The 144,179-nt window shown below is 38.1% G+C and overlaps 1 protein-coding gene across 5 annotated transcripts; it reads right to left on the bottom strand.

The window, feature by feature from the left end:
- Window positions 1-35,832: 35,832 nt before the first annotated feature.
- On the bottom strand, window positions 35,833-99,286 carry LOC149164158 (UBP1-associated protein 2C-like). Of its 5 annotated transcripts, XM_089431971.1 has the most exons (9): window positions 99,088-99,285; window positions 98,907-98,987; window positions 98,566-98,732; window positions 98,243-98,435; window positions 38,443-38,563; window positions 37,933-38,076; window positions 37,114-37,307; window positions 36,899-36,974; window positions 35,833-36,770 (listed from the first exon to the last, which is right to left on the bottom strand). In XM_089431971.1, the coding sequence occupies exons 4-9, from the start codon at window positions 98,380-98,382 to the stop codon at window positions 36,345-36,347; spliced, it is 1,101 nt and encodes a 366-aa protein (XP_089288097.1). In that variant the 5' UTR covers window positions 98,383-98,435; window positions 98,566-98,732; window positions 98,907-98,987; window positions 99,088-99,285; the 3' UTR covers window positions 35,833-36,344. The 5 variants fall into 5 exon arrangements, with proteins under 5 accessions (XP_089288097.1, XP_089288094.1, XP_089288096.1 ...); XM_089431968.1 differs by having other exon boundaries at window positions 98,566-98,987; XM_089431970.1 differs by lacking the exon at window positions 98,907-98,987 and having other exon boundaries at window positions 98,566-98,863.
- Window positions 99,287-144,179: the final 44,893 nt, after the last annotated feature.

Raw genomic sequence — 144,179 nt, 5'->3', positions numbered from 1 at the left:
GCTCTACTGCTAACACTACACTTCTCTCCTCGGCATCTAACTGCTACTACGTTGAAATTGTCACTCTAGTACTGACTGCATCAACTATCACTGATCCATCCTACTACTGAATATTGTGGGCCCCATGTAGCCAGTTAATGATTCACGAGGTGAACTCCTCAAGGACCTTGCCCAATCTTTGTATCTCTTTGGGGCTACAGAACTAAATCACCCCACCTCACTCCTCGAGGTATATCTGCAAACATCGCAAAATCTTCCTCCAACCTGGAGGACAATCTATCTATCTCAGCATGTTTTTCCACCTGGTCCTGCTTCTCCTGCTTGTCCTTCTTCCTAAGAGGACATTGGGCATTGTAGTGGCCAAACTCACCACACCTGAAGCACTTGACCTTAGATATGTCCTTCTTCTTCTTATTTTTCTCCCCCTTCCCTTGACTGGGACCCTTCAATGCAACAGCCACATTCTCCTCCTCCTTCAAACTCTTTGATCTGATGAAACTGCTACCACTGATAGACCTCTTTAACAGAGCTCACCTAACCTCATCTTGCTACAAATCAGCCCACATATTGTCCCATATTGGCAAAGTGTTTATGCCCAATATACTTTGGACAAACAATTCACAATCCTCCGAGACATTGTTTAGTGCCAATCACACTAGCTCTGATGGTTGAGGCATTGCCCCAACAATTTCAATATGGTCTCGGACCTCCTAAATCCTAGTGAGGAAGGGATCTATGCCTTCTCCATTCTACATCCTTATGCATCTCAACTTTTCTTCTAGGAACATCTTCCATTGCTCGGAAGTACCTTGATATAGCATGAGAGAGCTACCCATATTTATTTGGTTGTACCTTTGTCTTCCAAATGTGAGACTACATGATCTCAGACTCTATCCAAGATCAACCACTTTTCCCTTTCCATCTCCTTCCTGTATTCTTTGAGTTGATCCGCATCCTGGGGAACTGCCACCATATTATCTATGTAGGATTTCAAGTCATATTCATCTAGAAGGAAGGACATCCTATCCTTCAAGATGACATAGTTGGAATGTCCATCCAACCTATCTTGATCTCTAAGAATTTTTGTGGTCATCTTTGAATCAAGTTGAAAACTCCCTCTTTCCCTCAACTTGGTTGTTTCTCTGCTACTCACACTCCATCCTAGAATGCGCAGATCTTCTAGCTAATACTGCCATTCTTCCTGGAAAAATAAAGCTTTTGAGGCTCGAAGTTCCCTAAGAGAAATTTTCCCTCTATTGTGTGTGCTTTTCTCTTCCATCCAATGTTGGTTTTGCTGTTGCAAAACACTTTTCGCCCAACCAAGGAATCTTCTCAATGAAAATTTGAGTTTTTGTTGCTCCCTATGACTGTTGGAATCACTAACCCAGGTAACTCGACTTTTCTGCAACCCTGCAACTGAAAAATCGAATTCATGCCCCAGCAATCCAGCCTGCCTATCTGAGCACTATGCTACCTGTAAGAATTTCGGCCTACTGTTTCCTTTGAGCAACGAAATTATTTCCTTCACTTCTAAGCTTCTCGTTTGATCACTCATGCTCTGATACCATGCGAAAATTTCATATATCATAGCAACAGGAAATTATTTTTCTAATTGTTAATTTGTTTAACAATTTATTTGCAGTTTGCTATGGAAACACCAAATAATCCACACTATGATTTTCACAAATAAATACTACAGAAGAAAAATAGTGCTAAAATCTGAGAAAATATAGCACACACATGTAAAAATATGACACCGTTATTTTTGGACAAATGTCACCGAAAAAAACCCAACTTGGGAAAACTGGTGCAGCAGATGAGGGTTTATTATTATGCAGCAGTGAAATCTGAGTACAATCTATGGATTCTCAAATAGAAATCCAAACAACAAGAAAATATGGCCAAAATTATGTAATGGAATTATCCTTCTTCCGCAAGCAACCCCATCACAACTTTCCTTCAGAAAACATGTCCTCCTAAATCCTCTTCATCAGCCTCTACATAGTGCTTGCACATGCCCTATGACATCTAGCTTCTGAATCGCCTCTGATGAAGTCATTCTGCCTGTCTCTGCTGAGGAAATCATTTCTTCGGCACTCTAGAACCTCTATCTAACCTCTGGAATTGAAAATGAGTTTTCCTCTAGTTAAATCGAGTTGCTCTTTTGAAGCAATTGCACAGTCCTCTACACTGCCTCACTAGGAATAAATTGGCCTACTTGCTACTTCATCTATGGATCTGGAAAACTTCCTCTAGATCATTGTCTATTCCCCTCATTGTCTCAACTTCGATCTTTGGCTCTCTGTCAACTGTTGCTTCTCTCTGGAAATTGATCTACCAAGGAAATTGAACTGCTCAAATGTATTCTCCATCACCACATCAATCCCTTCTTATATCTTCTTGTTAGGACTCCAACATCCAAGATTAAATCTTAATCGATGGCTCAGATCATCTCTGGATCGATCCGTGTGAGTTTCTGGACTATTCTCACCTTGACTTAATTAATTTTGATTAATTCACCAGTTTTCCTAAGTATAAACTTATGAAACATTAAAAAATAGGTTAATAATCTAATTAAATAATTTATATGTTTTGAAGATCTCATGCATTCTAGCCTCTCCACCAAATTTCATGGCTAGAACACATCCGATGCTACGGAAAATAACAATGAATACTTCTTTGGGGGTCTTGTTGTCCAATGCTTGATGAGGCACCCTGTTTTGAACATACAGAGCAACATTTGTTGTTTCTACCCAAAGGAACTTAGGCAACTTTTGATCATGGAGCATGGCATGAACGACGTCTACAATAGACCCGTTCTTTCTTCCAGCCATTCCATTTTGTTCGGGATTATAGGGCACAATCGTATCTTTCTTGATACCTTCCTTCTTACAAAAATCAAAGAACTCATTCAAAATGTATTCTCCATCATTTTCGAACCTGAAGATCTTAATTTTATTCCCTGTTTGATTTTTTACCAAAGCTTTGAACTCCTTGAACATTTCGAAGGATTCATCCTTGTGCTTCAAATAATATATGCATGTCTTTCTTGAGAAGTCGTCAATGAAGGTGAAGTAGTAGAGATGGCCACCAATAGAATGTATGGGCATCAATCCACATATGTCAGAATTAATGAGTTGGAGGATGTCATTCGCCTTATTCTTGCTAGAGGGGAATGGCCCCCTTGACTTCTTTCCACTGGCACAACCTGGACGTACTCCATCATGATGGGCTTGAACATCAAGAATTCCAAAGACCAATTTCTTCAATTTTGAGAGAGCATCATAATGAATATGGGCCAATCTTCGATGCCATAGCTCTCTTATATTATTAGTATCATGGACCAATGCTAGAAGAGTTCTGCCAATGACTCTATAGTGTCCTTCAAATATCGATCCCAATGTGAATGCATCTCTCATAAAAGGATCTAATAGGTCAAGTAAGAGATTTTCCCATGATGAAGGCAACCCTCATCCCTTTGTATTCCAAAGAAGATATTGATACCAAATTCTTCTTGAACCCCGACACATACATCACATCATGGAGCAAAACAGATTCCCCAGAATCCAAATGAAATTTGACAGACCCAAAACCTTTAACGGGATGAGTAGAGTTGTCTCCAAGAATAATTTTCAAACTTTACTCCTCTACCAAATTAGAGATAACTTCCTTATACCCAGAGAAATCATGAGTGGCCTCACTATAAACCAACCAACTATCCCACGAATCCTAAGGAAAGTAGCTAGTGAGTGCAGAAATAAGGATATATTCAAATTGATTAGCAACATTACTTTCATACCTGAAATATCTTGACTTCTTTTGAGGACGATGATATTCTTCATGATCACTTGGAGCATCTCGTCTTCTTCTTTCATATCCTCCATTACGATCATTCCTTCAGTCATCTCTTCTTCTTCGATCATTGAACCTGTTATTGTTGCTTCTAGTGTTGTAGAGTGGACCATTTTTCTTCTTGTGGAAATCTCGAGAATAGTGACCTTTCTTATGACAATTGTAGCATTCAATGTGCAATGATTCTCTTTCATTCCTTCTTTTTTAATTTTGAGAAGGAGGCTTCCTCGAGTTTGATGGACCTCCTTTTCCTTTCTTCTTCTTCTTATGAGTGACGAATGCAGCGAGCTCTCCTTCTTCATGCTTTTGTATCCTGCATCTTGATATCATCCTTGATTCCTCTTGAGTGAGATTTCCAACGATCGCATCAAATGATGGGAAACTATTATTGTTTCTTATAGTAGTAATTAAGGTTTCCAAAATAGGAGGGATACCTCTAAGAGTTACAATCACCAATTCTCTATCACGCACAGTTTCCCCAACTCTCTGCAATTGATTTTAAGGCTCAATATCCTCATAATGTAAGCTTGCACGAATTCTTCTTTATTCATATTCATATCTTTGAAATGATATTTCAAGGAGAGGATTTCATTCAAATTGTTGACTTTATACACTCCATATAACTTATCATACATGTCCTTAGACTTATTCAAATTCCAAACATAAGCAAGTAAACTATCTTGTAAACCATCAATTATAATTTGCTTTGCTTTTAACTCACCTCTCTTTTAGTTGTTCTAGGCAATAGTGGAAACATTCTTTGGAGGCTCAGGTACCTTTCCTTGAATGTATTTCAAAACATCATTGTTATGATCTCCAACCTGATCTTCCAAGCGATAAAGTTAAATGAGTCACCCAACTTCTCATTTTCCTTAAAGAAAGAGGAAGACATCTTGAATTGATTAGATAGGCTCCTTCAACTTTCCAAAGATGATTGCTTCAATTCTTGTCTCCTTTTGGGATTTTCCTTCACCTTAGCTCTAATACCATGTTAAATTTCACACTGCTCTATGTTGATTCAATTACTTTAGCCCAATTCAATTCTTCAATTAGTAATATTTCAACAATAATTAATATTTCCAATCATCAATAGTAATTGAAGATAGAATAGTAAATGCAATGACAAAGGAGACAATTAACACATCAACAAGAGATAACATATTTTTTATCAATGACCAGGGAAAAACCTACTATGGGAAAAACCCTTTGAAATTCTTCTTCTATTAGAATGTTGTAAAATGTTCAGCAGAGAGCACAATGATCCAATACAAAATAATCTAGCAAAATCAACCCAACAACATTTAGAAATACGTTCCTAGCATCAATATTGATCAGATACAACTTTTCCTGTTTGCGGTCAATTGCAGTCAAATGCCAAATAATAGCCCTAGATTCCATGTGCAGTTGAGAGCTTCCAACCACACGGATGAGCTTGTGTGCCTGCAGTTGTAACCAAAATTTTCTTGTGTCAATCCTATGGTTGGAAACCAAAACCCTAAACACACATGCAAGCTTCGAACCCTGCAATTTCGGACATGTATGAACCAATCTCTGCGACCCAGCCTCAGACCTGTGCAAACCAATAAATGAAGAAGAGAATAAGAATATGATTGGTGATGTCCAAATGAGATTGAGGTCACTTGTATTTATAGGCTTCCAAGGATGTCCATTTTCTTGTTAAGGCTGACCTATTCTTTTGTGCACATGTGGGATTTTCCTCAAAAATATACTTTCCCTTGTCCAAATTGAGCGCTTCAATGATCAAAATCGGTTCTCTCAAAAAGAGGAATCTAGTCCCATGATTGGAATTTGTCACTGAGCTTCCAAATTAAAATTTAGTGTCAACATATTTTGTAGTAATCTTGCTAGAATAAAAGTAGAATCTAGATAAGTAACACCCTTATCACAAGCCTCTCAATACAAGGACAATTTGAGTTAGTTTGAATTCCCTCTATATTCCATTTCCATTACAACATTTTCTACATTGGGATATACCAAATCAGAGAGCACCATGGTAATATTTTTTTTAGAATTGAATAAACATCTTATTTACACAAGGTTTCTTCACATGGAACTCTAATACCTTGGAATAAATTCTATGTTGCACTCTTGTAGCATTTGTAGTACCCAAAAACTCACGGTATATTATCAAGCACCTTGATGAGACAATTAGACACAATTCCTACTCATTCAATCTTCTCCTTGATTAATCAACTCTACATAGTCAATGACATCTCAAATAATATTTCTTATGCAACAATCTTGGAAATTATCTTGTGTGCTATGTGTCAATCATCAAAGAATAAAAGGTTTTTACAATTCTAATGGTCATTGGTGGAGGTCCATCGATTAGCCTAAGAGATCTCTATATTTACTACAATAATATAACAATGACCATTATATCCAATGTTATTATTTGAATCTCCACAGGTGATGAAGTTGACCAACTACCACAAGAATACCACTAAAACTTAGAGTCCATCTTGGCCTCTACATATATTGACAATCTTTTAGAGAGGTTACTTCTAATTTCGAGTGTAATATCTTTGTGCAACTTTAGATTGCATGTTTTCCACTACAACAACACAATTCTACAATATTACATCACAATTACATGAAATCATCTTATGAACACAATCCATCCACATGCTCCTAAGCTAGTTGTATGCAGTTCATTCCAATAATATTTCACTAAGTTCCATTAGATATTCACTAACATGTTATGTTTTTGTGGTTAGATTCACCATAATACTTTTCTAGAAATTCTTAAAATACTAAATCTTCACTTGCTCGGTAATAAGCTTTTTATGAACACACTACATCATAGAACCCTATGAAGCTCTAACCTCTCTCAAACTAACTTGAGACACAAGAATCTTCACATTTGTGACAATAATCTTTATGCCTTATCTATGATAAAAATTTCCCTAAATCAAACTAATTGATATGTATAACAACAACGAATATTTCGAATTTAGAATGTTAAATCTAAAAAGGAAACCACATCTAAACACACACCATTGAAGGAAAACCCATGTTACCTTGCTTGTTCCTAACAATGAAAGAGGTCATGTATGGAGCCAAGCCTAGATAGAGAAAATTAAAAACAGTGATAAACTTCCTCGATGTGTATGTTTTATCAAAGGCTCAAATCTTTTAATGTGGACAAAAGGAACCAATGTTAGTCTTCTCATAAACAATTGGTTTATATATTATTTTCATACTTGAAAATGTAGGCACTAGAATTTTTTATCAACACCTAATGCTTTGTGGCTTCTAAATCTATCCCAATATCCTGAGAGTATGTATATCCCAAGACCTTAGCTTGAAACCCATAATTCATTAAGCTAATTGGTTGACATCCCCTTAGATTTTTCCAAAAACAAGAGGAAACCACATCTAAACACACACCATTGAAGGAAAACCCATGTTACCTTGCTTGTTCCTAACAATGAAAGACGTCATGTATGGAGCTAAGCCTAAATAGAGAAAATTATAAACAGTGATAAAGTTCCTCGATGTGTATGTTTTATCAAAGGCTCAAATCTTTTAATGTGGACAAAAGTAACCAATGTTAGTCTTCTCATAGACAATTGGTTTATACATTATTGTCATACTTGATAATGTTGGCACTAGAATTTTTTATCAACACCTAATGCTTTGTGGCTTCTAAATCTATCCCAATATCCTAAGAGTGTGTATATCCCAAGGCCTTAGCTTGAAACCCATAATTCGTTAAGCTAATTGGTTGACATCCCCTTAGATTTTTCCAAAACCAAGATGGGTTCTAAAGGGATTTCCATGCATACAAGGTCATATGTAGTTGACATGGATCCACATACAATGCAAGTAACATTGAAATTACTCCATAAGTTAGGTAACAACATTCCAAATCACATTCAACTTTGAGACAAGAGTGTTCTCTTCCATCATTTACATGAATCTTGTCAAGCATTGAAATGAAGTATTCATGAGCATCCTATTTCTCATAACTAGTAACAATTGCAACATGCTAACCTTAGTTGATATTCTATATGTAAAATATATCATCTATGAAACTACATATTGTTCAATAAATTAGTTGTTTTGCTTTGTTTTGTTTGTTTTTTTTTTCATATTGTTCAATAAATTAGTTGTTTTGTTTTGTTTTGTTTGTTTGCTTTTTTTCATATTGTTCAATAAATTTGTTGTTGTTGTTCTTTTTTTCTTTTTCTTTTTTTTTCTTTTTTTTTCTTTTTTAACACGGTTAATTTTTATATATTGCAAAAGGAAAAACAAAAAGGAAAAGGAAGCTAATTTCTTGTACAAACAAAGGAGGGCAAGTTCAAAAGTAGTGCGCAAATTGGGAGCGCAGTCCCCACAACTACTTTTACCACCCTGAATCCATAAACTTCAAAAAACTAAAGTGCTGGTGGCGTGGTTCTGAGCTGTGGGATAACTTTCCAAAATTTGAATTGAACTCCTTAAGCCTTGCGCAAAACCAAACCTACGCCTAACTTTGGGTAAAGCGGACTTAACCATAAACCTTTATCCACGTAAAGTGGGAATAAACACAAACACACGGGAAATAACAATTTCCGCTTATCCAAAGCCTTGGCGCAATTTTCAAAGTGTGCCTTTATTAGGCTCAATCTCCACCATAGAATTTCCTCCATTAGATCTGACGGACACCTTCATTCGCTGATCAATCAACTTGCACGTCACTCCACCACCGTCGATCCACTCGCAATAGATCCAACGACAGGCAGGGATTTCGAGTGGACAACTCGCGCGGAGAATTCCCGCCCGAAAAAGCGGTATTCTCACTCCACCCTCTTGCTACGTGTCCAACAAAGTCTCAAATTTGATTTTTGCCTTAATCAAATTGAGGAAATTCAAAATTCCACATCTGCAGACAACTTGGAGGAGTTAACTGATGTGACATGGCTCTTTTCCCTCAATTAAGAACACTCAATTCGAGTTAATGAGTTGAATTTTAGTTTACTTGAGTTGATTCCTAAAAAATAGGAGTCTAGCTCAATTAGTTCGAGTTAGGGGCATGAAGTTTAGTTGTGTGCAGTGGATTGCTAAATTTTAGGAGCCTAGGTTGAGTTAATTTCAGTTGTGACAATTTAATTCAGTTAAATTAATTTATAATCAGTAAACTAGTTCTAGTTGTTGGAGGAACTAGTGGAAGGTCAATTTGTGGAAAGTGGAACTTCAACCATACTCGATGATCATCCAGGTAACTAATCAATCAGCATAAATTAGCTTATGCATGCAGAGAATTCAAGTTACCCAATTGAGATGGAGATTCCAAGGCAGTGTATTATCAGTTGTAGATTATTCCAAAGTGTACAGGTGGTGCATGCAATCAGACGAAGGACCTAAAGGAATTGTGCAATCCAGATGAGGGAATTTCCTACTTAATAAGGGCCAAATTCCCAAAGGAACAACACAAGGAATTAGGAGCTAGGAGGGCTTAAAAATTGGCTAAGTGTTGGCCAAAATCATTCAGTTAGGCAAAGGGATAGCTTATACACTTGTAGGGTGTGCTCAAGCCTGAGCAAGCATATGCATTTCTTCTCTATTCTTTGATTAATGCAATACAGATAGGAAGGAGTTTTGAGCAGTTTCTTTCCCCTAAGTAAATATTTGTGCATGTGTGATGTTTCTTCTTGCATGTCTATGATTTTTGTTCCAGATTGTGAATTAACTTCTACAGATTAGTAGAGTAGCTTTAAGTCTTGTGATTTAGTAAATTTCATGGGCAGTTTTGAATCTACACATTAATTTCTACATGGTATCAGAGTTGGAATCATTGTAGAGCAGATATTTTGAAGTTGCCATTGCATGAGGAGCAGATTTGCGGGATCAATTCTTCAAAGCTAGAAGGATGGATTTCAATGGACTAAGTATCGAGTATGCCCTTGAGGGAAGCTCTAATTATGTTGCATGGAAGGACTGCATGGAGGAAGTGATGGAAGATAATGGTTTGAAGAAATTCATTGATAATAGTGTTCTGAAACCAAAAACATATGATGTTAAGGGTCTAGCAGAATGGAAGTGTGTAGCCAAGGTGAAGAGAATCATATTTGAGGGAGTACGAGACCATATTGTCTCAAATCTCCATGGGAAAGAGACTTTGTATGAAATGTGGAAAGCATTGACCGATTTGTTCTAGAATAGTAGTGACCAGAGGAAGCTGGCACTTAAGGAAAAACTTCAAAATATCAATATGCAAAAGAACGAGACTATTCTGCAGTAGCTAAGCAGGTTCACACAATGTCATGATGAACTTGGTCAAGTTGGTGTCACAGTTGCAGAAGATGATTTGGTAAGCCTATCCCTTCTAGGCCTTCCCAAGAGCTGGCACACCTACCAAGATTCGGTGAATGGGAGGGAGAAACTACCAAATTGGGAGCACCTATGGTCTGACTTGGTTCAAGAGGAAATAAGGCGGAATACCAGAGATGGGACCTCATCTAAAGAATAGGAAGATTACTTTGCATTATTCAGCGAAGGAAGGAAAGCCAAGGGGAAGAAGTGTTGAGAAATATACGGCATGAATAGTTAAAAGATTTATTTGCTTGATAATTGCTTGTGATATACTTTTACTTCCTATCTTATAGTATTTTCTTCATTATGTTATTATTGTTTTATTTTCATCAAGAAAATTACCAGCATGCACAATAAAAGACAAGTGACACAGTATGTAGGCTTGTCAGCTAGGGCCAAAACCTCTCACCTCTTGAGAGAAAAACCCGATCAAAATTCTTCTTCTATATCTTCAATTGATGAGTACCAAGACCATGAAAAAGACCCTTGACTCAAGTATCATCCCAAGAACCTTGTCACTAACCTTGATGCTCTGCCTCTTCCCTTTCTCGACTTTCTGCTTAATCTCGAACTGCTCTCCTTGGTTCCTTCTAGAGAAACTCAGTCTCTATACTTCACACTGCTTCTTCTTGACTTCTCCTAGAGAAACTCGATCTCTATGATTTCATTAACTACCTATAGAGAATCTCGATCTATAGATATCTATCTTAGTTACCCAGAACAAGTATCCAGAAGAATCATTCCTTCGTTGCCCTAGAAGAAACCTCCTTCGTTGCCCCAGAAGAAACCTCTTCTTCGTTTCCCTAGAAGAATCTCTTCTTCGCTGCCCCAGAAGAAACCTCTCTTCATCAGTCCCAGAAGAAACCTTCTTCATTATGCCCAGAAGAATCCTCATTCATTTGTCCAGAAGAAACTTCCTTCGCTTACCCGGAAGAAATTCTCCTTATCACTTCTTCGCACTTATCTTTATAGCCCTTCTTCTCCACACTTCTTCATCGAATGTATGTCGAGTTTCTTGTCGAATTGCTAGCCTCTAAGTGAGGTTGAGTGTGGATATATATACACTTCTTCTCATGTCCTTTAGGCCGACAATATCTCAAGAGTTAGGCCAACATGATCTCTAAGAGTTAGGTTGCCTTCTAGCATGTTCTTCCATCATTGTAGGATGACTTGAAGAGGATAAATGACAAGGTCTTGGAGGATACTTTACATAGACAATATTGACCTTTTACAAAGTGTAACATGACTTCGTTACATGACAATGGCTCTATCATTTTATCACTAGATGAAAAATAATTCCTAAAGACTCTTAATGGGAGTCTTGACTCAAAAACAAAATCTCTTGCTCATGAAACCCATAAAGCAAGTCAATATAATAATTTTATTTTTATTCTTTACATATCATTACATAAAATCATAATTACATGTCATTATGAAGACCAAACCTAGTTACACTTTTCAACACTCCCTCTTAACCAGGGAGGTATTCATAATGGTACTTGGACTTTCTCAATCTGAAGAATTTATCATAACAAGAATTCATATTGGTAACTCATTTGTATAGTATCATAGCAACCAACATTGTTACATAGCAAGGTCTTGACTAACAACTCCTTATCTCCACAAGATCTGAGCTCAATGTTGGTGAGACCAATGATTTATATACACCCTCAGCATTGTCTCTCTTAGAACATCCCCTACCTACATACTCAGGGTATCTTCCATGAGGACTATTCTTATCTTGGACTCTCTAGCCCTCAAATAATATCTATCCTCCACAACTACTCTTCTGCTGGATTCCCTATCTCATCCTCAAAGAGCATCAGATTCCAAATGATTACCCAATCCTCCATTTTGTCTTCCCAGTTGAAGACTAGAATGACATGTCTATCTCTCCCTCTCAAATAGGGAGGACATATTCCAATAAAGGAATGTACTCATTCCTACCAAAAAGGAATGTACCTAAGCTCCCTCTTGGCTTAGGAATTTCAAAATTTCTTCCAAGTAAGAAACTTCTTTTCAGGCTCCCTATTTAACTAAGGACCTATAATAGCTCCTTAATGTGGAACAACTAGCTGCTTGAAGAACTCCTCTTTTCTTCGATGTCATAAATTTCTTTTGTTAAGGAGTCTTCATCTTTTAGGGACTTCTTCATAGGGCACATACCATCTATCACTTTCATCCATGAGTTAGTCATGTCTTCATTTCATCAGAAAGTGATCCATCAATTTTCCATCTAGCTTTGCTTCATGTCATTCTACTTTTATGTCATATTTTCGGAAAGATCTTATATCCTTCAATATGGTCCTCTTGGAAGTCATCCACATATCTTCCCTTTGGAATTCCTACATAAGACCATCCAAATATTAGTTTAAAAAATAAGGGATGAACACTTAAATCAAAATTACCTTTGTGATGGTCTTTCATCTTGACATCTTCCTGTAGGTATCAGCATCCTCCATGCATATTGACACATTTCCCAAAGATATCCATTGTCAAGGGTCTCCATCTTTTTTCGACTCCTATCAGAGTCTTCATATCTTTCTAGGAGATATTCTAGTCAACTCTTCTTGGACTCGAATGTTGAATGTCTTCTACCTTTGTTGCATATATTCATGATCTCTTCCTTTCTTGTCACACTTCATTCACAAGAGCTTCCAATCAGAGTTCCTTACTTTGGTATCATCTAGTGTGACCTATATTTTTCTGTAATCTTTCAGAGGAGGAGATCCTTTCTTCTCTTGATCATTATTCCCAAGGTGTAAATAGTGATCCATATTATTTGCAACCGTATGACATGACTTTGATAATATCCTATGTAAGCATACATACATCATATTTCCTTTCGGTCATCCAAACTTCGTGTAGAAGCTTCATTTGAATGAAATAATTTTAACCTTTAGACTTGCTTTCCTGTTATGTCATCATACCATCATCCCTTGAATCCCACGAGTAGGAATTCCTAATGAAACTATAGCTTCCTTTCTAAATCGGTGAATCCTTTGATAAGGATTCCATTAGAGAAACTTGAGGATCTTTCATATCCTCACCCGACAGATGTTTCTTTATTGACCTCTACTTATTTCTATAAGTATCACTGGAGGTTTCAATGAGGTTTCCAAGAACTCTCATTCTTTGTAAATAGTACAATTTAATTCATACATTCTTTTTGCTTCCCATGTCACGAGCTCTTACTTCTAATGCTTCTATCACGATGTTATTCTCTAATCTAATGCATCATATCTTATTTACATTGCCTCCTATATATAAATTACAAGTAGAAAGTACCTTCTTGGTGAGGAATATCATCTCAATCATAGTAGAGATCTTTTTGCTCCTTCCTTCTTAAGCTTCTTTGTCTCAGGTTCTTTCACTTCCTCAGTGTTAGGGGCTTCTTCCTTGCCCCTCTTGTGTTTGGGACAATCTCTTATATAGTGCCCAAGTTTATGACAACCATAGCATATTTCCTTAGCCATGTTTTTCTTTTTCTTTATAGGACCAAACTTTCCAAATTTCCCTTTTCCTTTCGTCACTGATTGATCGCTTCTATCTGATCTTTTGTTACTTTCTTTCTTCAACTTGTCTTCTTCAGCTTTGCAGAGAGACCATAATTTGATGAATGGGATAGCTTCCTCTTCCCTAGTAGATATGAGGTTACCTTGTTCATCAATTAATTCATTTAGAATAATGGAGATCATCTCGTTATTAGATACCATCTCTCTTAGATCCTGCAATTGACCTTTTATTTGAGATTCTTTTGAAGGCATGACAATATCCCCTCATCCTTTGACACCTTCAATTTATACAGATTATATCTAAGTGATATGATCTTTCCTATTGTGCTTTCAAAGAAAATTTCTACCAGCTTATCATATATTTCTTTAGATGTCTCCAGCTCGGCTACATAGGAAATGAGAGGATCTTTAATGGATTACTTGAGAATCTTTTGAGCCTTGAGATCCCTTTCCATGTATTCATATAATTCTTGTTCTTCGGATGGCTTGGAGACCTTTCCATGGACATGATAAATGACTTCATTTACTTCGAGGACTATATCTATCCTTCTTTTCCATGTAAGAAAGTTTGATATCCCAACCAACTTATGTTTCCCCTTGAAACATGAAGTCATTTTTACTAGATTAGATTATAATAAAAGGTACTTACTTGTGAAGATAGAATCTTCAACTTGATGACAAACTTGTTGCTTCAGATGATCCTTTTCAAATGAGATCCTTGATTCAATAGAGAGAAGATTGCCTTTCAATCTAACCTTTCTTATATTTGAAGAGCTTCCACTTCTTTGGTGATGTATGAGTGATGATCTCTGAGGTGCTTCTACGGTTTCAGTCTTTCCTCCTGCTTCCTTCTTGAAGATAATTTCAAGACTCTTGTTGGTGTAGATTTCTTCAATCTAGGGTTTTTAAGATCTTGCCCTTGGTATCCCTTGGATTTGCTATGATCCTTCTTTGAAGATTGATTTTTGTGTGTCTACTTGCTTGAATTCCCCTTCTTGACTTCAGTACCTAAGCTCTGATACCACGTTGCGAAATATAGGGCATGAATAGTTAAAAGATTTATCTGTTTGATAATTGCTTGTGATATACTTTTACTTCTTATCTTATAGTATTTTATTCATTATGTTATTATTGTGTTCTTTTCATCAAGACAATTACCAACATGCACAATAAAATACAAGTGACACGTATGTAGGCTTGTCAACCAGAGCCAAAACCTCTCACCTCTTGAGAGGAAAACCCGATCAAAATTCTTCTTCTAGATCTTCAATTGATGAGTACCAAGACCATGGCAAAGACCCTTGACTCTAGTATCCTCCCAAGAACCTTGTCACTAACCTTGATGCTCTGCCTCTTCCCTTTCTCGACTTTCTGCTTGATCTTGAACTGCTCTCCTCGGTTCTTTCTAGAGAAACTCGGTCTCTATACTTCACATTGCTTCTTCTCGACTTCTCCTAGAGAAACTCAGTCTCTATGATTTCACTGACTGCCTCTAGAGAATCTCAGTCTCTAAATCTCTATCTTGGTTACCCATAACAAGTATCCAGAAGAATCCTTCCTTCGTTTCCCTAGAAGAAAACTCCTTCGATGCCCCAGAAAAAACCTCTTCTTCGCTGCCCGAGAAGAATCTCTTCTTCATTGCGCCAAAAGAAACCTCTCTTCATTGATCCCAAAATAAACCTTCTTTGCTATGCCCAGAAGAATCCTCCTTCATTTGTCCAAAAGAAACTTCCTTCGCTTTCCCAAAAGAAATTCTCCTTATCACTTCTTCGCACTTCTTCATCGAATGTATGTCAAGTTTCTTGTCGAAATGATTGCCTCTAAGTGAGGTTGAGTTTGCCTATATATACACTTCTTCTCATGTATTTTAGGCCGACATGATCTCAAGAGTTAAGCCAACTTCTTCTAGCATGTTCTTCCATCTTTGTAGGCCGACTTGAAGAGGATAAGTGACAAGGTCTTGGAGGATACTTTACATAGAAAATATTGACCTTTTACCAAGTGTAACATGACTTCACTACATGAGAATGACTCTATCATTTTATGACTAGATGAAGAATAATTCCTAAAGACTCTCAATGGGAGTCTTGACTCAATAACAAAATCTCTTACTCATGAAACCCATGAAGCAAGTCAATATAATAATTTTATTTTTAATCTTTACATCTCATTCCATAAAATCATAATTACATGTCATTATGAAGACTAAATCTAGTTACACTTTTAAACAAGAAGTCCCAAGGTGAGGCTAATTCCATCCAAGAGAGCAAGAAGAAAGACTTGTCCAAAATCAAGTGTTTCAACTGTCACGAATTCAGACACTATGCCACGAAGTGTCCACACAAGAAGGCAAGCAAGAAGGAGCCTGTAGTAGCAACAATAGGTGAAGCTTTAGCTTCATAGTTCGAGCTTGAATTCACTCTGATTGCATGCATGGCTAGAACAACGATGGGAAGTGTGCGGTACTTGGACTTAGGTACCTCGTTCCATATGACAGGGAATAGAGAATTTTTTATTGACTTGGAGGAGAAAGATCTCTAGATGAACATTGAATTTGGAGACAACATAAGGTACAGTGCGACCGAGATAGGTACTGTCACCATTTAGAGGGAGTTGAGCTCCCCTCTTAAACTTAAGGATGTGATGTTTGTTTTGGGTCTAAAGAATAATCTTGTCTCTATTGCAGTTTTGGAAGACCGTCGGTATGATGTGATCCTCAGCAAAGGAAAGGCATTCCTTAGACATAGCCATGAAACAGGTGAAGCAGATCAGGGTTCAAGTCAAGAATATATATGCACTTGAGGTATAAGATGCATGCAAAGCCTTGAGGAGCAAGGCAGAGACTACAAAAGTGGTGGTTGAGAAGGAGCATGATTTACCCCTCAATATGCACCCTCAGAAGAACCCTTGGGAAATTGTGGAGCAGCCACAAATAGAGAAGAATACAAGAGGTGGAGTGGATACATCCACCCAAGCGAAGACCTCCAATACGGGGAGAGTTTGAGTTAAGTGGACAAAGGGAGCACATGCATCCATACCTCCAGGTGTGAGGTGGGACGATGTGAGCCCTAGTCCAAGATTTATAGAAATTTGGGTAAGGTCCATTGACGCATTCTCCTCATGGATCATTACCTTTCTACAGGAGCCCACAGTATTCTGTAGGAGGAGGATCATTGTCAGTGAAATACTGAGGAGTGCATAGGAGTGTTGATAGGAGAGTAGGAGGCTCAATAGCACAGTTTTTCCCAGTAGACAGTTGTATACACAATTGATTCAGTTTGTTTCTTTTTATGCTTCTCAATTGCAGATGCTGCAGTAGAAGCAGCAATAGTGAGAGGTGTTGCATTAAGTACATTCCACATGTAAAGGATAGGGGTGGTTGATAATCTCTTTCTTGTTGAGAGGGAGTGTTGAAAATGCAGCAAGAAAGTCTCAATTCTGATTTTTGTCTTAATCAAATTGAGGAAATTCAAAATTCAACATCAGCGACAACTTGGAGGAGTTAACTTAGGTGACATGGCTCTTGTCACTTAGTTAAGAACACTCAATTCGAGTTAATGAGTTGAATTTCAATTTACTTGAGTTGATTCCTAAAAAATAAGAGTCTAACTCAGTTAATTTGAGTTAGGGGAATGAAGTTCAGTTGTGTGCAGTGGGTTCCTAAATTTTAGGAGTCTAGGTTGAGTTAATTTTAGTTGCAGCAATTTAATTCAGTTAAATTGAGTTATTGTTAGTTAAATTAGTTCTAATTGTACGAGGAACTACTGGAAGGTCAAGTTGTGGAAGTGGAACTTCAACCACACTCAATGATCATCCAGATAATTAATCAATCGACCTAAATTAGCTCATGCATGCAAAGAATTCGAGTTACCCAGTTGTGATGGAGATTTCAAGGCAATGTACTTAAAGTTGTAGACTATTCCGAAGTGTACAGGTGGTGCATGCAATCAAAGGAAGGACCTAAAGGAATTGTGAAATCCAACAAAATACATTTTTCACTCTTAGGTTCTAAAGCTTTATGTTTCTCATCTGGAATATGGGCCCATACTTCACTTCCAAAAACACGAAAGTGACTTACATTTGGTTTAATTGAGCTCCATGCTTCTTCTGGAGTGATATTCTTTAAAACCTTAGTAGGAAGGGGATTTACTATGTAATTTGCACAGTTAATTGCTTCTACCCAAAAATTAAGACTAATTCCTTTAGATTGAAGCATACAATTAACCATTTCCTTTAAGGTGTGATTCTTCCTTTCAGCTACACCATTTTTTTGTGGAGTATATGGAACAGTCTATTGCATTTGAATTCCATGCTCAGTGCAAAAGTTGATGAATTTGTTGTTAACATATTATCAGCCATTATCTGATCTTAGCTTAAGAATTTGATGTCCAGATTGTTTCTCAACAAAGGCCTTAAAGGCCAAGAACATGTTAAAGGCTTCACTCTTGAGTTTTAAGAAGTATACCCAAGTGCGTCTAGAGAAATCATCAATGAAAGTTAAGAAATACTGGTAGCCAGAGAATGAAACAACTGGAAGTGGACCACATAAATCAATATGCACAAGCTGTAAAGGGGGTGAGGCGTGCCAAGAGGCACGTTTTCCAAAACTATCCTGATGATGTTTTCCGAGTACACATCCAGAACAAACACCATCTCTGCAAGATACCATAGGAAGACCTGTCACCATATTTTCTTTACATAGATTTTGAATGGAGCAATAGTTTAAGTGACCAAATTGCTCATGCCAAAGTTTGTTCACTTCATCATTATGAACAATAAATACCGAGGGAAGTGTTATGACCCAAAGTTGTTAAACTTATACAACCTTGTAGAATCATCAGCAATGTCAGTAGCTAAAATCTGTCTAGGATCTCTTAGGTCCTTAATGACAACATCGTGAAGTGAAAATTCAACGATTTTACCTTCACCTGAATAAGTTATCTGAAATACAGATAGAAGGTTGCAGGATAAGGTTGAAACACATAATACATCATTAAATTGACCATTATCTAGATGAATAGTTCCAGTCCCTACAACACTAAGAGATCTATCATCACCAACATATATATTTTTGGTGTTACAATCATTTAAAGAAAAAAGCATGGCTTTGTTTTTTGCCATGTGATAAGAAGCTCCAGAATCAATGAGCCACTCATGAGAATGAGAAGAAGGAGATACATTTAGTGCATAACCAGACCGAGATGCTTGACAACCACATGCAAAAAGTGTTATTCCTGAAGATGAAGTTGAAGTTGAAGAGTGCTCCAAATGGATGTTATGCTTCGTCATTGCTGCTTCCAAGGCTTCCATCTTCTTAAAGCATTTAGATTCTAAGTGGCCATCTCAATTACAAAATTTGCAATGTCTATCAATCTTCTTCCCTTTGTTTTTATTTTCCTTATCATTTTGTTGAAATAATTTTTCATTTTGAGATTGAAATTGCTTAGGACCCTTGTTTGGTTTAGGACCATTCTTTTTAGGATATTGTTTCTTAGGATTCTTTGAATTTGGATGTTGTTGGGCGGCTAAGGCTTCCTTAGAAGAGTTTCCAAGATTAAGAAGACCAAGATGTAAGAGTTTTTCTTGTTCTCTTATTAAAGAATCACAAAAGGCATAAAAAGAGGGGGACTTGTAGTCTTGTCCTTGAGAAATAAATGCTTCTCTAGTAGAATGGAAGGTGGAAACAAACACAGAGTAGGTTGGTCCCAATTTAGTAAGAATGGAAAGATAAGGCTACCATCTTCTTTCTTAACATTAACACCTTCCAAGAGAAATCTAAGGGTCTTGAACTTAGAAAAAAAATCTTCAATGAAGAAAAATTATTGGGGTTCAACGTAAGCAACTCATTTTCAATTTGATGTGCTCTAATTTCATTTTTAATTCCAAAAACTTTAATGAGTTGTTTCATTGCTTCATTATCCATATCAAGTTCTGCGATATGGAATCTAAGTTCTGGAGAAATAGACATACCTATCAACCCATGTGTTTGATCTTGCCTATTATCCCATTTGGCTGCCTTATCTTCATCTTTAGGTTTAGTTTATTGGCCTGAGGCTATTTGGTAAAGATCTTTACTTCTAAGTAAATCCACAATGTAGGACCACAATTGGAAGTAGTTGGTGCTTGCAAGAATAACTTGGCATGGACTTTCCATTTTAACAGAAACTGAAGCTGTAGATGTTGAAACTAAGTGTTTCAATAGAAATATCTCGAAAATTAGGCTGATTCAAAAAAACGGCTTTGAAAACGGCTTCCGGATGATGAAGTTATGACATTTTGAAGAAAAATTGTTGAAGATGCCGACGAAGTGCGTGAATGTGCGCAAGTGAATGATAATGTTATATTTAAACCCTCCCCCCCTGCCCCCCATGCCCCCTTTCCAAACTTAATCTAATTAGCTCACTTTAAAAAAGATTTTATGTGACCCATTTTTATAAATAAGTGAAAGTCACTTTTACAATGGTATTTTATGAGCTACTCACTAAATTGTAACTTAAATAAAAAATAAAGGGACTTTAGAATTATAAGTGACTCACCTTTTATAATGAGTGAGAACACTTTTATATTAAGTAACTTTAAAACATAAGTTACATGTGCTTTTTGAAAAAGTAACTCAACAAAAAGAAAGACTTGAACCCAATACCTCTATTCTTATCAAGTAACTTTGGACCAAGTGAGCTAGTTTAAAATGTTAGTAATTTTGGAGAGGAGGAAGGAGGTTTTTTTTTTAGTCACTGAAGCTTTGGGGTCCGTGCTTACTTGAAAAATCTATTTTTGCCTACAAAACAAAAAACCACACAACCCAACACGGACATGCAAAAAAAACCAAACCTTATGGCTTGAAGTTAGCTTTCGTCGTAAACTAAATATTTTCCTCAATGTTTCTGATTTTTCGAGATCACACTAAGGCGTAGCGGAAAAGATCATACGCATGAGAAAAATCCTTCCTTTATGTTTCTGATTTTCCCAGATCACACAGAGTCGCAGGGCAAAGAGCATACGCAGAAATGAAAGGTATAGATCCGGTAATAAAAAACAAAAAGCTAAATAAACCGAAATAAACAGAGAGATGAATAGCTAAAACTGCAAATAAACAATGTATACCTCCAGATCTTAAAAATAATGTAGATAGGGCTATTAGAAACATTTTCGTGTGAAACGAAAGGGGCTCCTCACTGGAACAGATGCTCCTAACACAATAGAGCAGTCCTCTCGGCTCGAAAGCAGGTAGAAATAGTAGATCTAGGAAACGACAGTTGGATGCAGTTGTACCGGCTTCGGATTTGGATTACCAACGGATGCGGCCATCAAATAGCTCTGATACCATGTAGGAATTTACAAGGTAAGTTCCTCAGATAGAACACCAAAGGACATCGCTCACAAACAAATCACATATCAATATACCAGTATTCTTGACGTGGTTAAACCCTCACAGAGGGAAATAGTCCACGGCCTGAATGGTCACCCTACAAATGACCCTCCATGCTCTTTAAATAGAGATCATGGACCACTCGGGTGTTAAGAGACGGATCAAGTGTCGTTAATACTGAGGAAAGAATGAACCGTCGGATCACTTCATGTCTAGAACATATCGTGATCGTCAGATTGTAAGTTACAAATGTAGATAGTAAAGAAACACACTTTACCTAACTCTACACTAGACCAAGTTATACTTAACTATTTCCTATGTGTCGGAATATCGTAACATCCCTCATGGAAGGTGAAGCAAGTAGCCACTCCCTCAACCTAATAATGGTAGTATTTGACAAACATACTTGACAAAGCTTATGATATTGGGGTAAACATTCACTTAAAGTATGTAGAACATGCCAATAAAGATACGTCTAAACCTAATTTTCTTGGAAAGGCTTCACGAATGAAGAAATATTTCCTTAAATCAATGCCATACAACAACTTGTGCAAAAGAAGAATTTCAGAGGAAGGGGATAGGCACAATCCCCTTAAGAAATCTAAACTTCATTATGTACATTGCAAAAAGAACGACAATGGAGAGTAGACATGTTAGATCCCTTAGGAGAAGATCAAGGGTAAGTAAGAACAAAATGGAATAAAAGTTGAAGCTACTAAATTGGATTATTCTATTGTTTCCCATTGCAATATTGGAGTAAATGGGCATTTATTCAATACTACATTTGCTTCTTAGAGAGATGCATGGTTACTTGACACTAGTGCAACCTGCCACATGACATTCAAAAATATTTCTTTGAATAACTAAATGAAAATGTAAATGGTGCAATAAATTTTACATATGATTCCAGTCTCAAACCTTCAAGAATTTACACAATCAGACTTAAATTGCTTGGCTTCCCAAATTTTCTTAATACACAATGGCATCTACCTTTCTAAGTTGTAGTGAAACTTGTTGTCTCTTGTGCACATTACACAACAAGGCCATTCCATTCACATGTTGAATGGGAAGGTTGAAATTAAGGATATCTTCTAACAATAAGGCCATCATAGTAAGAGGTATGAATTTGGGGAGGAGGATGGCAAGGGAAACCCTTGCCATTGTGAATCCTTGTTCGAGTCGTTGTATCTAGTTTGTCTTTCCGACCTCTGAGCTTTATTTTCATGGTTGATGCCTATGTCATCCTTCTACTAGTATGGCTCTCAGTGGCCTTCTTATTTGGATCATTGCTTGATATTTGGGGGTTATTAATCCACCAGGGATGCTTTGTCTCATTTTGTGCCTCGATACCTCTATTGGTCTACCAGGGCTTATGTTGTCTTGATTATGTCATCGCCACTTGTTGTGATGCTTGTATTGTAATCATTTGAGCATTCTTTGAGTGCCTTTTGTTGTTGTATGCCTAGCTTTTGTTCAATGCTCTTGGTCGCTAGAGTTTTGACATTGCCACCTCATTTTTCGATTGGTTTGTGCTTGTTTTTTCTACTAATTCTGGTTTGACATGCAGGCTTACATGGCTAGTGACCTCTAGATGCATCCTAGGGTTCTCTTGTTGTTTTCTTATGCTGGTTTGTTTTAGGATTGTATATGGGTTCTATTCAATGTATAGGAGTTTTGAAAACCTCCAATTTCTTGGGGGGTTTTGTTTTTTTAGGGTTATACACATATCTCTATGTATTTGTTGTAATATGATTTATGCCTGCAGTAGAAGGCGATGTAATATTTCTCCCTCTGAGCACTGGTTCTTTGTATGACAGACGCTCTAGTTTATGTTTTTACCCTCTTGGGAAGAATGTAAGGTTGTTGATGGTTATTTATAGGAATGCACTCTTGTAGTGTATATGCAAAATGTAAATTCATCGTTTATTATGAACCAACCTAGATCCATCTTAACTCTGGATCTACCAAGCGCCGAGAGGGATTAAATGTTTTTCACTCTAAAAAAAAGTTTGCATCTTAGGAGATTTGACCTCTCTCGACGCTTGTTAGATTTGGACTTAAAATGGATCTAGGCTAGTTTAATTTTCTCCTTTAAATAGGCTATATTCCACATGAATATTATGGGCTCTCATAAACCCTAAGCTCAAAAACCACTGGTAACTTGACCAAGTCAAGTTTACCTTATTATTTTAGTTTAAAGTTATTTTTATTTTAAAGCAAGGTTATTTTTATTTTTATTTTATTTTGACCAAGTAAAAATGTTTAACGTAGGGTTATTTTTATTTTCTTTTATTTTGACTGAATAAAAATGTTTACATAACATGACATTACATATCTACCATACTAGGTTGGAGAGCAACTCTCGCCGCAATGAAATCACAAGCACTTTTCTATGAAAAAAAAGTTATCATGGCAAGATGAAAATATGAGAAACTACTGAAGTTGAAAGGGACATCTAAACATAGACAAAATTTCGCAAGCATCTCTCACCATAAAGGTACATTGTCTTCCAATATTTTGTGACATGCCAAATTTGGGAGCATCCATTATGATATTCTTCACATTTTGAATGAAAAATGGTGTTTATGGTTTACGCATCATTCTAACGAATCTAAAACAATGTGAGGCTTGCATCCTTGTGAAACATAACAAGCATCATTTTTATGACTCCACTTCAAGAGGACATGGAAAACTAAATTTGATACACTCTAATTTGTATAGCTCCATGATTGTTCCATCTGCCTTTGGTAACAGAGATCAAGATTTTAATTCATGACTACACCAAGATGTGTTGGGTTTATTTGTTGAAGTAGACATCTCAAACATTTGAAAACATTCAAAAATTTTCATTTATGGATTGAAAATGAAGGTCAATATCATATTGGAAATCTTTGTACAAATAACAAAAGGGAATACATCTCAAATGAATTTGAAACCTATATATTTGTCAGCATAGAATCAAGCGTCAAAACATTGTACGATACAATTCTTGACATAATGGTGTATCAAAGAGAATGAATAGCACACTCTTGAACATGGTATATTCAATGCTATTTTTCAAGAATATGAAATTGATGTTTTTGGCTAGTCCAAATTATGTGCAATATATGTGAAAAATAGGAGTCCATTATATGCTCTTGGAAATAATACTTTATGCGATGTCGTATGGCCACATTCATTCGAAGAGCCATCTTAGGGTCTTTGGTTCCACCTACTATAACTTGATTCAAAAAAAAGAAATCAATTTTTGTGCAAGGAGTCAGAAGTGCATCTTCTCGGGGCATTTAAATACCACAAGGCATATTGTCATTACAATGAGGTAAAAAAAAAAGTTCATTTTTTTCATAGGTATTTTTCTTTTGTCCACTAAGGATGAAAAAATCATTGAATGATAGTTTGATCATCTAGATAGATTCACTCATGTAAAGACATCTCACAAGTTCGATGATGATATTTCACATCTTGAAGGGGAGAGACCTTATCTTAGATCAATCTTTGGTTTCTCCTCTTGCAACATAATCTCCCCCTCCTGAATAAGTTATGACCACTTCAGTAAAACAAGAAGTTCAATTTGAGTACGTGCTCAAGAGGATTGAAGGTTTGTATTGATGAAAATATGGCAACCTCTCAATGAAAGGAGAAACCTTGGCCATCTCATAAATGTTCAAAGTGTTGAAATTTGGGCAACTATGGGACAAATTTCCCATAGGATCCCAGCTGCCTCAACAAAAACCCTAAAAGAAGAATTATAAATTGGTCAAAAATATTATTATTGATAAATATGGCACTTGGATAAGTAATTGTTAAAAGCATATGAAAAATATATTTATGGAAAATTCAAATTTAAATGCATTCCCTCCAAAATCAAATTCAAAAGTTTTAGGTCCGCCTAAATTAAGGAATTATTGGCTCACCTTTATGGACACACCCTTTCACACGTTGAAACAACTATAAACACCCAATCATGTTAGTCACTTTGATATGATGATTCGATCTCTCTCTGCAATTTTGCTTGGTCTGTAACTTCGCTTGGCGTGGCATAGTTTGATCTGCACTTCAAGTGGAACATATGGTTTTGAGATTTTTGAATGCAACTCAGGGATTTCGCAAGGGTTATGGTCTGAAGTATTTTGCAAGGGTTACTGCTACAGGACTATATTTGCATTGGTTACAGGGCTATAATATGCTCTCGCTACAGGACTCTCACTACAGGACTATACCCTCCTGCATATGTTGCAAGGCTACTCTCACTATACAATTGATCTCGCATGGGATTACGATATGATAAGCATTACAATATGGTGGCTTACATTTCATTACAGCAAGCTTTCGCATTACAATGTATGGTATGGTCACACTTTGCCTTGGTGGTATGAACATTATTTTCAATTATATGGTTTCACACTACTTTGTGATATGGACATATTTGTTTACAAAGTAGCATATAGCATATAGATGTATTCTAGAAGACCGATGTAGAATCTGAACAAAACAAAAAAGGACAATCTTTGTGATATGACAATGATAAAACATGTCCATGCACTAATACATGAATACAATGACCTTGCTATGATGATAAAAGATGATAGCGTTCACATGATCGGTTCTACTTATGACAAAGATCTCCTATGACCAAGTGCTCAAGTTACAATGCACAATTTATATGATATCAGTGACCTTACACGAATGATGATACAATGATGTTGTTGTAGTGACCTTACACGAATGATGATACAATGATGTTGCAGTGACCTTGCTCAATTATAACATTGACTTTGCTATTATCGATAACAGTATAGTATGACAAGTATTGACAATGAATCTCGTTCACAAACGAAGTTGTGAACAAGACATTTATAGGCCCTAGGTCTATTGGATTATGTCTCATGATATTGGTACTTTGTATCTCAGGTGAACAATTGATGAGTATCTAATAAAAGAAGAATTTGGATGGGTTTTCCCCCTTGTGGGGTTTTGCCCTGGTCTTCGACCTAAATCATGGTGTCCCTATTTGTGCGTGTTTTTCTTTTGATGTTCCTTTTATAGTTTCATTGCATTGTTGATGATATTGTTCTTTCTTCATAATTGCTAATGATGTTAAGATGTATGTGGAGTGTGTGATGTATGAAAAAAATCAAAAATGCAATTATCTAAAGCAAAGAACAATATAGCCCTAAGAAAAATTAACACAAACTGGCTCATCAAGGCACTTAAGTATTCATCCTAGTGAGGTTGGAAACACAAGGACTAGAAACTCTACAAGACAAGATGATGGATGTGATGTAAATGATGTAGATGATGTGAATGTTTTATATAATTGTGAATTGAATATATCTACTCACATTAAACCAAATTCCTTTAAAGAAACTATTTCCCATCATGAATGGAAAGAAGCCAAGTAAATGATGTTTGATTTTCTCATCAACAATATAACATGGAAGTTGGTGGACCCTCCATTTGGAACCAAACCAATTGGATTCAAGTGGGTCTATAAGAACAAGTACAAATCACATGGGTCACTTGACAAATATAAAGCAAGGCTCGTGGCAAAAGGATATGCATAGAAAGAAAGCATTAATTCTAAGAATATTTTTCCCCCACAACAAAACAGGATACCATCCGTACTCTATTTGTCTTGGTAGCATAGAATGAATGGAAAATTCACCAAATGTATGTAAAGACTACTTTATTTTCTTGTCTGAACAAGAAGGTTTTGTTATGAAGAAACAAAAACATAATGTATGTACACTAATCAAATCCTTATCTTCTAAAATTGAATTCCAAGCACTTTAATCCTGATGATGCAACTTTGTTTGTCAAAAAAGTTGGCAAATTGTTGTATATCTTGTAGTGTATGTAGATGATATGTTCATAGTTGCAAAAATGTGGAAATGTCTAGAAATTTCCAAAACATGTACAATTGGAAATGTGAACCCCCCCAAAATGCAAACAATGGGAAAAAATAAATATATATATAAATATATTATCTTGCAAGATAAATTAAAAAAGAAAAAAAAATGAGGCAGTATCGTGCAAGATAAAAAATAAAAATGAGACATATAAAAAACATTTTAGAAGGAAAACCAAGCTTGTATTAACTCTGATAGGATAGATGATTACATTATGAAAAATTCAAAATTAGTCTTTATAGATGAAGCTATACATCCAAGATTCCAAAATCAACCTTTATACATGAGCGTCTATGTGCTAAAAATGAAATAAAACATAATTTTAAAACAATTACTATCACATATCATAATAATCTTCATCCTCATGAACAAAAATAGAACAAGTTTCTTGTTCAACAGAACTAAATTGATTTGGGAGAAGAGGCAGCTTTACTTCCAATTGTATCAACCACCAATATCAAGAGTAATAAGATAGAGCTCCAAGTCCGGGCATCCCTGAGTGAAATAAAGTTAAATTTAAAGACAAATTTAGTGTTTTTTCCATAAAAGAGCTTCACACCCTTCTTGGTTGCTAATAAATTTAATGTTTTCTTTTCTTAGAAGGGATCCCCGCCTTTCTTAGCTACTTAAGCAGACCCACATTGTTGAAAAGCCACGAAACTAACCGGAAACATCCCTAGAATGTCGTTGATCATACCATACAATGTTTCCAAATCATGAAACATCATACAGTATAGCAAACGACATTCCAAGGTCATTTCAAGCGAGTTTCCATGTTTCATGGAGTTCCAAGTATTGTTGAGGTACCTAGGGTGACATTTCCTACAACATAGAATTGTTCATAATAGGAAACAATAAGAGTTATATTGCATCCATAAAGAACTAATTGAAGGGTTTGAGATGACATATTTGGGACATCTTCACTTTTACTTGGGCATTAAAGTGACTCAAAAATCTAACATACATATTCATCTCACAAAAGAAGTACAATTTATTGATCAAGTTTGGCATCACCAAGTGTAAGTCTCTCTCTACTCCAATGGAACAAACTTTTAAGCTCACATCAAATGAATAGAATGGATTTGAGAATGCAACCAAGTATAGACAACTTGTGGAAAATCTTATCTACCTCACGACCACGGAACCTGACATTTCATTTGTTGTTGGAATCCTTTCCAAGTTCATGCAAAAACCATATGGACATTAGTCTACTACAAAAAGAGAAAGATACTTGAAAGGAACTTAAGACCTTGAAAATACCTGAAGTTGCAGGGGAAATAAGAGTTTTACTCCTCTTCTGGTTTGACATTTTGCAATCAAGTTGGCCAAGAATCTTAGATACCATGATCGAACCAAGCATATCAACACTAAGTACCATCTAATTCAATATGATGTAGAGGCCAAGACTATTAATTTGAGACATTGTTCCACAAATGAGCAAATTGCAAATGTCTTTACCAACATGATTGCGCTTGGAAGAGAAAAGTTTAAGAAGTTCAAAATGATGCTTGGACTGACAAATACCCCTTCGACTTAAGAGGAATGTTAAACACATAATCCTTCAATATTATTATTGCACATAATTTGGAGTTAGGTTAAATGAACAATTTGGGGCAAACCAATAATCTCTCATGGAATGTGAAGAAAGTAGCCACTTCCTCTTACATATATGCATGTTTTGAGTTATTGAAAAATATTGAAGTGTTCCCAACAAAGACATCCAACCCAAATCCAGTTTTAAAGATGTAACCATGGGTTTACTGACCACTTTGTAAATGAGCCAAATAAGCAAATTCTAGGAGCATGCATAGCATCGTCACTGAGTTAAGGTTTATATTTACTTTTTGCATGTAAATAAATAGAGCTAAGGCTTCATTAGCATGCCCATGACACCACATCTCTACATTCCACTTGATGTAGAGCTTCTGAATGCGCACACATCAAAAATATTAACCATGATAATAGGATCAAGCCTCACTCTTCTTGGCTTCATCTAATGAAATAGCCACAAGGCCTCATTGTCATCTTTACTATACATATAAAAAGTGATCATAATGCCCATAGGATGAAATTGTCAAATAATTGGCATGCAATTGTGAAGTACTTATATAACTCAAATCTTTTTCCCATAATAACCCAACATTATAACCAGGGTCCGCTACAGCGTTATAACATACTTGAATGCCTTCCTTAACCATCCAAGTATTCAAATTTCAAAATTTCTCCTTAGTCCTACAATTTTGGCAATCTAAATCTAAGTCTTGTTTAGCCCTAGCTCCATGGATGATTATTACACATAAAAATTCATCATTGTACCAAAACATTCATATAAAACAATTTCCCTACTTACAATATCAAAAAATTAATCATATGAACAATTTATAATAAGAGTGTCATCCATATGCACGATTATTCATTACAATGTTTAAACTCATATGTTATGTTCATTACATAAACTACTAACACTTGGAACAAGGGAAGCACAATCTAAAAATATATATTAAAAATCATTCCCCGTGAAGAGTATTAGAGTTCTACCCTAAGTTCTTGCATCTCCTTACTACACACAACCCAATGAACATACTTAGCTTCACTAAAGCTCGATTTACATAGCAAAGGCAAAATTATGCCCTCTACCCCATGAAATGATTGGTGTAACAACATTTGAACTTGCATGTAATTATCCTACAGAGAGTCCACGGCATATTCCTCAAACATGAATAAAGACACAAACATTAAGCTTTGGCAATTAAACAATAACTACTAATTTCTTTGTTTAGTGGATGCACTTGGGAAATTAGCTACATAGGAGTGTTTGTTTCTCCAAAGCATGTGGGGTCCACGCCAACATTGGGCAATGCAAAAACAAACACAAATTAGTAGCCAAGTGTTATTGAGCAAGACCTCTCTTCACTTCAACACATCAAAAATTAGCACCTTAATGAATGGCAATTGTTGGATAATAAAATTGCCTTCCCAAGAGGTTGCTTGAACTTAACACTTGAATGAAGCAACAAATGGGCTTCTAAGACCCTTTAGAAAACATTTAAGGAACACATGACATAAAGAGGTTTGGGGAGCTTGGAAGAATGACACTTGGGCATCACCAATAAAATGCTACTTTTACACTGACACTACTTCACACAGTTCCTTGCCCGCATGGTGCTCCTATGGAGTATTGCCCCAAGTGCACCTTAATTATTATTATTTATAACAAGTCAAATGAACTCAAAGTTGAAACATACTAAACGTGCCTATCAATACTCGTTATCTTTTCATCCTAGGAAGCATTGTTGATTTCATTGACTCGTACAAAGAAATAACATGTTTGTTGACATCACCAATAAAATACTATTTTTAAACTTACCCTACTTCACATTGTTCATTGCCCACATGGTGCTCCTAAGGAGTATTGCCCCAAGTGCACCTTAATTATTATTATTTATAACAAGTCAAATGAACTCAAGTCGAAACATGCTAAACATGCTAAACATGCCTATTAATACTCAACATCTTGTCATCCAATGAACCATTATTGATTTCATTGACCCATACAAAGAAATAACGTGTTTGTTAACCTAGTTAAGTGGGCAAATGTGCATGTATATGGTTTCATCATTTATTACACCCTTCTTAAAGAGACTTTTGACTAGGGAGACACAATTTTAGACAAAGTAGTGCACCAAATGATCAATTACCAAACGAACAATGAAATTTGTGTCTCCATGTTTGACATGTTTATTAACCTAGTTAAGTGGGCAAATGTGCATGTATATTGTTTCATCATTTATTACACCCTTCTTAAAGGGACGTTTGACTAGGGAGAAATAATTTTAGACAAAGTAGTGCACCAAATGATCAACTACCAAACTAACAACGAAATTTGTGTCTCCATGTTTAATTTTCACCTTTGGTTTCTAGTATGTGTATATAATCATCGAGTTGGTTTATTTGGAATACCTTTTTTATTTGGAACACTACCATTTTTATGATATCAAAGATCAATTCATCATGATGCTCAAGTTATTTTGAAAAGAGAACCAACACCCTTACTTTGGAGGCATATAACTTTCTGGCCAAGAAAATATAATGTTTTCAAGAAACTTGTTTCACATATATCAATGCATATGGCTTTGAGGGGAAACCATGTTACTTGCTTAATATGGATTGTGATTGAATCTTTCTAGTAGAATTGGCTAAGCAAAACATTGAAGAGGAATTTCCTTTATTTCCAAAAGGATAAGCAATTTACATTTATACATTTTCATTTCTCTAGTATTTTCATAAACGACATCTTACACCTAAATGATCAAGCTCAATTATTGGAATTCTTCAAGTTGAAGGACATACTTACAACGTTAGGTTATGATCTCAAACATTTGTTAAGACCCACTCGTATTCCTTTGGATATACCAAGTGCTTTCCAAAGGCCCTCGCTCTTGAAGGCAAAAATATGGATTATCAAGGTATTGCAACTTGAAGTAGAGATCCAAGATTACGCAAAACTCTAGGGACCAACCCTGATATGCAAGTTGAATAATTGAACCTCACTGGGATCTCCTAAAGCATAAGAAGTTTGAATGTTGACATAGTTATGAAGAAAGTGGGAAAGGATTATGAAAGAGAATGAATGGTACAAAGAAATCAACAAGACATCTCATCGAAGAGGAAAGGTGAATACCACATCCAGAGGAACTACAACCAATGCCCCTTAAAATGCTTTGATGTCTACCCAAAAGATTACTTTCTCCACCTCCAGAGGTGAAAGTAAGAAAAAATTAGTATTGTGGTTGGCAGTGATGGCAATGGGAACAACCCTAAGAAAGGCACTTTGGAAAAGGCAAATGTTGTTTCTGCCCCTCCCATGAGGAAAGAGATCTATTATTAGTAATTAGCCAAACTTATTGTCCAAGGAGATATTGAATAATATGTTGACTTTGTTAAAAATCAAAAACTAGGTGATTATTTGATGCAGCCTTCTATCAAAATTGTTGCTCGAATAAACTACAATACTATAGGAAATTAGGTGGCATCACAAAGTATCCGTGTCTTCAAAAATGTTTTTATCATTATGCACCCTTCTAGCTATTACAAGCAAAGTAATAAGTTTTCCATGTCCAAGATAAAACTTAATGGAGAGATACATTGAAAGGACCAATTTTCAATTTGATGCTAGAAACAGTGGGCCTTCTGGTGCACTGGAAATGCATCAAACCACTAGTAAAGAAATCCTTGGCCTCAAATATATTAGAAAATGAACTTGTAAAGGATAAACTCCTTGTGAAACCAAACTCAATGTCTTCACTAAGAATAAAGAACTTTGTAAGTCCTCATCTAAGCAGAATCACCATGGCCTCACCATTAGATTATATCAAGTTTTGGGTAGGCCAAGTCATTGATATAACTATGAAAACCTTGTGAAGAAAGAAAATTATCACTCCATTTAATAAATCAAAATATGTGTGTGTGTGTTTGTGTTCTTAAACACATGCCTTGTTTTTTAAGACAATATTGACAATACCTTTTCCCACCTCTTGAGCTTGTGAAACTTTATATATTCAATACAATTGCTAGTAGTAATATTTAGCAAAGAGTGCAAAGCTTCCCTAATTTAGCTCATCAAAGAAAGATGGATTAAAAGAAATAGAATCAATGTCTTTCCCTTCTCCCTTCAAGGGATCCATTTCCACATCATTGCATAGTCCATGATCTGCCGCACTCAGAATTGTGACAAGTATATTTGCCATCATAATTGTATCAATTACCATGATGTACCAACCACAAAAACAAAAAACAAAAAAATCTCATCCTTTTAAATCCAAGTTTCATTCAAAATCATTTTCAATATAATTAAAAATGACACTAACATGTTTTTATGTTTTGTGCTTGTCTTTCAACAACTAAATTGTCCCTCATCCTCTTGGATGGAAACCAATTCCTAAAATTTCAACAACTAAATTTCCCCTCATCCTCTTGGATGGAAACCAATTCCTAAAATTAAGTGACTGAGCTACATATACAGCTTATGACAATTGTATTCTAACATGTAACCATTTTACTACAAGAACCAGAGCAACAAGGTAGTATTTTATTAATGACTCAATGATTTGCAGACTTAATAGTTGGCAAAGATGTCACCCATAACCTTCGTTTGCATCCAATTTCAATAATAGATCAAAGATAAAAGATATTGACTACATTTCCTATCTGATCCGTAAGTTGTTCACAACCACATCAAGAATCAAGTTAGATAAATTCAAGATGGCGATGTAGAAATACTTCCAAATAACAACTTAACTATCTATTGGGCTTCAATTTCAATAATAATTTCAAGGAGGTTTTAGCATGCTCTTGGTGAGAGCTTGATGCTTCCATAAATGATCTAACTGGGAAAAAACCAAATTTCCATTTCGTAAATAAGGCGCATAGCACAGCGTTGAAAATACACTCAGAAAAACAGATCATCCATTTCAAAATGATTTAATGTGATTAAAAGATATTAACTAAATTAGACATGGACATAAGCGTCTAGATTAAGGTGGTCATATGTTGCCCATTTGTACGGGTTTGATTTGAGGAATATCCTGACGGAATAAATGCACAGTACTTGCTGAGGCTTCCAGTAGCTTTTGTAGAGATAATGTTAACAAAACCAGGCATCTTGCTCAATTTATAGCAAATTTCTAATGCAGATTTTATTTATTAGAATACTTCCCAGAAACTCCCATGGAAATATTTTTTAGAATCGTGCAAAAAATAATCTGCTTCAGATAAAGAGACCTCCCTCCACCGAATGAAGCCCATAAGCACATGAAGAATGAAAATGCATCCAGTTGAAGCAGATCCATAACCATACAGACCAATGAATCGCATATATTTCATACAAAAAATAATCTGCTTCCCCTAGCCTGTAGCTTGACAAAAAATGTAAAATTCTGCACCTTAGTGAAAAATTGAATTTGAAAAAATAACTTCTACTATGAAGAACGTGTATCGTGGATAAGACAGCAAACAATCAAAATTCTGCATGTGCTCTTGACAATTTTCAGAAAGATTTAACGTGATTAAAAGATATTAACTAAGTTATACATGGACACAGTCTAGATTAAGGTGGTGATACACTGCCCATTTGTACAGGTTGCATTCGAGGAATATCCTGGAGGAATAAATGCACATTACTTGTTGAGGCTTCCAGTAACTTTCGTAAAGGCAATGTTAACAAAACCAGACTTCATGCTCAATTTATAGCAAATTTCTAACGCGATAAATACTTCCCACAAACTCCCAATGAAATATTTTTTAGAATCGTGCAAAAAACAATCTGCTTCAGATAAAGAGGCATCCCGTCCCCGAATGAAGCCCATAAGCACATCAAGAATGAAAAGGCATCCAGTTGAAGCAGATCCATAACCATACAGACCAATGCATCATATAGATTTCATAGAATATAAAACAGGCTTCCCCTAGCCTGTAGCTTGAACAAAAAATGTAAAATTCTGCACCTTGGTGAAAATTTGAATTTGAAAAAATAACTTCTACTATGAAGAACGTGTATCGTGTATAAGACAGCAAACAATCAAATTTCTGCGTATGCTCTTCACAATTTTTAAAAAGATTTAATGTGATTAAAAGATATTAAACTAAATTTACCATGGGCATTCAGAGCCTAGATTAAGGTGGTGAAACATTGCCCATTTGTACAGGTTGAGGCTTCCAGTAACTTTCGTAGAGGCAATGTTAACAAAACCAGGCTTCATGCTCAATTTATGGCAAATTTCTAATGCAAATTTCATTTATTAGAATACTTCCCACAAACTCCCAAGGAAATATTTTTTAGAATCGTGTAAAAAACAATCTGCTAAAAAAAAAGAGGCATCCCTTCCCTGAATGAAGCCCATACGCACATCAAGAATGAAAAGCCATCCAGTTGAAGCAGATCCATAACCATACAGATCAATGCATCATATAGATTTCATAGAATATAAAACAGGCTTCCCCTAGCCTCTAGCTTGAACAAAAAATGTAAAATTCTTCACCTTTGTGAAAATTTGAATTTGAAAAAATAACTTGTACTATGAAGAACGTGTATCGTGTATAAGACAGCAAACAATCAAATTTCTGCGCGTGATCTTCACAATTTTCAAGAAGATTTAATGTGATTAAAAGATATTAAACTAAATTTACCATGGGCATTCAGAGCCTAGATTAAGGCAGTGAAACATTGCCCATTTGTACAGGTTGAGGCTTCCAGTAACTTTTGTAGAGGCAATGTTAACAAAACCAGGCTTCATGCTCAATTTATAGCAAATTTCTAATGCAAATTTTATTTATTAGAATCGTGCAAAAAATAAACTACTTCAGATAAAGAGGCCTCCATTCCCCGAATGAAGCCCATGAGCACATCAAGAATGAAAATGCACCTAGTCGAAGCAGATCCATAACCATACAGACCAATGCATGATATAGATTTCATACAATATAAAACAGGCTTTCCCTAGCTTGTAGCTTGAAAAAAAAAATGTTAAATTCTAAAACTTGGTGAAAATTTGAATTTGAAAACGTAACTTCTATGAAGAACATGTATCGTGGATAAGACAGCAAACAATCAAATTTCTGCATGTGCTCTTCACAATTGTCTATTTTTTCTAGCCACAACTGTCCAATAGATGCAGAACATAACTGTTTCAGAACAAGGAAGCAGTTTTCACGTGGTTAATACGCTCAACCACCTAAAAAATAGTATCAAAGTCCACTGTTTAAACTTGAGACTAACCAAAATACAAACCCAAAGTCACCATATTCTATGGCTCCTATAATAAAAGTTTGCAAATGAAAGCAATCACTGGAACTTAAAAACTGTATACAACTATAGCAGAATTTGAAGCAAATAGGTATTATAACTGCTATGATGATTAAAGATCAAAATCATGTAAAGTAGGCAATTCAACATAGAGATTGAACATGATGGAGCCAGCACAAAATCCAGCGCACGGTTCTCACATGAACTCCATGAATATACATACCTCTGGAATGTAACCCTTGTGAATCCCACAAAAATTAATATAGAACTCCAATGATATATAAAGGAAGAAAATGGGCATTATAACTTAACTATAAAGATTCAAAATCTTGCAGGGCAGGTAAATTCAGTATAAAAATTGAACATATGGAGTAGACATGAGATCTTGTGCATGGGACTAGCATGAGCTTCCCAAATATACATACCTCCAAAAAGTGACTCTTCTGAAGCGCCAAAAATTAAAATAGAACTTCAATTATTTCTCTGGTAAAATGGGAGCTTCAAGTACTGAGACCATGGTTAACTGCCTTAATCCTCAATAAGGAGGACAATCTTTGATCTTCATGTCATCAAGAATCACTTCATGAGGTACCATAGTATGGAGGGATAGGTGCAGCTGTGGTACCTATTGTAGGCAATCCAGGTTGGCTAGACTGTGGAGGTTGAAAGGTTGTATATTGGTTATAGTGGGGGTTGTACTGTGTTGGTGCTACAGCTCCATGAGCAGCAGATAGCCCTGTATATGCAGGTTGTCCTGCAAATGTAGGTCCATATAAAGGTTGTGTAACATAAGAAGATTGTGGAGCATATGAAGGTAGCCCTGTAGGATATGCTTGTGGAGTAGGAGGAGGTAGTTGTGACCTTGGATATGATGGAAAGTTTGGGTTCATTGCTGCATAACCTGGTTGTACCTGTGGTCCCAACTGTACTTGAGAGGATGGTATAGGTTGTGAAGCAGCCTTCTCCTTCTGGCCCTCAACTGCAAGTTTCACTGTAACTGACCTTCCCTACATGCCAAAGCACAATTACAGATTCCTTAAATCACCAATGAAGTCAAGTGTAAGTGTATTCCTTAAATAACCCAAAAAAATATAATCTCAAGAGCCATTAAAAAATGCATAGTTCTGTTCCTTACATCAATATTTCTGTTTGAATCCTCAAGAGCCCTTTTGGCCACTTCAACAGACTTAAATGTCACAAATGCAAAACCCCTGTTTGAAAAATTTGTTTCAGAGTAGAAATATAAAATGATATTGCCAAACTAGATATAGTAAAATATATAAATGGTAGAATTATAAGAAACTAAAGTTTCCACTTAATAATTTCATTTTTAGCCAAAAACTAAATTACCTGGATCTGTTTGTATTCTTGTCATATGCAACAGAACCTTCCTCTATTTCTCCATACTGTGAAAAAATCGATATGAGTGCCTCGTTTGATGTCTCATATGAAAGGCCACCAATGTAAAGCTTCCTCTGTGACTGATCGGTAGTTTGTGCTGGATTGGTGCCAGCAGTTGCTAGATTACATACAGTAATTCGACCCTGCAGAGTCATCACCCCACATTACAAAACTATTCTTAAACTCTGAACACAGCAGCATCCAGTCAAATTGCCAACAGACAACTAACAAAAGCAGCAGCCCCTGCCAAAACTATTGGCTGGTTTATGGAAATATTATAATTGTTCTACAAAGCATCTTATGGAATGGAACAATTTCAATGACATTCCACCAAGATAAAACTCAAAAATCCTGCACCTAGTAAATTTCCAATATTAATACTCAGTTTTCAATAATCTTAACTTTGCACTAGAAAGCATGTCACAAGAATGCAGCAACTGAACAACATGAATACGTAGTGAAAAAAAAACTGAACAACATGAATAACATCGCACCTAGATAGAACAACGGTGGGTGTTCCATCAACTTAAATTTCTTGCAATACATGAAAAGTAAAATTAGCTTCTTGTACATGCCTTTGGGCAACACTAATATACTATTGACAAATAAAAATGCATGTTACAGCATGACTCTCATATCAACGACTCAGACACAATCACACAATCTCCAAAGCAGACACCACATTAAAAAGTATCTATACAACCAGCATTTCACAGTAAACTTCTAGTTCAAAATGTGCAAATATCTAGAACCAAGACTGACACATACATCAATAGTCTTGCTAGGTTCCTGCAAAGCCCTCTGAGCAGAATCCATATGCTTAAATGTAATAAAGCCAAATCCCCTTGACTTTCCAGTTGCCTTGTCAATGATAACAGAACCTTCTTCAATCTCTCCATATTGTTCGAATGCCTGAAATATCAGCAACAATTGGAATTATCAGTAAACAATTTTCCATTCAAAAGCGTGGTTTGTTTTATCAAGTCTCCAAGAGAGACTACATAGTCTGCAGTTGTAAAAAACAGGCCGGATTCTGAACCATGGTTAACTTCCCTTTGAGTGAATATTAACAATAACCTTTATGTTAAATCAGCATGACAAAACTCTGGTACAAATTACAACTAGGACCAATGCAATCAACAATACATGGTGAGAAAAGCCAACAAATAGCATCACATGATTTCAAGGCCATAAAACAAAAGCATTACCAAATAAACAACAATATGAACAATATTTCCATTCATACAAATGACAAGCACTTAATCATCATGCACTCACTTCACACAGAGTTTGTGAAGCAGTCTCCCAAGCCAGTCCACGCACAAACAGCTTCCGATGCGCAGGGTCTTTGCTTGCAGCATTCCTAATATTGTCTGCAATTGCAGGGTAAAGACAACCTCTGCAGAATACAACCACAAGCATTTCAGTCAATCCATTCACAACCAATTAGGAAGCCAGCAATGTAAAATTATCAATATGGATTCAAAAGCAAACAAACAAAAGCATGAAAACTACCTTATGGCATGCATCCAGATCAAACTACAGTTTAATATTTTTAGTTCGCAGTAGGTAGAGAAAGGTAACTCTATTGATGTCCAACAAATGACAAAAAGATAACTCAATCAGTAATACCAATCCGTAGGGGTGCTATAGGCTACCCTGAAAGCATAAAGAGAAACGCGTTTAGCCCTGTCAGAGTGCACTTGTCTCAAAGTTGAAAGTTGTAATTCTAGGTTTGGTTGCTCTTTACAGACAACTTCCACAAGTCTCTCTTAGATCCCACTTTTATCAATGGATCATACCCACATTTAGTGCAAAAACTACTAGTAGAGCTTTAAGGCCTCCTAGTCGTTAGAGAAGTTGAGTCTTAGGATCACTTGTCCTATGTATCTTTCAAACTCAAATACACCATATATAATTCCTATGTATTTTTGAAACTCCAAAACATCCCATATAAATACATGTGGGCAAAACTGACTCAAACGAACTATAGCTCATGGTTGGACAAATGTTATTTAAAAAAATCATAACACATATTTTAGGCGTTTACCCCATGTCACACTACAAAAAATGTTTTTCTTAAAATAGTGACCAATGGTCAACAGGGGCTTGGTTGGTTGGTAAAGGGAGGGTGGTGAGAATTTCCCTAGTGACATGTTCAACTATTGTGGACCAGTGCACCAGTGCAAGTGGGCTCTTTATTCCCGTTGAGGCCAGGTGCACACTTGCGACATAGCAATAGTAGAAGCATTTGTCAATAAAAAAACAGCATAATCAGCTTTTGAAATTTCACTTTGATTCTGTCTTTTGTGTGAAATTTCAAAAGCTGATTATACTGTTTTTTTAATACAATGTGATGTCATTCGAGCTGAATAATGCCCCTGCTGTTTTTTCCTACATTGTACTAGCAGCCTTCCGGCACCTATTGATTTTTCTCTTTTATTTCAATAAACAAATGAATGAGGGAAAGTATCAGAGCTTTACTTATATATAGAGGGAATATATTATTGAATTGTAAGAATAGGTATTAGGTATTCTATATTTTCACATCCGGTATTATGTATTCTATAGGGAGGGAATCTTATTGCTCCTCTTCATACTCTTTTGTCTTCTCTCTATTAGTAGGTAGTAGGATCTATTCTTTCAGTAATTGTTTCTGTTGTTGACAAACTATTACTATTGTTGAATTACAACGATATTAGACTTTAACTCATACTTTTCATATCTTATACTAGCCTTAGACTCTACTTATACTACTGTGCGGAACTACAACTATACTACTTGAACAAAACTTATATCCTCAATCTACTTTATAACTTAACCAAGCTTACTAGTTATTATTAGACACAACTATTAACAATTCATCAGGGGTCAGGATAGAACCTCCACTACTCACCTACTTTAGATATCTTCTTCAAACAGCAGACCTCCATCAACTCTAGGAATCAATACTACCTGACCAACACTATCATCTCTTCCTATCACAAATCAACAATAACAGCAACCTATTACAGAACACCGAGGGCTGAACCGAAACAACTATTCTAATTAAGCGAAGTAACAATAAGTATACCTGCTCAACAAGGTGACTATCACTAAGCAACATCACTCTATCAAGGCGAGGACAAGGATAATACCCTCATACTAGCAGATTGGTTTGGTCACGTAACCTAAATAAGATACTTGTACTACCAGGTCTAATACAGAGATTTGGAAAGAGAATGTGGAACAACCGCCCTACTCAATTAGATACTTGCAGCCAGTAGAGATTACTTCTATACACTTATACCAGAACCAAGAGTTATTTCATGATTAGAAGCAAAACCTTTAGGAACAAAACAATGGATACGGGAGGAGTCTATTTATCTAAGTGCCACCTTCTATTGAACTAATCAGAACACATGGTATCATCATGCCCCAAATACTGCCTATTCACGTACCTACCTTTGACACCCCTTCCTCCACATTTGATACGTGACCCATACATAGTTGAACCGTTCCCATCTAACTAAGGTTTCTAAGAAGGCTGTATTTGGAAATTTATACCTTGGATCATATCAGGTGGAATTAGGCAATCAATCTTCCATTTTACACCTTTCAAACGTACTCATTCATCAGGAAGCGACATTAGTCAAATCATGACCAGGACATTATAGAGTCTAGACAATACTTATCCATCTCCACGGAGCTACACTACTGTCTACACTAGCTACTCCGTAAATAATCAACAATACTAAGCACTACCCACAACTCAGCACTACTAAGTACACTACCTAACCAAACCTGAACCCAGCAGAAACAAACCAACCAATCTACGGAGACCAGAAAGACCAAACTCTCTATTCAAGCAGTGAACAGATCAAGGTGTACACAGAGAATTCTATTTATGATACAGCTTATCACACTAGTACGTTTACAAACAGAATTATTGGTTCAAACAAGCTTCAAATTCCACTACCGAGCTCCCGCAGGGCACCTTGTCAACGTGTAATTCTTATTAGTTCAGTTGATCACTTTCTGAGACAAGGAAGGGAGCTATGGAAATGATGATCTCCTTAGGTTTCTTTTGACATTCCATGCTTCTTAGTTTCTTGTTTAGCTTCCCAGGTTCTCTTCTCTTTGAACTTTGAATTTTCATTATGTAGTTCTCTTCTCACTTGCCTTTTTCTTTCTTCTCCTGAGTGACACTTTGCTCCTCTTATTAAACTGCAATACCTACTAAGCTACTGATTTACATAGTCTAGATTTTGTAGTGCACATTTCGAAAAAAGAGATAGCCTCATATAGTTAGGCATAGTCCCTTACAATTGATCAAGCTCTGGTCCATCCTGGATTCATATATGATCTAATTACCTGGTACTATTATGTAGACCCAGTTATGCCTCTAACTCTGTGCAAACATAGACAAAGTGAGATTGCATCCATAGTAAGCCACAAGTTCTCCCAAACTATGAGATTTAGGTGGCTTTCTCTAATATTAACCTTAGCATTATTAAAGCTTACTTGCAAGCACATGCCTCTACCACTATTAGTGCTCCCGTTTCATGTTCCTAAGGCCAAAGATCTCCGCCTTCATCTTAATAGCCCTTATATATATTGACTATCACTCTATAGCCTTTACTCATGCACCATCAACCCATCATTAAATAGACTCCATTTCCATTTTGAATTTGAGCTGTATCTTAGCCTATGGTTATAAAGATTATCACGCTACCAACTACCACAAACAATTCTAGCTACTTATGCCAACATTATCACTTACTCTTATGCAGTCAACTTGCTTCTAGCCACTAAACAAATCTACATTAGGTTGCCACACCTATCTTTATAGAAATTCTTACAGACTCCATCATATGCTCGACGTACCATTTGTGTGCCTTTGCATTAGCCTCTATCATACCCTGTTATAGTCTTATATGGGTTACCACCACAAGTCCATTCATTAACTTCTCTTATTATGGCTTTAACCTCCCACCATGTCAGTTGTAGCCCACATAGTCTAAAACATTACCCCAAATATATAGCATCCTTGAGCAACCATAGTACATGCTCGTCTCTAAGCATCCTTTCCAATCCTTATTGAATAAGTTATTTACCATCATCACCTAGTCATAGTAACAAAACATCTAAACATAGACACCTCCTGTGCCACAAAGGCAATACACTTTACAATAACAACTACCACCTACTACTTAACCTATTAGCACTCTTATCATATAGCTTGCTCCTACTTTTAAACCTCTCTATTAGCTTGGGACGATCCCATAATTGGTTCAACATATCCTATCACATTAGATGTAATAAGTCCTGCTATACTATCATGTGTTCTTAAACAACTAAGGGACTATACCACGCTTGCCGATCTACACTCCTACATCACAACCCTTCTTGTAGCCACAATTAGGTCACATTACTAGATAATATTTCCAATCCCCCCCACCTTATTATTCAGATTATTTTGACCAGGGTACTGAAGAGCCTGCTGACCAGCCCATGGAGTTTCACATCTTGTTTCACCCTGAGGATAGCCAAAACATGGTTGATTGCTTCACTTCCCCACTTGATTCAGCGGGTTTACCTATGATGGAGGAGGGATCAATACAAGAAGCCATTCTATTGGAGGATGAGCAGCCCTTTGACCTATCCCCTACCCAGATGCAAATGGTATCTGATAACATCATGGCCAAAGTAATAAGGAAATATGATCTTAGGCTGAGGTTGAATGCCCCTAACTTCAGAAGGGATGATGCCATTAAAGGGACTGAAAATATGAGAAGGGATATCCCTAATGGTGCTAAAAGTTCCACAAGAGAGAAACCACTTAAGGCCTTGGAGTTCCTTAAAATTGTGATCCCAATCAGGGAAGAGCCTATGGTGATTGAGCAAGCCAAGAATACTCAAGGTGTGGGTGCTGGGGAGAAAGCCTCGGCTTCACTATAGCCAAATGTCAGTCTGAAAAAACCTTCTACTGCCCTCAGAGCCCCAGAAGCCACCCCTCTAGTGCCCCCACCCTTTGACATTAGACATGAGCTAGGTAAGCTTCAAATTCCAATGCCCCTTTTTAGGTGGTAAAGAATCCTTCCCACTGGAAGGAGGTGTCTGAGTTACTAGGAGTAAGAGAGCAAACTAAAACCCAACCCACTAGAACTCAAATACCCCAAAGCATACCTGCATGCCAAGTTTCAAATGTCCTAGCCCTCCAACACGAAGTCCCTCTGTAAGCTAACTAATCAGTCTTCAAAATGATGCCCAAAATATTGTGTTAGGAAACCTGCCAGAGGGAAGGGATGAGCTGACTCCTCTTTTTTCAATTATCTTATAAATCAAAAACCTTCATCTCCCCCAATTCTCCTTGAATTCTTTTGAACTCAGTGACACTTTATGGATTTAGGTCTTCATCTTCTTTGAGAAGAGAAACAATCTCAGATACAGTATATTCATCACATATCCCCTACAGAGGCCATATTAGGCTTATCTTCTGTCCCAATGTTCACTTTCCGCAACTTCAGTGGCTATGTATAGGAAGTGCTAATGTCCTATTACTTATTTTCCTGCACCGTTCTAGAACCCTCAGTTTCCTTAAATGATAAGTGTATCAAATGCTCCCAATCATCTAGGTCAGGATCATCTCTGTCCACTTTTCTGCAACAAAGGGGCACTTCTAAGTTATGAATAGGGACCTTTAAACGAATCAATTCCTGGTGAAAAGGGAAGACATAGGGGTTATCCACATTCTGCAACCTCTTGGTAAGCAGGGCCTCTTTAATTAGCTTCAGAGCACTTGTAACTGATTCATACTTCCCCAAAAAGGCAAAATCTTCACAAAACTGAGCCTGCAAAGTCTTCCAATCCATGGTCTGCCTTCAGGTTTCTTCATGTAAGTACCAAACTTGTGGAATAGATCATAGATTATGAAGAAACTTGTTAACCCAGAGGTCAGATTGAAGTCCCTCTCTCCCACTGCTGTGTACAATGCTCCACAGATACAAAGGATCAGCGTCTCTCCATTATAGACTTCCACAGCCATAGATTTGAGGTACCTTTCCTGAAACATTTCAACATTCAAATATAGGCAAAGGAACAAACATGTGGGTCATCAATTGGATTTAGAACTTAGCGGGATAACGTTGGTCCAAGGCAAACAACTGGATGTTTACTGAACTGGAGTACCTCGAAGCGCAATATCTAGCACAGGGATATTTTGTTCCTATACAACCTTACTATTCATTTCAGTGAAGAATCTGTCCAGATTAGAGACTCCATCATAAATCAGAGGATCCTGGATTTCAACACCAATCCCTCTCATAGATTTAATAGTTGTGCACTGTCGAGAAGAAATCCTGTGTTTCTGATTCTACCATTCATTCAAATCCTCTTCTGAATCACTATCAAAAGAGCGAATACTCCTCCAACTTACTGAACCATCTGCTATGGGATTAATGTAATCATTCTTCTTTCCTGCAGTAAGATTGAAAATCTGATCTAGGACATCTCGTTCCATATTATCATTGACAGACTCTGTGTATCGTGGCACTTGATACGGGTCTAAGGGCTGGGTGACTCTCATTCCTTCAGCTTTGAAAGTCGTAGTCTCATTCTTAAAATTGGTGATGGCATAGTTCTCAAAAGCCCAATCTATTCCTAATAATGTTGGATAAGGATTAGTCTTATCCATTATTTCAGTCACCTCAAAGTCAGTTGATGTCCTTACTCCTGCCAGGTCAACCTCCACATTTTCTAGTCTTCCTATGGGTAAGATCTTATATTGATTGGCCATGCGTAATTGAATAGGATAATATACCAATGGCTGGCTACCCATAGCCTCACGTGATTTCTTGGGCAGAATATTAACATCAGAACCAATATCTAAAATGACATCCTTAATATCATGCACATCTAACTGAGCATCTAGCCTGAATCCCTCCTAGTTTGTTTCTTCTTTCGCCTTATTATGTTGGTCTTCCTTTCAGGGTGGTTTGCTTCGATTTCCCATTATAGAGGTTTTTTTAGTGTATCTCTCCAGGTTTCAGGTCTGGGAAAGTATAACAGTGCGCCTAACATTTCATCTCTTTCCCCCTGTTACCCAATCCCGAAGTTCATTGACAAAATAACAAAATCTATTTATTTCGCCTAGTAGAATGTGAATTTGATCCGAAGAAGCCCCATACTCATACAACCGGGGGAATTTCCCGTAGAGAAGCAGTACTAAATCTCTGTTGGACTCAGCGGGAGAAATTCCAGCTATTGGGTTGGTCTCACCCAAAGTAAGAACGCAGGGTGAAGGACCCATTTTATCCATTTTATTTGTTTGGGGGAAGATGAATAAAGTAGCTTAAAATCCCTACTTTTATTCACTCACCTCCCTTTCCCCGGGAGATACTATTGGTGGTTAGACCCCCAACCTTTACTTTATTCCATTACTGAGAGAAGTTTCATCAGCCTCTACCTCTATTAAAAAGGAGGGAAAGCATTGAGATAAACTTCAATTGGTGCTTTTGCATGCCATTGTAGCACCATGCATTCAGGATTTAAATAGTCTCAATCAATAGCCTCAAGCAATGCTTCATTCCTCATATTACATACAAAATAATTGGTGAGTGCTTATTTTGATTCTACTGGGTCAACTGAAATGGGTTATGGAACTGGAACAAATTCTCAATCTCTATAGCGAAGTCTTGCTACTTGGAAGTTGTCCATCCGTTATGCCCATGTTGTTTGTTTGGCTCTATATATATAGATGCATATTGGGCCTAGTGTGAATTGGTTCAATGAGCGAACAGAGGGACTTCTGTCTACTTTTGTCTTCCTCATCTCTGCTCTACCTGACTATGCCTTTGCTTCTTCCTTTGATGTTGGAACCTGAGCTTAAAAAACTATTGGATTTGGATATTCACCTGGAATTGGAATAGGTCTAGAAATTGAGTCCTCCCACGGGACCTGGAATGGATTCTTTGACTCGATCAAATGGACCTTACGTATTTGCTTACTTTGATTCTGTCGGGTCAACTGAAATGGGTTATGGGTAATCAACTGGCTATGGAACTGGAACAAATTCTCAATCTCTATAGCGAAATCCTACTGCTTGGAAGTTATCCATCCGTTATGCCCATGTTGTTTGCTTGGCTCTATATATATATATATATAGATGCATATTGGGCCTGGTGTGAATTGGTTCAATGAGCAAGCAGTTGGCCTTCTGTCTACTTTTGTCTTCCTCGTCTCTGCTCTACCTACCTGTGCCTTTGCTTCTTCCTTTGATGTTGGAACCTGAGCTTAAAAAACTATTGGATTTGGATATTCACCTGGCATTGGAATAGGTTTTGAAATTAGGTCCTCCTACGGGACCTGGAATGGATTCTTTGACTCGATCAAATGGAATTTATGTATTTGGCACTCTATTTGCTGCAGAAAGTTAAGCCCATGAATGCGAGTAGATCAAAGCTCCAGCTTGTAGGTGGATTGCAGCCAAAGGGTAAAGAAAGCAATGGTGGGTGTCGGTAGTAGGTGAACAAGATTATTCTTCAAACCCGGCTACGAGATGCAAGTGAGTTGTTGGCCTCGGATGCCAAGACTAAAATAGAAGAAAGCGCTACGCATATAGAAGAAAGTGCTTTCACCCCCTTTCCCGCATTCAATGAGAATATGAACTACACCCACCTCTCGATTCGTATCTACCCTTGTCTCTACTGCTTTTGGTTAACCTCAGTGCTACACTATATACTCCCTTCCTTGATATGCCCTATATAAAATAGGTATTATTTGGGTTGACCTATAGCTAATGGTATGTGAATGGTATGTGCTTGCTATAGTTCAACTTTGTATAGTTGTTGCTAGTCTCGTCGTTTATCTGGTGAAAACGGAATAAGCATGGGAGAAGGGCTATGTAATCAGCTATAGAATTGACCCCAAAACAACATATGCGCCTTTATGGTAATGGATCTGTAATTGGGTCTTGATCCAGGCAAGGAACTAAAATTGTTGCACGAACTTCCGCTCCGCTATAAGGGACCATGTAACTAGTCATGGATGGAACTAGACGAAGGGGCATTGGGAATGGAAGGGATGCAAGGGGTTATGGTTATAAAATGAATAGTCTTTGACCAGATCAACTATAGCTATCAGTGCTTCTCTTTCTATGAGGTCAATCCCTGACAAAAGCTTATGCCTCTGCTTGACCTATTCGCAGTTCTTCCCCTGTTGGTCGAGCGACTACATTCCTTTATTTTTGGGGTCCTACCCCTTCATAGAGTGTTCGTCCTAACGCTCCTCGCCCTTTGGTCGAGCAAGAGATAAATTCCTCAAAAATGACCTTACCCAATGCGAAAAAGTGACTAAGTTCTTTTTAATTGATCAATGCAAGCCTAGCACCTTTAGATCTCAAAATCATACATATAGTATAATATTGAAAAGGTTCTCCTCTCCGCTAATGATATCCAGTATATAGGACACATGGTATTATAATACAGGTAATAAACTAGCTATAGGGATTTAAGTGGTAATGAACCAGTTATAGGTCTTGTGTGAATGACAAGTTGTGATGGCTAACGAGTCAAAGTATATAAGTTCCCTGAAGGGGTTATCTCATCCTGCACTAAGGTGAGTTGGCTCAACCCGATACGTCAAAATGCATGGGTTGGGTTTCTAATAGGTACTGTAACCGATGGTCGGGATCTACTCGAGTTGTTCTTTGCACAAGAGTTTTTTTTTTACCCTCTAAATGGATGACTAGGAGTGGGTCTTCGATGTCAACAAATCGATTAGACTGTGTCGTATTGAAGTGGTTCTTGTGTATCTAAGATAGGAATCTTATGGTTATCATTAAGTGGTGTACATATCATTCATACACTCTTACAAAGGGTTGGGCTCCATGCGCATCATTTGGTTTCAAGGTTGGGGTGCACATTCTAAGATGCTACCCATGCATTAGATGCTTAATCAACTGAGTAAACAATGTTCTAATCTACTAGTTCCTCTCCTTACCAGTCGAGCAATAAATTCCTTGCTCTCCTGTTGTCAAGAAAGCAATAAATTCCTCTCCCAGTTGGTCGAGCCTGCTTGTGCATCCTCTTCAATCAACCCATTCAAAAAAGCAACCTTTACATCCATCTGGTATAAAAGCCAACCAAAAACTGATGCAATAGACATGATTACTCTTATATAAGTACACTTTGCAACTGGAGCAAAGCCTCCTCGTAGTAAACTCCCTGTTTCCAAGAGAATCCTTTGGCTACAAATCTGGAGTTATACTTCTCTATGCTCCCATTTGTTGCATGCTTAATCTTATACAACCACCTAGAATCCATCACAAATTTCTCACTAGTCTTGGCGCAATATCCCATACATCATTCTTCATGATGGAGGTATACTCCTCAACCATGACGTTACACCATATCTATTTTGCATTAACCTCCTCAAACTTCGAAGGCTCTACATCAATGATAGAACACAATAGTGTAACATAATAATTATATCTTCTAGCTAGATGACTCACTTGAAAAGTAGAACCCAATTCTCTCACTTTCTCTACTTCCTTCAATGTCTAAGTAAAGCCATCTCGACTTCCTGGTTGAACTTGAGGGTAATAAGCGCTCTCCTCTAAGTTTGAATTGGGATCTTCTTGATCTAAATATGAGTCTAATATATCCTCCTAATCAAATTGGATCAATGACATTCTCACCATCCACAATCTTTGTGGGGGGCTCCTAGGAACTTGACGATCGTCCATCATCATCAACCTTTACATCCCTGCTTACCATTGTCTTCCAATACACTACAATGTAGGTCTAGTAAGCTTTGGATGCTTCACTAAACCAAAAAAAAATGCCCTTTCTACTAAAGAGTTTAAACTTAGACCTCTTCTTGTCAAGAAAACAAAGTACACGAAACAAATACCCATGGTTCTCACCATCAAAGGCTTATTATAGTTTCCTATCCTTTAGCATATGAGGACATCGCTTTAGAAGGTACAAAGTGGTATTGCATGTCTTTGCCTAAAGACGCACAGGCAAATAAAGGTCATGGATCATAGTGTTAGGTGTTTCTATGATGCAACCCCATTATGTTATGGATTGTAAGGCATTGTTAGCTCCCCCTTGATTTTTGCTTCCCTACAAAATGCATAAAAGTCCTTGAAGTTGTACTCTCCCCCATTGTAAGACCTCAACCCTTTCATCTTTTACCTGTTTGATTCTCCACAAGAGTTTTGAACCCGAAACAGACTAAATACTTCATCTTTCATCTTCATAAAGTAAATTTAGGTCTTTATAGAGGAACCATCAATAATGTTACCAATCAAAGAAGTTGATGACATAGTCCACATACATCTAAATGAAGCAGATCAAGAATCTCTCTTGATCTATGCTCACTGGTTGGAAAAACAATTTTTGTATGCTTGTTGAGTGCACAACCCTTGCACACTTCTAGCTTCTGGATATATAAGTTTGATAATCCCTCCACTGTTGTTCAAGAGTGGCAATGCTCCATAGTGCAGGTGAAGAAATCTCTTGTGCCAAAACTCTCCTAGATCGTCATAGTGACGCACTAAAGCGCAATGTTTCATCGAATCCATAAACAACCTATACAAGCCACCTTCTTGCACACCTTTGGTCAAGACTCAACCATCCTTCTAGCTACGATCTATTATGATGACTTGCTTATCATCAAACTCAACCACACACTTAAGATTTGTCATGGCTAAACCTAAAAGAAGATTCTTAGTTAAGCCACAAACATACAAAACACATTCAACTCAAGAACATCACTAGATGGCATGCAGAAAGACAAAAATCCTATTCCGATAATTGGATGTGTGCCATTATCACCCAACTCCTCTTGTATGTTGACTTCTTTCTCTCAAAGTTTGTTGAAAGCCTTCTTATTGAATGTCATCTATCTAGATGCTCCATTGTCCACATACTACCCTATTGTAGATATGGTGTTAGGAAAGGCACGATATCATGGAGAAGGCAATCTCAAGCTCAGATGCCAACTCATCCACTATGGAAACTTTTGCAATCCATGAAATTACTTTCGTTGCTTATTCTATTCCTTCTTCTTAGGACACTGAGATGAATAGTGGACAATCTTGTGGCAATTGAAACATTTTATATGACTCGAGTCTTTCTTCCCATGCTCAAATGAACACAAATGTTCCTTGTGACCCTTATTCCCACCTTTAATCACCTTACCGGTGAGGCTTTCGTTAAGGATCTCATTGTTTTTGGTTGCAACTGAGCCCATCCTTCTCTCCTCTTGGATGAAAGCATCCCAGAGCTGCTCAACTGTAAGCTCACAACCACAAACATTCCACACAAAGGATGGGCTCTAAGAATCCATTCATCGAGATAGGCTCCAACTCCTCATTTTTGACCTTCATCTTCATAGCCATGACCTGATCTGGTTAATCTTCATCAAGTAGCTAGATATTGTGTTTATGTAACTCGTGTGTATGAGAGAGTTGATTCCTAAGAAGTAATTTATGGGACGCATTCCCACTCTAATAAAAAGTGATCAACATTGCATACATCTCATCAGTGAACCTCCCTGTGGTGTGAGAGATCAAATGGTCCTTCACCAAATCCATAAGGATTCTCTTTACTTTGGCAACATTCTTCTTATGTGTGGTCAAAGACATAGCATTAGTTGAAGCAATAAAAGTCCCTTCTACAATCTCCCAAAGATTTGTCTCCTCCAACATCTACAATCGACACTTTCAAGATGCTAGGTCCTCTCCCTCTTAAGATAGCTTTCTTTTAGTAGGTCCTAATTAGCTTTGGCTCAGCTCATCAATGGCCTTTTTGAACGGCCCATAGCCTCAGAATATATCAAAGCGATAACCTCTCCCTCTTATATATCGAAGGAATCAATCTCAATGCCATAAGAGATTAATAATAGCAATGTTGTGAACACCCATAATTCTCCCCACCAATTCAAGTGGTATGTGAGTTGGGTTTGGAACGTAGTACACTTTGCCTAACTATGATCAATCGAGGTAGATCATCCCTTTGCTTAATCGACCGAAGCTCCCCTTCTCCATGTCTATGCGAGTGGAGTAAGTTACACTGGTGTGGAGGGAGGTTCAATAAGAATCATACCAAATCTCCCTACTTCCTTTCGTGCTACTATGGTTGGTTATTCAATTTACTTAGTTACACTTCTTCGACGAGAGATGGGAGGTGACTTATAAATGAAGGGTGGGGCTTCATAGGAGAGAACAGGGATCTGATGAAACCATATTAGGCATTGGGGGAAGGACCTTTGAGGGGAATAATAGACCTTTTTGATCGAAGGGAATAATGGGAAGATGGATGACCCAACGCATCAAATAGTATTGCAAGGAGTACAGTAACAAGACTGGGTTGGGGAGTGGAGTACACTGGCTTACAATTGAATAATTTTGGTGGGGAATAGAAACATGGGAGTAGTCATTCATTATGGTTCATTTCCAGCCCGAAGTATGTAACCAACTGGTACAGCGAGGGAATAATGCCTGGAGAATGAAGTTCAGAATAATTCATTTCTTCCAACCTTCCATCCAGCACCAAACTTTCGATGCATTCCAATATAGTAGGTCGGCCCCACTGGATTATCGAAGTGTCCTTTTTTCATCTCGTTGCTTAAACAATATTGGCTCATCTCCTTTTAAACCACTTAATCCCCTAATTGACCTTGCAATTGATGGGGACTTCTACCCTTTATTTAAGTCATATTGGGGTTGGTTATTTTGCCTCATTTCATTCCTGTCGGGTTCATCTCAAAAGCCTTTAAGGCTGATGAATGCACCTGTATCCCTTCGCGCACCTACTGCAAATTCAGGCATCTATGCATGTAGTTGCCTAAACCTATCCCTAACGAATTGACACCATGAAAGGCAAGCAATGGGATCTCCAACCCATGCTTCTTTACAAATCAATATTCCATGTAAGGGGAAAAATGGTGCTTATTGGGAAATCTAAGGCTACTACTTTGATGCAAGGTGGGAGTATCTATTTACACAACTACTTGGAAGCTAGAAGAGGATCCCAAAGCCCACTACTTATACTACGCAGGAAAAGAAACTTGAGATATTACCCGTTCTTGATCTATCTATTTGGGTCCAGCTTTAAGCAAGTAACAGGAGATGGGTCATGTTTTTAGTAGCAAGATCAGGAGACTCGATATTATCCCAACAAACAGTGGGGGGGTTGGGGGTGAATAAAAGGGTTTGGTTGGGGTGAATTTGAAATTCAATCTGATTAATGTCATTTCTTTTTCATCCGCTAAAGGAATAAGTAATAATAAGTCCAAGGAAAAGAGAAGTAGTACATAAAGAGCATAGAAATCTACCACTAATGAGCTGAGCCCCAAAGCCAAAGTCAAAAGGTTAGGTCTCATATAATGACTTGCATCATGCTAGAGATAGAGTAAAGGGAAAAACTCCATAGAAAAACAATGTCTCTTAACCAAAAAGAAAAATAGAAGCCCTTCGAAATTGAAGTTGACGCATTATCACACCAATTTTATCCACCTACAACGGTTTCATTTGAGTTGAAGACAATGCAAATCAACATTAAACACACATAATATTCTGAAAAGTCTGGAATTTAGGTCAGTTTCACACTTCCAATCCAAGTCAAACTTCAAGTTGACTAATTGACCATTGAATGAGGCATCTAGTTTCACCTTTTAGTCATGCTACCTTTGTGGAAATTCCCTTAATACCTGTGTGATCACTTTACTGGCCTGATTTGACACATTTTATGGCCCATTAATGCCAAAGGTCGCCTTAGAACCTTGGTGGGTGAATACAGGATTGTGCCAACCTTCTGCGTTCAATAAGAGGGTACTTAGCCTGAAGTTGACACATTATTACACCAATTTTGTCCACCTACAACAGTTTCATTTGGGTTGGAGACAATGCAAATCAACATTAAACACGCCTAATATTCTGAAAACTATAGAATTTAGGTCAGTTTCACACTTCCAATCCAAGTCAAACTTCAAGTTGACTAATTGACCATCGAATGGGGCATCTAGCTTCACCTTTCTTAGTCATGCTACCTTTGCGGGAATTCCCTTAATACCTGTGTGATCACTCTAGTGGCGTGATTTGAGACATTTTATGGCCCATTAATGCCAAAGGTCGCCTTAGAAGCTTGGTGGGTGAATACATGATTGTGCCAATTTACCTTCTTCGTTCAATAGGAGGGTACTTGGCCTCCCTTTGGTCAAGTCAATCACATGGATGCCCATACTTGAATCTTGTGCATTCACATTGAAATTGGTTCACTTTCAAGCCAAATTTGGCCTATAAATACAAACCTCTTCCATGCATTCCATAATCTTTTACTCTGCTAAGGTTATGCCACAAGGATTGTGTCAAAGGTTGAGAAATCAATTAGGCCTGTTGGTCGAGCATGCTTACACATTCTTGGCCCCTCCTTTAGCATGCACATCCGCATGAGCACTTCATATTATTTTTTGGGGGTTTGGCTTATTTCTTTGGCCTATAGCACAAACATAGCACAGACTTATTGCTAAAGAAGTATCATGGAAAGTAAAACACCTCTACAAAGTATTTTTTGCATTATGTTTGTCGCGGACCACTTCCCTACTCTCCATTGGGATTTAACCCACGTCATGTGATCACCTCAATCCCATCATGGTCCCCTACTATTAATTAAAGCATTTGTTAAAGGCTAGATTTCTTGCTCCTGCAGAAAAAGAAGACCAAGATGAAGCGGAGTAAACAATAATAAGAATCGAGAAGGCCTCCACATCTTAAAATCCAACGTTTTGCACCAAAGATCTTACTGCCTCCCTATGAGTCAATAAACTACTCTTAATTCAAAGTAGGGGATAGTTGTCTTTACTAACGAATCTGGAGTATGCCTTAGCAATGTTGCTAATCGGTTGGTAACCATAAAGAATAATAGAAGGTAGGCCCTAAAATCCATAATAATGGTAGGGATAAACCTGACTTCAATATCATCACAAATATAGTTTCGTATTGCCTCCTAGTTATAATCCATATAATCAGTTGAGAAGCTAGAAAGAGGAGTCATTTTATCAGCCTTACTCTTGGCTGGAAGGAAGTAATCCCTGATTCTTCCTTCCCTCCTTTGTCCTCCCTTTCATCCTCTTTTTATTTTGGCGAATGGGTATATTCCCATAAGGGTAGTCATGGGTGGGAGGTATGGATGGATGTTCCTGGGCTGGTTGTGGCTCAAATAATCCCTCCTTCAATCTTGATGTTTTGTTCTCATCAGATCTCCATTGCTTTCCTTCTTTTATCGGTGGTGGATAGAGTTCCATCTTCCAGTTTCATCATCAATCATAGGAGCGGATAATCCTTTATGTCCCCTTCGTTCCTGTCTGACTCCTCCTTTGAGATTCATTTAGATCAGATGTCTTTATGCATGCCTGTCCCACCTTCCCCTACTTTATTGAATTCCTCTTGTTAATTTTTCAATGTTTTATGTTATAACAATCACTTTAACAATTATTCTTCCAATAGCAATCAATTATCCAATATATCTTCAATCATCCAATGATAGTAAGCAATTGTAGATAGAACATAAAACCATATGCACAATAGAAGACAACCAAGAACAATAGGGACAAAGATTTGGTCAAAGACCAGGGAAAAACCCCACGAGGGGGAAAACCCTTTCCAAATTCTTCTTCTATTAGATTGTCATCAAATGTTCAACAGGTCAAAGCCTTGATTATCCCAAACGAATAATCCAATATCCAATCAAATATGAGCAATATAGTCAAATTTGATCAGACTTCAATTTTGCACTTTTCGGTCAAAGTCAATAGTAGTCAATGCAACCCTAACCAATCACAAGTCAATGGTCAAATCTAGTCCAATAAGTTTGGTCAACCTATCAAAGAATGCAGCCTTCCTTGCTTGGTCAAAAGAGTCTGAAAAGTCTACCCACAAAATCTGGTCAAAGTCAAAGTTTGACCTGCGAAAACCCTACCTTGGAAACTACAATCAACATGCGTCAAAGTGCCCAAAAAAATTTGGTCTTCTCTGTCCTAAACTCGGCCTTCCAAAATAGATCCAAAATCAAGTCAAATCCTTCAAAGTCAACACTAGTCAACTGAAAGCTCTCTCTCTCTTTCGCACTTGTGAACTCAGACCCTGCAATTTCAGCAATGTTTGAACCAAATGAAGAAAGGATTTGTGATGTGATGCCTCCAACCAATGCCAAGTAACTTGTATTTATATGTGCTTGAGGGGGTCGAGTTTCTCCTTTAGGCCGACTTGAACTTTTTGATGTGACATGGACCAGCATTAAAATAATATTTTTCCCATGTGCAAATTAAATTCTTCCAATGACAAGTAGGGTCTCCTTAGGTGGGACGGGCTTCTCCAAGGAGGGAATTGCTCCCTCAACTGCCAAATTTCAACACCTCTATTCCTTCAATCAAATCTTTAAGAGCTGATTTTTTCACCTAATTTTTCGTTATTCTTGTTCTTCCGAGCAGTGGATCAATCCTCCTATTTCGACGTCCAATGTCCGATATTCCACTCCTTTCATGGGGTCATCCCCTCCAATTAAATCAATCTGTCTAGTTCTGCCATTCTTGCCAATCTTATATGGCACTAGTAGCAAAATCATCAACAAATTCGTCCTATCTTGCCTTCCATTCAATTGGTGGGTGGATGCTTGACCAGGAATATTGTAGAGGGAGGATGTATGGGGGAACATCGACTAAGGATCCAAGTTTCAAGGTTACGATCTGGAATTGGGCTTTGAAGTTGGCTATTAAAGAGTCTATTGATCTATTAAAAGTCTATTGATTTGGAATTGATCTAGGGATATTAATTTTTCTATCAATCTGATTACCTTCTACATAGCCGAGAGGTTCTTTAACTTTATCCTTGATTTAGTCCCTTTCCCAAACTACGTTTGTATGCAATATGCAAACAAGAGTTATGAAAGTCGTGCTTGTGCAAGAGGTGTACGGTGGTTCATGTTTTGATCGATATGGTTCCTTATTTCATTTGGATGCCCCTGATGAGTATATTTGTGTGTCCTTTTGATGGTGGATCCCTGTTGTCGGCCAGTCTGAATGGTTGATTGGCATCACATGCATGAAATCCATTCGACATGAATGCTTTGTTTCAAATCCGAATTGATTGATTGTTCGAGCAAGCAACTCTCATATTATCCCCCTCTTTCCCAGGGTGTTCCATTAGGTGGACAACCCTCCAAAAGGTAGGTCGATTCAAGTCGAACCTTTCTCTTTTTCAGGGTGGGCCTGAACCTGAGTAAGCTAGCATTGCTAAACAAGCTCTCAACCCTATAAACGTTGACCCGAACCTAACATATGCCCATATTATAATAGTAGCTTACATATTCCATAGTTCTCGCTTCATGTATGATAATAGTGCATTGGTGATTATTCAAGGGATGCTCTACCTATGGGATAATAGTATTGGTCGTAGCCTCATCTATGCTAATAGTACTAGCCATAGATTGCTTCATATATGATAATAGTACTAGTTCTTCGTGGGATGCTCTTGATATATTAGAAAATAGTACACCAATTGTTCTTCAAGGGATGCTACATTCCCCTAAACTCCTAGATATAACTAACTCGTGTAGCCATACCTCACTGAACCCATACCTCGGATACTTATTGGCGGATGCTTATTGGTAGGGCAACAACCAACTCACTGCATCCATGACCCGGATACCCTCCATTCCCAAGATACCTAGTAGTTGATCTCGGATACTTAGTATTTAGATAACTAATGGCCAATCAACAGTCGATCTCAAATACTTAGTATTTGGATACCCAGTAGCTAGTTGGTAGCTTATCTCAAATACAGAGTAGCCAATCAGCGGCTGATTTCATATATTTAGTATTCGGATAACTAATAGTCAATTGGTAATTGATATCAAATAATAGTCAGTTGGTAGTTGATATCAAATACTTAGCAGCTAATTGGTAGGGCATATATTCATACACTAATCCATCTATTGGTTGATTGATAAGGCATTTTCATCTAGCAATTGGAGGAGAATTCCATCTACTACTTCGTCTAGTAGTAAATTGGTAGGGCATTTGTTAGTAGGTCACATATATTTCTCTAGCATATCGATATATCTAACTGCTCAATCCATCATCTATCTTTGATCTACTAATCTAGCTACTACTCAAGGGAAGGATCTGGTTATCTACTACTTGCGAGGAAGGTAGCTCTCATGGGGAGGATAGATCTCGTGGATAGATACAAATATCCTGGGAAGATAGATCTTGTGGATAGATACAGATATCCTGGGAAGATAGATCTCGTGGGGAGGGTAGATATAAATCTCATGGGAAGGATCTAGCTATCTACTACTTGCGAGGAAGGTAGCTCCCGTGGGGCGGATAGATCTCATGGACAGATACAGATATCCTGGGAAGATAGATATCGTGAAGAGGGTAGATATAGATCTCACAGGATGGATAGGTATCATGGGATTCAACACCCACCCCTAGCCCCTACACTGGTTAGCATTGGGAGAAGTTAATACACTGCATTGGCGAGCATCAGGAAAGGATATAAGCTAGCAGGAGAATATATATATATATATATATATATATATATATATATATCGCACAAATCACATCCCATAACACCCATATTCCCGAACCAAATGAGCATTGGGCCACAATATATATCGCACTCGAACTAAAAAGTCATTCTTTTGGTGGAGATCAGCCTACATCATTCTAGACCGAATATATATCTACACTCAAACTAAAAGGAGAGGGAATGGTTGCTACTCTATAAACTATATATAAAAATGATCGAGTAGGTTAGGGAAGTGGTTGAACCCCTTCCCAACTCTGTTCCTTCAACCCAGCTACTATTGATGATCAGATAGGGCAAGCTCAATTAACCCCTATTACTACTAATGAATGGGCAAGCAGGCAACTACAGGCAGTATCCTTCAACTACTTACGAGCACGCAGGATTTAACCAGTTCCTTCATGATGGCCAATGCCTCCATACCTTCATAATAAACAATACCCTTGTCATACTTGTTATGGTTTACCCATTTTCCCACTAAAGTACCTGCCATTCTTCCATTAGGGGCACTTCATAAGGATTTTGAGGGGTTAGTCGTTCTTGTTCCCCCAGCACTATGGTCGGAAATAAGGCACTCCATCATCACTTCATTAACTCACAACACACAGCGGGATTCACTAAACTGGTCTACCATACACGTTCCATATGTTTATATAATACACGTAATATATGTAATATACATCACATATGTGGATTGATCTACCATACACATTATATATGTGGGAAGGGGCACACACGAACTCATGCTAAGGTCAAATTGTCGTAACAAGTGGGGCCATAAAGATCTTCTATTTAGGCATAGACGAAGGGTACCAAGGTGGTATTTCTCACGTACTCATCTTGAGAATCAAAATCATTGGGTAGGAACACTCATCAACTAATTAGGTTGGGAAACAAACTACTAACCCATCTCAGAAAGCATACTTAAGGTGGAGGTGGTGAAAACCGAACAACTCAGCATAGCATGGGAACAACTCAACAAAGCAACTCACTCATTATGTCAACTAATTGGGTTGGAAAACAAAAGGGCAAGGGCAAGGGCAACTAGTTCACTCGTTAACTTCTAACTCTTGGCCATAGTAAGGTGAAACTAGTTGCTAATGCACTCTCAATCTCCTCAGAATCATTATCATCCAACAACACGAAACACCAGGTAAGGTTCTCATTCTCATTCGCAAGGAAAGGTATTTGGAAATTCAACTAAAGGTCTACAATCACATCCACAACGCAGCCATGTGTTCGTGGTTGAGGAAGGGGAGTGTAGCATAGAACTCGAGGAGCGTAGCACTAATGCCATGAGTCAAACACAACACTCTAATTCAACTAACTCACAACGAAAGGTATGGGTTCAACTAACTAACAACATATCAATGTATGGGGAAGGTCTAACTAATAACGAAGGGTAAGGTTAACTAACTATGGGAAGGGGTGTATCAACTAAAAGGAGCTACTAACGAAAAGGGAATATTATTGGGATAACGAATACTAATTCAAAGGGGATATTCTTTGGGTAATGAAACTTCCCTGCCTAAGAATGTATGATGTGTGTATCGATATCACTTGCCTTATGGGTAATTGCCTGCCATGAGCATATTTAGTTAGGCACGTCTTCTTATCCCACTATCTTATTATCTCAAACTCAAGAGCATATTATCCCAATAGCATATTATCTCAAGGAACTCAGATCATATTAGCTCAGTTATTATCTCAAATCCCTTTGCTCGAGGGATTGGCCCCCTCGCTCATTCATATCGGTTGTCTTCTTTTGTCCCATTCAACTAACTAAAAGGGGAACACTCAGCTCAATGGTATTTACAAAGGGATGGGGTTTCCGCTAAGGGTATCCACAAAGACATTGGGTGTTATAATTGGTCCTCCTAAATTGCCCCCTCGCTCATATCTACGGTGGCTCGAAGACATTGTGCCATGAGCACAGGGTGGCTCAAAGACATTGTGCCATGGACACAGGGTGGCTCAAAGCAATTATGGGTGTTGAAATTTCTAAGTCTGACACATCAAAAATCCCTATTGCATTATCTGGTTTATTATCTCCTACTTGTTTGTTCCATTAACAATTTATTTATGAATATAAATACCGAAATAAACACAAACGCAGCCTTCACACATATACAGATCAGCAACTGAAATCACTGAGACAAACACACAAGGGACACCTTTATTTTTGGACAATCATCCCTGGAAAAAACCCAACGCGGAAAAACCGATGCAGCAGATATGAAGGTTGTATTATTATGCAGTTTTCTGAATACAACTAGGGTGCCCACAATCGCTTACCCTTCAGAGAATTTCCTTAGCAGAAGTACCTCTCCTCAAAGATAGATATTCCAGTTGATCAGCAATCGGATGATTGATCCCACGGCAACTTCGATAGTTCCTTAGCTGGACAGCGAAAGCTACTTCATGCTTCTCTCTGGAACTGAGTCACCCTGTTTTGGTTTGCGTCTGCCTCTCAGCTCCCAATCTACCCCATGAAAATCCCTCAACGTTGTCTCTTCAACTCGACTAGCTTCTGCGCTGCCTGCGTCAGCCTCTTGGCCCTCTGCATCAGCCTCCTGGTCCTCTGCGTCACCTGCGCTGGCCTCCTCAGCCTCTGCGTCAGTCCGAGTTGTCTCCGCGTCAGCCTAAAAAGGCTTTGTGCTCTCTCTCCAGCACTTTCTCTGCCTCTCTGATATGTATTCTCGACCTTCTGCCGAACTACTCCTCAATACAACAGATCACTAACTCGATTTCTTAACAAACCCTGCCCTAGAAAATCAAATTCTTGATCAACTTGGTGTATCTCCAACTGACCCTCAAGCCTCCTCTTATACTTTTCCTGCTGACAATTCAACGGCCAAGATTAAGTCCTAATCAACGGCTAAGATTAGGTTTGGCTTGATCCTTGTTATTTAGAACTTTCTCGAGCATATTATATTAATACACATTAATATTTTAATTTTCCTAAGTTTATACTTCGGAACCCCATTAAAATATTAATTATTTTAATATCTCTCCATCCAGGTGGAATTTCCCCAAACAATTTTTGAGTCTTGGTGATCTCATGTGCCTTAGCCTCTTCCCAATTTTCATGGCTAGAGCACATCCGATACTACCAAAAATCAACACTCCCTCTTAGCGAGGAATGTACTCTACTAATGCTTCACCATAGAACCATCACACTGATCTTCCGCATCGGTACCTGTGATGATGCTTGGCCTACTGCCTCACATCCTCTACACTGTCGCTCCCTATACTGCTGCCCATGTTGCCCCGAGCACTGCCACTGCTACACATGTATTGCAGTTCCCTCTCAACATGCTGCCCATGTTGCCCCTAGCACTACCATTGCTAACTGCAACTTAGTTACCAAGAAGTAAGTAACTGACTTCCCCCAAATACTGACATCCCGATCAAACTGGAACCCTCGTGATGCTGAAGTTGCCTCTGTTGCATACACCTTTGTGCCTCTATACTGCTGCAACCTCCACTGCTTTGCCTCATATTTTTGCACCCAAGCACTGCCTTGCTACTCCACTACACTTTGCTCCACCCGACACCTGTCATCATGCTATTGTCGTTAAGGGTTCCCGTAGCCGAATGTGATCCAAGAGTTTGGGCACCTCAAGGATCCTACCCCTAGTATGTAGTCCTCCTGACTACAACTCGATGTCACCCCACCTCTTCTCTAGAGGTGCATGAGCACTCATGGCACAATTGTCATCAGTCTTGACCTCTTTCTCTGCCTTAGTTGGAGCTGCCTTTGAATCAGAAGCCTCTCCCTTGTTTTTTTTCTTGGGACACTGGGATGCATAATGTCCCAGCTCCCCATAATGGAAGAACTTGACCTTGGAGATGTCCTTCTTCTTCCTCTTCCCTTGTTGTCTCATAGATGCTAGAGCCGCACCCTCTTCCTCCTCCTCCTTGACTCGAGCTCCTTACCACTACTCCCCACCTTGGTCAACCTCCTAATCTCTTCCTGTCGAAGAGCTGCCCACATCTCCTCCCAACTGGGAAGAGTAGCCCTGCCCAAAATACTTTGGACAAATGTCTCCCACTCCTCGAAGACTGCATTCAAGGCAGTCCTGACCATAAACTCTGGATCCGGTGTAAACCCCACGGAAATACGTTGGTCGTGAATCTCCTGCAACCTGAGAAGGAATGGATCTATCTGCTCTCCCTTCTGCATCTAATATGACCGCAATTGATTCTCCAATAGCATCTTCCTCTGCACGGAAGAACCCTAGTATAAGGTGGTCAGTGCCTCCCACATCTCCCTTGTTGTGTTCTTCTCAGCAATATGTGGTATGACATGATCTTTGACCCCGTCTTGGATCAAGCATTTTGCCTTTGCCTCAGCCTCCTCATACTTCTCATTAGCAGCAAGGTCAACTGGTATAGCTACAATTTTCAAGGCAAAGTCCTTGATGCGATGTCTGTCCAGGATTGCCAGGATCCAGACCTTCCAGATGACAAAGTTGGAAGCCCCGTCCAATCTGTCTTGATCCCTCAATCCATACATTGCCATTTAAGCTCCTCTTCTGGACTCCCTCTGAGTCTTGACTTCCCTCCTGGAAATCCTCCTGCCAACTGTCGAACTACTCCTCTCCAATCCTCCTTTGTCGCTGCAACACAGATCTGGATTCCTTGGCTAGAAATCCGTCGAGGTAGTGATTCCCTCTACCTTGGCTCCGTCTCCTTAGACATTGTTTTGCTTCGACAGAAACAGCGTCCCACCAACTCCTCAAATCACAATCTGCCCACAGCTCCCCAAGCCCTGGCAACTGAAGAAATTGAGCCCTTCAGGCTCTGCGCAATCCCGACAAAGGTTGAATCTGCTCCTCCTAGCCACAAGCGCCAATCCTTCCTGGCTGAGAAAGATGGTCGGGCATTGCGTAGGTCTGATCTGCCCCTTTGCCTCTGCGCTGGCCCTCCTCCTGGCTCGAAATGATGACGCAGGCTCTGTGTCACTTCTTCTCTTGCTACTTCTGCTCTGGAACAACGTTGTCTCTCGGGATAGTTGCTACTGCTGCAAATTTCAGATTCCCGTCGGTGCCTTCAGTCCTCCTGTGATCTGTAATTCTTTGATACCATGTTGAAATTTCTAAGTCTGACACATCATAAATACCTATTGCATTATCTGGTTTATTATCTCCTACTTGTTCATTCCATTAACAAGTTATTTATGAATATAAATACTGAAATAAACACAAATGCAGCCTTCACACATATACAGATCAGCAATTGAAATAACTGAGACAAACACACAAGGGACACCGTTATTTTTCGACAATCATCCCCGAAAAAACCCAATGCGGGAAAACTGGTGCAGCAGATATGAGGGTTTTATTATTATGCAATTTTTGAATACAACTAGGGTGCCCGCAATGGCTCACCCTTCAGAGAATTTCCTTGGAAAAGTACCTCTCCTCGGAGACATATATTCTGGCTGACCAACAACCGGATGATTGATCCCACAGCAACTTCGACAATTCCTTAGCTGGACATCGAAAGCTGCTTCAAGCTTCTCTCTGGAACTGCGTCACCCTTTTCTGGTTTGCGTCTGCCTCTTAGCTCCCAGTCTACCCCATAAAAATCCCTCAGCGTTGCCTCTTCAGCGCAGCGTCAACTCTGCTAGCCTCCGTGCTGCCTGTGTCTACCTCTTGGCCCTTTGTGTCAACCTCCTGGCCCTTTGTGTCACCTGCGTTGGCCTCCTCAACCTCTGCGTCAGTCCTAGTTGCCTCTGCGTCAACCTTCCAAGGCTCTGTGTTGTCTCTCTGACACTTTCTTTGCCTCTCTGATATGTATTCTCGGCCTTCTATCGAACTACCCCTCACTGCAACAGATCACTAAATCGATTTCTTAGCAAACCCTACCCCAGAAAATTGAATTCTTGATCAACTTGGTGTATCTCCAACTGACCCTCAAGCCTCCTCTTATACTTTTCCTGTTGACACTTCAACAGCCGAGATTAAGTCCCTAATCAACAGCTAAGATTTGATTTGGCTTGATCCTAGTTATTTAGAACTTTCTCACCCATAGTATATTAAAACACATTAATATTTTAATTTTCCAAAGTTTATACTTAGGAACCTCATTAAAAATATTAATTATTTTAATATCTCTCCATCCAGGTGGAATTTCCCCAAACGATTTCTGGGACTTGGAGATCTCATGTGCCTTAGCCTCTTCACCAATTTTCATGGCTAGAGCACATTCGATGCTACCAAAAATCAACAATGAGATTCTATTTGGGTATCCTAAATCGTCTCATCTCAGTGGTGAGCATTATCAGTGGGATCACAATGACACTAAAGGGGACTAAGGAGTGTATCAACATCCAAAAGAAACTAATAGAATCAGCGAGCCCCCCATGAACTAATAGAAGGATGGTGAGGGTGAAAACACGAAGTGTCTTGCCACCTACTTCTTAATCAAATAGGGAAGGTCGTTTTATCTTATCAAATATGGTCAACCCGTACAACAAGAAATATTGGTTCAATAAGCAAGAGATAATGGCTCTATTGGATAGAGGTCGAAACCAAATGGAGTGGCAGTAAGGAAGGGGTGGACTTTCTTATTGTAGCGGTGGGCTTTATGTTGTGAGCAGCTACTCTTACCTCATGAAACAAATGAACGTTGCCTGGTGTGCGGCCAGTTTATTCTATTTCCCACTGCCTCATCAAACAATTGCATAAGGAGATACTAATAGAAGTAGTTTTACGGAGATTCATAATCCATATACATAAGATATAAGTAGTTATTTTGAACTCGATATCATCGTGGAAAGGAAAGCCTCGATTTGAACTCCCACTATCTCATGAACCATTATTCCTATCCTTATTCCTAAGGAAATGCACTCAGTAATGCAACGAAGGATATTCTTTCTACCTGACTCTAATGGGTGTCACATTAATCATAGTGTTCGTCAACTCGAGATGGTGAAATAACTCGAGATCATCGATGAGGAGAGGTATAGAATCCAGGGATGAGGAAGAGGGGTGGGGCCCTACTCCTTGACTGGCTATAAGGGTGTCTCTCTCCCCTACTCCTTGAGGTGTGGGGGGCTTTTCTCAGGGAAGCGATTTCACACCTTGCCTGGATAGATTTATTATTACTGGCAGCAAATGAGTAGTTGTTAAAATTGGCAACTAGGGCCAGATTCAACTTTGGGCAGCTCATTTGAAGAAGATAATTATGGCATTGAATTCCTCTTTTCGAGAGGACCAAAATCGACCTAAAGATCACTAAATTTGGATAAGGAAAAATATGTTTTTGAAATAAAGCCCACTCACATGCAAATTATCAAGGTCGGCCTCTCCCCCAATGTAGGCTTATGAAGCCCAAACGTCATGTCTCTTGACCCTCACCGATTTGTATAAATAGAGGTGACCTCCAACCTCATTTGCACTGATCATCTCATGAGAAATTCGTCTTTGAGGCAGCCAAGCTCAGGAAGAGGACTAGACAAGGAAGATTGCGGACTATTTGAGTTAATTTGAAGGCCGCATAGTTGTAGGAGGACAGCCACAGGGTCTGAGGCAACTTCTGCGCACATTTTGTATGGATTTTGTATCTCTCGCAGGTCCTGAGGAGCATCAGAAGGCAGTCACATTCTCTAGGCAGATGTGGGAAGGTTGTTAATATGGGTTGGAAGTGGTACAGCCCTGTTTCATGCTAAGTTGCCGGAAATGCGAACCCTAATACCCAGAAACGCAGATCCTTATTTCAAATCTAGAAACCCAAATTATCCACCATGGAAACGGACGGGATCCGTATCTGTCCCATTTCAAAAATTTTGGAAACAAATTTTTTTTAGTGTTGGATCCATGACATTTTTCATTTTTTTAAACGTATTGGAAATTTCGGATCCATACCACAATTTCGAATCCATATCACGGAAATCGTGATACGGATCCGGAAATCATGGTACAAATCACGATTTTCCGGGAACGTATTTTGCTTTGGGATCTTCCTAGCCCAAAACAAGATGTAAACAATAATCTAAAGGTTCCCAAAACGTGCTCATTGCCAAAGGAAAAGACACGTGACAAAACACCTAGAGGCTTCCGCCTTCTGCTTAAGTTATAACATGTGGGTCGTCCACTTAAGTCACCATTCGACTCAGTCATCATCATGAAACGGAGCCTGGAGCAGTGGACAATCGAGAGCCTGTAACTTTGTAACTTAGTTGGACAGTCGAGAGCCTGTCAAACGTGAGCCTAACAGCATGTAAAACATGAGCCTGGAGAAGTTTCAAGGAACTTTGTTGGTTTTGGACAGTGGAGCGAGAGCATCAATTTGGAAGTCTGGACAGCCGACACACTGCACAGTTGACAACGTTAGTGCATTGTACATTGTATTTAATATTTACAAATGTTTTAACTTTACTATGCTTAACGAAGCCCTATATAGTATATATACATAACTATTCTAGTACAAAAAAATTGAGACTAGTGAAACTGAAAGTCGTCCTTCTTTCGAGGAAAATTATTCAAAATACTGATTCCTTCAGATGCACATTGGATTGGGGGTATGGCCTTGTCCTCAAAAAGACTTGCATTCCTTGCAAGCCAAATGCCACAAGCTAATTAATATGAATCGTAGAGCCGTAAAACTCTTCCTATTTTTACACCATATTTTTGGACCACCATCAACAGTGGAATTTCTTCATACATTCCTTCGTCCAATAATGACCCCTACTTCATTCTAAACCTACACTGCATATGGACAGACATACTTAGGTGTTTGTTTGATTCTTCAGTTCCTTTGCATGGAACACATTTTCCAAGGCCATGGACATTCCTTTTCTGCAATGTATTCTAAATAAGTGCTTTGTTATTAAGGAGCAAATTCTAAATAAATGCTTGGTTATTAGGGAGCAACCACATAACAATTTGGAATTCTGAAGGGCATCTGAACATCCATACTTTCTTCCATCAACACACCAAAATCCAGATTTCCCAAATCCTCGGTGAAGCTTAGAACTTGCCTACCTTTGGAGAATAAGAGCCAGTAGGATTCTTTTACCAAATTAGGCTATCTTCTCAATTCTCATCTTTTAATCTTATGTGACCCTATTTTAGTCTTGCAATATATCTATCCCATAAAGTTCCTTCTTCTCTAAAGCCTAATACTCCAGGAGACTCTTGGAAATATGGTTCAGTAGCAAGGACTTCAATTCTTTTGAGATGCATGGATAATATTCTTGGATTTTTTTTGTTCATTTGTTCTTATTTTTACAATACTGGTATATTTTCTATTAGAAAAAAAATGTGGCCAAGGCTCATAGAGGAATTACAAAATTCTACATGAGAGGGCAATGAGATGATAACTTGTTTCAAGATACATCATATGCTGATTTATTGGTTTTCTACCTGCTGCATAAGCATTCTTTTCAACTCAAACCAACATATAAACAAAAAAGAAGCAGACCCTATCTGCATGACCCAACAGGACCAGGACTCACTAGCTGCCTACAATCTAAGTTCTTTTATTACGCCAGCTCTGAAGTATACAACAACAAGATTCAAAGTCCATTCAATTTTACATAGTAATACCTCATACTACTCTTTAGTTCCTTAGCACACAAATTCACATAATATTTTGCTAAGGTTTTCCCTGTTGAAACTTGAGACTCGAGACTCGAGAGCCTTTTCTTGGTTGAGATTGCATAGCGACCTGTCAATTTTATTTTGTAGATCAATTCACATCATCATCATGACAACTTCAAGTTCAGCCATTCGTGAGGCAGAGGAAGTGGAACATGAAATTGAATCTGTCTCTAAAGTTGATCCAAAATCACCACTTTGGAAATAGGTAACTATTGTTGGGAAGATCCAACGAAGGGGATCATTGGCATGGATTTGTAGTGAGTGTAAAAAGGAGTAAGAGGTCATACACCCGGGTTAAAGCGCATTTTCTTGGGTTAAAAGGCAATGGGATTTGAATATGCAGTGGCCCACCTAAAGAGAATGGGACAGATGGAAATGATTTAAGCAAGGCAAAACTTGCAAAATATCAGAAAGAACAAGATGAGGCAGATGATAAATCAAATGAGGCAAATCCTGCCTCTCAATTAAAACACCCAACAAGGTTGAAAGCAATCATCAAAGCCTCCACTTCATTCTCATGGAATTGTTGGTTCAAAGCGGTCTAATTTGGCACCGCTTGAAAGGAGTTTTCCTAATGATGCTCGAGAGATGGCAATTGCAGCTATAGGTCAATGCATTTATGCAAACGGCCTTCCCTTTAACCTTGTGTAATCTCCTTACTGAGCAAAGATGATAAAAGCAGTGAATGAAGCCCCAAGAGGGTTCAAGAGCCCTGGATATGAGAAGGTACACACCACAATGTTGACTACTGAAAAGTTAGATTTGGAGGCTATATTAAGCCCCATTCGTAATTCATAGCGCATTTCAGGGGTGTCCATCATTTTTTATGGATGGAAAGATCAAAGAAATATGTCTTTGATCAATGTGATTGCTCAGAGCCCAAAGGGGGCAATGTTTTTGAAGGCAAAGGATTGTGAGGGGCAGATGAAAGATTCTCAATTCATTGTTGACATCTTGATTGAAGCAATTGAATTGGTGGAGCCAGAAAATGTTGTCCAAGGAATCATTGACAAGGCAATGGTGTGTAGAGCAACAAGCCTAAATATTGAAGGCAAATATCAGCACATCTTTTGGACCCCTTGTGTTGTACATTCATTGACTTCATGTTGAGCAAGATGGGGAAGCAAATTGAGTGGATTCGTGTTATTTTTTAAGAGGTAACAAAAATTCAAGCCTTTATCACAAACCACCACATGTCCCAAGGCATTTGCAGGGAATTTGCGAAGTTGGAGCTCCTTAAGGTACCTAACTTTAAAGTTTATTCCATAAATTCTAATTTCTATGACTCTAAATTCAAATATGTAAATTGGATTCTCGAATGTCATGATTCGTAAATCATAATAGTTATTCAATCAAATTATGATTTTTAATTTGTTGAAATTTTAAACATTGGCAATTTGGCACCTGCAGGTTGTCGAGACTCTATTTGCTTCTCACATCATAGTCTTAACAAGGCTCATGAAGGTGAAAGATGCATTACAATCAATGGTATGTAGTTCTCTTTGGAACCAATGGAGGCAATCCCAATCTGATAAAGCACAAGCAGTGATAAAGTTGGTTGTTGATGATGAATGGTGGTATAAGGTGGAGTACCTCTTGGCATTTACCAAGCCAATTGTGGATTTGATCTGTATGTTTGACACAAATATGCCTAATTTGGGAGAGATGTATGAGGGCATTGATTCCATGATATAGAAGATAAGGGTGGCCAAAAATGCCAAGGAGAATGACCCAGATGAATTTTTTACAAAGAAGTGAAAGATATATTGACCAAAAAGTGGAACAAGGTGACCACCACATTGCACCTTTTGGCCTATGCAGTGAATCCAAAATATTATGCTACAAAGTTGCTAAATGATCCAGAAATAACTGCACCAAAAAAAGACCCAGAGGCATTGATTCCATGATATAGAAGATAAGGGTGGCCAAAAATGCCAAGGAGAATGACCCAGATGAATTTTTTTACAAAGAAGTGAAAGATATATTGACCAAAAAGTGGAACAAGGTGACCACCCCATTGCACCTTTTGGCCTATGCAGTGAATCCAAAATATTATGCTACAAAGTTGCTAAATGATCCAGAAATAACTGCACCAAAAAAAGACCCAGAGGCATTGATTCCATGATATAGAAGATAAGGGTGGCCAAAAATGCCAAGGAGAATGACCCAGATGAATTTTTTTACAAAGAAGTGAAAGATATATTGACCAAAAAGTGGAACAAGGTGACCACCCCATTGCACCTTTTGGCCTATGCAGTGAATCCAAAATATTATGCTACAAAGTTGCTAAATGATCCAGAAATAACTGCACCAAAAAAAGACCCAAAAGTCTTACATGAATTTAAAAAGGCTTTTAGAAAGCTTTTCGTAGATCCTAAAATTGGACTTCAAATTCGTGCAGAGTTTGCTCATTTTGTGGGATCAGAGGGTTGGGTTTCTGATATTGATTGTATTCAGGACAAGAGGGCAATGAGTCCAATTGAATGGTGGAACTACTATAGTGGGGAACTTCCACGTATCGAAAAATTGGCCATCAGGATCTTGTCACAAGTTGTTAGTTCCTCTTTAGCAAAAAGGGACTTGAGTACATATGGCTTCATCCATTCAGTGAAGCAAAACAGATTGGGCTCTAAGAAGGTTGAGTAACTAGTGTATGTTCATTCAAACCTTCACCTTCTGTCACACAAGAGAGACGAATAGAAATTCCAGGCCGCCAAATTATGGGACGTGGAACCGGAGTTGCTTGACTTGGATATGACTTTGTTTGAGGCAGAGTCACCAATAGGTGGATCTTCAAGTGGACATGGCAGCAATGTTCCTACTTCTTGAGAGGATGTGGAACTTCTTAGTGACAAAAATGAAGACATATTTGATGATATGTAAATGTAATTTATGATGGTGTTTTAATTTTTAAACTTTTGAACAACCATATGAATTATGAATAATGATAGTAGACTGCTAGTCATAGTTCATTTTGTACTTTGTACTATGTAGTATGCATTATTAATTTTGGTGATGATGTTGTAACTTGTCATGTTGATGATTGAAATTTGAAACAGAAACTTGATGATATGTTGAATCATGAATGTTATAATAATCATTAATGATGATGACAATGTTTATGTTGAATTGATGATGATGATAGATGATAATTGATTATGTATTTTTAGATATAATCTAGATTCTAAAAGATGAATGGTAATATGAAATTCTTATTTTGTTGTGTGTGTGTGTGTGAGACGTTTCCTGCCATATCGTATCCAGATTTTTTGAAAATTTGTCGTATCCATTTCAAACCTGTATCTATATCCATTTCAGTGCAACTTAGGTTTCATGAGGCCGCAGCCCTAGAAGAAAGAACAGGTAGGCCGCAGGCCTTACCTATCCCACATCAGGGTGTTGTAAGGGTAATTTAGGGCTGGTAATTAGTCCTGGACAATCGTAAATTGGAACAGATATAGAGGAAGCTTAGCCGCAGCTGCTAGGAGGCAGTTTGGATGACATTGAGTGGGCTAGCGTGGACTGCAACATGTTTGTTAGGTGCCGTAATATGTGGATAAAAACTACAGCAGTATATTCAGAATCAGAGGTATGTATATATAGCTATGGACTGTAAGCAACCCTAATCAGATCATGCCTCTACAGCAGTTTGACTCCAGGGCAAAGTTTGTCTCCTTCAGGATTACAATTTTTGGGCCATCGATTTATCTGCAATTTGTCAAATCTATTTTCCCCATCTTGGGGTTTTTCCCTGGCTTGAGCCAATTTTGTGTTCTCTTGTCTTGGCTTGTCCTCTGCATTTATGGTTTATGTTCTTTCTTCAGTTACCATCAATGTCATAATGGTTTATGTGATTGCAAAAGAAAGAAATGGAAATATAAATTGGGATATCAAGGAACACTGACATTGAAGTAACTGACCTAAGCAAAGAACATGTTAATCCAAAATTTAACATGGGATCAGAGCACAGGTGGAGACAAGCCCAAGCAAGAGCAAAAAGCAATCACTAAGAAGTTTTGTGGAAAAGTCTACATGATCTCCTCTCTCTGAAAGTCTGGAAGTAAGATTGCACATTTGGCATAATCTATAAGTGCAAAATCTTCCTCAAGAAAGACTTCACACTCCTCATATTGCCGCATTAATTAGGAGCAAAGGAAGGATGGATTTATATCTCTGCTTTGAGTATTGAATTTGGAAGTAAGGTGTCTAAGATTTTATGTATGTCGAGCTTAGGACCTCTGTTCTATGATAGAGAAGGCCATTTCTATCTGTCTATGGAACAGAAGTCAAGTCGTGTAGATAACCTTGATTGTTTCAGGGCTTCTTCTCATGGAGAATATGCAGGTTAGCAAGACCACGTTCAACTATGGAAAGAGCGAGTCAAGGTTTGACAAGCAAACAGGTTTATTGATCACATTGAAGTAGCAATTGTAGGGAACTCGGACCTGTGGTTTCTCCAAGTTTCAAAGATCACTTAAGTAGACTTGCAGGCATTGAAAGGCTAGCAGTCCAAAGGTTTTTGGCATCATCATTTAGCCCTAATCTCTGAATCAAAGGCAGCAGTCCTAATCCAAGCCAAGCAAAGGCATAAGTAAAGAAACCTCCAGATCTGCATCTTTTATCGAATTCAAATGTACATTGTAATCATTTTTTATCAGTGAATTTATCAAAGTTTTGAAGGATTGTTCTAGTATTGCAAGGCATTCAAGGCCTTCCTTCTGGTCAACCATAGAAGAGAGGCAAATCTTCTATCCCTGGTCCAAAATTCTATGGCAGTATTTGATAATTAAGTATCACATTGACAGCCCGTAAAAGATAGTCTCCAAAAGAATCAAGATTCTAAATCTACATCTCAGTTGATAATCAGTCCTAAATCCATTTTTTCTTTAAGGATATTTTCAGCATAAGATCAAGCGAATCCCATATCCTTCATCTATTCATGATCTTCTACACTCACCTGGGCATAAGGTTCTCTTCAAAAAAATTGATCATAAATTGACTAGAAAAAGAAGTAGCCTTTTCTCCTGAGCTCCATTTCATTTCAAAAGGGACTTAATTTAATCCTCTGTATCAAAGGAAGAGAAGCCAAGACTCCTATAGGACGATGGATCATTAGGCTCATCACTTTGCTCTCAGTGGCATAAAAGGGTTATGCTCTCAGATACAAGACTTTTGAACTTGGTAAAATTATATGGGCTTTGATTCTATCACATTGTCCTCCTCCATCTTGCTTAGTTCCTCTTCATCACAGAATGTAAAGTATCTCTGTGATTTGGCTGCTATAAAGCACGAATTAAGTATGGTTCTCTGCAATTATATGTTCTCAGAGATCATCATTCAATTCTATGCATTTAGCACACAGATCATTTGTGGATAGTAGTCAAACAATATTGGAATGGGCATATTGATATGGCACTATAGAGAAGTGAATGATGATCATATTCATCTCCGGGTGATATCCAAGACTTGCACATTCTACCGTAACATGATCAAGCTTAGGTATATTCTCAGCTTGAATTTCTTATATCAGTTGAGCTAATCTGTGAAGTTTTTTTAAAATTATCAGAGTCATCAGAAAACTTTTTTTTGAAATAAGGATAGCAACAGGCATCAAGTGGTGGAAGCATTTGATTCGTGTAATGGAATCAATCCTCTTTCAGCTTTAAGAGGAAGCTTTAAGTGGCAGAATTGGGATTGTCAGTAAGAAAAGACATTAGTAGAAATGATCCTCCTGGAAGTTTGAAGATTTGAAGTTATTATAAACCTCACTATTATTTGTGACATCAGATCTGCTATGTGAGGCAGTACTCTATGAATGGCAGACTCATCATCTCTTATGGTCTGTTCAACATTATGTAAACCCTGTATATCGATGACAGTGTTATAGTCTTGTTCACAATCGAAGTTGTGAGCAAGACAGATGTAAGTCTTGAATACTTTATCTTCTGAAGAAGCTACAGCGGATCTTGGCATCATCTCGTGATGATCACTTGTGAAGTGTTCAACTCTTGTAGACACATCAAGATGCCATCTTGAGCAAGGACTTCAATATACAGTCCTGATTTGCAATAGGAGGTTCCAGTAGTAATGTATGTAATAGCTACATCAAAGTTTGTGGTATAAAGTCTGGATGGCAGTAAGAGTGTTTACTTTGCAGATTTTTGAATGTGTATCAGTTTCATTAGCACCTGCTTTATAATCATTGCCCACAAAACAAAAGTATAGTGACACTCCTTTCAGCAAGGAAGAAGATTGCAGTTGTTGTATTGAATGACATCAAAGGTATTGATTCGGAATTAACTCCAGCATCCCTTATTCTGGCAGACTACAGTAGGTATCTATGCAGCAGTTATCAGTAAGGGTGGTTTTACAGTTTCACCTTCAGAAGTATTCATAAAGGCTTGATATTCTCCTAAAGCAAGGATTCAGAGGGAGCTGTAATGTTTTGATGATGTCTGTCCATCAGATGATGATCCTCCCATTTACCAATGAAAGAGGTGATTTTTAAAATGTAAGATCTAGCTTTATTCCTAAGCATTAAAAGTCTGGTAAAATGGAGCATCTGTTGATCCAGATATAGACTACACACGGGAACACTGGGTCAAGCCACATATATTGGTTAACTGCTCATTAAGATTATCTAAAGTACATTGCTAATCTGACAGTACAATAAATGGAATCAGCACATCTAAGTGCTATATATCTTGAGGACCACCTTTACTTCATAAATAAAACAAGACTGATGTCTGTTGCTCTAAGGCACCATTGAAGCACAACATATAAAGCAGCCAGCATGGCTTATTGTGAAGCCATCTGAGAAAGCTCTTCAGTAAATCATTTGAGCACATGCTGGAATCCACCACTGTATATTGGAGAGTAGGATCCAGCTCTCAAAGAGTCCTGTGTTCCATGACCGCTCCAATCATATTCACATCAGGTAGATATGGTACATTGGAAATCTACCAAGCTCCATCATTGTTGGATGAACAGATTTTTGTGTTCCTATCATAGCCTCTTGGGCATAGGCTACGAATCGTGGATAGACCCTACTAGGAGGGTCCCTGTTGAACATTGAGCTCTGGGAACTCTTGAGGACTTGAGGTACTTCTTGAAGCTATGAGCAACCATAAGGTGAGTGGTTCACCTTCCCCTACTATTGATGACATATTGTTAATTTTAGCTATGTTCTATGCTTAGAGCAATTTATTTCAATTTTCACAGTTAGCTCAATATCTTTTCCAGATTAGCAATCACATCAGCATTAAAGTAAACAGCAGATAGAACATAAACATAAATCGCAGAAGACAAGCCAAGACAAGAGGCAACAAGATGTGGTGCTAGCCAGGGACAAACCCCAATGTGGGGAAACCCTTAATCAATTCTTCTTATATGTTCTTCAATAGTTTAGCAGAGAGAGAGAGAGAGATAGTACGTTTACAACATAAGTCAACACTTTGACTTATCTAGATAAGAGCATAGATCATCTCTAAGAAGATGATACATGAGATCAGTTGAAGACATGCTACTTCAACTGATTATCCAAGGTGACTCCTTCACCTATCATTGTGCTGCATTTCGTCATCATGCTGCACCTCACCGCGCTGCACCATGTTGCACCCATCATCACTATGCTGCATCTCATCACGCTCCATTAATCATTACTGTACCCATCATTGTACTGCATTATGTGCCATCGCTGCACCATGTTGCCATACTGACCTATGTGTTGGCTGCACCTTGCTTGCTTGTTGTCCCTTGCTTGCTTGTTGTCCCTATCATGCTTGTTGTCCCTAGCATGCTTGTTGTTGCATGCTAGTTGTCCCTTGCATGCTAGCTGTAACATTGCATACTTGGTGTATTTGCTGCTAAGTACCATACAATTGTCCCAATGTTAGTTAGTTGTCCCTTGCATGTTGCTCTCCTTCGGAGACAGATGCCCCGGCTGTTCCGGCAGTTCCTGGCAGTTCTAGCAGTTCTGGCTGTTCCGGCTCTTCTCGGCAGTTCTCGACAGTTCCGACAATTCCGGTAGTTTCGGCAGTTCCCGACTGTTCCCGGCAATTCCGGCAATTCCGGTAGTTTCAGCAGTTCTAGCAAGTTCCGGCAGTTCCCACTTTTGTCCTCTGCGTCAGCTTTCCCGGTTGTTCCGGCAATTCCCGCTTCTGCCCTTTGTGTCAGCTTTCCCGGTTGTTCCGACAATTCCCGCTGTTCTAGCTTCTGCCCTTTGCGTCAGCTTTCCCGATTGTTCCAACAGTTCCGGCTTCTGCCCTCTGCATCAGCTTTCCCGACAGTTCTGACAGTTCCAGCTATTCTCGACAGTTTCGACTTCTACCCTCTGCGTCAGCGTTCCCGACAGTTCCGACAGTTGCCGGCAATTCCGGTTGTTCCCAGCAGTTTCAGCTTCTGCCCTCTGCATCAGTGTTCCCAGCTATTCCGACAGTTCCCAACAGTTCTGGCTATTCCCGGCAATTCCGACTTTTGCCCTCTGCGTCAACTTTCCCGACAGTTCCAACAGTTCCAGGAAATTCCGATTGTTCCCGACAGTTCTGGCTTCTACCCTTTGCATCAGCTTTCCCGGTTGTTCCCGCAGTTCCCGACAATTCTAGCTATTCTCGGCAGGTCCAACTTCTGCCCTCTGCATCAGCTTTCTCGGCAGTTCCGACAATTCCAGGCAATTCCGGATGTTCCCGGCAGTTCCGGCTTCTGCCCTTTGCGTCAACTTTCCCGGCAGTTCCGGATTCTGCCCTCTATGTCAGCGATGCCTGCAGTTTCGGCTTCTGCCCTCTGGATTAGGGCAGCGTTATCCCTTAGGATCTCTCCTCCTACTAAAACCCAAAGACGAGTAGAGAGGAAGAGATCCCAAGTGTGTTTAAATGACTTGAAGGCCACCTCTATCTATACTAAAACATTGAGCACAAGTGGAGTTTATTTGGTTGCTCGCCGACCTTGATGAATTGTCCCATAACACAAATAAATTCATATCTCCATAAATACTTATCGGAATCGGATGATCTTTAGAACAATCCTATGCCTCTCGATGAGAGGGATCCAAGAAAAATATCAACTTCCATTAATAAGATGACCCACTGGAGTTTGGCCCTAGTTGCCAATTTTAACACATATGCAGAGGATGAGTGGTTCAACTTCTCCAGCGGACACCTCAGTTGAGATGCATATAAGCATATGCTTGTTGTCACATGTGGACATGTCAGTGGGACGTGGTTCATCCTTTCCCCACATGTAGGATGCTCATTCCCTACAATCAATGGTTGACATATCGGTGGGACATGGTTCATCCTTTCCCCACATGTAGGATTTTTCCTACTATTGTTGGTTGGCATGCATGTAGGATGTGGTTCATCCTTTCCCTACTCTTTGTGGTTTGCATGCACATAGGATGTGGTTTATCCTTTCCCTACAATCATTGAGATAGTTGTGACATGTGACTATAGGATGTGGTTCACCCTTTCCTTGCGTGTGGTTGTGAGCAGGATGTGATTTATTCTTTCCCTGCATCATCCTACCCATGTTGTCCGAAACACATGGGAAGTACCTCTCATCTGGCCAATGAGTTGGAAAAGTGAATATGGACCATAGCACTATGTTGAAATTTGGTACCGGAGGACAGGTGGTTCCCTTAGGCTTTGATCTTTGGCCTAGGGAAAAGTGTCCAAAAGAATTTAATTTTTCTCCTAAAGTGACTTTATAATTTTATAAAGTTAAATCTAATTTAAAAGTGACTTTAAGTGATAAAGTTATTAAGTCTAATTTTAAAGTGACTTTTATAAAGTCAATGAAAAATTAGAAAGGAAAAGTGACTTTGGAAATAAATGACTAAGTGGGTCTTTATTAAAGTGGGGTGAATTAAAAAATGGAAAGTGAGATTTAAATGAACATTTAATCTCAACCATTGATCTAAATCTATTTCAGCCATTGGATTTAGAGATCACCCAAAAGTCACTTGGAGTTATATTAAAGGAGGAAAAGGTCATTCATTCTTTCATGAGCAGATTGGGAGAAGGAGAGCAAGAGAGCAAGAGAGATTTCTGAGCAGGGAGGAGAAGGAGACAGCAGCTTGGCACACATTCCAAGGCAGCAGTTGAGCAGATTTGTACAGCTGATTCAGCACATAGTGAAAGGCAGATTTTTGCACAAAAATCGAAGAGCAGTTTGCTGATTTTTCTGCACACAAAACGGAGGCCGTACAGCATTTATTGCTGTCCTGTTTGCTGTAATTTCCAGATTGTTGTGAGGCACGGGAAAGGAGATAAGTTGTAAATTTGTTTGTTGATTTTTTGCTGAATAATTCTCACTGTAAAAAGGCAATTTTCAGAAATAAAGAAGAGCTCTCAAACTGGTTTTCCCCAAGAGTTGTAGGGGGTTTTTCCAGGGTCAAGTTGACCAAAAATATCAGTGTTTTAATGTGTTTTAATCGCTGTTTTTAATTGCTGATTTTTATTTCTGCAATTTCCAGCATTCTGAAAAATTTCCAGAATTTGTGTTTTCAGCCATATTTATTTTTTTCAGTCTGTTAAATGTATGGTTATGGGAATGGGCATTTAACTACATGGGAGAAATAAGGTGAAACTGAAAACCGGGGTGGGAAAACAGAAATTTTTACATGGTATCAGAGCTTGAGCGCTGAAGGGCAGTTTGGGACAGCAAAAGGAAAAATTACAGTTGCTGATTTTTCACTCAGAAAATTCCAGCAAGCTGATTTTTTCATAAACAGCAGTTTTATCTTTACTACAGCAGTGCTATTTTTCAGTTTTAGGACAGTAGGATGTCATTGGGATTGAGGGTGGAGGATAGGCTGGATGGGCATATAAATTACAGCGTTTGGAAGGAGAGAATGCAGAGTATCTTTGAGGAGGCAGAAGTCTGGGATATCATGGTGCATACCGCACAGAACCCTGTTGTTGTGCCCACTGATGTTACTCAGTTGGCTGAGTATAAAAAGAAGAACAATAAGGGTAAGAGGCTGATTCTAGACGGAATCAAAGACCATTGCATTCCTCATGTGAGAGGAAAGAGCAATGCCCATGAGATATGGACAGCATTGTCCAATCTCTACCAGAGTACCAATGAGAACCGGAAGATGGTCCTGAAGGAGAAGCTGAAGAACATTAAGATGGGGAATGATAGTGCAGCTGGATATCTCACAAAGATTACCAATGTGAGAGATGAGTTGGCAGCGATTGGAGAGGCCATTCCATCCACTGAGTTGGTGCGTATTGCAGTGAATGGCCTCCCCCGTTCATGGTTGAACTTTGCTGATGGGGTTTGTGCACGTGAGACCCTTCCCACATGGGAGAGGTTTTGGGATGATTGTATTCAGACAGAGATCAGGAAATGACAGCTTGGGGCAGCCAAGCCAGTTGAGCAGGATGAGGACGTAGCACTGGTGGCAGGAGGCAAGAAAGGCAAAGGGAAGAAGCAGGCTTCCACAAGCAGTGGTGGGGGCAAAGGCAAAGGTAAAGGTAAACAGGGTAACTCACAGAAGGACTATTCCAAGGTGAAGTGTTGGAATTGTCAAAAGATGGGACACTATGCAGTTGTGTGTCCGGAGAAGAAGAAGAAGAAGGGGAAGAACCAGGACGTGGCAGCTTCAGCAGAGATTGAGGACTTTGCTGGTCGTTTTGACCGAGAGTTTGCGTTCACTACGTGTGAGTCCTCTAGTACAGGATCACCTGCCACACAGGTTCAGAGGGAGCATGCTTTTCCCTCGATTAGCGGAGCATCTTCAGGTATCTGGTATGTGGACAGTGGGGCTTCACGTCACATGACAGGAGTCCGGGAGTACTTCTCAGAGCTTTCAGTGAGTGGCACTGATATTGAGGTAGTACTCAGTGATGACAGAGTTGTTAGAGCAGTCGGGGTGGGGACAGTGACATTTCAGAGGGAGTCCAAACCTCCCTTGAAGGTGTCAGAGGTTCTTTATGTGCCAGGGATGAGGAAGAACCTCATATCCGTCTCAGCTTTGGAGGACAGAGGATATGAGGTACTGTTCAGGGGAGGACAGGTGTTGATGTATCCCAGGGACGCTCCAGCTGATTCAGCTAGAGTGATAGGTGTACGCCATGCAAAGGTGTACAAGTTTGCATTCCAACCCCTTTTGGCATTGAGCAGTAGTACCGACAGCAGAGCTAGCAGTTCTGAGCTGTGTGAGATTTGGCACCGCAGGATGGGACACATGTATCACAGAGCCTTGAGGACATTGTGGGAGATCACTACAGGTGTGCCAGATTTCAGTACTGATCACTTTGATACTTGCAGAGGTTGTGCGATGGGCAAGTTTTCCAAATCCCCTTTTCCCAGCAGCGACAGCAGAGCGACGGGGATACTTGATTTGATTCATTCCGATGTGAGCGGTCGGATGTCTCATGTTTCCTTGAGTGGATATGAGTACTATGTGTTATTCATTGATGATCACTCCAGGAGGACCTGGATTTATTTTTTGAAGACCAAGAGTGAGGTCTTCAAGCGGTTTCAGGAGTTCAGAGCTCTTGTGGAGACTCAGACAGGTCGAAAGATCAAGTCCTTGAGGTCGGACAATGGAGGAGAGTACACCCTTGGAGAGTTTGTTGACTATTGTGCGGAGGCAGGCATTAGGAGGGAGTTTACTGTTCCTTACAACCCCCAGCAGAACGGAGTTGCAGAGAGGAAGAACAGATCCATCATAGGGGCTGCCAAAGCCATGATACATGATCAGGGGTTGCCATTGTTCTTGTGGGCAGAGGCCTGCAACACAGCTGTTTACTTGCAGAACAGGAGTCCGCATCGTGCCTTGGGGCACATGACTCCTGAGGAGGCTTTCTCTGGGAAGAAACCTGATCTTGGTCATCTTCATATCTTTGGATGCATTACATACTCCTATATACCCAAGGAGGAGAGGACCAAACTAGAGCCCACCGCAGAGAAGGGTATCTTTGTGGGCTACAGTGAGACCTCAAAGGCCTTTCGGATTTACATTCCTGCACAGAGGAGAGTTGTTGTCAGACGGGATGTGAAGTTCGAGGAGGACAGGGCCTTTAGGAGGTCACGGGAGTTAGAGTATCTGGATCAGCCAGACCCTCAGCAGCAGTTGAGTCAGTCGCAAGGATCCAGTGGGCAGGGATCAGGAGGATCCGGAGGTACATCTATGAGGATGTCAGGTCCATCAGTGAGCAGTGGCTCGCCGAGCCAGAGGGGTGGTGCTCCGGGCAGCATGCAGAGCAGTTCACTAGGGAGTCCACTGATGGACAGTTCACACGGTACCTCAGCTTCTACAGGTTCAGGTGCAGGCAGGAGGACAGCAGACAGACAGTCAGGAGTTCAGGCTACTGATGGTGATGAGGAGGAGGAGTTTCATTCTCCTATGGGAGAAGCATGCTCAGGGAAGAGGAAGCCCAAGTGGCTTCAGGACACCTTGAGAGATGCCACATCTGTTGCTGAGCCGAAGAGGCCGGTCAGAGAGAGTAGACCACCTGAGAGGTTATGTAGCTATATGGCGATGGTTACCAGCATCCTTGACTCTGAGCCTTCTAGCTATGAGGAGGCAGCTAGCCAGCAGGTCTGGAGAGAGGCCATGCAGGAGGAGTATTCTTCTATCATGAAGAATGATGTTTGGGAGGTGATGCCGAGGCCTGAGGGCAAATCCGTGGTTACTTCCAGATGGCTTTACAAGGTAAAGCATGCTGCAGATGGCAGCATTGAGAAATTCAAAGCGAGGTTTGTGGCTAGAGGGTTCTCCCAGGTAGAGGGAGTTGATTATGAGGAGACCTTCGCTCCCGTGGCTCGATATACTTCGATCCGCTCCATTATATCGATAGCAGCAGAGATGGGTTGGAAGATCCACCAGATGGATGTGAAGACCGCATTTCTCAATGGCTTCATACAGGAGGAGGTGTACATTGAGCAGCCACAGGGCTTTGAGGTGCATGGGAAGGAGTCCCATGTGTGCAGATTGAAGAAGGCCCTTTATGGCCTGAAGCAAGCTCCCAGAGCTTGGTACTCCAGGATAGATGCATACTTGCAGGGGATGGGTTTCACAAAGAGTGAGGCAGATCCGAACCTTTACTTTATTGTGATTGGTGAGGAGCCTCTCATTCTGGTGCTGTATGTGGATGACTTGATCATTACAGGTGCAGGTAGACTCATAGAGCACTGCAAGAGAGATCTTGCGGCGGAGTTTGGGATGAAGGACATCGGCTTGATGCATTACTTTTTGGGTTTGGAGGTGTGGCAGGAGGAGGGGCATTTCTTCCTGGGGCAGGGGAAGTATATTGTGGACATCCTTAGCAGATTCCACATGGAGGATTGTAGACCCATGTCGACACCGATGATCACCAACTGGAAGAAGCTTCATGCTTCGGATTCCGAGTTGGTGGATCCCACATTGTACAGGCAGCTGATTGGTTCCTTGATGTATTTGGTCAACACTAGACCAGATATCTGTTTTGCAGTCAACACGATGAGTCAGTTTATGTGTGAGCCTAGGAAGGTTCACTGGGTGGCTGCAAAACACATTTTGCGGTACTTGCAGGGGACAGTGGATTATGGTCTGGACTACAGGCAGGGAGATGGAGTGAGATTGGCAGGGTACACTGATTCTGATTGGGCAGGTTGTGCTTCTGATAGGAAGAGCACTTCAGGGTGTTGTTTTGGGTTGGGTTCAGCAGTAGTGTCATGGTTCAGCCGGAAGCAGCAGTCAGTAGCACTGAGTTCAGCGGAAGCAGAGTATATGGCAGCCAGTCTAGCTAGTTGTGAGGCTATCTGGCTTCGCAAGATGTTGTTTGGCTTATTTGGTCAGCCGTTGAGACCTTCAGTGATTTACTGTGATAATCAGAGTTGCATTAAACTCACGGAGAATCCAGTATTTCATGACAGGTCAAAGCATATCGGGATCAGATATCATTTCATCAGAGACTATGTTCAGAAGGGAGCTGTGAAGCTTGAGTATATTTCCACTGATGAGCAGGTTGCAGATATCCTTACCAAAGCCTTACCACGGGGCAAGCATGTCTACTTCAGGGACAAGATGGGTGTGGTGAGGAACACCTTCCTCGGTAAGAGGGAGTGTTGAAATTTGGTACCGGAGGACAGGTGGTTCCCTTAGGCTTTGATCTTTGGCCTAGGGAAAAGTGTCCAAAAGAATTTAATTTTTCTCCTAAAGTGACTTTATAATTTTATAAAGTTAAATCTAATTTAAAAGTGACTTTAAGTGATAAAGTTATTAAGTCTAATTTTAAAGTGACTTTTATAAAGTCAATGAAAAATTAGAAAGGAAAAGTGACTTTGGAAATAAATGACTAAGTGGGTCTTTATTAAAGTGGGGTGAATTAAAAAATAGAAAGTGAGATTTAAATGAACATTTAATCTCAACCATTGATCTAAATCTATTTCAGCCATTGGATTTAGAGATCACCCAAAAGTCACTTGGATCACCCAAAAGTCACTTGGAGTTATATTAAAGGAGGAAAAGGTCATTCATTCTTTCATGAGCAGATTGGGAGAAGGAGAACAAGAGAGCAAGAGAGATTTCTGAGCAGGGAGGAGAAGGAGACAGCAGCTTGGCACACATTCCAAGGCAGCAGTTGAGCAGATTTGTACAGCTGATTCAGCACATAGTGAAAGGCAGATTTTTGCACAAAAATCGAAGAGCAGTTTGCTGATTTTTCTGCACACAAAACGGAGGCCGTACAGCATTTATTGCTGTCCTGTTTGCTGTAATTTCCAGATTGTTGTGAGGCACGGGAAAGGAGATAAGTTGTAAATTTGTTTGCTGATTTTTTGCTGAATAATTCTCACTGTAAAAAGGCAATTTTCAGAAATAAAGAAGAGCTTTCAAACTGGTTTTCCCCAAGAGTTGTAGGGGGTTTTTCCAGGGTCAAGTTGACCAAAAATATCAGTGTTTTAATGTGTTTTAATGGTTGTTTTTAATTGCTGATTTTTATTTCTGCAATTTCAGCATTCTGAAAAATTTCCAGAATTTGTGTTTTCAGCCATATTTATTTTTTTCATTCTGTTAAATGTATGGTTATGGGAATGGGCATTTAACTACATGGGAGAAATAAGGTGAAACTGAAAACCGGGGTGGGAAAACAGAAATTTTTACACACTACCGATGGACGCATCATGTACTGTTGTACTCCCTATGTCTAGGATGCAAGATGTTCAACAACTTGATCACTTTAGATCAAGTCTAATATGTCGACTGACTTTTATCAGTGGAGAGGTCTTGTGACTCACTCTCAATCGATTCTTCTTCATTATTCATATCAGTGTTCAGCAGAGCAGAGATGAGATGAGATACAAAGAAAGTACATGACGATAGGATGGCAAGATGATCAATGATGATGGATGGATTGTCAGGTGGAATTCTCCCTAGTTGAGAGGGAGTGTTAAAATTGGCAACTAGGGCCAAATTCCACTTTGGGCAGCTCATTTGAAGAAGATAATTGTGGCATTGAATTCCTCTTTTCAAGAGGACCAAAATCGACCTAAAGATCACTAAAATTGGATAAGGAAAAATATATTATTGAAATAAAGCCCAATCACATGCAAATTATCAAGGTCAACCTCTCCCCTAATGTAGGCTTATGAAGCCCAAACGTCATGTCCCTTGACCCTCACCGATTTGTATAAATAGAGGTGACCTCCAACCTCACTTGCACCTATCATCTCATGAGAAATTCATCTCTGAGGCAGTCGAGCTCAGGAAGAGGACTAGACAAGGAAGATTGGGAATTGTTTGGGTTATTTTGAAGGCTGCATAGCTATAGGAGGACAGTCGCAGGGTCTGAGGCAACTTCTGGGCAGATTTTGTATGGGTTTTGTATCTCTTGCAAGTCCTCAAGCACAGCAAAAGGCAATCACATTCTCTAGGCAGATGTGGGAAGGTTGTTAGTATGGTTTGGAAGTGGTACAACCCTGGAAGTGGTACAACCCTGTTTCCTTTGAAAGAGGTTTCATGATGATGGATGATTCCATTAATTCAAAGAAAGGGGGAATAGTTGTTTCAATGATGGTCAATCATTAGAACAAATAAGGGATTGATTTCCTTGTTTTCCATATCGACGCCCAAACCAAACCATAATGAATTTCATATATGATAGAGAGAATTATTGGTAACTGATGATCCGTCAAATCAAGCAGCAGCTACGCTATTCTCACCTTCAAAATAGATAAATATGATCGAATTCCATAAAAAAAAGGAATTAGGATTGCATGTAGAACCACCTAAATCATCTGAAGGATGGAATTCCACAATGAACCCTGTCGATTGTTAGCTTAATCTGATGATGAATTGAATTATTCTCTCTGGATGGTGGCTTTGAACCTTATAATCTATCTATATCTATCTACTTACTTATTTAGCCACCAACTTCGCAACACAACATCTGTAACCTGGCAACATAAGTTTATTATTCTCCCATTGATCCTCTCCCTCCTATCGGCCAATAAGGACCAAGATTTCTTCCCTTATTTCGGAAATCATTGTGAATTATATTCTTTGAGTTCCACTCCACTATTCTTCAAATCCAAAGCGAGGCTTCCACTCCATCTTGCATGCATGAAATACAAAATGGCAGTAGCCCCATCAACAAGCAACATTCGTGACAAGATGGGAACCCAGCAAGTAGGGCACATCCATCTTGCTAGTGGAGATACATCACAGTCCAACTTCACCAAATAGGTTGCTTCTCAGACTCTTTGGTTCACACTTCCCTTAGCATTGGATGGAACTATAGAGCTACCGACTGCACCTCTCTACTGCGGAGAAGAACTGCTCAAGAGGGAGCTCGACTACTTGCATTCAAATAGGATAGGGGTCAATTGTTGGGCGGGAACACACTCCTCTTTGTTTTAAATGCCCATAATTATCGGACAACGTGAAGACCTTACCTTAAATGAATACCTTACCGGACCTTACTTTCCTTACCTTAATAGAAAGATAGTAGTAGTAGAATACCCTGTAATAGAAGAGCCAATAATAGAAGAGTAAGTACCAGTCAATGAAGACCTGACCTGACCTTAGCAAACTAGCAAAATAGTAGGAGTTGGGAAAGGTAAACCCCGAGTTAGAAGGGTTGGGATAACTTGAGCAGAGCAAATAGCAGGAGCAAGTGCGTTGATCTTAGTAGCGGAGGTGAGAGCAACAGTTGATCCCCCAAAAGGAAAGGAAAGGCCATTCCAACCACAGTTGGGCAAGAGGGGTATGACGACAGCCACCTCAGCGGATTCTTCTTAGTCCCTGTCGACCAAGTAACAAAAAAAGGCAAATGATATCTCCCATCAAGAAGATGAAGGCTCTCAGGGCCACCTTTCAATCTTTAAATTCCCATGATTGAAGGGCATAGTACAGCTAGTATGACTCTGGATGGACAACGCCACCTTTAAGTCTTTAACCTCCCCAAGGTCAAGGCGTGGTACAATCGGCGTGGCTTGTTGGTATGGTTAGATGGGCAACGCCACCTTTAAGTCTTTAAACTCCCATATCTCAAGGCATGGTATCGCTAGAGAAGATCGTCGGGATCACTGGATGGGATACACAACCTTTTAGTAGTGAATTTCCCATATCTCAAGGCGTGGTATGGCCAGCTGGTCTTGCTTGTTGGTATGGTTGGATGGGATGGATGGCATCACTGGGGTGGTGGTTGGCCTAGAGCCACTAGTCCTAGATCAATTGGTTCCGCTCATGCAAAAGGAAAAAGGAAGTTTAGTTTCTAGAAGGGACAAGTAGAGTGAACTCTAAAATGAAACCCACTAACACTTTAGGTAAAACAAGGAAAAAGATTTGATTGTTATTCCCTAGGTGCCGAAAGGTTGCTCGACCATAAGGGAGAGGAAATCATATAGAAAGCTCCAATAAATTCTCTAGTCAACTAGCTAGTTGGATATGATCATAGAGTTATCTAGGTGCTGAAAGGATGCTCAACCATAGGGAGAGGAAATTCTATAGACAACTTTGTGGTTTCTCCGAGATGTTTCAGGTTATGAGGTGCTTTTAATAAAGACTTGACGGGCAAAAGAGTAAACAAGCCAATCAGAATAAGAGAAGAGGGTAACAGTGGTTGGACCGTGTGTCCAGCTATAGGTGCTTACCTTCCTTGATGGACGGGGTGTTCATTCATTATATAGGGGTAACCCATTCATTACCTGTGTTCACCTTTCGTGGCGAGATGCTCATCCTTAGCAGAATAGGTTATGAGTTACTGAGTGGTATCCAAGCGCACTCTATTTATCTAGATGTATGATTCATCTTGTTGGGGCAGACTATATAATCTAAGTGTAACTCGCATCGAGGTAGTGAGATAGGGGACGATGGCAAGAAAGACTCAGAGGAAAGTCTTAGCTTGTTGGCCTGCTATCTTCACCCACCTATGATATAGTATGGTTAGTGCTTGACCTCAGTCATTAGTGAGTGCCTACTCGACCTATGAGCGATATTCTTTAGTGCCCGTTGATTGGCAGTATATGTCGTATGTATGTGTTTGGGAGTATGGGGGTTTGTGTTGGGGATGGGGGGGTCATGGTTGGGTTACGGATCATAGACAACTAACATATAAGTATCAAGAAGAACCATTCCATCAACCTTCCCCTTGAAGTGACGAAAACGAGGATAGTGGAGTTATGTCGAATCAACTGAACAAATAGATCTAATATAGAAGAGGTGGTTCGAGTAGGTAGGTAGTTTGAATGCTCCTTTTCTAGGAAAGTTACTTGGGTCCGAAAGGACACTCAAATTGATATTGGAGGGTGAAACTGTGGTGGGTGTAAGTAATGATAGGTATTTCTTTTATCGTCAATTGGAGCCAATCGAACCCATTGTTTTCGAATGTAACCGTCTACTAAGGGCCTTGGGTACGCCCTCCCTTAGGACCAGAGTCTTAATGTGGGTCAACATCTCTCACTAGAAATCTATTTATCTTCTTATTTGTTGAACAACTCATTTTCCTACCAATATTAATTTGGTAACTTATTCCATGAGATAGATTTTGTCAACAAGCTTAAGTAGGTACCAATAGGGGATGATTCAGGCAATGCTACCTATTGTTTGTCCTCTTATATGTTCTTTCGTGTAGCATCAAGGCTATTCCCATATCTATCTCGGGCAGGCAACTAAGCAGGGAGAGAGAGAAGCACTTAGGATAACATAAAGGAAGGAAGCGATGATTGAAAAGTTGTTCATAGATTTGACACAGCTACTCTCTTCCTTCGGCCAACAGCGGGCAATTATATACTATTTGCATACTTCTCCCAAACGAAGGGGAGAAATTAGGAAAACAAATATGAATATGGCCAAGACTCTAAGTCTATGCCTTTATAATTGCAATCCATAAACAGAAGAGAGTCGAACGAATGAACAACAAACAGGAGAATCAAGTTGGTCGGTCTTCTTTCCTTCATGCTCCCACGTTGACCTTGGTATGGCTCGATCAACAAGTAACTCTTTGTACTCCTTTGTATTTTTTTTGCTGGTACAGGTCACCGAGCAACTAATCATTTGATTTGTGCTCCTTGTTTCCCCAAACCTAAGTCAAATCCAACCACTACCACGCACCTTAGTAGCACGCCCCAACACCACGTTGGTAAACTACGAACCTTCCCTTGCGCCCCTCAACCCACCCTATTCGCCCACCTAAAATGAATATCCCTTGTTTTGTTTGTGCTCTTTATTTTATTAATGTGCCTATCCCTTCAGTGTGTTGCAGGCGCCCGATGGCTAAGTCTTAGTTCACAACCTTACGTCATATCATAAGGCCAAGCAAGTGCGATAATTACTATTATAACAAACCACCTCTCCCCAACACTACACAATCTAGTTTCAGGTGACTATCCCGCAAGCTTGAGTTGGCCTGATGGAAAGCCCACTGGGTTGGATGGGTAGAACATCAAGTTGTGCCTTTGGTGGGCAATTTATATAATCTATAGTGCCCATCATAGTAATAGAAGTAAACCCAATACAACTATTTCTCCGATTTAATATCTCCAAGCCTTTTCAACCTCGTCAAATCATGAGGCCCACCTACTAGTACTACCCTGCCATTAGGCTTGAAGGGAGGGATTGTTGCAGTGAACTTGAACAGTACTACATTTTTTCTTCGATTTAAGATGGTGTTTTCCCAAGTGTCACTGGGAGGGCGGCTGACCTACACCCACCTATTATCAATCAGTAAGCAGTCCTATCTGAATATGGACATTGGGCCACACCCAGAAATTAGGGCCTACGGACCCGAAACCTGCTTTCCCCTCCTATTTGTCAACCATATGTGGAATCAAGATTTTTCCTCATAATTAGTCAACAGATCTCTACCTCCCAAAAAGGAATGAATCTTTACCTCGTTAACTCACCTATATAGTCGCATGCATACCTTAGTTAAGGAGGGAATGTAAGGAGATAGATGGGAGAACATAACACTTAGCTAATAGTTAGAGGAAAGAGAGAGGAAGATAGAAATAAAGGGATAATCGTCATTCTAAAAGGCCAAGGATATAAGGAAGGCCAAAAATAGAAAGGAATGGGTCTTATGTAATTACGCTTTTCTTTCCTGATCCTAAGTGACTTATTTGATGAGGGTAAGGGTGTTGCTAGATCAATTGATGTTGGTTGTGGATCTAGGTCATAAACTAGGTCAATAAGGACTAGGTCAAACGCACCTGCTAGTATTGGATCGCCCTCATGCTTGGGTTAGTTATAGGAATTGTTGCTTCTACTAGTTATGCTACATGTGTTGTTGGTACTAGCTCTGGTACTGGTGCCATTGATCGTGTTGGTCCTGTCAGTGGTCCTGTTACTACCTTTGCTGCTAGATATGCTCCTACTATAATTGGTCCTACTTAAACCACTATTTATCCTCTTCTCTTGCTTACCTTGTTTATACTAGTACTGCTAGTAGATAAGTTAATGGTACTCCTACTACCTTTTTATGCTACTAGCTCTATGAGCTAACTAAGCTATTCCCACTAAGCTCCTCACTAACTAAGTTATCTCACCCTCACTAACTCAGCTATCAAACTAATATCACTCAACAAACACCTAGAAGCTATATAGAACCTCTTCTTTGCTTGCCACTATATTGGTAGGGCTAAAGGATCAACTCCCTCAACCAACAATCCAATCCCTCAATCTTCGAAGTTACCAATAGCAAGTCTTTAGAGTTACCGATTGAAACTGCATAGAAATGAAGGTTCAACCTTGGACATGAACACTTTATAAAAAGGTAGATCGGAGTTACCAAGGGCAAGTCCTTCCCTTTATAGTCGAGTATTTTCAAAACCTCCCAAGAGAAAGGTTCAAACCCAGGTAAATAATCAGAGGAGTTGGACAGGATCGACCTGAAGTTGTTGGACTTGACTAGATACTTATCCGGATGTTCTAGGTGAGCTCGCACCCCAAATAGATTCATTTCCCTAACGACAAAGTAGGAAGTGCCCCCATATTAATCTCGACTAGCACATTTCCATGTTCCAAGTTTGGTAGGATTGTAGTATTAAGCAAGTTTCATCAATACAAAATAGAAGACTCCTCTTGATGATTCAATACCTTCTGTCAAAAAAATGATCTTCTTTTGTTAATCCCCCCCCAATCATTAAGTCAATCTTCCTCCTCTCAATGCCCTATTTGAGCGATCAACTGATATTACGTGCATAATAATGATCACCCGAAATCACTCCTAATTCTCGTTAAAGATCGAGTTACCTCGCGTTAGGTCTCTCCGCTTCCGGTAACTCTTCTCTCAGGTGTCTGCCCACGTTTGATCATCCATGCAATAATAGTCGCACTCGAGAAATGAAACAATTCAATTTGTTGGAATGGAGCACTCGATTTATAAAATAATAGTCCCTCTGGTTTGAAGCTTCATGCTTGAAATTTGTGGGCAAAAGGAAAGGGAAAATGATTGCAAAGCACAAATTCAGGTATAGTAGGTTCAAGTGTTCAAACGCCTAGAATGAGGGTTTTTGCTTACCAAGTGCTCACTGGAATGCGACGGCTCAAACTTCTTGCTTATTGGTTGGGCACAACTACACTTCACCTCTATTGAAAAAAACCCGACAGGAAACAAAGTAAAAAGTCTTTTGTTTCCACCGCAGGCTAAACACTTTGTCTAGGGACCTATACCACTTCTTGCCCAGTCTGTTTCCCTCCCTTCTGCTTGAGACTTAGAATGACGAACTGAGTTGGCAAGCAAGAGCGAGAGGAGTTGAGTCTAATATCTACGTATTCAAAAATTACGATTGATTCGCTATTAAATGTTGAAACATGTAGCGAAGAAGGTCCTTCTTGACTTGTGCCTTAGTCAAGAAAGGTTGCAAATCCGTAAAAAAACCAGCACCAAGGTAATTAATAGATCTAAGGTAATTCATCATATGTGAGACATGCCTAAAGTGGACATCTAGTCTTAGGAGAAAAGGTTGCAACTATGAGAAGAGTATTATGTGATTTATCTATGCTAGGATAGCTAAAGATGAGGCTAAGTTTACTTTGTGATTAGGCCGTATTGTATGTGCAAATTAGACGAGTGTTTGGGTTGATCTTTTGGTGCATAAGATTGTGGTTTATTCTTGTGACTAAGGACGAGCTATTTCTATTTCTTCGTGCATCAAGGAGGGTCGAGTCCCTTAAAGTAGCTAAATTGTGCGTTGGTTGAGTGTTGGTTTAAGGGTCGAATTTCCTCATGGTGATGCACAGACCTAAAGGGTCCAGGATTGGGGTAAACACAGAGTTGTATGGTCTATAGTGGTTGTTGGTTAGGGTCATTCTAAGGTGATCGTAGAGAATACTAATAGGGCCGAGGAGGAGCAGACATACAGTTTCACAAAAGGTGTCTCTAGTTGATGATTGTAGGGATGTGTGGAGAGTTGTTCTTCGTGTTTTGGATAGCAAAAAGTGATCCTAAGTTAAAGTGGAAACGTGTGAGGATCCACTATTATGTGGACTGCTAGAAGATGCCCTAAGGACAAAGAACAAGTGGGCAAACTTGTTATTGTTAGTGGGCAGCCTGATTGTGGTGCCCAGTACTATCAACAGTGGGCTGCTAGAAGATGCCCTAAGTATAAAGAACAAGTGGGCAAACTTGTTATTGTTAGTGGGCAACCTGGTTGTGGTGCCCCAGTACTATCAACAAGGAGCAAGCTTGTGACAATTAAGAGGGCAATTTGTTTTTGAAGAGCATGGTTGATCAAATTTGTGGAGGAGAGCTCTCTATGTAAGCAAGATGGCGTTCCAAGGGTTAAGAACTTAAGATCAGACCACTGTTTAAAGGGAGCCTAACTTCATTCCATGGAAAGGGAGGGTCGTGATAGTTTTGGAGGATAGTGGGGTGGGAGAATTTGTGAAGCAGGCTATACCACCACCACAAGATCCCCAACAGTTGTCCCAACATACTAAGAATGATATCAAGGCAAAGAGGATTATTCTAGAAGGGGTCATAGATCATATAGTTCCTCATATCCATGAGAAGAACACAGATTTTGAGATGTTCAAAACTATTTAAGATCCATATCAAAGTACCAGTGATACTAGGAAGCTTGCTCTTAAGGAGAAGCTAAGGAGTATCTGGATGAGCATTGGAGAGCCCATCGTCACATATTTGTCAAGGTTCACTTAGGTACGAGATGAGCTGGGTGGTGTGGGCGTGACTATACCAGAGCATGACCTTGTGAGTTTTGCTCTTCTAGGACTTCACAAGTCTTGGTATGGTTTCCAAGATGCAGTAAGTGGCAAAGAAAATTTTCCTAGTTGGGAAAGGCTATGGACTGACTGTGTTCAAGAAGAAATTCAAAGAGGGACTAGAGATGGTAGATCAATGAAGACAGAGGACAAGGAGAACTTTGCCCTGGGAGGCAAGAGAAGCAAGGCCAAGGGCAAGGAGGGCTAAGGAGTGGCCAAGTCCAGTTACAAGGGCGAGAAGAAGGATCTAAGCAAGATCAAGTGCTTCCATTGCCATGACTTTGGACATTATGCCACTAAGTGTCCTAATCGAAAGGAGTCCAGGAAGGATCATGTAGCTGCATCAGCAGAGGTAGACGCATTTGGTGCCCAGTTCGAGAAATATTTCTCATTAATTGCTTGCATGGCAAGCTCAGTAGACAACAATGTATGGCATATTGATTCAAAAGCATCCTTCCACGTGACAGGCAACAAGAAGTATTTCAGCCACCTGAAGGAGAAGGACATGCAATGTCAGATTGAGCTAGGAGATGATTGTCAGTATGCAGTTAGTGGAGTTGGCACTATCAGTTTTCAAAGGGATTCAAGTAATTCTCTTCATCTCAGAGATGTCCTCTATGTTCCAGGATTAAAGAATAATCTTGTTTCGATAGCTACCCTTGAGGACAAGGGTTATGATGTCATCTTCAGCAAAGGTAAGGCTTACCTCCAGCACTTAACTTCTGGATGTAAGAAGCAAATAGGTGTGAGGATGAAGAATCTCTACAAGTTCCAAGTAGAGACAGGCACAATCTTGAGCAGCAAGGCAAGAAGTTCTCAAAGTAGAGAAGTGATGGTTGAGGAGAGCAGAGCTCTAAGAGAGTCCTTAGAGCAAGAGCGGATTAGAGTACCTGAGAAGAAGCTACTCAAGATGGAGCCTCAGCTAGTATCTCAGTTTGAGTTTCAGATAGTTGGCAATTGGGTCGACCAGCAAGATGAGAAAAAGCTTAGCCCAGGGCAAGCGGAGGTAGCCACTCAATTAGTGACTACCAGTATAGGGAAAGTCCAAGCCAAGTGGGCAGAGGATTTGTTTAACGGAGATCAGGAGAGAGATCTTTCGAAATCAACTTTAGCCAGACGAGGCAACCACCGAGATACACAGGGTACATGGCACTTATGACTGAAGTGATAGACTCACAGAGCATGGTCGAAAGAACGGTTCTTCAAATCAAATTCCGCAGAAGAAAGCAGTGAAGCCTTCTAGTTTAGAGGGAGTCACTGCAGCAGCGGATAACATGGTAGTGTTGGAGACAGAGCTAAGTGGACGAGGTTCTTCCAGAAGCACTTTCCCCGCTAAGAGGGAGTTTTAAAAGTATAACGAAGAAGGTCCTTCTTAACTTTTGTCTTAGTCAAGAAAGGCCACAAATAGAGTTCCTTTTTGCATGTACGAGTTCCTAAGAAATAGGACAAGTCATGGAGCAGTTAACTCATGCACAGGAGTTCGAGGCTCAATTTTGTTTGTCTCCAAGTGCGAGTTTATTTTTGGAAAAGGACGAGTTGGTGAGCTATAGTTTCTAAATAAGGCAGGATGAGTTAGAAGAGTCCATTTCACTCAATTAACAAATCAGTCACAAGCCTGAGTTCTAAATTTATAACTTGTCAGTTATAGCAGAGTCAAAAAGCTTTAAAAGGAGGACGAAGGCACCCTTGTAATTCATTCTTCAATGCACAAGTTGTGTGTGTGAGAGCATCTTACTAGCAGAGCGTGTAAGGAGCAGCCTATACACAGTTTGAGAGAAGAGAATTTCCTTGTGTTGTGCGCTAGGAAATAGGTATTTCCAGCACTAAGGAACAGGACCTAGATTGTGCAAGGAAAGAGTTTGATTAGAGGTTCTTGCAAGGAGTTTCAACTAAGTACTAGCAGAGAGAATGCTAATTTTAAGTATGTTCCATGCGTAAAGAAATTTACTTCAATTTTCACAATTAGCTCAATATCTTTTCCAGATTAGCAATCACATCAACATAATAGTAAATTGCAGATATAACATAAACATAAATCGCAGAAGACAAGCCAAGACAAGAGGACACAAGATGTGGCGCTAGCCAGGGACAAACCCCAATGTGGGGGAATCCTTGATCAATTCTTCTTATATGTTCTTCAATAGTTCAGCAGAGAGAGAGAAAGAGAGATAGTACATATACAACAGAAGTCAACACTCTAACTTATCTAAATAAGAGCATAGATCATCTCTAAGAAGATGATACATGAGGTAGTTGAACTCAGTTGAAGACATGTTGCTTCAACTGATTCTCCAAGGTGACTCCATCACCATGCTGCACTTATCATTGTGTTGCACCTCATCATCATGTTGCAACTCATTGTGCTGCACCATGTTGCACCCATCATCACTATGCTGCATCTCAACATGCTTCACCAATCATGACTGTACCCATCACTATACTGTTGCACTATGCTGAGCTCTTCATTGCACTATGCTGCACCCAAATGCATGCAGCAATACCTCATCATCCTGATGCTACAAGTAACAATACCTCATCATCCTGTTGTTGTATGCATTCTCGCTGCTATTATATGCCCATCATTACGATGTTGTCCCATTGTTGCTCCAATGTCCAACAACACTGATCTACACCATGTTCCCTAACCATAGTAAAGAGGCCTCCTTCACCGTGTAAGATCTCCCTTTGAACTACGGCCAAACCTTCACAATACCTGCGGCTAGGGCATCATTCTTTTATTGCGAATAGGGTCTCCTTCTAGACCTGCATTTAGGGCTTCCCCTCTTAGACTTCTCTTCCAGTAAAACCCAAAAAAAGTGGAGATAAATCAAGAGTGAAGTGTGTGATCAAATGACTATCAAGTCACCTCGTTTTATACTAAAACTTTGAGCACACGTGGGGGTTATTTGGTTGCTGGCCGACGTTGACTAATTGTCCCATAACACAAATAAATTTATATCTCCATGAATAATTATCAGAATCGGATGATCTTTAGATCAATCCTACACCTCTCGATGAGAGGGATCCAAGAAAAATATCAGCTGCCATAAATAAGATGACCCACATGGAGTTTGGCCCTAATTTCCAATTTTAACAGAGAAAACTTGCGTTTTTTATTGAAACAATTTGTAAAGAAATTTGATTGCTCATAAAAAAAATTCAATAAATCGACTGCAAGTAGAGGGTTTTCCTAGTTGGGTTCCCTAGAAAAAAATGTGTCTCCTATATAATTGTGTCATTATCTCTGTGTTTAATTCTATTACTTCTATCATTGAGAAATTTTGTCTTGGTGAAAAGAAAAGTAGTTTCAGAATTTTCAATCAAGCAGCTAGCAAATTTTCAAATAAATTCAACACTCTGAGCATCGATTGTTTCAGTTCTAACTGATCTAAAGGCAACTTCAACTCTTGCTCCTTATTCTTACCCTTTTCCTTCCCTATGGGCCTTCATCACAAATCCCTACTCTTAGCTCCGTACAAACTAAGTCTTAGCTCGATTGGGAGAGCAAACAGAAGGAGGGTAGATGTAGCTACTTCGAGACCCATGCAAGCTTGTCTAAGTCATTAGCTCTACCCCAGTTCTTGGGCTCTACCAAAGACCTCACAGTTCGTCCTAGACTTTCCAAGGCCCTGTGGAATTGTGTTTGGATGAAGCAAGCACCCGGTAGGTTTTGGCGTGAAATGCATAATCCAACTACTTGACCTAGACGTGATTCCAAAGACCGAATGATCTGTTGAACCAACTAATGAACACAAAACTGCGGATTTTGAACCTGATTAATGCTCCACCTTTCAAGACGCTTTCTTTGCTACGTGAACTACTACAAAGTGGGTAAGGGGAAAGCAATTGAAATGGCTGAATCGAGAACCAATGCTAGCACCTTTTGTTAATAGATAATTGCTTACAGCATAAGGAAACTAGGTGGAACAAGTGCTAGCACCTTCCATCTATTGCGTCATAGCACCTTTTGTTAATAGATAATTGCTTGCAGTATAGGGAAACTAGGTGGAACAAAGTGTAATTGTCAAGAATAAATCTCGATGAATGACATGGATTGTCGAATAGCGATAACTACATATAGAAGCAACAACAAATGTTTATCTCTCCCGTCTCGCTACACGTTGTAGCTTTCTCTCTTGCTCGTGATCAATTGAAGTGCTCGCTGACATGTAATCTATTACCAGGTGGGACTGAACACATTCAGTAGTAATTTCAGGGGCTAGGGCATATTGTTGTGATTAATCTTGGGAGAGGGAGCGATCACAATGAATTGATGCTTAACACTAGGTCGCTACAATTGGGATTAGTAGGGCCTCTATATATATATCCCTGGAGTATCTTAGTAAGGGGCACTACCATCTATCAAGCTGTTGCACATGGCTAACCGGCTATAATCATGGGGCTCAGTAAGGAGCACTACACCTACAATCTATTACTGAGCCCTACCTACAATCTATAAAGTTTGTACATGCGCTGACTAACTATAGCGGAGTGTGTTTCTTGTCTGAGGGCGGGTGGGACAATTTTTATTCCTCCCCAGATCTTAGAAGTCGTTTATTTCAAAAAGGGCTCGCCTGCTTCCCCAACTTTAAGATCTAAAAGTTTCAACTTTGAAATATATTTATGTTAAAAAATTTCAATATGAATGTGCATTTCATACAAGGAGCCACAATTTTAATGCAAAACTCTTTAGACCTTTCAATGGCATTGGAATTTATATCTATGATAAAGAATTTGAGACATAGTTTTGCTACTTACTGTCTTAATCTACTCGCATTAGAAAATAGTACAAGGTGAGAATATTGTAACTTCTCTCGTATATTTCTGTTTTCAACTTTTCTGAAACTCAAGTATGTTATATTGCACTATGTAAAATATTATTTATTGTCAGTAAATGCTATATTGATGTGTTGGGAAGTCTAGGAACAATGTATATTTCCAAAAAATCTTAAGTGGTAATACTGAACTCATTTCTGGCATAAAAACCATGTTCTAAAGCCTTAGATCATTCACACAAAAAGGAATTGGTAGGTATCCTAACAAAGAGGAAGGCAGAACATTGGTTGCAGGTTCAGATTAACTTAATTGGATTCAACTTACCTGGGTGATGGTCACCCTTAGCAGTGCAAAACATGCTTAACAGTATCTCCATTTAATCTGATTGTATTTCTGATGATCAAGTACACTATTCAATAAACCCCTAGCTGCACACTGCACATAATTTTTTATCAAAGTCTATCTATATTAAGAGCTGATTAATACAGAAACTTTTCACTTTGCACTGGGTTGTACCACATCCAATAAACATGTTTTGTTGGCTAGCAAGTTGGGTACAAAGCTTGTTGGTAAGCATGAATTAGTAGGTCAGACAAAGGAACAACTAATTTTAGTAGGAACCATAGTAGCCAGAGAGAACTTGCAGTCATAAACTTTATTACAATATACAAGCTCACTGTTACAGAAGCTTTTCAATTTGCATGTGGAGTATATATGCATTCCATGACCACGTTTTATTAAATAGATTTTTGGACAAAAACATTGTGAACTACGCGATGTTGGTATCAAAAGCCTTAATTATGTAAAATAGAGATCAGGAATAAGTATGGCATACAATGCAACAGTCACACGTAATGGAAAATCGAGTAATCACAGAGCCGAAGGAGCTTTGTGTTGATCATCCAAAAGAGTAGTTATATAAAGTGAGGTTCTTGGGATATGAGTGGGAGTGTCCATTAATACCTAAGACCAGCATTGAAAGTTAACCAGTCTTTTTTATTTGAGTTGGCACATCTGAGGACTCAATGTTATTTGTGTTTATATACACCAACGTTCTCAATAGGGACTTGAGATCTCTGCACCGTCTGCTTTCGAATTTTCAATCATCACGGTCTATCCTATTTCATTTCATTCACAACAGTCCCAGTGACCCAAAGCACTCTCCAAATCAACTTCCCGAAAACAATCCGAAAAAACCATTGAAGGGGGAAAGGAGGTTGAACACTAAGAACCCAGTAATCTGGCTCTGAGTGCCCTGAGGAGAGGGCATACCCTTTCTATTGAAAAAAAAGGGAAAAAGGGACTTCATGAGAGATGATTGGAACTTACAAATTGTAATTAGAATCGGCATTGCAACTGAACCGGACAAGAACAAATTAAATCAAATAAATTTAAAAAACTAAAACAAAAAACACATGTCTCCTATGAAGCTAAACACATATAACTAAAGACTATACTTACGCGTTAACGAGGAGATTAACCACTTGTTCTTTGCTCAAAGGTGCCAAAAGCTGCCTCAGATCTTCTTCAGAAACCTCAAGTGGCACACCATTGCTTCCGTCATCTAACTTTCTCTTCTTTCCATCTCCACTCTGTTCCATTATTTTCAAACAGTGCCAATATCTTGAACTGGTTGGAAGTAATAGTATAGAGCCTACAATGGGAAACAACTTCAAACCCTCAAACAATGTACCCAGTAGATTCAAATGCTTTGGCTAGAGCCACTAGCCTATTCAGACAAAATAAAAGCACACCTTAAATGAATAAATACTATTGAAGATCACCTCCAAATTTTACTGTCAGACCCAAAGTTGAACCAAAATAGAAGAATCGAGTTGAAGCGAGCCCGGAAATCCTCTAAGTCACAATACCCAACTTCTTAAGAAAAATGTCATATACCCCAAAACCTGCAACTCCGAACTAACTTGAAAACCACTAATCGCTCAGAGGTCTGCAAATCCGGGTGGGAGAACACGGACTTAGTAACTATCAATAAGCACATCAAAATCCTCTGGACTTCCGAACATGAAACAAAAACTGAGACCAGAAAAAATGACTGAAAACCCTCCGAACCGCCCAAATCTGAGTCAAAAATTAAAACCAACAACGAAATAAAAAGACTTGCTTGAAATACTGGAGTTCTATGTATTGTGAAGGTGCAGAAATAATCAATGTGCAAGTACAAAACCACTGCTAAACCCAGCACCTGGACACCAAATAAAACCCCAAAAGAGAAATTAAAACCAAAATGACATTCACAACCCAACAATTAAAAAATGTACAGATAAAATTGAGTCTCGACTTACGCTTAGGTTTAGGCCCAGGAATGAATGATTTATGTGCTGCAAGCTTCTTTGCCCTTTACACTAAACATTTCACAACACCAATACACACCGTGGATTCTTTTATACCATGCAAAAACACAAGACACGAGTGGAATCTTCATGTTAGCCGAGCCTATGCATGAGTCTATGTTTATTCAAATCACAGAGGTCAAAAATTGGGCCCGGGCCAAATTTTGTTTATGAAGGTTTTTCTATTGCTTGCGTGTGCATATTCAAATCTAAAAAATAGATTTTCCATTATTGTTTATACCATTTTTCTATATTTGATTTATTGAATTGGTGAAAATATTTCTTTTTATGGTCGGTTTTAATAAATGTACTTGGTATGGTTTGTTTTTTTTATCTGCACACTCGTTGGTGGGACACGGCGAAAAAAATTTGTTATGTGATTTCTACCCAAAGAATCTTTCGTAAATGTATTTGCCATTTTTTAAATTTTCATTTACAATAGTTATGTATTGTTGTAAATATTAATTTGGTCATATTTATATAGGCATGTATCTTTTAAGATGGGTATGTATCACTATAATTCCATATATTTTGATATAATTCTATATATAAATCTTACATATTGAATTTCTATTAATGACATAAGTATCTCAATGAACGCTCTTATTTAAGATTTTAGTTGTAGATCCATCTTATATTCTTAAGTTTGATCTCCCTATTATACATGTTATTTGTTATAATTTCATGGGTTGAATATATACAAGTGACATAGTACTTTGCTAAGTGTTTAGATTTAGCATTTTTGTTAAGGACCCATTGTTAAAAATATCTTTCATCCCTAGGTAGATTATTTATGATTCTTGAGCAAATTGGCTTATAGAAATTTAAAACAGAAATTTCAAATCATAGAACAATTACATTAGCTAGAATCTTAACTGGAGAATAAATAAAGAAAGCAATAAAATTATTTTCCAAATACACAACAAATTTTTTGCCCTTTAAAATTAGTTTTTCATTAACAATTTTTCCAAACTTACAAGGGTCTCCTGCATTGGGAAAAAATCACTCACTACGAAAGATTAAGCCACAACAAAACCTAGTTGTTTTATGACCTGATCCTACGGCCTTCTCTAGAGAATCATATGGTTGATCTACTAGTCAAATTACTAGCTAAATCAATCCCCTTATCGTTGTTGTTGTGTCCAATCATATGGCCTCCTCATGTTGGTGCATACACCTCCATTAATTGTTTGAGGTCAATTCTCATTTTGCTACTTTCCTTCTCACCTTGCCTTGGACACTGAACAAACTCGTTGTCTCTTTGTGTAATTGGGTAACTATCGCAATGACTTCTTTGTTTGTATTTGAGTTGATGATTAAGTCTTCATGAATCTAACCTCTCATTGAGATCAATGGTTGAGATTAAATAACAATCAATGATGGAGATTACATCTAAGTCACTAATCTAATTAAATTACACTTTATTGTACTTTGATCAACTACATAAAATTAGAAGGCTCTTCACTTTAATAATTAGCATATTTTTAGTGAATTACAAGGATGAAAAGACTTTGGATTATTTCTTGCACATTCAAACAAAACTTGTGTTGAAGTACATGTTCAAGCTACAAACATCGACACTCTCTCTTGGCGAGGAAGGTATTTTGCACTAATCCAAGTTTGTCTCTAAAGAATACAAACTTCCCTTTTACTAAGGGCTTGGCCAGAATGTCTGCAACCTATTGATCTATGGAGATATATTGGAGCTTCATTGTTATATGTTGAATCATGTCTCAAATGAAGTGATACATGATCTTATGTGCTTGGACCTATCATGGAACATTGGATTCTCAGATAATTTGATACAATTCTTATTATCATAGTATATGATCGACGATTCAAATCCTAATAAAACAACCTTGCAAGTAACTTGTGAGGCCAAATGGGCTCACAACTTGTTGTACTCTTTGTCATATACTCTACCTATGTTGAACTGAGTGCCACAAAATTCTAGCTCATATTGAACCATAATATCATTGTTGAATCCAAACTAAAGCAACACCCTAAGGTGGTATTCCTGTTGGTTACACCGCTTACCTAATTTGAGTCTACACATCCCACAAATTCACTTCACTATCTCCAAGATATCTCAGACCATACTCCATTGTGTCCCTCACATATCTAAGCACATGTTTCGTTGCTACCCAATGCCCCTGCCTTGGCTCCACCACGAACTGACTCAAAGTCTTCGTATCAAAACATATATGTGACCTAATGTTGACCAAATACACAAAGGAACCTATCATCTACTTGTACAACATGGGATCCACCAACTCCGAATTTGAATCAATCACCTTCTTCAAATTGGTGATCATAGGCATAGCCATAGGCCTATAGTCCTCCAACCCAAATCTCTTCAGAGTCTCTACTGCATACTTCCCCTACGCAAGGAAGATCCCTCTTAGCCATTGTAAAACCTCTATCCCCAATAAGTAGTGCATCAAACCCATGTCCTTTATCTTGAACTTTGCTATCAAAATTTCTTTGCACCTTGTAATGAACTTCTCTACACTTATTAGAAACAAATCATCCACGTACAACACCAAAATAAGCATATCACTCCCAACAAATATGTCTTATATGTTAGGATATGCTTCACTTTTGGTGAAACCCGTGCTTAGCAAATATCCACCAATCCTAAAATAACATGCTCTCAATGACTGCTTAAGTTTGTATAAGGCTTTCTCAAGCTTGCACACACGAGACTCCCTCCCACGTACCTAAAATCCTTTAGGATAGTCTATGTACACTCTTTTATCAATGACCTCATTAAGGAATGTCATTTTCACATCCATCTGATGTATCCCCATCCCATAACTAAGACAAGGGATATCACAGCTCAAATGAGAGTGTACCTATTGACTAGAGAAAATGGTTCCTCATAGTCCACTCCCTCTTTAACCTTCTCGCCACAAATATCGCCTTGAACTTTTCAATATTGTCATCTACAATATGCTTGATCTTTATGAGCCACATGAAATCACCATTGACTTCCCCTCTAGTCTTAACACAATGTCCCACACATTATTCTTCACAATGAAGTTGTACTCATCCACCATGACAACCTGCTATGCCTATTGTTATGTTACCTCATGAAAACTAAGAGGATTGGAATCAATGATGCTACTCATTAATGCCATATAAGTGGGAAAATTCTTCAAATGTCCGCTCTCCATGGATGTGTTCCTAGGAGCCTCAACATACATTGAGCATCCCTCAATGTTTGTGTAAACCATCAAGATCTCCTTACAGTATTAGAAGGAGCTACTAACTCTTCATCCTCACTCGAAGGTTGACTTCATGAACTAGAAGTTGTTGGTCACTTGGATGAACTAGTCTCAACCTCTAAAGCCTCTTGTTCCTTATCCTATGCCACTAGAATGGGCTTGCGACCTCGAGGATGCAAAATCCTCCTCAACCTTCACATCCCTTCTCACCATTGTTTTCCTTAGTATTGGAATAAAAATCGTGTAGGGCTTAGAGCTCTCATTGTATTCCACAAACAAGCCCTTCATATTGGAGGGCTCTAAGTTCATCCTCTTCTCTAAGGTGCATGTATGTATATTGTGTAGCATCCCTCGCATTGCCCCTGTTTATGTAAAATGAGATTATGACTGTACTGCCAGTGTGGAGAGCCACGATTAGTTGATATGTCGACTAATATTTTAAAATTAGTTAATTACCAACTAAAGGAAGGACTACCTTACGAAGCCATTGTCTGAGGGAAGCTTGTTTGCTTGTGTGCCTTGAAGGCCATGAACCCAGCCTGAATTTAATAACTGGAGTCACTTGTAAACCAAGAAAGCCACTACCTGGCAAATTGTTTATGAGCTAAGATTAGAGAAAAAGTCATTATGTTCAGTGAGAAATTTGTAGGCAGCCACATTGTATTCTTAAACCACTTGTTAATGCATCCACCCACTTGCATTGACAAGTAATTACGAGATTGGATTGGGTGGGGACTACACCAATCCCATCTCTCTCACAGATCGAGATCAAGGATGGATGCCTTAGGTAAATGGAGGCTCACACAAAGGATAATATAGTCAATGTGTAGAGAGCGAGCAGGAAAAAGAGCAAAGAGTGTTTTCTCAGTCACTGATGACAGCAGAGTAAAAAGGAGGAGAGGAGAGAGAGTGAGTAGGCAAAAGGAGGGGAAGAGAATTTTGTTCTCTGAGACATAGAAAAATACATTAGGGTAGAGGATGAGACGAGGATCATCCTCCCCTTAGTGGAGAATCCCCTGGTTATTGGCAGTAGAGGATAAGGAAGCCTTTGTTGGATGTGGAGCTTGATTATCTTCCTGATTGTTCAGAGGTTTTTGTTTTAGTCACGTTGGATCCCTGTTCCTAAGGGGACGTAAATGTTCCTCGTTTAATCACCATCAAGGGGGTCCAAGGGGAAGGGGGGGGGGGTGAGGGGGCGACTTTTATGAGCACCCCCCCCTCGCCTCCCCTTGGCGGGGGTTCGAGGGTAGCTCCCCCTAAGCTAAAAATAGATGAAAATTTGCATTGTAAAATATTGTAATTTTGTAGTTAATCCGGGTCGTCCATTAGGTGGATGGTCTCACGGTATAAGTTACGTTAATTTAGGGTTTTTTGCCCTAAAAGGTAACCCTCAGTTTATATGAGGGAATTGTATTGTGGTTGTGTATCATTATGATTCTGAGCAAGAAAGGGAGAGGATATTGTGTGAGAGAAAAGAGGAAATTACAATGGAGCTATTGTAGGTTGTATCTCTTCATTTTGCTAAATAATATAAAAGGAAGGACTGGTTGTTTCTCTGTGGACGTAACCCAAATTGGGTGAACCACTTATATATGTGTCTCTCTTGTTTTATGTGTTTTTGTATTTGTGTTTTCGCAATATTGTGTATTTCATTTTTTTGTAAATTGATTTCTAACAATTGGTATTAGAGCCGAAGGTCTATTTGGATAATAAAATTGCAGGAGAGAAGGGTTGTTGGTTCGAGTGGGAGCAATGGCAGAAGATGGTAGGTTTAGGGTCGAGAAATTTAACAACTAAAACTACCAGTTGTAGAAGATGTAGATGGAAGATTATATGTATTAGAAAGATCTGTACCTACCATTGAGTGGAAAAATAAAGAAGTCGACGAGTATGACAAACGCAAAATGGGAGATTCTCGACAGAAAGGCACTAAGAACAATAAAGCTATGTCTAGCAACGTTGGTGGCATTCAACATTTCAAAGGAAATGACAATAGAAGGTTTAATGAGGGCATTGGAAAAACTATATGAAAAATCGTTGGCCTCAAATAAGGTATTTCTTATGAAGCGCCTATTTAATATGAAGATGTCAGAAGGTGGATCTGTTGCTGATCATTTAAATGAATTTAACATGATTACCAATCAATTAAGTTATGTAGGGGTAAATTTTGATGATGAAGTTAGGACTCTATTGTTTCTGTGCTCATTGCCAAAAAGTTGGAATGCCTTAGTTATGGCTCTTCATAACTCTGTCTCTGTATCTAGTACTTTAAAGTTTGATGATGTTGTTAGTGTTATCCTTAGCGAGGAAATGTGATGGAAAAGCTCAGGTGAGACATCAGGTAATGCTTTGACTGCAGAGACTAGGGGAAGAAAAATGGAAAGAGGAAGGAGCCCAAGAAATCGCAGTAAGTTAAGAAAAGGCAGATCCAAATCCAGATTAGGGATAGTGTGCTGGAAATGTGGGAAGAAAGGACACCTGAAGAAAGACTGCAAATCTCGGAAAGGAAAAGAAGGAGATGGACAACAAGAGAACAATCATGAAGCGAATGTGACAGGTGATGTGTTGCAAGATGCTTTGATTCTTTCATTAGAGAATATTATTGATGCCTAGGTGGTATATTCAAGGGCCTCATTCCATGCCACACCTAATAGGAAACATTTTCATGACTACGTTCAAGGAGATTTTGGACACGTTCGTTTAGGTGATGATAAACCTTGTAAAATCGTTGGAATGGGTAAGGTTTTTATAAAGCAAAAGAATGGAAACCAATGGCTATTGAAGGAGGTAAGGCATGTTCCAGATCTGAAGAAAAATCTAATTTCAATAGGGCAGTTAGGTGGTGAAGGTTTTGTAAGTACATTCACAGACAAAGCCTGAAAGGTCACTAAAGGAGCCCCGATAATAACAAAAGGAGAAAAGGTTGGTATGTTGTATTTATGCAATGGTATTTCTAATTTTGTTAATGCTTTAACCTCCATATGAGTAGATATGACAGTGTGGCATCATAGGCTCAAGCACATGAGTGAGAAAGGGATGAATATTATTCACTCAATAAATTTGTTACCAGGTTTGAAGCATGTTGTATTGGATTTTTGTAAGAATTGTGTTTACGGAAAACAATAGAAAGTCAGATTTATTAGAGTTGGGAAGGAAAAGAAAAGAGAAAATTAAAGCTTGTGCATACAGATCTATGGGGACCAGATCAGGTATCATCTCTTGGTGGCTCTCACTACTATGTTACTTTTATTGATGATGCAACTAGAAAAACCTGGATTTATTGTATTTGGAATAAATATGATGTATTTGATACTTTCAAGAAATGGAAAGCTTTGGTTGAGAATGAGAGAGGAAAGAAGTTGAAGTTTCTCATATCAGAAAATGGAGGTGAATATTGCAACAAAGAGTTTGATAACTATTGTTCAAAACATGGAATTCACAAAGAGAAGACAGTTCCACGAACGCCACAGGAAAATGGTATGTCAAAAAGGATGAACAAGACAATCACGGAGTGTGCAAGGTGCATGATATTGCATGCAGGATTGCCCTTAAAATTGTGGGAAGATGTTGTAGATATTGTCATTTATCTAATAAACAGAGGGCCTTCAAGTTCCTTGGATGACGGTATTCTAGAGGAGGCATGGGTAGGTAAAAAGGTAAACTACTAATTTGTAAATACTTTCAATTGTGAAGCCTTTGTCCACATCAATAAAGAAAATAGAACAAATCTTGAGGCAAAATCAAAGAAATGTACCTTTATTGAGATATGGTGTTAATGATTTTGGTTATCACTTATATGATTATGAAAATCAAAAAATCATTAAGAGCAAAGACGTCATATTCAATGAAAAGGTCTTGTATAAGGATCTGATGCAGGAAAAGAAATAGGAAAAGGAAAACAAAGAATATATAGTTCTTGATGAGATCGCAAAAAAAATAAAGGTGCCTGGAAATCATAATGATCAGCAGCCACAACAACAATAACGACCACAATACCAAGAGGCACCTCAAAAACCTGAAAGTGGTGTTAGAAGATCTACCAAGATAAGTAGACCCCCCGAATGATATTCTCCTTGATTATATTATGTTGTTGACTGATTCTGGTGAATCAAAAAGATATGAAGAAGCAATGCAGATAGAAAACATGAAGAAGTGGGACGAAGCCATGAAAGAAGAGATGGACTCCTTTATGCATAACCAGACTTGGGACTTAGTCAAGTTGCCTGCAGGTAAAACAATATTGTAGAATAAAAGGGTTTACAGGTTGAAGGAAGAATATGGAGGTAAGCAGAGGTATAAGACTAGACTTGTGATGAAGGGGTTTGCACAAAAGAAAGGTATAGACTTAAATAAAAAAAATTCTCCTGTTGTTAAAATGACTTCAATCAGAACTATTTTAAGCCTAGTGGTAGCAGAAGATTTTGCATCTTGAGAAATTAGATGTAAAGACAACCTTTCTCCATGGGGATTTATAGGAAGAAATATATATGCAAAATCCATAAGGGTGTGAGGTCAAAGGAAAGGAGAAATTAGTGTGCAATTTGAAGAAGAGCTTGTATGGATTAAAACAAACTCCAAGGTAGTGGTATCTAAAATTTGACAGGTTTATGTCTAAACAAAGTTATACTAGATGTCACTCTGACCATTGTGTTTATCTTAAAAGGAAAATTGATGGTAGTTATATTATATTGCTATTGTATGCAGATGACATGCTTGTTGTAGGGTCTAACATGTAGGAAATAAACGTGCTCAAAATAAATTTGGAAAATTCATTTTCAATGAAGGATTTGGGTGCTGCAAAACAAATCCTTGGTACGAGAATAGCTAGAGACAGGAAAAATCGCAAATTAACATTGTTTGAAAGAGTACATAGAAAAGGTGTTGGAAACACTTAATATGCAGAATGCAAAACCAATTAGTACACCTTTGGCTAGCCATTTAAAACTAAGTAAGAAGTGTCCCAAGACCCAAGAAGAGAAGGATTATATGTGTAAGGTTCCATATGCATCAACAGTTGGAAGCTTAATGTATGCAATGGTCTGCACAAGGCTTGATATTGCACATGCAGTGGGAGTTGTAAGTAGGTATACGAACAATCTAGGAAAAGAGAATTGGATGGCAGTGAAGTGGATTCTCAAGTATTTGAAAGGTACCACAAATCAAGCATCATTCTTTGGTGGTTCAAGCATTGCTCTACAGGGACATGTTGATGCATATATGGCAGGTGATAGAGATAATAGGAGAAGCACCACGCGGTATGTGTTTACTATAGGTGAAACAACTATGAGCTGGGTTTCAAAGTTGCAAAACATTGTTACATTTTCAACAATGGAAGCGGAGTATGTTGTTGCTACAAAGGCTAGTAAAGAGATTATTTGGTTACAAAGGTTTATGGATGAGTTAGGCAAGAAGTGAGAGATGGGTAGGTTATATAGTGACATTCAGAGTGTCATTCATCTTGCAAAGAACTCAACATCTCATTCCAAAACTAAACATATACAACTCAAGTACCATTTCATAAAGTCAGTGTTGGAAGACGGACATTTGAAGTTGGAAAAGATACACACTAGCAGAATCCTAAGATATGTTAACAAAAGTTGTAAACATGGAGAAGCTAAGATTATGATCAGTTTCAATTGGTCTTCAAGTATGATGATGAAGATGAGAAATAACTAGGTCCAAAGTGGAAGCATTGTCCAACAAATGAAGCAGTGGTGGAGTTGCTATAATCAGTCTCCAAGTGGGATATTGTTGGGTGTGGAGCTTGGTTATCTTCCTGATTATTTAGAGGTTTTTGTTTCAATTGCATTGGATCCTACTGGGTGTTCATTTGGTTGTTTATGGATAAGGAAATTGGCAAAGGCATTAAAGAGGCAAAAATGTATTTTGGCACATTTATTTATGAAAATAATGGAAATTAGGAGAAAAGGAAGGTGAAAGGCCAATGGTTGCATGTGAGGAGGCAAATGAAGGAAAATAATGGAAAATGAAGAATATAGAGGCCTCATTAATAAAAAGGCTTCTGAGGATGAGTGGGCAGGACTTGGTCAGTTCAGTGTTGGAGCTCTCTCTCATTATTCTCTCTCACTCTCTCATACACTTTGAGACTTAGAGTTTTCTTGGAGCACTCTTGGAGGGTGTGGCATACTTAGATTCTTGGAGCAAGAAGGCAAAGGAAGAGCAGGAAAGCACAAGAGGGCATCGATATCAACAACTACAATGGGTTTTGCTTGCGGGTTTGAGTTGCATGTATGTTTCCTTCACTAGTTTTGGCATGCATGGCACATACATGTGGTTTCTTGGTTGTGATTTGTCATTGGCATGGAGGATTTCCTAGGTCGACAATGGATTGCCTAGTCTTGCCATTTCCTGGATAGCCATGGAGATTGTGGGTTTATTTCCTTGTTTTGTTTTGGTTGGTTCTCATGTTTTCCTTAGCTTGGGTTGAGTTATTAGTTCCTAGAAGCCTTGGTTGGACAAATGCTCTGGAAGCCCTGTAACGACTTGGGTCGAGTTACTAGTCCTAGAAGCCTTGGTTGGACAAACGCTCTAGAATCCCGGTAACAACTTGGGTTGAGTTACTAGTCCTAGAAGCCTTGGTTGGAAAAACACTCTGGAATCCCTTGGTGGGTTGAGTTACTAGTCTTGGAAGCCTTGGTTAGACAAATGCTCTAAAAGCCCTACAACAATTGTGGGTTGAGTTACTAGTCCTAGAAGCCATGGTTGGACAAACGCTCTAGAACCCGGTAGCAACCATGGGTTGAGTTACTAGTCCTAGGAGCCGAGTTGGAAGAAACACTCTAGAAGCCCTGTAAGGCTTGGATAGAGACCAATTTGATGATGGTTTGTGATGTCCAACCGTGAGGTGGAATCACTGTTTGATGGGTTGTGGTGGATGGGCTCTGGAAGCCCTATATGAGTTTTGATTGATGTGTTCTATGAGATCCCACATTCATGCTTGGAATATGGCATGGGGGTGAATGGCTGAAGAAAGATTTGGCTCAGTGATTCTACGGTCGGGTGGAACGTGGAAGTCCCATCTCAGGTTTGGATTTTGCATCAGTAATGAAAGGTTATTTCTCATATGTGATTTATATGGCTATGATTTCATTTGTATTTTTGTCGTTATGTATGTATTTTATGACAAGAGTTATGTGTGGCTCTCATCATGTTATTACTTGTTATTGAATGATCAATGTATCTATGACCTAATGGATGAAATGGAAGCTAATGTGATAAGGAGATAATGCTTCATAGCGATTCTCAGATAAATATGAGACCCTTATGCTCAGATCTGTTATTTACACCTGTAGGTTGCATATCTACTAAGTGTTTGACAAAATGTTTGTCATGGTTAGGTCAAGCCCTTGATCAAGTTTTGTGTTAGAGGCTTTGGCTTGGTGTCATTTAATGTATTAGAGAGTCTCATCAAGTCCTAGGCATTGGTTTGGAGGCTAGCCCTAAAAAATGTCTTAAATATCGTAGTCTCTATCACAAAATTGGTTGATAGAGATTGCAATCTCTCCCTTGTGGGCACTGTGGGAGCGACTATAGGTTTACAGTCACACTCATGCCTTTTCATGGTCGCACTCATGCCTTGTCACGAGAGCGACTCTGGATCTAATTCATTGAAATGCTAGGTTAACTCAGGGGTTGGGCACTTGGAGTGGCGGATTAGCTGTCGGGGTCCTTAAGCACCTAAGGGATGTCTGTGTGGTGTGTTTCCACCAATTCTATTTACTTAAGGTTACTTAGGAGGTCGAATCATATCATAGTGGCCTCTCATCGCATGTTTACCTCGGCTGGCGGGTTGCTTGGGTAGATGTGGGAGGAGGGTGTTACAATGTTGGGATGGAGTGATGACGTAGGTTTTCCCTATCAAATCTCATACCTCATACCTTGGCACTTATAACCAAGGTTGGAATGGAGGAAGCAAGAAAACCCCAAGGTCAGGATGTTGAGATGACATGGACTAGAGGGCCCCACCTCGAGCACATGGAATGGGAGAGGAATACCCTCATCTTTATCCACATGTAAAGTAATTAATGAATAACAATAATAAATTCTGGTGGTTTCACCCCATACTTAAAGTAGGTTAGAACTCCTTTCAAATGGGGCCAAATCACTCTTATTAGCACGTGCACATGGAGAGTGGTATCACCTTTCTGCATGTGAAGTTTGTGTTACGTTGCATGCAAGTTAATCAGGCAAAATATATGATAATCATCATATCAAGGGACTTTGCACATGTTACAATGCATTTATGTTGTTAGGTCTCATACTTGCACCTAAGTGTTTTCCAATTGAAGTTGGAGCAGAGGGAAGGCCGAGAAACTAATTTCAAGATGACATGGCCTGGGGTGATCTAACTCGGGGGTGGAACCTACTCTCAAACCTCAGACCTCAGCGTTTTCCAATTCAAGTTGGAGTAGAGGGAAGGTTGAGAATCTGATGTTGAGATGACGTGGGTTGGGGTGATGTGGACTAGGGGTGGACCCTACTAGGCTCACAAGTCTTTGGGTCACCTAACTTCCCAAAGGAACTACATGGAGAGCAAAAAGCCTAGAGGTTGACAATCAAGATTGATAGAGGGGGAACCCCCATGGTCAATGTTTAATGAGTAGAATCAGGAGTGTGGGAGGGTGGCTAGTTGGGATTAGCACCAACCCACCCATATCTAATCGACAATTGAGATTAATTGAGGGGCCTACCTTCCCTAAATTCAAAACCACCATTGGAGGGCTTTGTGCTACTAGTTGTTTTGGTTAAGGTGATTTCATACCTCATCACGATGCGCAACAAGGCAGATAACCTCGTGGACATGTTAGCAGCCACAACAGTGCCACATGGGCCAGATAAGGGCCATGAGGTTGCCACGTGGAGATCCATGTTGGGAAAAATATTGAGAGGGGGAGGGTGAATAAATATTTTCAAATCAATAACTTTTTACATTTCATATTCATATTTCTATACATGACTTTACTGAATCGAACCTGCATTTGCACACGACTGTTCTTAAGCCAATTGGTGTATATCCAATGAACTTATAATTCAATTAATCCATCATATGTTTATCTTTATCTAGTGCATTAGTACTTTATTAACCATTAGATAAACATTAACCATTTGTTGTAATAAATAAAGCATCACACACAAACAACACACATGAACACCAAGATTTAAGGTGGAAACCCAAAGCGGGAGAAAAACCAAATGTTGTTTTTGTCTCTGTATTCTTTTTAATATAAAGAATAATTTGTTTAAATCTTGTATTGGTGTAGACTCATACCAGTACACAGGCACCCACTTGCAGAAGGCTACAACCTTCTCTCATTCTTTAGCTTCTACTGGAACAGAGCTACAACCCCCTGGCTCTTGCACTGGCTCATATGATTACCATTACGTAGGTCTAACCTACAGAAGACTATCACCTTCACTCGTTCTCCAGCTGCTACTGGAAGGGAGCTCCAAACCCCTAATCTAATCACCAGCCACTACTCGCAGGAAGCTTCGACTTCCTCACTGAAGGCTCCAACCCTTAATATCCTCCAGGGACCACATTTCCTAAATTTTCAGATTGGATACTCCTGGTACACATCAATACAATATGAAGGCCATGTTTCATCAAATTTCCATATTGGACCCATCAGTAACATTGAAGCTAAAAATCAATCACCACTGCAATACAACAATCAAATACATCTACATCAACCAACACTGAAACTCAATCATCAATCTCCGATATAACTGAAACCCAATCATCAATCTCTGAATCAACCACAACTAAATCAATCAATCACTAAAAACTTAATCGACCGACACTTAATCAAAATTCAACCAATCAACTGGAATAGATAGATCACTGTAACCAATACACAATTCTGAACCCAAAACACTGCGTCAATAACCAGAACCAACTTCAACCTCAAAAATCATATGTTAGAATGTATACGCTACTTCAATGAAGTCAACCTGTGTGTATATGATACTTCCTTTAACCCAACCTGCGTATACCTCCAAAGATATTGAATCATAAAACTTCTGACCCATAAACCGTACCAATCAATGACATCCTGAAGATCTACTGACAAATTACAGAGTTCTAAACAGACAGCAGCGCAAATCACCCTTCTTACTCAATCAATCAATCAACCAGACTCAATCTCCTTATACAATCAGTTTTACTTTCAGATCTAGAGAAGACACATTGACAAACAACAATAAAACAACATCGCTGATCAGATAGATCAGTCACCTCTAAAGGACAATATTTTCTTCTGCACACATTACTTGGAAGAGCCGAACTAGCATGTATATGCACCTTCACCAAAGCGAACCAACGTATAGATCTACAAATAATAACTTATAACTTCGCAGTTATTCGAGACTTCAGATATACCCATGTCATAGCTTTTAAAAGGAAAAAACATTTGTTAGCACTCAAATCTAGCCTATCCATTATCATATCACATAATGATAAGTCATTTTAGGTCTTATGATCCTGATCCATCATTAGATCTCGTCCATCATCAAACACTCAGGTGCATACTTAGTTCAGATCAAGCAAAGCATCGGAAACCCATAACATGCATATTTGCTTTTGATATAACTCTTCATAAGATATTCATTACTTTCACTTGTTCACACTTTGATCTTCACCTCTTTATATACTTAGAGCCTTTTTCAATACCTCGGACCAAAACAACACTTAGAACCTATGGCATTCTTAGACGGGATCAAGTAATCGTTATTCCACTCAACATTGTGGGCTAATACCATGCTATGGACCCTTGGTATTCATTAACCTTAATTTTCCATAATTTTCCATCTCATACGCCTTTTTCCTCTTGTGAAAGTGCATGCATACCTATACGCTCTTTTTGTTATGTGAACCTGCTTGTATACGCTACTTGGAGTAGGTGAACCCGCATATACAACTTAATATAACTTAAAACATTCTTTTCTTCAATTTCTTGATTCTGATGTGTCATCCTTTGTTCCATCATTCTGTCACCTCAAATATCTCTGTGTTCCATCATTTTGTCACCTTTGATCTCTGTACTGTAGATCCATCTAGTTACCATACACAAGTGAGTTGTTCTACTACAAGTGAGGTTCCATCGAGGACAACACATGCATCATAATGCCAAAAATCCCCCCCTTTGGACCTGGTGGAAACTTCTTTAGTGTTTGGTCACCACAACCTATAAATAACATCAAGAAAAGGATCAATTGTTCTAAACATCAAGCTACTCTCCAAACACCAAGCTACTCCCCCCCTTTGACATCAAGGGAAAAGGGTTGACTGACCAATGTTAAATGAAGACTTCCATATCTGAACTGCTGAATATGAACATTGATCATGCTCCCCCTAGGCACATGCTTAATTCTCTAATCAAACTCTCCCTGAGATGCACTATATAGTCCATTCTCCCCTCGAGCACATGCAGAGTCTGCAAAAATATTTTCCAAACGAATAACATGACTCTATAACTCAACTATGTGAGTATGACCTTCCTATCACCAATGACTCACATACATCAATATCCCAACCGAGTGGGGATACACCAAATTTGACTCATCCACCCAACCAAGTGGGTTTACATATTCGACATGATCTTAAAAGTCCATACATGACTGAATATGGCAATTATTACATCATAGGTATTTACATGACCTTTACGTCAAATGATATACATGACATTTATAACAAATACCAAAGATTTAAAGAAGACCATTGATAATTATCAACAACTATCATACACCATATATGATTTGCACCATAAACATATGTCAGAAATATCCAGAATAACAACTTGTATATGTCCATCATCAGTTCAGAAGATAAGACAGTGTACCTTTAATATCATCAACCTGTGAGAAAATATATCGCATATAGATAGCAACTCATCCTCTTGATCTCATCAAGATCAACTTGCTCTGTTTCCTTAGTAGAACATAGCCTTCCATGAATCAACTACGCATATGTCATATCTCCAAGCAGTAACACAAAACCACTCACAACATATCATATGTATGTGAAAACACCATAGTCATCATCCATGATGTTGGTACCATTTCATTGCCATCCTTTTCTTCTAGAAACACCATCATTTGTCTATCTTTTTCTTCCATAAACCCTCATATCCATCGAAATTGATTAATCAATAGCATTATAGTTGTTAGTTTACATTAAAATTAATTTGTGAATTTTTATGTTGAAAATTAGGAATTTTCAACAAAAAGATTACAGGATGTCATAACTTCCTGTAAATGGTTTATGATGTGACACGTGGCATGATAGGCAAGTCAAAGCAATGGATAGGAACGTGATCTGGAATGTACATGCATGGTGAAAAATCGATTCAACAACAAATCTAACGCTCCTGGATATGCGTTCAATGCTGGTCAAACCCAGCCCTTTTGGTCACAAAGGCAGCAAAAAGCCATGGTTTCCCAAACTGCTTTTGGAAATCGGTTTAGATTAGAAAGGACAAAAATCACTCTTTTGTAAAAGCAGAAACATCTGCTTAATGTATGTACATTCGATTTAGATAGGAGACAAGCAGATAAAGACTGCGTATTGTATTGTTTCAAAAACGATTATTATTATCTCTGTGTATTGTTCCAGAACGCTGCTCTTGTATGTGATTTCAATCTTCAGAACTTAATTACAGTCACCGTTTTACTCCAACAGTGCTTATGCGTTAACATTCTCGTTGCTTGAGGTTTCTTCAGTGTGCCAGTGAAGCATGGACGGGCCCTACGTGGAATTGGTATACTGTTAATTTCATTTCCATAGCGTTTTGAATTTGAATAGTGTGCATAGTGTTTAATGTTATTTCCATGTCTGTGAGTTTATCGATTTGATTAGAAATTCTTGCAAATGATATTCATGGTGATAGCTTGAAGATCTGATTGTTAGATCATTGAACAATATCTTGTAAAAGATTTGATCGATCATTAGATTTCAAAGCATCTCCGTAGACTCTGTTTCCATGCATTTAAAATTCAGTGTGCTTTTGATTTTCATGAATGCTTAGTGTGTTAGCTAGAAAGAGCTTTTGTGCATAACATCCTTGTAAGAGGGTTGAAAACTCAGCCTAGCAATACGCTGTATCTTTAGGACAGTTAGATAAACTAGATGATCTGAGTGCTAAAGTGTGAGAGGAAACATATTTTAACCTCCTGTAAAGGAGTGCTGTAGCCTGTCACAGTAAACACTTAGTTAGGTAGACGAGATCCTTTTAAGTCTATAGACTTTAGACACATGCCTCTAAGTTTACTTACCTTGGTTGATAATAAATCTAGTCTAATGTAGCACCCTAGATTGGCCACTACACATGACTATACCATCATCATTGTACCAAGAACTACATGATTTTTCCATAATAACCCTCAATATATCAACAATGTATCTTCACTAGAGAGTTTTCTAATATACCACATTTGATAAGCCTTAATCATGATAATCAACATATGTGAGTATCAAATCTATGATCATGAAGTAAGATGTCATCATCATTATGTGACTAAGTAAGCCATGTCTTCATTAGACTTGAAATAACTCCATTCTCTTGGCCAACCAACAATATTTACCAATATGCAACTTAAGTAATCATCCATGTAACCAGCATAATGTGTATCCATCATAGAGATAGCAATATGTATCTAGCTTTTCATCAAAGTAAAAAAGCAAACCATGAGTTTACAGTCATTTTTTTTTTTCTAACTTTCTAGATACCATCAAAAGCAGCAATCCTCAACCATGTGAGAGCCAAGAACTATAGGAATCCATAACTGCACCCTCTGAAATTTATGCACCTTTGAATGCATGATGGAAGCAACATAACAGAAATGAGTGACACTTGACATCATCAAATAATTAAGATGTGTACTCAAGCTTTGTTCTTTTCCTTGAACTTATGAGGATCATCATGTAAGCAATATAACAATATGTGTCATCAAAAGAATCATCCGAATCATCCATAAATCTAATATGAATAACAACTATGTGGCTCAAGCAAAGTATCATCTGAGATTTCATCATAGGCAACCCATGACCGCAACATAGCATGATGTATCATTTAAACACTTCAATCAACATAAGCATCCTCACCATTGATAAGAATCATTATGTACCAAAGACTTCTAAACATAATGCCAACAATGCATTATTAGAAGCATAGCATATTCTCCCCCTGAACCTGTGCCAACTGTTCACTGTCAAATCTGATCATTGCATATATCAGTAAGAATAATCAAGGCATCATCATCAACTGGTTATACATCAAGTCATAAATAACTTATGAGGGTCAAAATCACTTCTAGGAAACATCCACAGACTGTAGTCATCAATCATCAAGACAAAAAAGATAATTGATAATTGACTGAACCATATCAGACCCCTTTTCTGAGTTTGTCCCACAACTTCTTCATCAATCCAAGATATACATGACTGTGTAGCTTCGAACTCATGTATATATGCGACTTGTCTTCATAATATCTGTGTATGAAAATTGGAACACTGAAACTTCATACTTTCAGTTTCCCCTGATTCTGTTTTGACTGTACCTGGTCCTAGAACTTTTGTTGAAGCATTAGTTCCAAGAATATCATTACCATGATGGTTCTTCATCAGAGACTCCATTTTTCTCTTGTCTCCAGTCATATGATGAGCACATCCACTATCATCTTTGTCTTCGAATGAGCAGAGAGCAAGATCACACCTTATCTGATCTTCCTTTTCTTGATTCTTGATGGATTCATCTTTTTCAGATTTTTTGATATAAATTTGCTTATTTGATTGCTTACCATATTGTCTACGACGATCCATAGACTTGTCCCTGCATTCTTTTGCTATATGCCCAAACTTGTTACAAGCATAACATCTTATATGTTTCATATTCCTTCTATAGCAATCAATGGCTTTGTGACCAAATATATTGCAAGAAAAACAATATCCCTTAAAGTACCTGGAAGCTGACGATCTTTCAATGAGATGGCTATTAGCTTGAAACATTCTACTTCTGCATCTGGCTGCAACATGTCCAAAATTATGACATCTACAACATTAAACATTATTCATGAGAGGAAATAATCAATTAACACTTCCATAGATAGGAGTCAATGGTTTTATTTGAATAATTTCTTTCCTTTGTTGTTGATGGGGTTGACCTCTTATCTCCTTGTTGAACATTTTAGATTTTGCATTAGAATTCCTTTCTTCAGTTTGTGAGCTAGATTCAGCTTTAAAAGTTTCATGAAAACCAAGACTATATTTGATGGTAGGAGACCTTTGACTTAAGAATATTATCCAAAATCTTAGTACTATCTTGAAATCGTAAAAGTTTATCCTTTCTTCTAATTTACCTTTTAGGATATTTACCTCAACTTGATATTGCTCTTCCTTTTCAAGACACTGCTTCTTCATTATTTCTTCAACTTTTCTTCTTTCTTCCACTTGTTGCCTTAATTTGAGAACCTCATTTTCTTTTTCTTCAAATGCTTGAAGTAGTTCTTCGTTCTGCTTATTTGAATTTTTAACATTTTCTTTTAGAGAGACGACCACAGCTTCAAGAACTTCACAGTGATTGGTTATTTCTATAAGTTACTTGGTTGTTGTATCTTTTTCATTCACTTCATTTCTCAATGATGTCACTTCATCCTGCAGTCTTTGACATTGGTCTTCCTTTTCCTTGTACTGCTTCCTTTGTTTCCTTCCTCCAACTCAGCTTTTAACCTGGTAACTTATTCTTTGAGGTGATACTCCCTTTTGTCAGATAGATCTTGTTGATGTCTAATTTTGTCTCTGAGACTTTTAACTTCTGCCTCTATATTTCTTTCACTTTCACCCATAAGAGCAAGTTAAGTTGTTTCACTATCACTTTCATTATCATCAATATTACATGATCAGAGACATGTATCACGAGAAGAAAAATTTGTACCTGATAGTTCTTTTGCTTGTTAATCTTCAACCTGAAGTGATTCTGAATCTGAATACTTACTTCCACCTAATAGCCAATTGTCTCTCCTGCTGTCACTGATCCTTTGAGATGCCTTCTTCTTTTGAGGTGCTTTCTTCTTTTCCTTCTTTCCCATTGTTACAACGGATCTCCTTCAAGCAATCAAGCTTCTGTCAAAGGACCTGCATTGATACCAATTGTTGGGAAAAATACTTGGGGGGGTGGGGGGGTGTGAATCAATATTTTCAAATCAATAACTTTTTACATTTCATATTCATATTTCTTTACGCGACTTTACCGAATTGAACCTACATTTGCACGCGACAGTTCTTAAGCCAATTAGCGTATATCTAGTGAAGTTATAATTTAGTTAATCCATCATATGTTAATCTTCAGATAGTGCATTAGTACTTTATTAACCATTAGATAAACATTAACCATGTGTTGTAATAAATAAACCATCACACATAAGCAACATACATGAACACCGAGATTTAAGGTGGAAACCCAATGCGGGAGACAAACCACCTACTGTTGTTGTCTATGTCTTGTTTTTAATATAAAGAATAATCTTTTTACAATCTTGTATTGGTGCAAACTCATACCAGTACGCAGGCACCCACTTGTAGAAGGCTACAACCTTCTATCGTTCTCCGGCTTCTATTGGAAGGGAGCTACAACCCCCTGGCTCTTGTACTAGCTAATATAATTACGAGTACGTAGGCGCCGACCTACATAAGACTACCACCTTCACTCATTCTCCAGATGCTACTGGAAGGGAGCTCCAACCCCCTGATCTAATCACTAGCCACTATTGGCAGGAATCTTTGACTTCCTCACTGAAGGCTCCAACCCTCAATATCCTCTGGGGACCACATTTCTTAAATTTCCAAATTGGATACTCCTGGTACACATCAATACAATATGAAGGCCACGTTTTATCAATTTTCATATTGGACCCATCAGTAACATTGAAGCTCAAAATGAATCATCATTGTAATACAACCATCAAATACATATGCATCAACCAACATTGAAACTCAATCATCAACCTCTGATATAACTAAAACCCAATCATCAATATCTAAATCAACCACAACTAAATCAATCAATCACTGAAACTCATCAACTCTGAAATTCAATCATCAATCTCTGAATCAACGACAACTGAATCAATCAATCACAAAAAACTCAATCAACCAACACTTAATCAAAACTCAACCAATCAATTGGAATAGACAAACCACTGTAACCAGTACACAGATCTGAACCCAAAACACTGCATCAACAACCAAAATCAACTGCAACCTTAAAAATCATATTTCAGAATGTATACACTACTTCAATGAAGCCAACATGCATGTATACACTACTTCCTTTAACCCATCTTGCGTATACCTCTAAAGATACTGAATCATAAAACTTTTGAACCATAAACTTTACCAATGAGTGACATTATGAAGATCTACTATCAAATTACAGAGTTATAAATGGATAGGAGCAAAGATCACCCTTCTTACTCAATCAATTAATCAACCAGACTCAATCTCCTTATAAAATCAGTTTTACTTTCAGATCCAAAGAAGACATCATTGACAAACAACAGTAAAATAACATCACTGATCAGATAGATCAATCATCTCTGAACAACAAACTTTTCTTCTGCATACGCTACTTGGAAGAGCTGAACCAACATGTATACGCGCCTTCACTAAGGTGAACCAACATATAGATCTGCAAATAATAACTTATAACTTCGTAGCTATTCCAAACTTCAGATATACCCATGTCATAGCATTTAAAGGACAAAAAAATTGTTAGCACTCAGATCTATCATATCCAATGTTAGATCACATAATGGTAAGTCATTTCAGGTCTTATGATACTGATCCATCATTAGATCTCATCCATCATCAAACACTTAGGTGCATACTTAGTTCAGATCAAGCAAAGCATCAGAAACCCATAACACACGTATTTGCTTTTGTTCTAACTCTTCATAAGATATTCATTACTTGCACTTGTTCACACTTTGATCTTCACCTCCTTATATACTTAGAACCTCTTTTAATACCTCAGACCAAAACAACACTTAGAACATATGGCATTCTTAGATGGGATCAAGTAACCGTTATTCCGCTCAATATTGTGGGGTAATAGCATCATGTGGGCCCTTGGCATTCATTGACCTTAATTTTCCATAATTTTCCATTTCATACGCGCTTTTCCTCTTATGAAAATGTGTGCATACGTATACGCTCTTTTTGTTATGTGAACCCGCTTGTGTACGCTACTTAGACTAGGTGAACCCACATATACAGCTTAATATAACTTAAAACATTCTTTTTCTTCAATTTCTTGATTCTGATTTGTAATCCTTTGTTCCATCATCCTGTCACCTCTGATATCTCTGTGTTCCATCATTCTATCACCTTTGATCTCTGTCCTATAGATCCATCTAGTTACCATATACAAGTGAGTTGTTTTGCTACAAGTGAGGTTCCATCAAGGACAACACATGCATCATAATTCCAACAATCTCCCCCTTTTGGACTTGATGGCAACTACTTTGGTGTTTGGTCACCACAACCTGTAAATAATGTCAAGACAAGCACCAAATGTTCTAAACATCAAGTTACTCTCCAAACACCAAGCTATTCTCCCCCTTTGACATCAAGGGAAAAGGGCTAAATGACCAATATTAAATGAAGACTTCCATATTTGAACTGCTGAATATGAACATTGATCACGAGCCCCCTAGGCACAAGCTAAATTCTCTAATCAAACTCCCCCTGAGATGCACTATACAATCCATGCTCCCCGTGAGCACATGTAGAGTCTGCATAAATATTTTCCAAAATAAAAACATGACTCTATAACTCAACTATGTGAGTATTACCTTCCTATCACCAATGACTCATACATACATCAATCTCCCAACCGAGGGGGGATACAGCAAATTTGACTCATCCACCCGACCAAGTGGGTTTACATATTTGACATGATCTTAAAAGTTAATACATGACTAAATATGACAATTATTACATCATAGGTCTTTACATGACCTTTACATCAAATGATATACATGACATTTATAACAAATACCAAAGATCTAATCAAGACCATGATAATTATCAACAACTATCATACACCATATATGATTTGCACTATAAGCATCTGTCAGCAGCATCCAGAACAACAACCTATTTAGGTCCATCATCAGTGTGCAAGATAAGACAGTGTACCTTTAATATCATCAACTTGTGACAAAATATGTTGCATATAGAGATCAACTCATCCTCTTGATCTCATCAAGATCAACTTGCTCTATTTCCTTAGTAGAACATAGCCTTCCATGAATCAACTAAGCATATGTCATATCTCCAAGTAGTAACACAAAACCATTCACAACATATCATATGTATGTGAAAACACCATAGTCATCATCCATGACTATACCATCATCATTGTACCAAGAACTGCATGATTTTTCCATAACAACCCTCAATATATCAACCATGTATCTTCACTAGAGAGTTTTCTAATATACCACATCTGATAAGCATCAATCATGATAATCAACATATGTGAGTATCAAATCTATCATCATGAAGTAAGATGTCATCATCATTATGTGACTAAGTAAGCCATGTATCCAAATAACCATGTCTTCAAATAGCCATGTCTTCAAATAACCATGTCTTCATGAGCTTTGCAATAACACCATTCTCTTGGTCAACCAACAATATTTACCAATATGAAACCTAAGTAATCATCCATGTAACCAGCATAATGGTATCCATCATAGAGATAGCAATATGTATCTATATTTTCATCAAAGTGAAAAAGCAAACCATGAGTTTACAGTCATTTTTTTTCAAAATTCTAGATACCATCAAAAGCAGCAATCCTCAACCATGTGAGAGCCAAGAACTATAGGAATCCATAACTGCACCCTATGAAACTTATGCATCTTTGAAGGCATGATGGGTAACAACATAACAGAAATGAGTGATACTTGACATATCAAATAATGAAGATGTGTACTCAAGCTTTGTTCTTTTCCTTGAACTTATGAGGATCATCATGTCAGCAACATAACAATATGTATCATCAAAAGAATCATCTAAATCATCCATAAATCTGATCTGAATAGCAACTATGTGGCTTAAGAAAAGTATCATATGAGATTTCATCATAGACAACCCATGACCGCAACATAGCATGATGCATCAATTAAACACTTCAATCAACTTAAAAATTCTCACCATTGATAAGAATCATTATGTACCGAAGACTTATAAACATAATGCCAACAATGGATTATTAGAAGCATAATATATTCTCCCCCCGAACCTGTGCCACTGTCAGATCCGATCATTACATATATCGGTAAGAATAATCAAGGCATTATCATCAACTAGTTATACATCAAGTCATCAATAACTTATGAGGTTCAAAATCACTTATAAGAAACGTCCACAAACTCTAGTCATCAATCATCAATACAGAAAATAAAATTGATAATTGACTGAACCATATCAGACCCCTTTTCTAAGTCTGTCCCACAGCTTCCTCATCAGTCCAACATATACGCGACTGTGCAGCTTCGAACTCACGTATATATGTGACTTGTCTTCATAATATCTGCGTATGAAAATTGGAACACAGAAACTTCATACTTTCAGTTTCCCTTGATTCTGTTCTGACTGTGCCTAGTCCTAGAACTTTTGTTGAAGCATTAATTCCAAGAATATCATTACCATGATGGTTCTTCATGAGAGACTTCATTTTTCTCTTGTCTTTGTCATATGATGAGCACATCCACTATCATCTTTGTCTTTGAATTAGCAGAGAGCAAGAGCATACCTTATCTGATCTTCCTTTCCTTGATTCTTGATGGATTCATCTTTTTCATATTTTCTGATATAAATCTGCTTATTTGATTGCTTACCATATCGTCTACGACGATCCATAGACTTGTCCCTGCATTCTTTTTCTATATGCCCAAACTTGTCACCAACATAACATCTTATATGTTTCATATTCCTTCTATAGCAATCAATGGCTTTGTGACCAAATATATTGCAAGAAAAACAATATCCCTTAAAGTACCTGGAAGCTGATGATATTTTTGTGAGATGGTTATTAGCTTAAAACATTCTACTTCTGCAACTGGCTGTAGCATGTCCAAAATTATGACATCTAAAACATTCAACATTATTCATCAGAGGAAAGAATCGATTAACACTTCCATAGTTAGGAGTAAATTATTTTCTTTGAAGAATTTATTTCCTTGGTTGTTTATGGGGTTGACCTCTTATCTCCTTGTCGAACATTTCAGATTTTTCATTATAATTCCTTTCTTCAGTTTGTGAGCTAGATTCAGCTTTAACAGTTTCATGAAAACCAAGACCATATTTGATGGTAGGAGACCTTTGAATACTAATAATATTATCCAAAATCTTAGTACTATCTTGAAATCATAAAAGTTTATCCTTTTCTTCTAATTTACCTTTTAGGATATTTACCTCAACTTGATATTTCTCTTCCTTTTCAAGATACTACTTCTTCACGATTTCTTCAACTTTTCTTCCTTCTTCCACTTGTTGCCTTACTTTGAGAACCTTGTTTTATTGTTCTTCAAATGCTTGAAGTAGTCCTTCATTCTACTTATTTGAATTTTTAAGATCTTCTTTTAGAGAGACAACCACAACTTCAAGACCTTCATAGTAACTGGTTCTTTCTATAAGTACCTTGGTTGTTGTATAATTTTCAATCACTTCATTTCTCAATGATGTCACTTCATCCTGTAGTCTTTGACATTAATCTTCCTTTTCCTTGTACTACTTCCTTATTTTGTTTCCTTCCTCCAGCTGAGCTTTTAAACTGGTAACTTCTTCTTTGAGGGTACACTCCCTCTTGTCAAATAGATCTCGTTGATATCTAATTTTGTCTGTGAGCCTTTTAACTTCTGCTTCTATATTTCTTTCACTTTCACCCATAAGAGCAAATTCATTTGTTTCACTATCACTTTCATTATCATCAATATTGCATGAATGGAGAAATGCATCACTAGAAGACCAAAAATTCGTACCTGATAATTTGTTTGCTTGTTCATCTTCAATCTGAAGTGATTCTGAATCTAAATACTTACTTCCACCTAATAGCCAATTGTATCTCCTGCTGTCACTGATCCTTTGAGATGTCTTCTTCTTCTGAGGTTATTTCTTCTTTTCCTTCTTTCCCATTGTTACAATGGATCTCCTTCAAGCGATCAAGCTTCTGCCAAAGGACCTTCTCTGATACCAATTGTTGGGAAAAACACTAGGGTTGGCGGGGGGGGGGGGGGAAATCAGTATTTTCAAATCAATAATTTTTTACATTTCATATTCAGATTTCTATACGCGACTTTACTGAATCGAACCTGCATTTACACGCTACTGTTCTTAAGCCAATTAACGTATATCTAGTGAACTTATAATTCAGTTAATCCTCTTCAGCTAGTGCATTAGTACTTTATTAACCATTAGATAAACATTAACCATGTGTTGTAATAAATAAACCATCACACATAAGAAACACATATGAACACCAATATTTAAGGTGGAAACCCAATGCGGGAGAAAAACCACCTGTTGTTGTTGTCTTTGTCTTATTTTTAATATAAAGAATAATATGTTTACAATCTTGTACTGGTGTAGACCCATACCAACATGAAGGCACCCACCTGTAGAAGGATACAACCCTCTCTAGTTCTCTAGCTTCTACTGGAATGGAGCTACAACCCCCTGGCTCTTGTACTGGCTGATATGATTACCGCTACGTAGACTTCAACCTACAAAAGACTATCACCTTCACTCGTTCTCCAGCTGCTACTGGAAGGGAGCTCTAACCCCTTGATTTAATCACTAGCCACTACTGGCAGTAAGCTTCGACTTCCTCACTGAAGCCTACAACCCTCAGTATCCTCTAGGGACCATGTTTCATAAATTTTCAGACTGGATACTCCTAGTACACATCAATACAATATGAAAGCCATGTTTCATCAAATTTTCATATTGGACCCATCAGTAACATTGAAGCTCAAAATCAATCATCAGTGCAATACAACCATCAAATACATCTGCATCAACCAATCACTGAAACTCAATCATCAATCTCTGATATAAATGAAACCTAATCATCAATCTTTGAATCAACCACACTAAATCAATCAATCACTAAAACTCATCAACTTTGAAATTCAATCATCAATCTCTGAGTCAACCACAACTGAATCAATCAATCACTAAAAACTCAATCAACCGACACTTAATCAAAATTCAACCAATCAACTAGAACAAACAGATCACTGTAACTAGTACACAGATCTGAACCCAGAACACTGCATCAACAACTAGAACCAATTGCAACCTCAAAAATCATATGTCAGAATGTATACGCTACTTCAATGAAGCCAACTTGCATGTATACGCTACTTCCTTTAACCCAACCTACGTATACCTCTAAAGATACTTAATCATAAAACTTCTGACCCATAAACTGTACCAATCAATGACATTCTGTAGATCTACTATCAAATTACAGAGTTCTAAATAGATAGCAGTAGAGATCACCCTTCTTACTCAATCAATCAGACTCAATCTCCTTATACAATCAATTTTACTTTGAGATCCAAAGAAGACGTCATTGACAAACAATAGTAAAATAACATCACTGATGAGATATATCAGTCATCTCAGAACAACAAAATTTTCTTCTGCGTACGTTACTTGGATGATCTGAACCAAGGTGTATACACACCTTCACCAAGGTGAACCAACATATGGATCTGCAAATAATAACTCATAACTTTGCATCTATTCTAGACTTTAGATATACCCATGTCATAGCATTTAAAGGACAAAACATTTGTTAACACTCATATCTAGCCTATCCATTATCAGATCACATAATGAAAAGTCATTTCAGGTCTTATGATCCTAATCCATCATTAGATCTTGTCCATCATCAAACACTCAAGTGCATACTTAGTTCAGATCAAGCAAAGCATTAGAAACCCATAACATGCATATTTGATTTTGATCTAAATCTTCATAAGATATTCATTACTTGCACTTTTTCACACTTTGGTCTTCACCTCCTTATATACTTAGAGCCTTTTTCAATACCTCAGACCAAAACAACACTTAGAACCTGTGGTATTATTAGATGGGATCAAATATCCATTATCCACTCAATATTGTGGGCTAATACCATGGTATGGACCCTTGGTATTCATTGACCTAATTTTCCATCTCATACGCGCTTTTCCTCTAATGAAAGTGCACGCATACGTATATTGTCTTTTTGTTATGTGAACCCTCTTGTATATGCTACTTGGAATAGGTGAACCTGCGTTTACAACTTAAATAACTTAAAACATTATTTTTCTTTAATTGCTTGATTCTGATCTATAATCCTTTGTTCGATCATTCTGTCACCTCTAATATCTCTGTGTTCCTTCATTCTGTCACCTCTGATCTTTGTCTTGTAGATCCATCTAGTTACCATATACAAGTAAGTTGTTTTGCTACAAGTGAGTTGCCATCAAGGACAACACATGCATCATAATTCCAACAATCCATGGACTGATGTGTACCCTTTTAATTTGGAAAACTTCTAATGAGCATGACTTACGATCTGAGAGTCAAATTGATATAAAAAAGATTATATTGTTAAAAATCTCTTGGCGAACTAAACAAAATGTTGGGATCAATTCTAACTTTCATAGACCTTGAGAAAATGAGATTGTGTGATCCCACCTTCATAACAAACCTTGGAGGTTGGGTCAATCAAATAGTTAACACCTCCCATAGCCCAAGAAAAGGAAAGGGGGTGGGAGGGAGTGTTACAAAGTGGTATCAGAGCCCAATATTTAGCATTAGGACTGGATGGGCCTTAAAAGAGAAAGTTTAGATATATGATATAGGTTGGTATCAGAGCAAGGTTCAACACCAGACCTTTGGGAATAAAATTTGAGCTCTTATACAGAGTGGAAACAGAGCTTAGGTTTAACATTAGACCTAGAGAGGCTCATGCACCGAGGATAAAATTTATTCTGATAGTTTAATTGTTATATATGTTGACTTTAAACTTGCAGATGTTGTGGATGCTAACCTTTATAAATTCTTACATGTATTTTTATTTTGTGTAATTGACATCGGTTTCAGATGTGTGAACAACATCATATCAACATGCTTAGTGTTGGCATGACAAGGTAATGGATTAATATGTTTATGCTTGATTTAGCTAACAATTGTGTGTGTGATAGCACATAAGAAGACACAATTTGCAGCAAATTATAGAGGAATGGTGCAACACAATATGGACCAAACCCATCATGAGCAAGAAGAAGGCTCAGTTGGAAAAAGATCAAAAGAAGGTTTCCCTAATGGAATGGATGCCCTAAAAAGCTTGAAAGTTGAGTTGAGGAGTTGCAAAGCAGAGAAAAAAAGACTCATCGGAGAAAATGAAGAGTAGATAGAGTTAAATACGATGTTGCTACAAAACATGTCATACATGCAAGGGTTGTTGCAATATGGACCAACTGTTGTAGACATGGAAGGGTGTCATAATGACAAGATCAAGGAAAAACCTCATGAAGTTTGGAAGAAGGAAAGGGCATTGAAATGTTGTGGTTGTGGAGGAGAACACTTCTTCCAAGAATGTTCTCACCAATAGAAAAAGAAGGATAGCTTGTGTAAGCTTTAGACACATGAACCAACAACTAACAATGCATAAGGAATTAAATCAAAGAGGAAGACTTTGAATTGTTGGGGCTACAAAAAGAAACACCAACTTTGTTATTGCCCTGATAAGCAACATGAGGTAGGGAAAAATTCAAGGTCCAAGAGACCACCTCAATTAAGAAAGTACATAATAGTGTGTTGGGGCAGGGATAACAACGAAAAACCAACAAGAAGAACCCCTAGTAGTAGCAATATAGCCTTCTGGATGTTGGTTGATGCTTGGAGAACTTAGGAAGACTGAATCACCCATGTTTGGTGGCGAGTTGAAGATAGATGAGGGAGCATACCGAAGATCTCTCTAATATGTTGAAATGTCCATAATAATATTATGAGATTCACTAACTAATAGTGCATATCTAAGGTAATATACTTGCAATAAAATGTAAGTAGGAAGGTTTCATTTGAACTATTTAGAAAGATTTTTTGGATCTTAAGGTAGTTGTAGACCTTAAGAAAGACTTTGATTAAATTATATGCATGTGATAGTATGTTAAGTGTTATTGTTGGATTAAATGTAGAGGGAAGATTTTGGATAAGTAAAACAAGGCTGTACACTGAATTATAAAACACCCCGAGCATGAGAAAGTTTGGGGTTGTTGAAAATTTCTAAATATATATTTGACATGCTAAAAAATTAAGATGTCATAGCTCATGCATGAATTAATTGACTAAAAAATGATGTGTGCGTAGACCGTTGATATGCACAAAAGTGCAAAGGGGACGGGACCCCATAATCGTTACAAGAAAGAAGTTTGGGTTGCGAGCCTAATAAAAAAATTGAGAAAACTTATTTCTATGTTTAATAAAATTGTTTTGTTTATTCATGTGATGAGAATCCTAATCAACATTAGAAGTTTTCCTTGTAGAACTACATTATAGGGCAGATGTGGATAAAGGATCAGTCAAGGGGGCTTGACTATATCAATATGAAACAGTTGGACAATGACATTACAACTATGAAAGTGGATTCAGAAGGGAGTTTCCTTAACTGAAAATTGTGCTTGGATTATATATATTTTATTTTTAAAATATTATGAAGGCATGAATGGTACGCAAATAGAAACTAGTACTTGCTATGTTTTGGGTAATACAGTGAGGTTACCAATGGATTCCAGGTTACATGGAATATTCATATGGTAAGTGAACAAGAATGATCTCTTGTTGTTAACTACCACATGAAATAAAGTAGTGTGCTCATGCTTATGAGATTTATTGAATGATTACAAACAACAAATATTGAAAGTTGGCTCCAAAAATAACAACGGATGGATAGCGTGCATGTATGGCACATGCATGGCACATGTTTGGGTATATGGTATAGGAAAATGTTTGAATTTTTAAAGTCAATACGTAATGCAAATGCCTTTATGAAATTTTGTCGAAACTTGTAAGCAACTAAATTAATAGAGTTGTGACTAATATGTAAGGTTGAGATCACTTTAGGGACTGGTGTATATTGCAATGTCAGATATGCTAAAATCCAATTGTACTCCTTGAAAATACTTTAGCTAAAAGTACTTTTAATGGCAACCAAGTAAATAAGGTAAGGAATAAGCAAAGGTAAACATGTATAAGAAATGAATTGGGTAAGAATTGCTTTTAGTTGAAATTGGTATCTTTTGTTTCTAAATTAATGCATGTATTGCATGAAAGCTCGAGCAAGGGTATGGTTAATGAAGGAAGCCTTTAGTGTGAAAATATTGCTAGGATTTTTGTAATGCTTGCAAAACAAGGTGGAGAGCTAAATTGCTCTTGAATTTAAAGACATGCATCTCTCAATTTTAATCGTTTGTGTTGCTTAAATAAATATTCGACTGCATTGTAGAATATTTAGAATCAATGTGATACACATGTACAAGTCCATGATATTTTCATTTCAATCTATTTGAACTCAGTTGAAGGTGATAGAATTATCATATGTATAATCATTTTGAGATCACTTCAAGATGTTGTGAATTTTTGCAATGAAGAGATTTTATGTATGAACAATGACAGTTGTTTGGATGATTGAAAGATCAAATTGTAGGTAGAGTGTTGGAATGGGCTGTGAGATAGAAGCCACCATGACAAAATGTCACCACCTGGAAGGGAGCCCAATAGCATCAATAAAAGTCTCATGTTTATGAAATCCGACTTTTGAATGAAGCACATTTTGAAAATAAATAAATAAATATTTGAAATTTTTGAGTGTATCTCATGGGAATTGAATGTTGAGACATAGGTGAAATGATGGACCAAGGAGCCCAGGAACAAGACTATTGTGGTGACATTGCATCCCTGTGACACTTTAATTACCTCATTGGGAGCAAGTCATAACCGACACCTTGACTGTAAGACTCCATGAGCAATGCAATGGAGCACGCCAGATAGGCACTTGGCTCTAAGACTCCATGCACAATATAATAAAGCATGCTAGATCGACACTTGGTTATAATACTAACAATAACCCCATGTAAGAAAACCCTCAACCAACTATATTTCTCGAGGTGGGGGTTTCTTGGGCTCAAGAGGGTGAGTAACTGATGGGGGCCCATGTAGGAAAACCCTCGGACAGGTAGACTGCCTAGAATAGGGGTTTCCCGGGCTTGGAAGGGTGAGTAATTGATGGGAGAAGAAATTTGTCACACGCTCACTAGGATGTGAGCATAAAAAGGCTTGTTCAATGTAGACAATGAATTGAACTTCTTACCTATGGAAGCAAAGAATGACTATAAAGATAAGTATAAGTTTAAAGCTCTTTGTATTATCGAAATTTCGATTTCATTTAGTTATTATTATGATTAGTCTCATGAGAACTATATGCTTGTGATATAGGTGACCTGATGAACTATAACAAAGATAGATGACGATGGCTCTTCCTATGTGGGGAAGCCTTACCAAGGGAAAGATCACCCGAGGGATTGAGGAAGCAGAGAAAGGGGTGCCTAAACTTGGAAGGTGTGTGACAACCAGGAAGAGGAGACTTGAATGAACTGGTTTTCAAAGATTCATGTACATACTCATTGGGATCATGAATTCATTAGTTGTGTCAAAGAAGGACAATGCACTAAATCTGTACCCTATGGATGCCTTGAGGAGACATAGACAACCAAGTAGGAATGTGTTGGAACGCCAAACGACCTAGAGGTGACTAGACCATGGATAGTGAATGACATGGCTTAAAATGGAAACTTAAGACATAGAAGATGTCATTGATGTAAGAGTTATAATTATAAATCTCAATTTTGTTTATGTTCTCTATTTATAGAACACCGAGGACAATGTCCCTTTAAGGGGATGGGGTTTATAACATCCCTCACTTTCCCCCTATTTATGTAATATGAGATTATGAATATATTGCCAACATGGATATCCATGGTTGGTTGATATGTTGACTAAGCTTTTAAAATTAATTAACTTCCGACTAAAGGAAGGACTACCTTATGGATCCATTGTTTGAGGGAAGCTTTCTTATATGTGTGCCTTAAAGGCCATGAAACCAGCCTAAATTTAATAAGTAGAGTCACTTGCAAACCAAGAAATCCATTACATGATATATTTTTCATGAGATGTGATTAGAGAAAAACCGGTTGCATGTCGTGAGAAAACCGTAGTTGTTTGTATTGAATTCCTGAACCGCTTGTCGATCCATCAACCCACCTACGTTGACAAGCAATTACGGGATGGGGCTAGGCAGTTTGGGTAGAGGATCGTATCGTGCCCATCCCATCTCCCTTATGGATCGAGTCCGGAGATGGTTGCCTCACGTAAAAGGAATCTCACATAGAGGAGAAGACAATCAATAGGTAGAGAGCGAGTAGACAAAAGGGTAAAGAGCACTTTCTCAGTCATCGATGATAGCAAAGTAGAAAGGAGGAGAAGAGAGAGAGAAAACATAACAGGAGAGGATGAGACGAAGGGTGCTCTCGCTAGAGTGGAGAATCCCCTAGTTACTAGTAGTAGAGGGTAAGGAAGGCTTGTGAATGAACTCAAATAAGTAAGAGAGTTGTTGAGAAGTGTAGCAAGAAAGTCTCAATTTGACTTTGCCTTGGTTAAATTGAGAAAATTTGAATTTCCACATCAACAAACAACTTGGAGGTAGTTAACTAAGGTGACATGGCTCTTGTCACTCAGTTAGCTTAGTAAATTTGAGTTAGAGGGCTTCGAGTTCAGTTATTCATGTGTGATTGCTAAATTGTAGCAATCTAGTTCAGTGATTTCCAGTCGTGTTTAGTTAAACTAGTTCCAACTGCTGATAGAACTAGTGGAAGGTTAGTTGTGTAGTGGGACAACAATATAACTCAGTGATCATCCAATTAACTAATCATTCAACTAAAAATAGCTAGTGCATGTAAGAAATTCAAGTTCCTCAGTTGTGTTGGAGATTCAGAGTAGTGTAACAAGCAACTGTAAACTAGTTCGAGTGTACAATTGTTGCATGCAGTCAGATGATCAATCCTTGGAATTGCGCAATCAATTGGAGGAAAATTCCTAAAAAATAGGGGCCTAATTCCTCAGGATTTGTGCAAGGAAATAGGGTCTCAAGTTGAGGCAGAAATTGATTAAGTCTGGGTTGGAGATTCTCATTTGAGTAGAGAGAAAGGTTATTCACTTGCAAGTTGTTCTTAAAGCGCGCATGCAATTGTAATACATTCTCTTTTGATCTGATTAATGCAAAGAGGCTTGAAGGGTTTTTCCCAGTTGGGTTCCCCTAGTAAAATACTATGCATGTGTGGTTTTTCTGATTGCATGTTTGCAAATGTTGTTCTACATTATGAATTAAATTCCACAATCAGTGGAGTAGAATTGTGTCTCTTGATTTTAGATTAAATTACTTGAGTAGTTGCAATTCTATCACCATCTTTCTTAAGCAGACTTAGCCATCCTCTTGTGAGGAAGCAGTTGAGAAACCAATTTGGGTTGATGCAATGGTGGAAGAATATGAATCCATCATGAAGAACAATGTTTGGGAAGTGGTCCCAAGACCGACAGATAAATTAGTTGTAGGTTCGAGATGGATCTTCAAGGTTAAGCATGTAGTAGATGGAAGAATAGAGAAGTATAAGGCCAGGTTTGTGTCCAGAGGATTCTTTGAAGTTGAGGGATTTGACTATGAGGAAACATTTGCTCATGTAGTAAGGTATTCATCCATTAGATCAATTCTTTCACTGGTTGCACAGATGGGGTGGAATATCCACCAGATGGATGTGAAAAAAACATTTATCAATGGTGTTATTGAAGAGGAAGTGTACATTGAGCAACCAGAAGGTTTTGAGAAATTTGATCAAGAGTCTCATATGTGTAGACTTAGATGATCTTTGTATGGTATCAAATAGGCACCCCGAGCTTGGTACACCAGGATCGACAATTATCTCACTGGATTAGGCTTCACCAAAAGTGAAGCGGATGCAAACCTCTATCATATTTTGGTAGAAGGTAAATTTCTTATCATTGTTTTATATGTTGATGATTTAATATTGACAGGTGATGAGCAGTTGATCAACTATTACAAAGAGGACCTTGCAAGGGAATTTGAGATGAAAGACATGGGTCTCATGCACAACTTCCTTGACCTGGAAGTATGGCAAGGTGATGGGGAATTGTTTATGTCTCAAGGCAAGTATGCCACCCAGATACTGTAGAGATTTCACATGGTGAGTTGTAAGCCCATGGAGACACTTATAACGACCAACTAGAGGAAGGAGAATGTCACTTCAAGTGAAGAGGTTGATGCTACAATTTACCAGCAGCTAGTGGGTTCAGTGATGTATCTTGTGAACACACGACCGGATATGTGCTATGCAGTCAACCAACTGAGCCAATCTATGGTAAGGCCGACCAAATTGTATTGGAAAGCAATGAAGCATGTCTTATGATACCTCAGAAGCACTATCCAGTATGGATTATGATACAGACAGATAGAGGGAGTGAAGTTGTGTTGCTTCATAGATGCAGATTGGGCAGGTAGTCCATTTTACCGAAAGAGTACATTAGGTGGAATTTTCAACGTTGGGTCCACAACAATTTTTTGGTACAGTAGGAAGTAGAGGTCTATGGCGGTCAACTTAGCATAAATTGAATACATGGTTGCAAGTGAAGCAACATGTGAGTCGACCTGGATGAGAAATATACTTATGGGACTATTTGGTTAGGATATGGATCCAACTTCTATCTATTCTGATAATCAAAGTTGCATTAAGCTCTCTAAGAATATGATATTTCACGATTGATCCAAGCATATAGATATATGGTATCACCATCTACGGGACTATGTGTAGAGGCAAATAATGTTCCTACAATACATTCAGACATAGGAACAAGATGCTGACATGTTAACAAAGTCTTTTTCAAGAAGGAAGTTTGAATTCCACAGGTGCAGGATAGGGGTTGTTGATAATCCCTTTCTTGTTGAGAGGGAGTGTTGAGAAGTGTAGAAAGAAAGTCTCAATTTGACTTTGCCTTGGTCAAATTGAGAAAATTCGAATTTCCACATCAACAAATAACCTGGAGGTAGTTAATTGAGGTGATATGGCTCTTGTGACTCAGTTAGCTAAGTAAATTCGAGATAGAGGGCTTGGAGTTCAATTATGCATGTGTGATTGCTAATTTGTAGCAATACAATTCAGTTATTTCCAATTGTATTTAGTTAAACTAGTTCTAATTGTTGATATAACTAGTGGGAGGTGAGTTGTGCAATGGGACAATAGTCTAACTCAGTGATCATCCAGTTAATTGATTAATCAACTCAAAATAGATAGTGCATGCAATAAATTCGAGTTCCTGAGCTGTGTTGGAGATTCCAAGGCAGTGTAACAAGCAGTTGTAAACTAGTTTGAGTGTATAGGTGTTGCATGCAGTCCGATGATAAATTCTTGGGAATTGCGCAATCAATTGGAGAATTCCTAAAAAATAGGGGCCTAATTCCTTAGGTTTTGTGCAAGGAAATAAAGTCTCAAGCTGAGGCATAAATTCACTAAGTCGAGGTCATAGATTCTCATTTGAGCAGAGAGAAAGGTTATTCACTTGTAGGTTTTGCTCAGAGTGGGTAAGCAATTGTAACACATTCTCTATTCACTTGATTAATGCAAAGATGATTGAGGGGTTTTTCCTAGTTAGGTTCTCGTAGAAAAATATGGTGCATGTGTGGTTTTTCTTATTGCATGTTTGTGAATGTTGTTCTAAATTGTGAAGTAAATTTCACATATTAGTAGAGTGGAATTGTGTCTTTTTATTTTAGATTAAATTTCCTGCATAGTTGCAATTCTATCACCATATTTCTACTTGAGTCATTGTGGGGTTTACTGCTAGAGGGTAGTTGATAAACCACCTAGACAATGGACTCCATGTCTTGGGTATGTGACCAAGCCTTTGGTGTGATTTCGTTATGCAAGCATCCCCTCAAACTTTGGATCTGGCTTGGGAATGGTTAGCTGCAAGAAGATTGAAATGTAGTTGGACTATGGTTGGGTGGAGAGTTGAAGTACCTCCCTCAATTACTAGCCATCTTAACATACTCAGATGAGTCTTTTGTAATTATATATTTGAGTTATGGAATGTGATGTTTCATGCATTTCATACGTCTGGTATAAGTTCTTGCATATCCCTTAATGGTGATGTTCGCTATTATGCACATGATTATCATGAAATCTCTTATGTATATGGAAATGATAAATGTTTGGATTGTGTTGTCCAAAATTGTGTCTATGATTGATGTGCTAACCGCGTGTTTGTTCTCTATTGCTCTCTCAATTGGTAGCAATGGTTTATTAATATATTATTTCGTCATGCTTAAAGGGTTTGCATTATTTGATAAAGGGATTACAATTCCTCTTGTATCAATATCAACACTTGTGCTTACACTCATTTAGTTGGTAAATCACATTGTTTCAACGGTTGTCGAGACTAACATAATGTATTGGCGTGATGCGCAAAGTATAGTAGGGCCCAACACCGAGGGTTCAATGGCATAACCTCATTTAATCATAACTCTACCATGTGGGCCCCATTAGGATGTCAAACCCTGGGGCACTCACTTGGACCTGTGCATGGAGAGGCCCGATTCCCATGGGATGATATCAACCATTGACCATCATCAACAAAACTTACGTGCGCGAGGAAGTAAAGAAATCATGTGATACTGAGACATCAAGATGACATTGACCAACAATATCCACCTCAAGTCCATCATTGTATGCCAGGTTAGAGTGATGATGTAGGTGGGCCCTATTGGGTCTCAGAACTCAAACCTTGACACTCCTAACCAAGGTTGGAATGAAGGAAGGAAGAAAACCCCAAGGTTGAGATGTTGAGATGATGTGGATTGAAGGGCCCCACCATGAGCACGCGCCATAGGAGAGGAATACCATCATTTTTATCCATGTGTAAAGTAATTTATGGAAAACAATAATAAATTCTAGTGCTTTCACCCCACAGTTAAAGCAGGTTATAACTCCTTTCAAATGGGGTGAAATCACTCTAATTGGATCATGCACATGAAGAGTGGTATCGCATTTTCACCCATGAAGTTTGTGTTATAGTTGTTAGATCAAGGGAATCTACACACATTATAATGGATTGTTGTTGTTAGGTCTTGAACCTTGGACCTTGATGTTTTCCAATTGAAGTTGGAGTAGAGGGAAGCACAAGAACTTTATGCCAATATGACGTGTCTTGGGGTGACATGGCTTAAGGGTGGACCCTAGTCTTGGACCTCAGACCTTAGCATTTTCAAGTTGAGGTTGGAGTAGAGGAAAGGTCAACAATATCATGCTAGGGTGACGTGGTTTAGGGGTGGACCCTACTGGGTCGTGGATCTCCAAGCCATATGGCTTCTCAAAGGAACTAAGTTAAGAGCAGGCCTAGCGATTGATGGTCAAGATTGATTGAGGTGAAGTGGACCCTTTTAATTTAGCAAACATCTAACAAGCATATCTTGCTATTCGGGAGTGAAATCAAGATAAAATTTATATCGTACAGAATACTCTCGATGAGTTGAACGAAATGGTGGTATTAGTTTTAAGTTTTGTAAACCTCGAGAAAACGAGGTCATGTGACCCCACCTTCCTAACAGACCTTGGAGGCTTGGTCAAAACAAATAGCTAGCACCTCCCACATCTTAGGGAAATCTAAGGGGGTGGGAGGGAGTGTTACAAATTGGACAACCAAAGATGTGAAAATGGCTTACCTCTGGTTTCACACCAATGAATACATCCTCTAGTGTCTTGTACTACAAGACCTTGTGATGACTCATGTTCTAGATGTAGATTGTAATATTACATGCCTCTGCCCAAAGAAACATGGGTAAACCATTATTTGGAAGCCGGTTTTTTGAAAGAATGTTCAAATTATCAATTTCAATTTAATAAGCTTATCATTTTAAGAATGTGAAAAATCATTCTAATAAGCTTATCATGATATTTGTTTTATCTTTAAATTTGCAAATGCAATGCATGCATGGAAATAATTACATAATATCATCATGCATGGAATTAGATTGAGTCATCCAGGCATTGCAATTCTATTGAAGTTTCTAGAGTAAGCATAGGTAGAGATAGGAGAGTAACGAGATTCACAACACCCTGTCATTGCGACTCAACTAGGTAGTAATTGCAGATAGCAGGAAGCTAAGGTAGAGTTAGTTGGGGTGCAAAAAGATTAACTCAAAGAATCACTGGGAATTACCTTCTGCTGTAACATTTTCCAATAACTTCATCAACCTTTTAGGAGTTGGATCCTTTGTTGGCCCAAGGCTTCGAGGCTCGCAAGGTGTTGAGCAAGCTTAAAGCGACATACTCGTAAGTAATGCGTGTCACATATTTGTATTCTGTCTTCGAACTGAGAATAATGATTTGAGGGGAAGAAAGAAAAGAGTTTATAGTTGCATTGTTTAATAAGGAGGACAAGGAAGGTATACATTAGGATTGGCTTTCGATTCGAAGAGCATTATCCCACCCACCCATCAAGGCACATCTCTCTACTCATCCCAAGGCACCAAGCCTTGAGCGCATCATACTTGGCCCACAAATACAATCACAACATATAGTCCAATAATCAAAACTATGCCCATCTAGGTAGCCAGGAAGAGACGTAGTAAAAGAGGATCCTATCCACAACAAGAAATGAAAAAACAAACGAGAATTTCTTGCTATAGACCTTATTCTACCAGAAGAGTAGCTTATGCTACAAGTGCTAAAGACACCAAACATCTAAGTTTTATACCTCTAATTTTCCATGGTCTACTACAAAAAGAAATATGGAAACTTGTTCTAAAGACAATTGTTTTCTGTCCGATAGGCTTGGAGGGGCATAACGATGTCTGTGCTTTGTTCAATTGGTATAGGTGTTGGCTTTCCCACGTTGGATGGACTCAACCATTCGAATTTTCCATTGGACTTCACCAGCGAGTGATTTGATCATAATTTAATGAAAAAATGGAATATATACTGCTTCTTTTCCTACCCCAATAGAAACGTTGAATATATCTCTACGTACTACGCATTAAAGTTAGTATTTCCTAAATCCTATAATGTCTCTTTTACACTATCCTAGTCATTATTTCTACTGCTTGAACCATAATGATTGCCAATCGGTGCACTTTCCCGTTTCTTATGCTTAGGTTTTTCATGCTTGAAGCCCATGAATCTGCCTTTGCCTCTACCATTCATTGTTTTGTGTTTCTCGCAACTGGCTATCCCTTTCATCGGTAACATAAATCTAGGATTTTGGGACACTAAATTGCCTTTCGTAGAAGTAGGGAATGATTCCTGCAAGATGTTGTCTACCACTGCCTGGCATTCTGTCCAGTTCCCGGAAAGAAAAAAATCGAGTGATCTATATATCAGATTAACCATCTTGCAGCAAGCATCGATAAAAGAGACTTGAATATATCTGCACCACCCACCACTCAAACTACATTTATGGATTGTCACTCCTATTTCTCTTCAATTTGCGAATGAATGAGAGGGAACTTATTCGAAGGAAGAGGTATAATGAATAAAATTTAAAAAATAAACATTGTTTTTCAATTTAATGATGTTTCTTGATACTTGCCATTTGTATCCTTGATAAATTGGTGAGATTTATAAAAATTGCGACACAAAAATATACAAGTTATATAATGCAAAGAGTCAATTGAACATAATCATTCTAACAGACTCACGGTTTTCTATGCATTTTGGAAATTCAAGAGTTGCGTATGAAATTAAGATATGGGCACTAAATTGGTCGATGTATCATTATATGTAAAACATAAATATACAATTAAGAGCTATAAGTGAAACCCGTGTTAAAAATGTTTTGTAAACATAGCTATTCAGTTTGGTGCTTCAAACTAGGTCCCAGTTTAAATGGATTTGTCAATCTTAGGCCACTATACCTCTACAACCTCAAACTCCATGTTAGACATGATTTTTGGATCTACTGTATTCGAATCAGGAAAAAAATACCCAAGTTTACATTAAGATAAATTTGTGCAAATGTTAATTTTCCAGGCCTCAATTGCTTGGGGGCCCTAGTTATGAGATTAGTTAAACCAACGTGTCCATAAGACTTGGTTAAGAAAATAGTGGCATTCTCTTACGACTTTGTTGTCCTTATCTAGTGAAGGTAGGGTCAAAGAAGACATAATTCGTTGCAGCCCTTTTGCAAGACTCGACAACCATTGCAGCTAATCCTCATTATTATATGAATATATGACAAAAGCAAACAAGCACAAACAACAATACCAGATATATTATACATTCAAATTTCAATCACTTTCTCATACCATGGAGAAACCGTTGACAAATGAAAATAAATATGAATATTAACTTGCACATATACGAGAAGGCATAACCGAGAGTATGTAGATCTCTGAATAAATCGCGATTCATGCAAGTTTTCTTGCAATAGAATAGTTAATGCGTTGGGGTTTCAATTTTCGACTGTGTGATTGACCGGTTCGTGGGGGCCAAGCAACCCTCAATTACCACAACGTTGTTCGACCCAAAAAAGGACATTCAGATGTGTATTGATGGATGCCACTTCTCTTGGGGCATGTTCCCATGTTATGGCAAGGAAAACAATTTGATGGTCCCACCTTCATGTCGAGTTTGTCGCATTGCTTTTCCACAAGTGTCCTTCCGATTGTTTTGTAACTACGCAATTGTACTTCGAATGGTTTATTTACTTGGTTTAGTTTTATGTTATTTTATAATAAGTATTATTGTATATTATGAGTGGTTATTTTGGAATTATCAATAATTATTAATTATTAGGCTTATGGTAGTAATTTAACTTTTATTAATACTCTTTTAGTAATGTAAATGAACTAAAGGTTAAAATTTATTTTGAGAAAACAAGTATGCTGTTTTTTTCCTTTTAATTAAATTGATTAATTAAAAAATGTCATATTAATATGTTCCATATGAATATGAGGATTAATTAAAAATTTTCATATTAATATGTGCCATATGAATATGAGTTATGGATTTTTGGGCATGTGGTATTAGTAAACCATGGTATTGACACATAGTATTGCAACACAGTCTATTTACATGTTAAGGTTATCATTTCATATGATACTTGTACAAATTTATATATATATATATATATATATTATATATTATTTTTTATCATCAATTTAATTAAAAATTTCAAAAGAGTATAACTATTTTGTAGAATCTCAATTTTTGATTAATGAGTATTACTAGAATATTATGTTAAATCGATACCATCTACCTAGTAATTATTAATTTAAAACTTAGGAAGCCACATTTCAAAATAAACATGAGTATAAATGATGTAACCATTTCTATTGAGAGAAAGATTAATCTTCCTATAGAAATAACTATTTTACTTCAAAATTTAATAGATATTGGATTAGCGTGATGAAAACATCTTCCAAATTTTGCTACTTTTAAAAGCTTTCTTACGATCATTAAGTTGTTATTTTGATTCTTTAAAGTTACTGTAAAAACCGGGTGCAACAAGTTAATTTTTTGATTATGTGTGCAACAAGTTAATTTTCTAATTATGTGATCTTTATGAATGTGTGCTAATTTTTTGATTATGTGATCTTTATGAATGCCTGCCCTTCAACCAGTTTTTTCTTATTTAAATATATTTTGAAATATATAAATCAATTCATCTTTGAAAAATTTTCAAATTAGTTTATAATTTACATTTACCATCTTTACAAATTTTATTCAAATTTTAAATTAAAAAAAATAAAAATAAAAATCTTTGAATCAAACCAATAAGGAAAAAATCCAATATCCATTAGTTTAATTTTTCTATGAATATATCTCCACCACCCACCACTCAAACTACTTTTATGGCCAACACTCAAACTACTTTTATGGATTGTCACGTCTATTTCTCTTCGATTTGCGAATGAATGAGAGGGAACTTATTTGAAGGAAAAGGTATAATGAATAACATTTAAAAAATAAACATTGTTTTGCAATTTAATGATGTTTCTTGATAATTGCCATTTGTATCCTTAATAAATTGGTGAGATTTATAAAAATTGTGACACAAAAATATACCCAGGTTATATAATGCAAGGAGTCAATTGAACATAATCATTAATGATGTTTCTTGATACTTGCCATTTGTAGCCTTAATAAATTGGTGAGATTTATAAAAATTGTGACATAAAAATATACCCAAGTTATATAATGCAAGGAGTCAATTGAACATAATCATTCTGACAGGCCCATGGTTTGTTATGCATTTTTGAAATTCAAGAGAGCGTATGAAATTAAGAGATGGGCATTAAATTGGTTGATGCATTATATGCAAAATATAAATATACAATCAAGAGCTACAAGTGAAACCCATGTTAAAATTGTTTTTGTAAACATAGCTATGCAATCTGGTGCTACAAATCAGGTCCCAGTTTAAATGGATTTGTCAATCTCAAGCCACTATACCTGTACGACCTCAAACTCCATGTTAGACAGGATTTTTGGATCTAGTGTATTCGAATTAGGAAAAAATACCCAAGTTTACATTAAGATAAATTCGTGCAAACGTTACTTTTCCAGGCCTCAATTGCTCGAGGGCCCTGGTTATGAGATTCGTTAAACCAACATGTCCATAAAACTTGGTTAAGAAAATAGTGGCATTCTCTTGCGACTCTGTTGTCCTTATCTAGTGAAGGCAGGGTCGAAGAACACAAAATTCGTTGCAACCCTTTCGCAAGACTCGAAAACCATTATAGCTAATCCTCATTATTATATGAATTTATGACAAAAGAAAACAAGCACAAAAAACAATACCAGATATATTATACATTCAAATTTCAATCACTTTCTCATACCATGGAGAAACCGTTGACAAATGAAAATAAATATGAATATTAACTTGCACATATACGAGAAGGCATAATCGAGAGTATGCAGATCTCTGAATAAACTGTGATTCATGCAAGTTTGCTTGTAATAGAATATTTAATACGTTGGGGTTTCAATTTTCGACTGCGTGATTGACGAGTTCATGGGGCCGAGCAACCCTCAATTACCACGACGTTGCTCGACCTAAAAAAGGACATTCAGGTGCGTATCGATAGATGCCACTTCTCCTGGGGCATGTTCCCATGTCATGGCAAGGAAAACAGTTTGATGGTCCCACCTTCATGCCAAGTTTGTCGCATTTCTTTTCCACAAGTGTCCTTCTGATTGTTTTGTAAGTCCGCAAGTGTCCTTCCGATTGTTTTGTAACTCCACAACTATACTTCGAATGGTTTATTTATTTGGTGTTTTTTGTTTGGTTTAGTTTTATGTTATTTTATAATAAATATTATTGTATATTATGAGTGATTATTTTGGAATTACCAATAATTATTAATTATTAGGTTCATGGTAGTACTTTAACTTTTATTAATACTCTTTTAGTAATGTAAATGAACTAAAGGTTAAAATTTATTTTGAGAAAACAAGTATGTTGTTTTTTTCCTTTTAATTGAATTGATTAATTAAAAAATGTCATATCAATATCTGCCACATGAATATGAGGATTAATTAAAAATTTTCATATTAATATGTGCCATATGAATATGAGTTATGGATTTTTGGGCATGTGGTATTAGTAAACCATAGTGTTGACACATAGTATTGCAACATAGTTTATTTACATGTTAAGGTTATCATTTCATATGATACTTATCTGTACAATATTTTTTAATTTATCATTTTAATTAAAAATTTCAAAAAGAGCATAGCTTTTTTGTAGAATCTCAATTTTTGATTAATGAGTATTACCAAGAATATTATGTCAAATAGATATTTAATCATTAATAGATATTGAATTTTTTTTCCTCATTAGTTTGATTCATAGATTTTTGTTTTTATTTTTTATTTTTAATTTAAAATTTGGATAGAATTTGTAAAGAGCGTAGATGTAAATTCTAAACTAACTTAAATTTAAAAAAATAAAATAAAAAAAATGAATTGATTTATATATTTCAAAATATGTTTAAATAAGGAAAAAATTGGTTGAAATACATGCTTTCATAACTCAAGTAACTTGAACTTTCCAAAAAACATTCAAAGATAAATTGATTTATATATTTCAAAATATATTTAAATAAGAAAAATTTAGAAATCTCCACTTTAAAAAAATAAAATTAAGAGAAGAGAATATTAAAAAATCAAACTAATGCATATTGAATTTTTTTCCTTATTGCATTGGTTCATAGAAAAAATTAAACTAATGGATATTGGATTTTTTCCTTATTGGTTTGATTCATAGATTTTTATTTTATTTATTTATTTATTATTATTATTATTTTTTTTTAAATTTAAAATTTGAATAAAATTTGTAAAGATGGCAAATATAAATTATAAACTAACTTGAACTTTTCAAAAAAATTTCAAAGATGAATTGATTTATATATTTCAAAATATATTTAAATAAGAAAAAAACTGGTTGAAAGGCGCACATTCATAAAGATCACATAATAAAAAAATTAACTTGTTGCACCTAGTTTTTCGAGTCACTTTAAAGAATCAAAATAACAACATAATGATCGTAAGATAGCTTTTCAAAGTAGCAGAATTTGAAAGATGTTTTTATGACGCTAAAGAAGAAGTTGTATC

The sequence above is a fragment of the Pinus tabuliformis genome, chromosome 5_1 (genome assembly GCF_031772625.1).
Source record: "Pinus tabuliformis cultivar Carrire ecotype Pingquan chromosome 5_1, CPIR1, whole genome shotgun sequence".
Taxonomy (NCBI): domain Eukaryota; kingdom Viridiplantae; phylum Streptophyta; class Pinopsida; order Pinales; family Pinaceae; genus Pinus; species Pinus tabuliformis.
This window is presented reverse-complemented; position numbering and strand designations above follow the sequence as displayed.

Excerpts from the sequence above, each read along its gene's own strand:
- LOC149164158 (XM_089431972.1), bottom strand. The coding sequence starts at position 98,382 with ATGGAACAGAGTGGAGATGGAAAGAAGAGAAAGTTAGATGACGGAAGC. Across the intron at positions 37,308-37,932 it reads AACCTAGCAAGACTATTGAT|GGTCGAATTACTGTATGTAA; the intron begins GTATGTGTCAGT and ends ATGACTCTGCAG. Across the intron at positions 36,771-36,898 it reads ATTCAAACAGAAATATTGAT|GGAAGGTCAGTTACAGTGAA; the intron begins GTAAGGAACAGA and ends TTTGGCATGTAG.